This window comes from Caloenas nicobarica, chromosome 16, assembly GCF_036013445.1.
Source record: "Caloenas nicobarica isolate bCalNic1 chromosome 16, bCalNic1.hap1, whole genome shotgun sequence".
NCBI lineage: Eukaryota > Metazoa > Chordata > Aves > Columbiformes > Columbidae > Caloenas > Caloenas nicobarica.
The window spans coordinates 8,879,433-8,999,582 of NC_088260.1; the positions used below are offsets into that span (position 1 = coordinate 8,879,433).

General features: G+C 40.3%; 4 protein-coding genes across 8 annotated transcripts; 3 read left to right on the top strand and 1 right to left on the bottom strand.

The window, feature by feature from the left end:
- Positions 1-5,659: 5,659 nt before the first annotated feature.
- On the bottom strand, positions 5,660-62,454 carry PI4KA (phosphatidylinositol 4-kinase alpha). Its single transcript, XM_065646179.1, has 55 exons — positions 62,242-62,454; positions 60,238-60,354; positions 58,941-59,034; positions 58,304-58,392; positions 57,720-57,792; positions 57,165-57,424; positions 56,408-56,474; positions 54,888-55,036; positions 54,249-54,314; positions 53,179-53,275; positions 52,701-52,892; positions 51,901-52,001; positions 51,045-51,174; positions 49,855-49,987; positions 49,141-49,236; positions 48,230-48,413; positions 47,391-47,494; positions 46,596-46,764; positions 45,523-45,573; positions 32,891-32,999; positions 32,235-32,371; positions 31,182-31,315; positions 30,069-30,151; positions 29,722-29,792; positions 29,480-29,604; positions 28,969-29,050; positions 28,379-28,462; positions 27,916-28,005; positions 26,605-26,724; positions 25,790-25,882; positions 25,285-25,441; positions 24,871-24,998; positions 23,464-23,622; positions 22,967-23,118; positions 22,356-22,463; positions 21,530-21,657; positions 21,330-21,449; positions 20,602-20,681; positions 20,272-20,465; positions 19,451-19,541; positions 18,858-19,025; positions 18,243-18,296; positions 16,867-16,987; positions 16,527-16,656; positions 14,473-14,543; positions 13,554-13,626; positions 13,361-13,431; positions 12,713-12,822; positions 11,996-12,100; positions 11,407-11,532; positions 10,962-11,082; positions 10,137-10,296; positions 8,853-8,942; positions 7,884-7,967; positions 5,660-6,354 (listed from the first exon to the last, which is right to left on the bottom strand). The coding sequence occupies exons 1-55, from the start codon at positions 62,452-62,454 to the stop codon at positions 6,303-6,305; spliced, it is 6,366 nt and encodes a 2,121-aa protein (XP_065502251.1). The 3' UTR covers positions 5,660-6,302.
- SERPIND1 (serpin family D member 1) lies at positions 34,360-42,610 on the top strand. Its single transcript, XM_065646499.1, has 5 exons — positions 34,360-34,444; positions 35,687-36,558; positions 40,310-40,583; positions 41,560-41,704; positions 42,096-42,610. Exons 2-5 carry the CDS (start codon positions 35,703-35,705, stop codon positions 42,285-42,287), a joined length of 1,467 nt encoding a protein of 488 aa, XP_065502571.1. The 5' UTR covers positions 34,360-34,444; positions 35,687-35,702; the 3' UTR covers positions 42,288-42,610.
- Positions 62,455-62,671: 217 nt separating the features above from the next.
- Positions 62,672-72,722, top strand: SNAP29 (synaptosome associated protein 29). The gene is made up of 5 exons (XM_065646687.1): positions 62,672-63,121; positions 64,691-64,887; positions 65,596-65,681; positions 66,648-66,752; positions 68,452-72,722. The coding sequence occupies exons 1-5, from the start codon at positions 62,900-62,902 to the stop codon at positions 68,607-68,609; spliced, it is 768 nt and encodes a 255-aa protein (XP_065502759.1). The 5' UTR covers positions 62,672-62,899; the 3' UTR covers positions 68,610-72,722.
- Positions 72,723-83,425: 10,703 nt separating this feature from the next.
- CLTCL1 (clathrin heavy chain like 1) lies at positions 83,426-119,251 on the top strand. 5 transcript variants are annotated; one of them, XM_065646565.1, is made up of 34 exons: positions 83,426-83,916; positions 92,162-92,369; positions 95,927-96,195; positions 96,466-96,627; positions 97,023-97,136; positions 97,951-98,124; positions 98,429-98,626; positions 99,004-99,204; positions 99,324-99,476; positions 100,053-100,175; positions 100,925-101,062; positions 101,246-101,410; positions 101,814-101,994; positions 102,352-102,515; positions 103,215-103,340; positions 103,662-103,804; positions 104,405-104,639; positions 106,533-106,655; positions 107,076-107,221; positions 107,624-107,807; positions 108,340-108,532; positions 109,002-109,159; positions 109,255-109,419; positions 109,851-109,958; positions 110,311-110,478; positions 110,560-110,709; positions 111,533-111,664; positions 112,000-112,110; positions 112,683-112,853; positions 113,635-113,856; positions 114,558-114,578; positions 116,833-116,912; positions 117,323-117,408; positions 117,929-119,251. In XM_065646565.1, exons 1-34 carry the CDS (start codon positions 83,875-83,877, stop codon positions 118,042-118,044), a joined length of 5,130 nt encoding a protein of 1,709 aa, XP_065502637.1. In that variant the 5' UTR covers positions 83,426-83,874; the 3' UTR covers positions 118,045-119,251. The 5 variants fall into 5 exon arrangements, with proteins under 5 accessions (XP_065502637.1, XP_065502633.1, XP_065502634.1 ...); XM_065646561.1 differs by lacking the exon at positions 117,323-117,408 and having other exon boundaries at positions 116,833-116,908; XM_065646562.1 differs by lacking the exons at positions 114,558-114,578; positions 117,323-117,408 and having other exon boundaries at positions 116,833-116,908.
- Positions 119,252-120,150: the final 899 nt, after the last annotated feature.

Below are 120,150 nucleotides of genomic sequence, written 5' to 3' on the forward strand. Positions count from 1 at the left end.
ACTGGGTTTTCAGGTTCCTGAGGTCTTTCTGAGAATCCAGCTCGGATGTTTCCTTTGCAGGTTTGTCGTCTTATCTAGAATTTAATCCCTCCCTCTGATCTAGTCATCCTGTCTGCAAGGTGATGAGCTTGAAATTATGGTATATTTGTGTGCCCCTCTGTTTGAGCTCTGATCTGTGACACAAACACAGCTGTAGCTGGTACTTGCTTCCTTCTGTACTATCTGGGGTTGCAGCCTAAAGGCCAAACTTGATGTTAAAAAGATTGAAATTCAAATCTCAGTTTACACTTGGGGAAAGATGGAGAAAGCACATTTCGGAGCCGAGGTTTGTGTTGGGATCCACCCCTAGACAGTCCTTTTTAATCCTGGTAACAGCACAGACTAGGGATATCTTCATGGCAGATGATTCCAAACATCTGATCCCACCTTTGCCACAGACAGCATGGGGAAGACTATTAAAACTACTACTTGCCTGGACTCAAAGCGACCACAGAAATTATTCATTAACAACGAGCTCTTTATAGTTGCACCAAAGTGTTTTCTTCTCTTGGACCTGTTTTCTTCCCCCATCCTGCCACCTGTGCTCTGCTTCTTCGGCGAGGCTTATAGACTTTGCGGTGCCATCTACCCACTACGTCTGCTGCAAAGTGAAGCCCAAGGCAAACTGCTCAGAGAGAATGTTAAACTACTGTTATGTGCGGAGGTTTTTATTTTTCAATAAGTACTCATGAACCTCTGCGTACAGAGTACCTTTCACCCTAAAGCAGCTTTCCAAAAAAATGTACACGCACAGAACCACAGAAATGTAGCTACCTCTGGTGCTGAATACAGCTGCTGCTCATCCAGCACAGTGCAACAATAACAAGACCTACTGCACTGCCCATGACAAACCTGTTTTTTTCATAAATGCACTATGTATTTCTGCATGCTTGCTATACTAGAGGAGACCCATATATTTAAAGGCTTCATCTGAGACAACAATGCAGAGTCAGCAAAACGCACTTCCTTTATGTCCCTTAGAAGGTCAAAAATCTCCCCAGCAGAACATGCCGGAATACAAACTGCCAGGCTCTTGAGCAATTTCATAGCTGATATTCAGGTACTCGCTAGCTCTACCACTCAGTGCCTGCCGTGACAGATATGTCACAACTAAAGGTCACGGCAAGGTTTTCCCTGCCAGACTTGCTCGCCTTACAGGAAAGGCAGATTTGTTTCGCCTCAATTGCTCGGTCCACGTGTCCCAGGCACCACAGCTTGTTTCGGAGTGCCCTCTGCCGCCCAGCCCACAGGGCTGCGAGGCTGCAGTTAATGAGGCCGAGAAAATTAGCAGGATATCCTCTCCGTTAAGGCCAGACAGCAGTCAGCACCATGCAGCTCGGAGGCCCCGTGCTAAAGCTGAGACCTGGGCTCAGGGTCTCGCCTAACTGCCAGAGCTCTAAAGGTAACAGCTTTGGACAGTGCTGCCACCAGGGCTGCACAGGCACGGGATTTTCAGGTCTGTTTCTTGGGGTAACTGTACCTCAGCGCACTATGCGCTCCTCACAAACTCTTGCCCAGTTCTCATCTAGGATCCAGGGCAGAAAAGGCAGCAGATGCCCTTTGCACTGGCAGGGTTGGGATCCCTCCTTTGCAGCCATGGAGGCAGCTTTACCCTTCACTTCCACCAGCCCAAGTCATCTGAGTGAAGAGTAACTCCTGTCTCCAAAGGAAACAGGAAAGCTGACTTTCATCCTTGTTGCCTGCCTACATGATTACTGCAATTGCTGATCTGTGTCCCTGTGTCATCCTCCCTGTTCCTGTTCTCCCAGGCAGGCAGCAAAGCCATGCACGAACCTTAATACACGCATGTTCACCATTTGTCACAGCTACAAGGAGCACCGAGGCTAACTGTGGCAGCACTGACCCTGGAGAGGGACATGTTTGAATAACAGGACTCACAGAAACACTATCACTGCTATTAGGCAACTGATATTGTACCAGAAATAAACACGAAGGCATCACCTAGAACTACAAATCTCTAGTAACGGGGCTGCTGCAGTTGCAACAGCCCATCAGAAAACCAGTCCTTTTGGGGAGGCTGTGCTGTTTAACAAGCCAGCTGATGCCAGGACTGCACGTTACCAGAGCTCATCTGCTTTTGCCAGCTAAGTAGCTTATCTGATAAATATACTACGTCACCTTACAAATCGTGCTTCTTCAGGATTATAACACCCATGACGTCCCAAATGCAGAATACTTACAAGATCAGATGAGGCACAAAAAATCTCAAACAAACTAACCCACCGCTGACATACTGTTGGTAACAGCCTGGGATAGGCCTCCTTCGCACCAGGCCTGGAAACTCCAGCAGCACCCCCAAACGTTATTTCAAGGTGCTTTCAGTAACCAGGTTCTGTCAGAAAGCCTTCACCTAGAAATAACCCCTGTGCGTGCTGCCTCTGAGTGGGCCACGTGCTGCCCAGCAGATTTTAGTTCTTGTTACATGGAACAAGCAAAAATGCCATGTCTTAACAACAAACAGCACAGGCATAATATTTTTCATAAGGTCAAACAAATATTAATCATGCTTTTAAGCTGTATATACATTTTAGAAAAATCCTTTTGTTTACCGTTTGGGGGTTTTTTGTGACAATGTTCATGTGGAAGCAAGGGGAACAGATGGGCATATTTACAGTGAAAAGGAAAAAAAGTCCAATGTAAACTTTTCTCTTGGCCACAATCCCTTCCCCCCTCCACAGCATTTTCCAGCGTGGACCCTATCTCCTCTTCCTATGCTTGCTCACTGCGTTCCCATTCTCTGCCCACACCAACCCAGATGTTGTGCAGCATGTGCTGGGTGGCTGCAGGGGGTCCCGTGACCCCCGTACCAGCCAGAACATCGCACAGGCACACTGCGCTGATAGAGGTGCATTGCTGCGCTTCAGTCTCTAACACACATAATGAGATTAGCATTTGAATAGTGCTGATCAAGTTACCAGTAGCACTGAACCCTGGGTCCATCAGATGCAAATGAATCACTATAAATTTTCCTCCTTTCTTAAGGGCTCTTTATGTGCACAGCCAACAGAGAAAGCACTGCAGTGGGTATAGCCAGGGAAGGCTGTCTCTCACCATGACCTGGAATTTCTGAGAGTGGAGAAACCATAGGAGCATCTTTTCTTAGATAAAACTTTTTTTTTTTTTTTAAGAGCATTTTTTTCCCCTCTTTTTGATGCCTCTTTTCTCCCAGGGCTATGGAGGCATCAGGACATAGTCTGACGTAAGGTTAAGGGACAAAAAAACCTTCGGAATACCTTTGTGTAGATCTTAATTCTATCTGAAGCACCTGAGCGACTTCTGAAGGTTCTGCCAGCCTTCTTCTGTAAAGAACGTATCCTTCCCTGGTGGGAGGATAAGGTGAAATAAGTCTGTGCTATCTCCAACTGCATCAATTCAATATTTCCAAAGTGCTTGCAATATTCTGAAGCATCTTAGTATTCTCACCTCTTCAGTCTCCCTGGAGAAAGATACAGAACACATCCAATTTAAGAAAAATCACCTTTAGGGCACTACTTTGCATGATTAAATGTAAACTGCCTAATCCCCTCTGTATCTCAATGGATGCTCAATTATAGGGGAGTTTTCTCCCACCTCTGTACTGCAGCAGGAATTCTGAAGGGAGGGTAAGAAGGCACAATCAACTTGTGAAAATTAAATCTGGAGATGTAATTTTAATATACAGGTGAGCTTTGGCACACACCGTCACCAGAAACCACAGTGAGAAACGAAAAAGTCACAAGAGCTTGCCATTCCTACTAACGTGAAATTTTAACACATTCACAACAGTTCCACAAACTTCATAGCAGAAGCAGCGATATAATCAAATGCAATAATCTTAAAGTTTTTAAGGGCATACTGCAAACCAGCTTGTTCTTGTAATTACTCCAGCTGACCTCTACAGGCAGCTGGCCCCAGCTCCTTTCATTTCTCTGGACAAACTTGACAGAAGAACTAAGACCATGTCAGTTCTCCAGACAGCCTGACTGAAGTAGGTAAAATAACCAGGCACTGTGAAGAACACTTAAACTCATTCACTTCCTGATACAAAACCATGGATGGCTTTAATTGTACTCTAGAAAACTCCTGCACTAGAAGAACACAGAAATTGCTAAGCAGGTTGAGATTCACAAATGGAAGTGACATTCTTAAGTCCAGCATCAGCAGGGCTCCATGTATTATTCCTAATATTATTATTCACCAGCTGATAAGTCACTTCTAGCCCCAAATATTTCTAACAATACTACTACAGGCATTTGTTAGAAAGTTCATACCTAATAGCATCCATTTATCCTGTACTCTTCAAGAAAGCAACTTCTGATGCCATCTCCAGTTACGCTAGCACTTAATTGATCTTCTCATCGTAAGGCTGCTTGAGACACTCATTTGGGTTTTCATTTTACATGGTACATTTATTTTGAGGTGCAGGAAAGGAAAATGCATGCACATAAGCATTAACTTGAATTAGCAAAATATTATAACTCCTCACCACCTGTCCTGAGAAGAAGCCTTCACACCTCATCACTCCACCTGCTCCCCGTTAAAGATGTGAGGAATTACACCCCACTCGTAGTGTCATTCGGCTCCTTTTCCTATGGAAACTGAATAGGTACAAGTGGCTGCAGGCACACAGCACAAAAACTACTCCATGTCCCAGTTGCTTGTATAATAAAGCTGAATTAAATGAATAATTAAAGCAGTTCTTGCACAATACTTCTCCCTGGCGAACCTCCAAATGTTTTTAGGAAAAGCCACTGGCAGCTCCCCATTTTGCTAACGAAAAAAGGGGCGTGGAGCGCACCTTGCTGCGAGCCACCCGCCACACAACCAGCAGACAGCAGCACAACACTCGTTTTAAAACGGGTGGGAAAAGGCCGAGCCACTTTTGAAGGAAACGGGCTGACTGCAGCCCTTCCACGCTGGGAAAGGGCCAGGCCGTTCACTGCCCCACACACAGATCGCCCAGCTCACTGCCAAGCTGCCCTCGATGCCCCTCCCGCCCCCTGAGCGCTGCGCAGCCCCTGCCCGCAGGCAGGGCCCCCCGGCCAGCCTGGCGTCGGGCCGGCTGCCCCTCAGCAGCTCCAGCTGCCCCGGGCCAAGGGGACACCCCGAGAGTCCCCTCAATAAAGCCAAAACTCACCCAGGGAGACTCAAGTGCTGGTTCAACAGTGCTCAGAAGGGCACACTACCAAGGGGAAGGTGTGTGTGCAGCCACCATCGGGCCTGTAGGCCGGAGCCCGCCCGTCCCCTCACACACAGGCCCCCTGCACGCTCGGCCCTGCTCCCGGGCAGCGGGGAAAAAAAACCCCTAAAGACAGGACTGAGTTTTCATGAGCACGTTCTAGAACGACAAATACGTAGAAAGGGACAGACTGTCCCAAAGACTCGTGTCCCAGCATGGAGTGGGGCTAAGAAGCACAGAGGGAGCTTTACATCGGTCCTGTCTTTCAGTTCCTGAAAACAAAACATTTATGAATAAAAAATGGCATTTGAGACAGATGAGAAGCTGAAGAAGAAACCTGATTTCTCCAGTCAAAAGGTCACAACGTAGTGAACAGTACACAACTGCACAGAATGAATGATGTAGTGTATAAACTAAAATATTTGCAACAGACACAGAGTCTAAGGTCTTTTATTACATTTTATAGATTAAATATATCTTCAGTAGAGTTCTCTTTTTTTTAAAACACACAAAAGGAAAAAAATACATTCTTCATGTACAAATAACTGACCACGTAGCAGGGACCATATACAGTGCAAAGTATGAACACAGCTACATAGACATCACCAGCTTGGATGATTATCAGGCTTTCTATACAGTGGAATTAGAACAAGTTAACATTTCTGCTTCCAAAGAGAAATCCATACCCTTCCCTTCCATGGCATTTTGTGGGACTGTGCAGGAAAGGGGTGCTTTTTTTAAAATTTTTTAAACGTATTATAAAATCCTTGCATTGCATGAAAAAAATCTCAAACTCCACCAGCTTTACCTCTTTCACACATTCATAATCATAGTACAATTTTTGTTGCGATTGCAGCCCAACTCCAAAAATCCAGGGATAACCAGAAATATATATAAACCTTGTAAAGAGAAAGGAATGAATCGGACTGATTGTTGCAATGTCCAGGAAACTTGTACCCACATGTACACACATACACAAAAGTGGAAGATAGTGAGGTGTGACTGAGCATCTCCTATTTATTACAAGCTTGGAGCGAGGGCACGGGATTGATGTTTCACTTCAGCAGTGAATCTCTAGTGTCTCTCAGTATGGGATGTCATTCTGGTAGTACTGGATCATGTCATATGTCCTGCTCCTAGAGAAGAAAAGCAAAGCCAGAGGTAAGTAGAAGTTTAAGAAAACACTGCACCCATTGTCACAGAAACAAACATCAAGATCTCACAGAAACAAACCATGGGTGAAGGAAATCAGCTGCTAATCAAAACTCGCCCTACATGCTTTGAAGGCATTGTGAAGGCCCCGTTACTGTTATGAATGGCACAAAACATCCTGCTCTTGTTTAAACTAGGTAAAAAAAAAGTATTTCCATGCTTCTCAGTGTGGCAAAAGCAACTTGGATCCTGTGTTTGGATAAGCCAGAAGTGCTGCACGTTGCATTGGCAGTTTGTTTTGGGAGAAGGAAATGCATCATGATTGAAGCAAGACCATCAGGGCTGCGTGGAGACAGGATTATGTGGAAATAAAAGTTATCTTAATGAAGGATAATGCTAATAATGAAAATAAAAGGGCAGGGAAAATAATAGCATTAATAGCAGCATCTCTGATGAGTGACTGAACAAACAAATCTAAGCCTTGTTACAGATAACTCAATTATCCACAGGCAGAGCTTATTCAGGTCACAGACTAACCATGCCACAGGTACACAAGATAACAAACTATTTGTATACTTGAAGGGAAAAAACCTACAGCTGAATGGCTAGCTGGTGATTAAGCTGATTTTTAAATTGCTAATTATCTGATAGAACTGATTATTCCATTAATTATACTGAATAGTAGATGACAAGCATGGCCCAGCTACAAAGCCATTAAAAAACCACATTGCCAGGGTTCTCTACTTGAGGCATTTTCTCTAGCCAATGTTATAAACTAAGTAACAAAGTCTAGCAAAATGATTAATACATTAATGTAGCATAAAGTCATGAAGAAAAAATTAGTAGAAAGATTAGAACTCATTTTTAGAGAAGAGTCAAATACACTTTTGCACAGAATAGCAGCTTTGAATTTCAGGACAATATTCAGGCAACTTAATGCCTACAGGCAATTATAAAAAATATTTTGAAAAGTCACTGTAGTTCTGTTTCAGTTTCATTCTCATTCAGACCATGCACACTTTTTTTAAGAAACCTCCTCTTTACAAAATTAAAGGGAACAACCTTCAAGATCAATGTGTCTTCGTTCTGACCAGAAGACATGCTATTCCTGTCGCCATTCAATACCATTTTTTACTATTTAACCCTTTATATTTGTAGAGGTGATCCTACCCTATGTAAAAGGAGATATGGCACCTACATATACACAGATGCCCATGCTTTAACATAGGAGCCAAAATGCTTAACTTTTGGGCCAAAGATTCACTCTGACAGAAAACCTTCTATTCTTTAGACTTGCCAGCTATTTGACAAGCCTGGGCTTAAGCCTTCCTTCCCAGTGTAAAAGGGAGGAGATGCAGCATGTTCAGAAGCAACGCTGCTGTCCTGCATTATCTAAATATCAGCAATTCAAAAATGTCTGGTATCTGACTGATAAAACTCTACTTTTTAGCCCTGCTCAAAGCTTGATGACCTTCCTTTGGCCATGGGGAAAAGAAATGCATGGATGCCAAACCTGTTGCTGAGGAAACAATTCTGGATGATCTTGATGATGAAAGTTGCAGCTTCCCGCTCAGTCATGTTGGGGCTGAACCTGTGTCTATACGTAGAAAATCACAAAACGCAAGAGTCAATTTAGTGAGGTCTCCTTTGGGCATAATACAAATGTGTCTTTGCACAAGCTCAGCCAGGTGTTGATTTCACTTGCTCCAACCAGCTACTTCTTGTGAGACTACCTGGTACAAATTGTGTCATGTTTTAATAAGCACTTGCCATTAGTCTTCCAGTGGAGACGGAGGCTGTGAACTCTTCATCAGTCTAGTGGTAACTCTAGGAACAGCAGGCCTCTCTTTCTAGGCAGCTGCTGCTTTTAAAATATCTATGTACCTAGTAGCGCCCTTGAGCTCCAGCCTGTCATAATTTATAAATCTGTGCTTATCTTTAGGAAATTGTAGGAAGTTACATGCAGGAAATACTGAGCTACCTCCACTCACTCTGGAGCTAAAACTCCAGAAGCATAAGCCTGAAGGGCTGTTTAAAGTGTCACATTAGAATTCGTATTTGCCTAAGCTGTGGAATGTTACAACATAGTCCCATCCAGTACTGTGTTATCTGTGGAACAAATTTTAAGATGCTGATCTTTGGAGTCCAATACCATTTCAGAGAACATCAGTCTCAGCAACTCATTAACTCTCAACTAAAGCAGATCTTTCCTTCACAGTCTTATTTTGCTAGTCCTATGAACTTAAAGATTATCCATGTACTTGCAGAGTCATTGAACAGCCTGAATTTAATTCTATGAAAAGTCCTCTGGAATTCCTACTGTCTGAGATATTTCGTAAGCAAAACTTACCATTTTTACAATGATAAAGACATTAAAGATATTTGAGTAGCATGACACCTATACTCACTGCACAGGCTGTGGCAGTACACATTCTGTGAAGAACATACGAACATTTTCCAGTTCATATATATGCTGACTTACTTCAACAGCTTGATTGTCTGCCCTCGGAAACAAGGCAGCCCCGTATCCAACATTAATGTAACCAGTGAGACAACGGCATCCATATAAGGCCTAAAGAAAAAGAGAAGAAAAAGGTTATAGCACTGAAATTTCTGCAGCCTTAGTAGGTAAAGCAGGCAAGCTGAGGAGTTCAATGAGTTGGATCACACCTTTTTCTGTAATTAAATCAACACATTTAATCCTCTTACATTTGCTGGTGGAGCTACACCATTGCTTGCAACCTGTCACTTTAATTAAATTTCACTCCCTTACGTTGGACTACCAGATACTCAGAATGCTGCAAGATGAACAGTCTCACAGAGGATCATACAAAGCAATGCTTTAGTAAACATTTCTTTGGCATCGTAAAGGTGAATCAGTACACCAAACCCAACAACACCACAGCAACAGATTGTCTTCTAATTCCTAATTACTCTATGTAATTCTTTACTATAATCAGCCCATCTTCTCCTTCCTCTCCTCCCACTCAGAACACTTATTACCTACCAAGCTATTACTCTACTACTTGGGTGACATTTTTGCCTTGACACAAAACCTTCTCCAGACTGCTCCCCCTCAAGGACCCAAGACCCCTTCTGGGGCTACTAGCTGAAGAAACTTCTATTCTGTAAGATAACACCAATAATCCTTTATACTTGTGACAGAATGAGCTTTTATTTAAACTCTGTTGCACTGTTCTTCTCCCACCCACATGCAACATCCTCTTCATATAGATTTATTAGTCTTCCTGCATGTTAAAGCATGTTTGCTTGCTATGGAGCCAGGTGAAGTCACAAATCTTTAGTGTGGCTGGCTGGCAATCACAGCTCAAGAGCTGAGCCACCAACATCCCTGCATATTTTATAACAGAAAATTCTAGCACTTTTTCATATCTCCTACCTAATTAACTAGCTGAAAGGGTGGCTAAAGTGACTGTCCTATTTGGGAAAACAAGAAAGATTTTGATTCTCCTGTAGTTTCTTACAGCAAAGCTTTATCTGCATACTAAATCATGTGAGGAAACGTAACATCGTATTTATAAATTGGACATAGTATATACAATTTTCAAATATAACATAAGAACACGAAAAAACATAAAGGCTGTAAAACTGCAGGATTATGAAGTTGTTTCAAAGTTTGCAAGATGTACCAGGACAGTCTGACAGGCTCAGACCCCCTACAGACAAATGTTTATTATTATTTATCTTCTCATCTGGTTTTAGATATGCAAGCACTTCCACTTCCGAGCAGTTAAGAACACCTCACCTGACTGCCAGATAGCCTCTGACACACATCTCCATAAACCACTTGAACGGAGTAGCCTCCATTTTTCCTCCCATTATCATCACCATCTCATCCGTCAGTTTAATGTCAGGCTCCCAGCCCAGATTTCCACCAGGTGAGCTTTCAAACATGAATCCAAAATCTGTGCACAAAAGATAATCTGCCTCATAAACTTGGTTGGTTAATTGTGCACTGCCAAAGTTGGCAGAAGAAAGGAGATGTGGATTTCATATATTCTACCAACATTTCAACTCCAACTGGAAAAAAGCTTGGGTGAAGTGTAAGAACACCAACAAAAGAACCATCACTATGAGATTAGACTAGATGCAAGAATGATGACATCAAATAAACTCCTTGCTGAAACATCTGTGCAATTCCAGAAAAACAAAGCTAAAGTAGAGGTTACAGCCTTACAAAGTTATAGAAATTTACTTGTCAAATTTAATTCATACTCTTTCAGTGATGAAAAGAATTCAAAGATACATTTTTATGTTTATGCACATATATACACACATATATGTATGTATGCATGCATAAGTACATCTACATGCATAATCCATACATATATGTGTATATACTTTCCCGAAGCTGGTAAAACTTTGCAAAGCTAAATTTACACAGGAGCAGCCAACATGAATACACATAGAATACTAAACAGACATGAAAAAATCCCATGTATATTTACAAACTGTGAAATCGCTATATAGATTGATCTCAAAAGGGAAACGGATTATCATCTTCTATGAGCAATACTTTACAACAGAAGGGAAAAGTAACTACTGAAATTCAAATGTGGATATGACTGACCAATATGAATGATGTGTCCCTTTTTGTCCAGCATGATGTTGCCATTATGCCTGTCTTTAATCTGGAGCAGAAACAGCAGCAGACTATACGCAGCCATACTGCGGATGAAATTATAGCGAGCCTGTACAAACAGGAAGTTAAAACAAATCAGAAGAACATAGAGAATTTAATAACTCTCCATCCCAGGAGCAGATACAGCTGAACAAAGCTTTTTTTCTTTTTTTCCATTCATGATTAGTTTGAAGCAACGTTCAATGATATTCTCCATATATCTACAGCTGCAATAACTTCTTTAGCTAACTCACTCATAGATAAAAATGGATTATCAGCATCAGAAACCAGATACAGCATTACGGTAGTCATTATCCAATTATTTGTCATCATTTCTTATAGCTAGAATATTTCTCAGTCAAGATTTTGCTCTGCTTGCCAACCGATATTTTACCTTCTGGAATGCAAGGGTAGACTCATCTCCATACTGCCTTGTAAAGTAATCATACATCCCGAAGTCCGTCTGCCTGCCCAGCTGGTCACGGGATGTGCAGTCAGGAATGCATTCAATAACACCACACTGAAGGGGAAGAAGAGAAACAGGTCTGTAAAGCACGCTCCCAAAATATATTTTGTTCATGGCTCTTGGCAGTCATGCAGGTCCTAAGGGAAATGTGGAGAAGCCTATAGATCACTGAATACAGACCTCCTGGTTTATTCATAAAAATGTATATCCAGCTTTTTAGGATTTCCATGCAACGTAAAACATGCTCTGTGACTTTCCACTGACTTGCACAATGTAGTCCCAAAAATCAAACAACAAACATGAATAACCACAAGCAGAAAAATTTCAGAGCCAAAAGCTTTAGAAAAGCAGGAAGCAGGAGAGGAAAGACTTTTTTGTTGCTGGTACTCCAAATATTTGGCATGAGTGATGTGGGCAGTATTTCCTCACAGTATGGAATTTTTATGTGTGCTGGAAGAGAAAGTCTTTTTTAATTAGGAACTATTTTCTACAGCAGCACAGTTAATTGCCCACTTACCCCAGGAGCTGTGGCCACGACTCTGTATGGAAACACAAAAAGATCCAGGCCTACCAGCTGAAATATGTTCTTGAAGAGATCGATGATTTGTAAAGCTAACATGTCCTGTTACACAAGAAAAAGAATGCACAAGTATTACAGAGGTTACGGGTCATAACTTCGATTACAAAAATGATCTGAAGAACTCTGAAGTGAACATTAAGTTACCCCAGCAGGTCTGCAGATGTGTGCTTGTGCAGGCACTGCGGCTCTGGGGGGAATCAAAAAGGGAAAAGATAATACTGTTTAAGTGGGTAGCAAGCAACACTGAAGATTTAACTGCTGATCTCAGAACAAACTTTTCCATCACTCTTTGATAAAAGGGCTACTAATAACTCCAGGGAAAATAGCCAGCATTCCCTCTTAATCAAAAACAATTGAGCTCCAAGGTATAAGATACCACCTTGAAAACCACTGCTATGTTACCAAGAGGTCAATCAAAAAATAAACTCTGAAAAAAGAATTTTAATTCACGGTAAACTGTCTGGAAAGAATGGCCTTTTGTTTTCAAACTAGAACTTCTCTAGTGGTACAGCACATTCCTCACTCTCAGTCCGTAACTATTGGAGATTCCTAAAATTCCAAAGAAAAACATTTCTATACAGAAATTATTTTCTTCTTACGTATTGTCACCTACAAATCTGCCTTCTATAACTGCAAAGCCTGATGACTTTGTACCTGTCTGCAGTCATCGCCCACTTTAAAGATGGCTGCCTGCCAACAGATCTTCTTACTGTCCACCCCTTCTTCTGCACTTTCATCTATGGAATCAGAACGGCAGCGCAGACCTGCAGGAAGAGTATAAAGCGAAACCCAGACACACACTTCCATTAGTAACTTTCTATCATGACAAGCCGTCTGCACTCAAAACCACAACAATTCACTGCAGGTGCACTACAGATACTTCTGCCTTGCAAGGCGAATACTGTATTTCCCTTCTTGTGCTGGAACTGGAACATATCAAAATAGTGTTCATGATTTACCCGATAAATGCCTGACCTGCGTTAAGCTAGACAGCCAGAGCATCCCACAAAAATTTATGAGAAAAAACTGCCAAAACCTGGAGTTTGCTACAGTCTAAAAACCAGGGAAAGACAATCAATTTCTATGTTAGTCTAAAGTAACTGTAATTGCAAAAAAATGGATTTAAGTTTTCAGAGTTTTCTTCTCTATTTGATTGTTTCATTTCTGAGCTGAACCATTGCAGATAAAGTTCAACACGGAAATAACTTTACTGCAGCAGTATGGGTCACTAAAAGCAGGTGATTTTAAAGGAATTGCTCACTCTTAATTAGTAGTGTAAATGATTAAGATGCAGTTACTAACCTTCTTTTTCAAGCTCACTGACTCCACATCGTTTCACTTTAAATTTGGCCAGGTAGGGTGCTTTTGCTGCACTAAATTGTAATAAAAACAAAGATGATGATGATGAGTGCAAGTTAGCCAAACTAGAACTTCTAGAAAAATACCTACATATCAGGAATTAACTTAATGGGAGACTATAACAAGAGCCTGGTACCTCTGCATTGGAGTTCCTGATTTGTAATCGATGTCCAGAACAATAGCTTCAGGATTGCTGGGCAAATAACAGCCTGCAAAATGGAGCAGACAGCTGAGAACGAATCCACCGGCTAGTGTGACAATGACAATCAGAGAATAACTGATGTGCCTAAAACCTCAATACATAGTTTTGAATTAAATAAAATGTTAGAGATAAAGTGAAGATTATAGTCTGTGAGCCATGAGAGATGCAATGTCTTTTGCATTAGGGAGTGATTGCCAGAAACTAACAGAATAGGGTTTCGAACTAATACTGTAGAATCTGTGCCACAAAAATACCCAGACAAGACTTCTCTAAGAAGAGGTGGCAGCATGTCTCAGAGCACTAGAGAGGGCCCTTAGCAACCAACACATGGCAGGAGAACTGAGACCTGTCAGAGATCAGGAAAAGCTTGATGAAAGCTTCATTTTAAAGAGAAGATTCAGATTGGGAAAACACATGTTTGGGATTTAAAAGGACCTTCAGACAACGACATTTCAAGGGAATGCCTGATGGGAGAAAAAGGAGAACGAAAGGAACTGGACACACTTCATTCTTGAGATAATGTAACTTCTCAAAAGTGCCTCATCTTTTTACAAAAAGGTGGTCCAAAGAAAAAGAGCTTATTTATCTTCCCTCTTAAGACATGTGTTTCTGCTTTTATCCGTGATGTGTGTTATCTAACTCGCTCTTGGGCAAGTGTTGATGCACCATATAGAAATTATTGGGTAGGTAAAAATATTTGAATTGTTTCAAGACAGAAATAATCCAACTGTAACAGAAGAACAGCCACTGAGAGCTGCCACTTGCAGAGATTTCAATATTTGCTTGCAGAAAATACAGTACTCACACTGAATGCAAAAAGCCCACTTTATTATATGATTAAATCACTTCTTACCAGGCTGCACTTTCACCTCAGATAGAGCACTCAAACAAGCTTTTTTTCTTTCATCTCCTTTAGGGAAGGGCCTAGAAAGATTAATTATATTTTATTCATCTGCATACTAATTATTATTCTACGTACTGGCCTCAAATCTGTTTCAAACTTATACAAACTTCACTAAAAGTGTTTTTTCCTGTAACGACAAAGATCTCGCACTGCACCACCTCTAGAGAACTTACAGGCTCAACCTCTAACCAGAATATTTCCTATCTTAATGAAGGTTGTAGGCTTTGCTTTGTAGATTTAACATTGATTTGACACATAGTTGTTGACAAACCCAAACAGCATAAGAGATGTGAATGAAATATATGAAGGCTCTTCCTTATACAGAAATTTGAGCATAATTACACCTTTGTAAGCACCACTACAGTTATACCAATACAGTTTTCCCCTGTGGAACTTATTCCAGAACAGGAACACTGCTAACTGGAAAAGGATACGCCAGCAAAATGCCTATGCAATTACACGCCTTATTTGTTCACATACTTAGCATGACTGCAGGTGTCAACTGGATAATCGGTAACATGGTTAACGATTAGTACGTACAATTACCCAATTTGCACAGGCATTTGTGTTAACCGTCCATTGAAGCCAGTCACACGATTGCATGCTCACCTGGTATAGGCGCATGAAACTGGAAAGTATTATTTATGCTCTAGTTTTAAGCGGTACAGCAGCAATATAACACTTGAGATAATGAAATCATTACAGATTATACATTTAATTCATTTATACCATCTACAAAGCAAACAGCATCTGCTCTATGTTGCATTTACATTGGAAATGCACAAAACCAGATTCATTTTAAGGCTGGGGTGCATAATGCAATGCCTGCAAAGCACAATTGTTATCAGTTGCTTAGCTATGACTTCATATTAACAAACGGTGGATTGATTTCATTCTAAATATCAAGATATTCAGATCCTAACTCCCCTTTTAAGTCATCCTACTGGGTGAAAACATCTTAACGTGCACATAGAAGGCACCTGATATTTGACTGTTTCTGTGATGTGTCCTTTAGCCTGATGCCCTTTTACTGGTGGTTTGCAAAGCTTCATTTTAAAGAAGGTACGTCCCAGGACATACATTTTATGTGTCTTTCAAATACTTTCCTACACCAGAGGATATTTTCAAAATATGCAATGAAACCACACCTACAGACTTAGAGCTTGTGTGCAGAGCTGCTGCCATCCAGTGACAAGCTTTATAAAAGTTACATGACATATTTTACTGTAATCTCTACAGTCAACAGTGAGAATCTCTCTATAAGAAGGATGTTCAGCTTTAAGAGATCAACAATCAAATGTTTATAATATCAAATCTTTCTCCACAACCACAATTTAGGAATGAAGGAAAAAGGCTGATATATGCAAAAAGAACAATTGTCTTTGTATTACACTGCACAATGAGATCTCTTTGAGAAGAGGAAAAGATAATTTCATGGAGTTTTAGCAGTTTGAGCTTTTTTGGTTTTGTGGTAGTTTTTTTGTTTTGTTTTTAAATTCCACATAAAATGTTGATAAGAAGTTCGGAAATGCAAAAAATGACAGTCAATTTGGTAGATCTAAACAGAAAAGTGCTGTTTTTCCTGCCTGAATCATGCTCTGCGTACTGTTCAGGAGAACACTGGCAGCATATCCAAAAAAACCAAACGATGCAGATGGGATTTCAACTAAGACAAGACCACCAATTACTTTACCAACTCCATTCCTGTCTCAGTGCACTTTTCTATGGAACCTCACTCCACTATCACAAACCACAATGTCTTTGATAATATAAGATTAACAACTAAAGTTCAAGTTCAGAATAACCTGCTTCCAAAGTAAAAAGATATAGCTGTTTCAGACAGACTGCTACCTCAAAGCACTTATCATGTAAGTAATTTTTTTTTTCCTGAAAAAACTATCCCAATGCCCCTATAAAAGCAACTCAGCCTCTTAATCAGGACACTGGTAATTAACAGAATAGTGAACCCCAAAAGAGCACGATTTCTGAAGTGCAATACTTACTTGATAATGGCTGAAACATTGGTGATTTTATTAAAGAAATCAAATTCCCGTTGGTAGAACTCCTTGGCTGGGCCAGACAATGAGCCAGTTATCTCCTCTACTAGCTGCTCCAGAAGTTCTCCAATGTCAGCTGCATGTGAAAAAGGAATCATCTGTGTCAAGAGCTTATTTCAGAAAGCTAAATTATATGGGTGATGGAAATAACCACCTCTACCTCTACAAATAAAAGAGAGCTTCCTAGCTGAAAGAATTCCTCCTGCTAATAGAAAAGTAGGAAGGAGATCTAGTCTGAACAGAGACAAGGAAAAGAGCCAAGCTAGATCATTTCTAAAGCACTCACGATCTTTTTGGTGTCCTTCTTCATCCATGTAGATATTAGTTTTCATGTTCCAGATGAACTGGTGAGCAAGGAGCTGGGATTTGGAAGCTGCCCATAGGATGTATTCTCTAACGTAACCCATCTGCAACCACATCCAGTCCAGTTAGGATCAAGATTATTACAACTGTAGCAGACTTGATATTATTGCTTCTAACAACTATTCTTCACACCTCCAAAACATTTAACGGATGAGGACCTCTGCACTCTCATTCATCTTGATAAAAAAACCTTTTAAGAATACAGTTTATTGTATTAGGCAGTGAATTGACCTAAACTGTTTTCCACTCTATTACTGATCTATCCCATTATTCTAACCAACCTTCTTCCCACTCTGTGCCATTATCTATCTGTTCTATTTGGATTTCAAATCTCTTTGAGCTTAGGGCATCTTCTAGTATGTGTCCAAAGTACAGCACAAAGCACAGTGCAATAAACACCAGTCTTGCTTGGCCTCACTAAATGCTCCTGTAATAGTAGAAATCTAAATGGTGTCATATGGACGGCACATTCTGGTGGCAAGAACTGCATGGGCTGGCACAGGTCCACAGAAATTCTAGACAATAAGACTAAACTTACAAAAGAAGTTGAAGTGTACAAGGGAATCCTGCTCCCTCCAGAAATTGCATTCCCTCTCCTCTAGTTGCAACTACTTCTGTAGTCTGCAGGTGTTTCTATGTTTGACTGAAATTAACAGACGGGTTATCTGATGTTCATACTCTGCATTGCAGAGGATTCTTACCTACACAAAGTTCTCCAAGAATAACTATATGCAGTCACCTACACTACTGGCTGGGGATGCCTTCACCTGAAAATAATGCACTGACCAGAGTTCACAAACCTCGCGAGCAGATAACAACGATCGCATGTTCATGAACTCTGAACTTGGTTGTCAAGCTTTTCTTCTGGCTTCTGCAAGATGAAGCTAAGATCTGATTTCACATACATGACGGAGCACAAGACACCCCTAGATGTCTTCTCTGGTTAACTCCACAGCAAAATGATTAAAGACAGTGATTTAATTTTGTTACTGCTTGCCTCATGCAGGCCTTCAAAAGCTTTATTCACACAGAGTCCTCATCTGCAGTTTCCTATAACAAAATCTCCTTCCTGACAGATGAGGTACCCAGTCTCCAGTTTCTCAAGCTTACCTGTTCATAGAAGAGGTGTAAACAAAGCAAGCCAGCCTCTAGGGACAATAATTTTTCTTCTATGTATTAGGTACAGGACAATAATAAGCAGCATTAGTTTAAGCTAAAATTTTGTCTGATTTGCAGTTTCAAGTCTAAAAACTGTTTTAAAATCTGCTTTGTTCATATGCAGCTGTTTCATATCCTCACCTTGTCATAGCGAAGTGCCTGCACAATCTGTGGAATGTAGAATAAAATGGCATCCTGAAGGAGAAAAGATGGCAGGGTTTTTATTGGTATTGTTTTAGTAGTTGGAAGGGAAGACAGGTCACACACACAGAGAAAAGCTCCATTTAGTTAAGTGATGAACAAAATACCACTGCCTCTTTATTTTAAGCTATATACAAGCCACCTCCTCAAATCAAAGTATTTTTATGTCCAGTTACTCCCTTCAAAAACATCGTTAATGACAATGTATTTTATAATTCTAATAAAAGTCTGACGAGTGTTAAAAATTTAGATTTCAGCTGCTTTAGAAGAAACACCTTTCCACCAAGGGAAGATTTGAAAGGAACAACGTTGAGAAGAACAGCCTGAAGACTTCAGCTTAGTGTGATTTATGACAAAAAAGCTGCAAGTACATGAGCTAGTATTACGTGGGACAATCAACTTTAATTTTTCATCCCAATTTATTCACATTCCGCAATACGGTGTGCCCATTTATCATATGTGTCTCTCCATGGTATTAAAATCAAGCCTATGGCCACAATGACTAAGGCCATAACTTTAGTTGGAGTGTTAAGGTTCTTTTGGAACTCATCTTACCGGAGGAAAAGATCGCAGGACTTTAACCCCATACTGAGCTGTTAGAGGATGAGGTGGGTACATGCTTGAAAAATAGGAAAGGCCGGTTGGTGGATCCGTTGGTGCCCAGCAGAGAACATGGCTGAGCTCAGGTGCATCAGCATCAATCGTATGCCAGGTAACCAGGTACTGAAAAAGCAGGTCAGACACGTTAGGAATTTACAGCACCCAATAATGGCAGGGTTGTCCACATCAGACAGTAATGCTATAATCTAGCTTCCTATGGCAGGGAAGCTGTGGTGAAACATGGTAAATTTTAACAAAACCACAGCTATTTTATCTAAAGCATTTTTTTTTTCCACGGAAACCTATCTATTGGAATTGACTTACCTCCCAGATTACCAGATAAAGTTAGTGAAGTCAATAAAAGGACAATACAGAAGTTCTAGCACAGGGATAATGAAGAAAGGATGAGCCCTTTTGTAAGAGTCAAAGACGATTCAGTCTTCCTGTCATCTGTTTTACAGGTGATGTACAGAAGACTGTATTTTCCAACATATCTGAATTAAACGGCCATACTAGGGCCCTGTAACAGCACAAATATCCAAAAGTACCTTTATTGCTTCAGGAACGTCACTAACAGCTCCTGGGTCCAACCGAACCAGACGGGTCACTTCTGTTCCAATAGCTTCAGTGTTCTTAAATCTAAGTATAACCAGGAATATGAAAACATTAGAAAATTTTGACAGCTTCTTCTATTTATGTGAAGATGAGAACAGAAAAAGGAAGAAAAGTATATGCTTAACAAACAAATAGTCCAGCTATGAAATAATGCACATTGAGGGACCAGTACGCTGTCAAAAGGGGATTCAGGAACAACTGGTCCTCATCCAATGCCTTTGTATAAACCACTAGTATTTTAGCCCACCACTGGATTCTTGGCTGAAATATACTGTCTGGGATTCCACAGAAACCAGTGTGCAGAACTCGACTTGGCAAAAACTGTTACTGTTGTAAGGGGGAAAGAATTTCCTCTCCCTGCTGGGGCCAACTATGCTAATTCTCCTATAATACTTATTAAAGCGCAAGCCAATATATAGCTGGAACACTTCATTCAAAGATACTTTTAGCACTGTTTAAATGCTGTGCCTGCTAATAGGTTAAATGCTATTTAAAACCAAACATGATTTCTTCTAAACAAAACACTGTTTAAGTGTTAGCGAAGAACGCGTGGCAGGAAAGGCAGCTGGACTCCACCAGAGCCTGAGCCAAATGAGTATGTTAAGTAATTCAGCTTTTCCCATTTCCAAGGTCCCAAACAGCTGTATAAGTGGCTGTAACAGGAGCAAGTGCCATCAGTACTTACAGTCTGAGTACTCACTCCACTGCTAAGGCAGCAGGAATTACATCAGTTCTTTATCCTGAAATATCTCACCTGGTAGGCAGCTGTACAGCAAGATGAGGAGAAATGCTCCAAGCCAGATTTACATTATCTTTCCATTGCTTCTCACTAAGACTGATGTACTTAGACCTCCAGTTTGCTACGCTGCTCTCTCCAGTTTGATCCAACTCAAGCTCAGGGGAAGACAGTGGATTGTACCATGTGATTAAGCGTTCAATCTCAGTAGCCTGAGGGAAACAGAAAAAAAAAAGTGCTTTCTGGAAGAAGAAAAAACACTCTCAGTTTCATACTTTAGTTTATGTATCCTGCAACAACAGGGTTTCAGAAATTCATACAATTTCCCTGTTTTTTTTGATGACCCACCAGTAACGAGAGCAGTAATGTTCTTCGCTTCATGTAGTACTTGTGTAGCTGCGTACCTCTGTTAGTCTTCTTAGACATTCCTTGAGAAAAGGATAAAAAGTTTTCAATGGCTTTTGTTCAGTATGTTAAACAGTGCTTTTAAACTGTCCACACCTGGCAACATTAACACATAAGCACTGAATAACCATGGGACACTTGTAAATTTAGATCAGAGTGACTTCCAAAAGTCAGTACTGCAGCTACCCATCATATGGTTGTTCTCTGAATATATGGAGTACGACAAGCTACAGGGATGTCAATTTAGCCAGTACTGCATTCACTTTGGAAACACGACTGCCCATTAAAAAGAAAGAGCACATAGTTTACAACTGTACAGAAACACAGCCCACAATCTAATGTCACTCTGCTGCCCCCAAAAAGCACTGGAGCATGTTTGCACAAAGCAATTTTGTTACAGGATTTCAATATATCTTGACCTCCAGTCTTAGTTCTTCTGCACTACAAAACTGAACATTTTATCAAACAAAATGAGTAATTTCAAAACTTTGCTGCTTGCTACCAGTGAGACTTTTTCTGCCCCCTCTCCAAAGTTTGACACCAGTAATTAAATACCCTGCCAGAAGAAGACGACCCCAATATTAAAGGTAAATATTGACTTTAAGCAACAACTGTATATAAAATATGCTGTAAAGTTGGTTGCAATTAGCTGGTTTCAATCAAAAAGATACCTGATTTTTTAGATATGGTTGACATGCCACTGGACAAAGGGTAAGTATTTATCCATCCTTGTGTAGCTTGTTGCCGAGATCCAACATTGATATCCAGGTTGCTCCTGGTGTCTTGATTATCTAACAACAGAGCACAGACCTGATGTAGAATCCAATCAAAGAAACAACAGGCTTGTGAAATGGCTCATAAAGGAACTCACCAGGTGGCACGAGTTGGCTGGCAGTCAGATACTTCTTGTCTGAGAACATCGCAGTCCAAAACTTGATCAATATGCTGATATCCTCACGAAGCCTCTTTTCCCCTTGCGTAGGGAATTTTGAGGGACAACTTAGAGAAATCACATAAATAATGTGAAGTTGAATGCATTGGAGAAAAAAAAAGATAAACAAATCTAATAAAGTCGTATTTCTTATTCTAACCAGCATCTACAAGGATGAGACTACACATCACTACATTTTATCCTCATTGCTTTATTTTGTCTGACAGAAAAGTAGAAACTTCCTGTCACAATTGAAAATTAAGCAGCAGCCTGTCACCATCTTGGATTCATTTGAAATTTAATATTACGACTGACTGACCTCCTCAAATTCAGACATTCCTATCAGTTATATTCTTTTCTGTCATGCCCATGTCAAATGTTGAAATCATCAGATTCATTGTGGGTGTACTTTCAAAACAGTGAAACTATATTTCAGCCACACATTTTGTAACAGCAATTGTTTAAATCTTATAAATCTATGTACAGTTTGGAACATTGAATAAACTCCAAAATAAGAAAGCAAAGAAGAGAAACGTTCCTGAAGGTATTACTTTATAAGCCACACATAAAAACTGGAACTTACATCTAAACCTCTTTGAAATGGTTTAGGAACTACACAAAAGCACAGAAGTTTCTCTTAAAATGGACAAAAAAGGAAAGGAAGAAGTTAAATCACTAGAAGACAGCTGCTCCTCTGAAGTATCATGGAAGGTTCCAGGAAATCACACACACACTTTCAGTTACGTAGTTGTAAACAAAAAAGTACCTGAAATAATCAAAGGCAGTTGAATAAATCTTTTCTCTCAAAACGTTTCGAATAGTTGCATTTGGAACCACATCAGCATGCAGCAAAGACAACCCCAGAGTCAGTAACCTAATAAAAAATAGTTAGAGAATGAAAATGGTGGCATTCTCAAGATGGTGACCAATGCAACACCATACAAACCACGGCTGCAGCTGTAATTCCATTCAGTTCTTTGAGAAGTGTCTGTTCCAGAGCTCTTCTCAAACTGTTTTCATTATCATCACACTGTTTCTAAAGCTGTGACTACTGAACCATAGAAAGTTGAAGCTTTAAAGTCACAAAAAGTGAAAACATTTCATGGAGTAAAATTATCCCCAACTGATACATTGACTGGATCCATGATGCAGGCAACTCACTAGATGAAATTATCCCATGAAGTTTTCTGAAGCACCAAAAGTGACTTTCTGCTTTGAAAACAGATCTTAGGCTCTACATCATTCCTGGCTTTTAAAGGACTTCTCACCACTTGAAGCCACGGACAAGTTATACAGTTAGCATTTAGATTTTTCCCTCCCAGTCCTCTACGACCTTATTTCTTCCACCAAAGAAAAAAAAAAAACAACACTACTCACTTAAATCGGGGTCCGATTGCTGCCACATGCCGATTCAAACTGCCTTTTGCTCCTCCAATGTTCAATGAAAGAGACCGCTGGAGCAGGCTGGAGAAGATCTCTATTTGGTCAGAACTGCAGTACTTGGCTATTTCAAATCTCTGCACCAAAAACTGAGAAAGAGAGAAAGACATGCTTTGCTTCCTTTGACCTTTTTCAACTCAAAAAACACCCCAGTCTTTTCTGTTTCAAACACCTTTCTCCCTCTCAATTATTAGGGGCACGGTTTAGTGCTAGAGTTAGGTTATGGTTGGACTCCATGATCTTGAGGGTCTCTTCCAACCAGAATTATTCTATGACTCCAATGTGCTCATGTAAAAGAGTGTGTATCCTGGCTTTGAGGCAGCAGGACTACCATTGTGACTCCACTCTCCTCCCAAATCATAAGAACTATTAGCACAGAGTAGCTTAATCACTGCAACACTGCCATAGGTGGGTCAATCAGAAGAAATACACACCTCTATCCAGATGTAATGTGGGGTCACCTCTGGTGGACGAGGCCTCGGCTGGCTTTCTTCTGAGGCTGCTAATGGATCTGCTTCTTTCTGCTCAGCAGAAAACAGGCCAACTTTTTGCTCTACTGTCATCTGCCAGGCTCCTGCCATTTCCCGCATGAACTGCAAAATGGAAGATCACAGTGTTTCCTGTTTCAAGAGTGTCTTCTTATGGGGAAAGCACAATCTTTCACCATGGGGCACACAAGAATCTAATCCATCAATTAAAATTTGAGGCAATATTAATGGAGAGGCAGAGACAAGTCTATATACCCCACCTGAAATAAAAAGTTTCTTTCACATCCTAAATTATGATGGGAAGAAAGACTCCATCAGAAGTGCAGCTCCTGACAGAAAGACTAAGGGCAACAGCAGACAAGCACTGGATTTTGTTGAGGAGACTGGACTGCTAGATCAGCTGGTGCCATCCACCCTTCCACTAGATCTACTAAAGTTTGCTGCCTCCAACACCAGGACAGCACAGAGAAGCATGTGCCAGGTTCTCACATACTGCAGGACACAGGCTGGCTCAGGAGCACACACAGCTGGTGAAGAGGCACAAAGATGGCACATAATTCACTTTTTCTGAACCTGCTCTGCGGACCAGCATCCCCTGGTAGAAAACAGACTTGACAACCAAGGTTGCTTATCTGATCTCCTTAAAAAGATACAAAGAAATTTCCCAGAAGCCTAAAGAGGGAAAAAATGAAATTGATGCTTAAGAAGTTAAACACTGAAATGTGCATGTAAACTGACCTAAGTAAATTTAGATTGATGATTATCTCCAGCAAGTGAAACACTTAGTGCTCATTAACTGGAGCAACTAGCAGAGGCAGCTTCCTCAGCTGTGTGCAGGCTGCCACTACACCACACTCAGTTGCTTTATTGCTATTAGATTCATCCTCGCTTCACAAAATACAGCTGTTCTAACCTGTTATAAGATCAGGACACTTGTAAGTCTATTTTCTATGCAAGGCTGCAATGCCAGATACCAGAGGCTCTAACTGATGAGCGGGAACATGGATTTCTTTTTGGTTTAGAACACCATTCTATAAACTGTGGTAGTTCAGAACCTGATTAATGAGCAGCTCAGGCATCTCAGGAGCAAAGCAAATTGTACAGCTGAGATCCTAGCAGATTTCCTTTGCTATATTATTCCTGCTGCTGAGAAAGATTCATTTCCCCACAGTTCACTTTGTGAGGGTGCTCAGACTCCAACAATACAGGATCAAAGATTTCCTGGCAGGCTAAAGTGATTAACACGGCATTTAACATCCTTACTTGACACAGATTCACAATAGCTGTGAATCTCTCAAAATTTTCTTCTTCTTCCCTTGCAGGGGCAGAGAGAGTTGTTAAATAGCTTCCTACCGGCACTTCTATTCCATTCTTGGCAGCGAGCAGCCACTCCCAGCAAGCAATTGCTGTTTCCATGCCATGTTCATTGAACATTCGCAGGGGGCCCCAACACAGATGATGAAGGAGCTGGGGATCACAGTCTGAAAACAAACATTCACTCAGGTTTATTGCACAGAATAAATAAATGCTTTTCACATCAGCATGAACTTGGTGTGCACAATATGTAATAATCAATTCCTAATAAATAGCTTCTACTTTAAGAAGGCTTTTCCCCAATATAAGGCTAATTGAAAAAAAAAAAAAAAAATCAAACCACAGTTTTGCTTCATGTTAAAAGTGTACTGAGTTTGTACACAGACAGTTTTTGTAGTTTATTACACTTGGCATTCACAGCCAGAAAGCAGAACTCCATTTGTTTTTCATTACCTTTGCTGCTTATTAGCAGTGCAGTCAACTTAAACATGGCCTGGGTGTAGAATTCAGCATGGCCTAATTCAAGAGCATCATTAAGCTCTTTGACCATCAGTTTATTCAGGTCAGATGTTCGTCCTGTAGCATTTGAGAACTGAATCATTCCAGAAACCTGTAAAATATAATGGGTTTTTCAAGAGAGAACAGTATTTTTAGGAATCTAGTTTGGTATTGGTCATGTGTTGATTAAGGAACTCCACAGAGACATCTTTTGTTACTACTTTGCTAAATCTTCAGCTTTATCTGCAATCTAAGAACTTCCTGCAAGACCAACAGTAAAATGATCTGTTTAATAACCTAAGAAAATTATACCCTGTATCTTGAAGGAATTTAACTTTAGAGTCTGTATTCAAAATAACATAGAACCATACAATAGCTCAGGTTGGAAGGGACACCATCCCCTGGAAAGCCATGCCAGAGCTCGTGGACACTCCACACTCACAAGAAACTCTGTACTTACCTCTCCTGCGTAGCGGTTGCGCAAGTTAAGAGAAGCCATGAAGTTGGAGTAGTCCTTCTTCACACAAGTAGGTCTTTCAGTTAGCTGGGTCGCCTATGACCAGACCACATACAGGTGTTTATACTGTTCATATACAACCACTTGTCTTTTTTTCTATTTATACCTTCACATATGTTTTAAGTTTAGTTTTCCTTATGCTTATAATCAGAACAGTATCAGAATTATTAGGCACAACAGTACCAGGACCAATAAAAATTAAATAAGGAACACGTTTCAAAGCTGCTGCTAAAAACCAAGCCGGCTGATGATACAGCAGGTTATACTGGGTGCTTCTCCAAGAGATCAGAAATTACAATCACAAACGAGAAAAAATGAACCGTAAAAAACTGTGTATAACTGCATGAAATGTTCAATGCAAAAGAATGTTTTGAGTGAGGCTATGTCAAACTCGGAGCAAAGGAGTGTCACCCAAAACTCACCTATGTTACTATTCCAGAAAGCAGCTCATTTCAGCCTTACGCAAAGATATTACTTTCAAATAATTAAAAATCAACTACAGAAAACTCTTAAACAGTGTTAGATACAGTTCTATTTCCTTGCTGGTTACCATCTTACCTTTCAGTATTTTACAGAACAACGTAATTGGAAGATACCCTATTTCTTTCCGTCACTAACCAAAGTATCTGAGAAATGTTCACGTGCTATAACAAAGGTGAATTAGAAAATCTGTATTATGTGGCTACACTGAATGTTATCAAATTAATATGACAGCTATACAGGTGCACAAACAAACAAGAATTGTGCCCAATACTCACGCCCAGAGTGGTGTTCTGCCTGTTGTAGCCTGCAAAGTGCAAAACGCTTTCTGTAGCCATAGCCAGTCCTGTGTGCTGGGACAAACCTGACACCCAGTTCTGATGTTTGTTTAGGTACTCCTGACAAACAAAGAAACAAAGAACTCAAACAAAGAACTGTTTGTTGGAAAACTACTGTATTTTTCAACACAGGCAGCTCATAAGCAAATGTTGCATCATTGTGAACTACCAGGAAACTTAATTACTCACATACCTGACAATAAATAGACTGTCTCTAGTCCCTTTTAGGCATTGATACCCTGGCAATAAGAAATTCTGAACATCCTCCTAAATATATAAAGAGCAAGACTTGTGCCATTTTGTAGAAGATAAAGTGATCAAGACAGATACTTGAAGGCTGAGGTCTTCCTTAAAAACAATCAATTTTCATTAAAATAATCTTACAAAACGAAATGCTTTGGACTCCACGGAAGAACGCAATATAATTAGTTATGCTTTTACATAAGGATAGAACCCCTTGAGTTCTTTTTAAGGAAGGAAATATGAACTTCAGGTAGAGTTGCAGTGACCAAGATCTTCAGCCTGCCCAGCAGGCTGTTACCAGCAGTAAGTTAGGCACCTCTAGACAGAATCCTTGTCTAATCTGGACTACAGAGTTTCTTCAACTACTCACCAAGAATTAACACAGACCTGCATTTTACTATCAAGAGACTTTTTATTTACGTAAAAGATATTTTATTTATTTTATTAGTACATAATAAATAGTCTTCTGTAATCTTTGCTTTTGGTCTTGTGACTGCTTTCTACTGAACTCTGCCATATGTGAGCGTTTTCTACACCCACGCTCAAATTAAAGTCTCTAGTTCACAGCGATCTCATATATTAGCAGTGTGTCTGTGTATTTAAAAACCATAAAGACAGAAAAAAAAAATCTTCCAAAGAGGAAAACAAGACACAAGTTTTACATCCTAACCATCTGTTTCAGTCCTGCTGATATATTCAGCTAATGTGCCAGCATTAAACAAACTTTGCTTGGCAGATGATTCTATTACACCAAATTCTGACTTCTTAAGTAAATCCAGAATGATCAACAGTTTACGAATCTGTTATTTTCAAGATACTCAGGTTAGGACTACATCAAAAGTCACATCAAATCAAAAATTCTAATTTTTCTCTGTCAGTGCTGTAAAGGAAATCTTAGAGCAACAGAAAAAAAAGCAAAATTATACTTGGATAGCCTGAGAAAAAAACCAAAACCACCCCACAATTTAATTCTCAGATCAAATTCTTTCACACAAGCAGGCTCATTACCTGTAGATGAGATTTTGTAACGGAGGGAGCCCATTTCATTGCTTCTTGCAGAATCATTCCACAGCGTGCAGCAAAATCCTTGACTATGCTCTAGAATTAGAACGCATCAATACAACCAGTAAAATACAGGACATTTAAGAGCAGCACTGGCTTTAATGGTGTAATAAGTAACACATGGAGTAAGGCAGGTTGTGGCAACATTATACAGTTAAAATTTCCTGTAACAATTTAATGTACCCTTGGTAAGCAAAGAACTGTCACACTTCAAGTCAGGTAAAATAATAAGATTTGGAAAAATATAATAACCAAGTGGCATATTGTATTAGAAAAACCTTACCTAGGGAAGTATTGTTAAGAAAAGGACAATTCAGAGTAGCTCACTTATTTATCTCCTTGGCACTTAAAAAAAAAAAAAAAATCAGGCATTATTTTGTTGTTTGGTAAATCAAGGAGGATCACCTACCTCTCTGGCTTCATGTGTGTCAGGGACAGTTATTCTATACGGAGCATCAGGAATGTCATAGTACGGTTGGTCCTTGTGAATGTCCTAAACAAAAACAATTCTCAATAAGATAAAATTCATCATCACTTAATTTGAACACTACAGGTAGCACTCTCCTCAAACAAGACATTTGATTTACCAAACCTTTTTGCTAATACTTTCAAAATCCATCTGAACAGCTCTGAGAAACACAACCAAAAAACCACCATCAAACTTTTATTTCAAATGAGACAGTTCAACAGTTACAATCCATAATGGGTAATCCTGTGGTTTATTCTTGATGCTAAATTTGACTTTCTGAACCACATTTGACAACAACTCTCTAGGACTAGTTTTACTAACTAAGAAACAGCAGTGCAAATATCCTCCTTACTCCATAGAACTTAAAATTAAGGTTTTAATCAATCTTAGTGATCATAGCAAAAACAAATTAAGAACTCAAATAAATACCAAATAAACGAAAAACAAAGCAAAAATTTCTGTTCTATTACAGAAAAAATGGAAATATATGTTTTATTTCCCTAATAGCAATACTGAAAAATGGAACTTACTGCACTAAGGGACAGTGACAGTGTCTGCAGAATATCTAGCATAGTCTTCAGCACAGTTCCACTCCACAGCAAGTGAGGAAATCTAGAGCAAGACAGGATTCAGAAACAAAATAACCACGGAGAGCTGAGGAAGGAAATTATTTTATCAAAAAACGGATCTGCTCAAAGAGCTATATGCACCACCAGGTAAGCCCCACACCGAACGAAGTCCCAAAGCTCGCCATGCCTCACAGCAGCCGAGCTCAGTACAGAGTCAAGAGCTCCCTAAGAGCCAGCCAAGTAGAGCTATTTCATAGGAAATGAAATTCCATTTATTTCACGGGCACTTTGCTTTGCTCCATCCATGGGAATACTAAGCAGACACAGATTTTAAGCAGGGATTTCAGAGCGCAGGTTAAAAATACTACTGAAAGTTATTTTTCAAGGAGATGTTTTGGCAGTAGTAGCAGCCAAGATATCCACTGTTGTCACTGATTGCATAAGAGAAGGGGAAAATGAAATCTATACTCACTTGTCTACCAGACCAGATAAGTATTTGTCTGCAACTCTCCTGATCCTCTTGTGAATGTGGTTGAAATTCACCAGCAGGAACTGAGCATGTCTCTCCAGCTCTTCTTCGTTCTCCTTAGTTTTAGGCTAAAAAGCATGCCAAAGAGAAGTATGAAGCTCTTAAGGAAAAAGACAAGCACACTTTCATAAACTGAAATGAGAACATTTATACAAATTTAAAATTTTAGTTTCCACATAACCTACTTTATCAGCCATCATTGTCAGGAAAGCTTCAAACACCTTATCAGCAACAGCTATCACACACTGCATCATGCCTGAGGAATTGAGAGAAGTGACAGGTTTGATTATCAAGATTACGTTTGCTTTATAAACCTTGTTTAACAGTTAAAAAGTGTTTATGTTTATTCAGCCAACACTGAATCGAGCTGTCTCAAAACAAACCCAGCCTTCTTGGCAAGAATAAAGCAACAGCAATCTAGTGAACATGATTAATATTGTTATATAGTTGCTTTATTTGTTTTAGTTTTGCATGCCTGGAGGTAACTTCCTAGTATCTCAAGTTGCAAGATAATCTAGACAGGTAATCTTACCAGATTTGTCTTTTTGAATTGCTTTATCCTCAAAATAGCAAAACATGACTTGGAAACGATCTTGGTCAGTTGAACGCAATACCCTAGGAAAAGAATAGTTTTGTGGGTTGGGTTGCTTTAAGTATTTTTGGTTTTCATCCTCTTTTTAAACACCTTAAACACAAATCTATGTACTTTAATGTCACCATACACACCACACGCATATGGTCATTTCTCATTTCATGATAATTTTAAGTCTCTAGTAAGTGTGATACGGCTATTTGTTTTTACATTCAACTAACAGGGCTCAGATTATAAAATGCCTGTTTGTCACTGAGAGGGTAACTTTCACACCTCAGGAGAGAGAAACTTGACAATGATGCACTTATATAATCACCATGAACATATAAACATGGTACAACCCTTGGCATTTGTATAGGCTTTGCATTTGTTGAATTTCCATACGATGGCAATACAACTTGTTTAAAAATTGTTTCTAAAATACAGCCAAGATGTTTCTGGAAATGGTCGTCCCTGTTGTCAGTTATTGTCAAAGTAAAAATGTGATGGAGAAGCTTTTTCCTACTTTCCTCACTGCTAGACCTCCACCTCAGCTTCCAGCCATACACTTCTTTGAACAGTAGTAATAAAATACATTTTTTAAGAAAGCAGTCTGTGAATTCAGCATGTTTGATTACTACAATCTAATACATAATACTGAGGGGGAAAAAAAGTACACTACAAAAAAGATTTCTCAGCTCCTACATTACACTAATCTCGCAGAATAGGCAAGTGTCTGCACTGTCCTTCAGAGGCTCAAGCCCAAGACTTTGTGCAGAGGATGCATTACACTTGCAAGACATTCCTATAAAGAACCCTTTTCTCCAATCTTCTATCAGTTCTATACAGAGGAGATCCCATTTTTCAGGCCCTACTATATCACTCCATCCTTTTTATCTATCCTAAAGGCATTTTTCCACAGATGAATTCCCAGTCTTGGAATTGTCAACAGAGCTAATGTGACTCAAAATACTGATTCTCATTTATCTGAGTGTCTGGCAATTCTGACCTGAACATACACAGTTTTTAATAATTTTGGTTTTAAATTCATCAGTGAAAAAATAATGTATATACCTCATATACTCTAGGCGATAAACAGAAAGGAGATAGGTAGACATGGCAAAGTCCAACTTATTGATCAACGCTGATACTTCTGGAGGAGGATCCAAGAGATTTATTATGGTACTCCGCAATTCATTCAATTCAGCCTAGAGATGAACACATGAAGTTATCTGAAGTGGGAGTACTATATAAGTCTGTGTTCTGAAAACATTCGCTGTCAGCTATTACTGTTTACTTTCTAAGCTTTGCAAGCAATATGCCAGGATGCTCCTGTCTGCAGACTAAGACCAACCTGCTCTGACTCAGCAAGTCACAATTCTTCAAATACAGAATTAAACAGAATTAAATACTGGAGTCCAGCTCCCTGCTGAAATAACTGCTCATTTCCATGCAGTTATACCAATGAAGAAATACAATTTCTACACTAAATGCACATAAGTCGGCTCAATATCAACATTGTCCAGTTTCTGAAACTTCATGGGTCTGTTGTGCATTTCTTTGACATCACAGAACTGAACATCCAGTCACAATGCAGATTTCTGTATTATTTGGGAGTCAAAGACATTTCATAAGCTAAAACTCTCCAATCTACTTTATACTGCTACCACAAATAGTCCTCAGGTAAAATCTGTCCTGCAAACACATGGGAGAGAGAAGTAAACCATTACCAAGCCAGAGGATAAAAAGGAAAAAAAACTCACTTAATATTTCTTTGAAAGACTGAATGTGTTGTTTCCTTCCAAAGTCTGTCAATTTTTTTTTAATTGGTGCAAGTTTTGTCAGTCTGATACAAAATGGATGAAAAATTGTTAATGGGCTTCCATCTCCACATAGACTTGGTTTCTACACCTAATCAAAACTAAACACTGTACAAACACTCAACAGATTAACTACACCCAAGCCATTGATGCACACGGCTGTCGTAAGAGTAGTGTGCAAAAGCTGTTCTTCACTAATAGGAGGCAGGTTAAGGGGTATTGTTCTATTTCAATATATCAGGGTTACCATATCATTTAGCACTGACAGACATTATGGGAAGAGATAACAGAAGAAATTAATTCTCACAGAAGTCACGGTATCATTCTTCATGGCAGAGTTGTACTGAAGAACGGATCGAAGTGGTTCTTTGCTGGGAAATGTGAGTAATGGAGACTTGGTGGCAATTTCACATACACCTTCATACCATTCTTCTGGCCACAGACCTGGAGCACAAGTATAAAGAGGAAGGCGGGGTGAGGGAGAAAAACAAGATTCACTAGGTTAACCAGCATTATCAAGCTTTGCACTACTTCCTAGGGCCAATTTTTCATGCACTTAAGCACAAGTGCTCGAAACAAGTAATCCATGTTCCAAACATAATAAACACAGTTAGGTAATTCCAAGCGAAGTTTCTCACTGGATAAGAAGTTTCTACCTGATTACCACTGTTCCTCATGCGTCTGATCTTCCATTTCAAGAACCCAGCTATCAAAACTCATACTTAACTAAGGCTATTAACTTAGGAAAAAACCTAAGTTCAAGTTGAACTGTGCTGAATCTCATAGCGAAACAGCAAAGATGTAAAGAAATCCTACCAGAGAACTGTAATGTAAGCTGTTTGCTTTGTAGCGTCTTTATATCTGTAATTTTTCTTCAGTCTACTGTGAATGGTTTGCACACAGTTACATTCACCAAGGGCTTAAATGTGAGGAACAAGGTTGCGCTCTCAGAATTTACACTACCTGATCCTTCCACCGCAAATCCCATCAGCACTGAGTACAACCAGAAGTCACGGAAGAGCTTTTGCAACCTGGGCTTGGCCTCCTTGATGGGTGGCAAGCGTCTAGTAAGCTATCAAAGAAATAAAAATTAACATCAGAAAATGGTGAGAGTTAAAATAGCTTAATTCTATGCTATAGGATCAATTCATATAACTTCTTCATTATGATTTACAAAAGTAATATCCTTTGTCATCTACGAAAACTAATATTACATCGCTATTGTTACACTGAAGAAAATTAGATCTTGCTAGAATATCTTAAAAGCTAACATTTGAGATGCCTGAAGTAACCATTTCCTTTGTTTTACACAGGAATAATACCATGCTGATACAGTAACCTCTGAAGAGAAATACTTAATATTAGTACACTGTCAACTGCAGAGAGGAAGAGACCACACAGTCCTTTAAAGTGTCTGGAAGACAATGCTGTGAAGCTTTGCTTCAGTGCAAAGGAACTCAAAACCAAATAAATAATAGTCAAACATACTTCTGGTTGCTATTGTTTATTAGCTTTGTGGAAATACATTGAGGCACCAATTGGGGATCTTTTATTGTTTGCACCCACGCACACAATGACATCAGTTCTGGAGAATTTACCGTCTAAACAAGTAAGTAAAAGAGCATTATTAAAATTCTCTGATACTTTTTGCACAAACAGCTGCTACCACCAGAGAATCACACTTTATACTCCCAGCAAACATGATACATAATTTCCTATGAATTTATATAACACAGATCATAGTGTGTTATCCTAAAAAGTGTTAGAACCACAAGCTTTTTGCAATTTGACAGTACAGTACTACTGTGAACTTTGTTAAGAAAATGCCAGATTCTAATCTAACTTGAAGACATTTTCTCTAACTGTACAATGACTCCCTTGAGGTATGAAAGCCAACAGTATTTCAGTGAAACCTTGTATAAAGCCAACTTTGGATATATTTGTACATAATGAGACAGATTGTTCATTCAAAAAAAAACCCAACAAAACAATTCCCTCTATTATAGTAAAATTAATCTGAGTTTAAGCTGGCGAAAAGAACTATGGTAAAAAGTTGCTTGTGCAACACAAATGTTTGCACCAACATAACACTGACTGAAGCAGCAGCAGCCTGACCATCACAACCACAGCAGCCTCAACCATATTTGCCATAAGGTGCCCCCTATTTCAGTATAAAATAGCAGCGACGTGGCTTTTACTAGTCATTAACAGTCAAGTTTACGTGGGTGCTTGACTTTGAAACTTTACAGACACACCAATTCTTGCTCAAAGATCTTCCTCAAAAGTGACTGAGTACCTGCAAAGCCATAAAAGTAGCTCAACAAACAACATACAATTCAGCAGAGATCACTAGGCAAGGGAGGGATTTTGGCTGACGAAGTCAGTTTAGCAGTGTTTGGTTTAGAGAATGTTTACTTTGGGAGATACACAAAAACTAGCGTCAAAGTTCAGATTTAAACCCTGCCATTCCCCTTACTTGAGCTATTCCACACATCCTTTCCATACAGTGGCTTAAAGGTAAGCTTCATTTTCATCTGCTGTTGTTTTAGGTAGCTCTCACTAAAGATGTACGTATACTGCAGAGTGGGGGAATGTTTTGCCTGTGTAAGTGCAGCTAAGCAATAATTGAACATTAGTGAAGACGAGAATGTAAAGTTGGGAACTACAGACAGCAAATTCTTCTATGCCAAAAGCAGAAAACATTTATCAATGGTTACTGGACGGAATATCTCAGCCCTAAGGGCCTGACTTCTGGGGGCGGGGAAAAAAGCAATGAACTTATGGAGAAACAGTAAGAAAATGACTGACTCAACTTGTTCAGTCACAGTGTAAAAAATATTTAAAAAGCACCTTCTGTGGATCCTTCCTTGTTGCAAAAGAATTAATTTTTGTATGGGATAATCACTTTAAATGCTTTTAGGATTTCAGGCTAATGAGTTCAGGGGAAGAGTTTAGACAAAGTTAGTTCAGTCCTGCTACAACATGTTTGAAAATATTTTCCTTCAAGCACCGTTTTTATTCAGATATGTACAGGTATATCTACATATTTTACTTATAGAGACCAGCTCTTTGGATTGTTTGTTAAATTGAAAAAAACCCCACTCTAATGAACATTGCAGTAAGATTTTAACAGTGCAGTCCCACTAATGGTATTCAGTGCAAATGCACATCTTTCTCCAGGTTTATTGCTAAATCCCTACATCTCCTTTATTCCATGAAATTTCTGCTTTGCTCTTCCAAAAATACCCCCATAAAACTCCCATTTTTTGTTGTAGCTACAGCATGTCTGTTTTTCAAATTCTTCAGTACACCTCAGTCCTCTGGTATGCTCCTTTAGGGGATGCCTGGTTCCTCCTCCTACCAAGCTCAAATCTTCAAATTTATCGTCGTCATATTTTTAGCATACACTAGTAACACAGTTAGCACACATTTTAAATGTTACATGTTTATAAATAGAGAGTCTCACACATTTCAGGTAATGAGTTTGTTACCGCTGAAATATGCCAAAAATGACAATATCCATGGGAGGAGGTCAACCAATTTTTGGCAAGCTGGAAGTATTATGTAAGTAAAACCAATTACCACTAAAAACAGATGTATCCATCTAATTAATCTCTGTTCCACCAATTTAATGCTGTTGAATAGGGTAAACGGAGACCACCTGCTGTGACAGAATTCAGCCTGGACCTAAAATTAGGGAAGAGATAACTAAAATTCCATTACTCTATGGTCTCTCAACTGTATTACGTTGTTTTCCAGGTTTTGACCTGTCAAAATGAAGTTCTTATTTCAATTGCTTGCCCTTGCTCTCATCATAACATCCACATTTTGTGGAGTCAAGGACTTCACTGAGCATTTTGAAAGCCTTAAAGACGCACAGACACATGAAAACGAGACCTATGATATGCCCAACTTACCACCGGAGTTCCACAGAGAAAACACTATCACCAATGACCTGATTGCTGAAGAGGAGGAGGAAGAGGACTACCTAGATCTTGACAAGATACTGGGTGAAGATGACTACAGTGACATTATTGATGCTGGCCCATACATGGTTTCTGAAATTCAGCAAGGAAATATTCTTGAACTATTCCACGGCAAAACGAGAATCCAGCGCCTCAATATCCTCAATGCAAACTTTGGCTTCAACCTTTATCGCAGCGTGGCAGACAAAGCCAACTCTTCAGAGAATATCCTCATGGCTCCTGTTGGCATTTCCACAGCAATGGCTATGATTTCTCTGGGTCTCAAGGGTCAAACTCATCAGGAAGTTTTATCTGCTCTTGGCTTTCAAGACTTCATTAACGCCAGCACCAAATACGAGCTCATGACTGTTCATAATCTCTTCCGCAAACTCACTCATCGGCTCTTCAGGCGCAATTTTGGTTATACACTGAGGTCTGTCAATGATCTTTACATTCAGAAAGACTTTTCTATTCTGAACGATTTCAGAAACAATATGAAAACATACTACTTTGCTGATGCCCAACCAGCTGATTTTTCAGATCCTAACTTCATAACTAAAACCAACGAACGCATCTTGAAGCTGACCAAAGGATTAATAAAGGAAGCTCTTGTGAATGTAAACCCTACGACACTGATGATGATTCTTAACTGTCTTTACTTTAAAGGTAAGAATCTGTTCTTTCAGTCTTACCAATTTCTTAGTTTGCAATTCACTGCATACTACATTAGAAATCCCAGACTGAACTTAAATCCAGTCTACAGTTAAAAAAAAAGTCTATTGATCACTCATTAAGAAGCCCATTTTTGCATGTTTCTGTAGCGCAATGATGTTCCAGTCATACCCTGAAGTTAGTGGGTTTTGTAGAAATAGAGCAAATATTTATTACATCCATAACCTCGTAGTCTAAAAGTGAGACTAAAAACCAAGACACGAATGCAGAAGAGCCTCAAAAAGCATAAGTTTTGTAGGAGTCTCAGGTGGTGATGTATTAGTTCATGTGCAAGTTATCAGTCACATTCAGTCCTGCTTCAAGTTATTGGCTTCATTGAAACAGTACAGGCTGATTTCAGTTCAAACATTTAAGATTTCTGGAGTATTCAGGATTCACAGGAATGACTATAAAGAGTTCCAGCTTAAAGTATGGGGTTTTTTTAATATAATCGGAGCATGATCCTTGTCAACAAGTCTACACAAGGGACTGAAGAGAATAACAGAAACAGTATTCTTCTACAACTAAAACCAAACACATTCACTACTTGCAATATATCAGTTAATTCAGCATGAACTGTCTGCTGATATGGGCTCCTACATATATCACTATAGGCTGAACAGTTAAAGAGGCTTGAAGTAAAGACTGTATAATATATTCTTATTATAAATAATTATTTTCAATTTTTTTACATTTAAACTAAGAGTCTGTGGTGAGATTTTCAACATTAGTTATCCGCCTTAGGTTGAAAGTTGGTTAATTTTTCCACAAAGTTTTAAAATGGTATTAAATGAGCAAGAGGTGGGAGCTGCCAAAGAGGAACTAAAGAAAAAAAGGAAATCTGATACTGACTGTTTAAGATGAAAATCAGATTAAGGTCACGTAAAACACTCATAAGGAAAGACAGAGGAGCACAAAAGGATGACAACGTTTGGAAGTGCGCATACTTCTTCCCATAACTTACAAAGGAGTTTCTTTTTTCCAATGATGTTCCTGCTTCCAGGAAGCAAATCCTCAAGGCTCTCTTACATCTGCCTTCTCAGCATTTGATTGTAGGAACTGAAAGGAACCCCATTCCTACAAGTTTATCGCTTCCCACTCGCAAGGTATTACTTCCTTGAATAATGCCACTTGTCTTTTTAAAAGATCCAAAGCAGTCATTAGCATAAGATTTAAATAATCCCGTTCTGAAGTACCATGCAAAAGGGACTTATTTGTATCCTTAAGTACATCTCTGATGATCTTATCATATTAAATACAAAGTTTTATTGTCCATTACACCACTCTAAGGATTACGCAAAGTGAAGAAGATAAATAAATTTTTCACAATTCGGTCAAATTTAAAATACCTTTTTGTTTAATCTGAAATTATTAAATACTTGTGCTATCTCAAAATAACAAGAACACTTCAAAAATTATACAGCTTTAGTATTGGAACTCTTGAGCCATCAAGACCAAAAAGACTTTGGGCTTTTTCTTCTCCCCATGGAGTCCTGTATGTTCAAACTGCCTTGGTGCTGCCTGCTGAAGGCTGCAATTTCTAACCCTCAAAACCAAGAAGATCAATTCTATATTGCTGTCTCCCATTCTTTCATCTTACAGTGACACTCTTCTCATAATTCCATTTCAAGTAGAACTGACATTTTTAAAAGCAAGTTCTGCTCCTGGTTTCCCAGTTTCCCCACCAGCCCTAGATATGCTAATTTTTGTCCACGTTTTTTTATTTACAATATTTCCACTGTCTGTATCATTGCAGACAAGCTCTGTTAAGCCGTCAGAGATGAGAAACCTATGGGCATTCTCAGGTACACAGAGATGCTCAGTGCAAGTGATGCTGAGTAATGGGATACTTGCCAAACACCATTAAGTCTCAAGCTCCTTTTATATTAAATACCACCACAAAATTATCGGAAACTATTCACATTGGTAAGAAGCGAGTTTTATCTTGTATAGGTGTCCAGTCTATCTCCAACTGAGATCGGCCCTCCATTCTGCAGAGGTCCGAAAAATTATTTATGAGCTTCCTATCAAGTAGGAGCTGGTTATTTTCGCCATGGTAGATCACAGCAGCTTTTGATAACTGACAAATTCTGACAGATCCAAAATTGCTTCTGTGAGATTCTAGTCATGAACACAAGAGAGAAGTCGATCAGCGGAGACAACTTCTGCCACAACAGATGGATCTAAAAAACACCTTGGTGGGAAGATCCAAAACAGAAAGCCACAAAAGTCAAAGTGCCAAGTGGTTTCAGTTGACCCCAGATGGCCACGTGCCTCCTACTGGAGAACAGTGTTTTACCCCAGGACAAACACATCTGCAAAAGTGAATTCAAGACGAGTTCCCCAGCTCCTCCCTTTTCCTAGGAAGAGCTGGTACACGTGTCCCATTCCTCAGGTGATGACGGTGCTGCTGAAGCTCCCCCGACCCACAGCAGCTCCAGATCTTTAGCCAGCTGGAGACCTGCGCCTGTGAATTCCACTCCCTGGAGAACAGCCAGATGTTGGGCTTTCTCAGAAGTGAAACTATTTGCTTGGAATTAGCACAATCCAGTTTATATCCCTTTCCCTTCAGAATATTAATCACAGTCTGATCACCTCTCAAACAGCTCCCCAGCAACCCAACATATGAAGAAACTATTTAAAATGAAGGTTGGACTTCAGGCTTTTTTTGTTACTTCACAATCAACGTGGCAGATTCATATAAGGATCTCAGAATCACTTGCAACCTTTTAAAAAAAGGTTACCAATTAAGGTTTAATTTGTAGCCTCTCCACACAGTTACAGCCACACTCCCCAGGTACTTGCTTGCCAACAGTGACCTAAAATCCAGAGTTTTAACAGGAAATACCAGTAACACTATTTCCACTATAAAATTCTAGCTTTGTCTGCCCATTAAGGAGAAAATGTTTTTTCCAGACCCTCAGTTCTGAAAAAAGATCAACAGGAACACCACTTAAAAAAAAAGCATCTTCTTTTACACAGACAATAAATATTTGGTGTACATAAAGAATCTTCACATAGAAAGATTCAAACCCCGATGGCAAAGCTTTCTGGGCTGCAAAATGTGTTGAATCGTATTCTTTGGGCATAAACCCCATGTAGGTGTGCTGAAATCACACCAAACTGGGGCATGGAATTCAGAGGTCCACAGGCAAACACTTCAGGATGTCTTAACACAAAGTTAACTGGCTTGAATGGACTAAGCCAAGGTAATGCCTTCAGCATGGTATCTTTTACGCAAAATGAAAACAGCCATTACTTAGCTTGACATTTCTGATGCCTGAAACAGTCTGGTTTCAAGTATCAGATCTCTCAGAAAATACGGCTATGTCAGTGGTTTTGCTGGTGCAAATCCTGTCAAATACTCTGCATCTGTTTGAACTTCATAATTTCCAGGCTCCTTGTAGAAAAAAAATAGTACACGGCAAGCCCTTTCAAATCTACGGTTTGTGTTTACCTGCTTTTATAATTCAGAACATTCAAATGAGACAAATGTTAAGTTAGAAAGAAAGCCAGGAATTTTAAAGTCACTTTAAACTTGTAATCTTATTTTGGTTTAACTGAAATGAACAATCTCGTACAGTAATTCCCAATTCACACGAATTAAAGCTTAATGTAAACTGTCATTCTGCAAATATTTCATTAAACAAGGATCTTTGGGGGTTTTTTTTGTTTTGTTTATCGGTCTCCTGCATTGCATTAACAGGAACTTGGGAGAATAAGTTTCCCGTGGAAATGACAATGAAGAGAAGTTTCCGACTGAACGAGAAACAGACAATGAAGGTTCCTATGATGCAGACTAAAGGGAACTTCCTGGCGGCTGCGGACCCCGAGCTGGACTGTGGAGTGATCCAGCTCCCATTCGTGGGGAACATCAGCATGCTGATCGTGCTGCCGCACAAACTCTCGGGCATGAAAACCCTGGAAAAGCAGATAACACCTCAAGTGGTGGAGAAGTGGCAGAGAAGCATGACAAACAGGTATCTGCTGAAAAGTACATCTTGTTAAAGTCTTAATGTATTTTCTTGATGAGATTGGCAAGGGTGGGTAAAGAGCACAGAGGGTAATAAATGATATTTTGGTAAAAAACATTAAACATAAACACCCACACCCCCCCCCCCCCCCGATGGATTTATTGAATCAAAAATCAGGACCATCGATTTCTCAAAATTTAAATGCCATCAAGAAACCAAGGATGATTTAAATAGAAAATCCTAAAGGAGTTCCAAAACTCTTTCTATTAAGTATTTAATGCTGTAAATTTAAAGAAAAAGTTCTAACTGATAAAGTTTATAGTGAGGAGGAAAAACAGGAGTATGCTAATAACAGGTTATTTGTGCAGAATAATCTTGATCCTACGGAAAGCAACCTGTGTTCACTGTCAGCACTACACATTTCACATCTCTGTTGTGCAAAGGCACATTCAGCAACCAACAATGGACATCACAGTCACGGGACAGAAAAAATTATATAGGCTCTCTTGTGCAAGATGACAGGCTGGGTGGTATCTCTCTTCAGGCTTGATAAAAAGATAAAAAGAGCTGATTTGATGTACTATTCAGGAAGCCAATCTATTTCTACTTTATACAATAAGTGACACATCTCTAATTTAGTACTCCAGAAAACCTGACACGTCAACATTTATCACCAGCATATCCAACCAGGTACCAAACTGCTCAAAGCCAAATATCTTATACATATAAATAATGTAAATCATTGTAAGTGAAATATTAAATTGACTAACTAGAAGTGTTGGGAGAGAAATTACTTTTTTAAAGCACATCTTAAAATTAATGATGCCCAAGATTTGAAAATACAAGTACAGTGAACAGTCCTGTATATTTGTGTCCTGCTTGCTGAAGACAGCTAAAAACCCAAACCACAAAAGGTCTGTAAAGCAAAGGAGTCATGCAAATATGTATCTCCTCACTGATTTTTCATTTTTGTTTTTACTAGAACAAGAGAAGTGGTTCTGCCTAAATTTAAGCTGGAGAAGAGTTATAACTTGATTGGTTACCTGAGATCCATGGGAATAGAAGAACTGTTCAATGAAAAAGGCGACTACTCTGGCATATCGGATGAGAAAGTCACCATTGACAGGGTATTTACTCCTCTCCTCTTTTCCTTTCTGATTAAACTATATCACCTGAAAGCATGGCAACACAGTAAGCTAAAATAATATTTTCTATCATCTTTCCTGGGAGACTTAGGAGGGATGTGGGTTTCTCTGCATGTCCTTGTCTATTCATATAACAAGGAGCACGTTTAATCAGATGTCAGAGGCACTAAAAGCCTTGTGGTCAGTCAGGAACAGGCTGATTCACAAACCAAAACCAAAGGATTGTAGCTGCAGAGGTGCTAGCAAGAGTGTCACAGGGAGCCAGGTGCAGGACACGGAGCGGGGAAGGCTGTGAGCACATCACCTGAGTGTACTTATGAGATCCTCAATTTCTTGTTTGTGTTTGTTTTCCTTTCCCTGTTTGTTTGAACAGTTCAATCACCAAGGCACAATAACTGTGAATGAGGAAGGCACAGAGGCCGGGGCAATAACCAACGTCGGGTTCATGCCTCTTTCTACTCAGATTCGCTTCATTGTCGACCGTCCCTTTTTGTTTCTGATCTATGAACATCGTACCAGCTGCCTTCTGTTCATGGGTAGAGTTGTCAACCCAGCCAAGTCTTAAGCGCAGAGAAGACCTCCAACACGCTGTGATACATGGGCTGTATAATTACATGTTAATATACCAGTATCATAAAGGAAATTTTATTGTCATATTAGCTAATACCAAAGCCACTGGTATCAAAAGAAAATATGTTATCTACATGTAGTTTCACATGAATGGACTCACAGCAGTAGATAATTTGACTACAATTTTAAATGGTTAGTGCCATGTATCAATACAAGTGTATTAAAAAAAAATCACAAAATAACTTACACTTTGTGTTCTACTTCAGTGTATAAAACATAATCAATAAAACATTTACACTATCTGGATTCTTGAAGTTTAGCTCTAAATTTGTGCTAGGGTGCCTATTTACAACAAAAAGATATAAGGAAATCCTGAATACCTGACCAGTCTTAGAAACCTAAATCTCCCCTGGGTATTTTACATAATCTATCTTGAAAAAAGAGTAGGTGTCTGCATTCTTTCTTTCACTTGCATCATTTAACATTTAGTAGACAGACACAATAAACTTTACGGACCAGTGCACCAAATAAGAGGAGATAAACATGTCTCAGAGGAATGAAATACTAAGGGATCCACTGCTTTTCCCTGACCTAACTTGTATAATTTCAATACAGTTCTCTGATCTTCATCAGTGCAAGTGGTATCAAAATGAGGCCGACGAGGTAAAATACATAAAGATCCTTAGAACACCTTCTACAGTGAAAGCAGCCAGCAAAATGCCCTTTCACTGGCTCAGTATCACTTAATCCTCTGATTTATGGAAATCACGTTTGTTAAGAATTCAAATACATTCTCCATGCTTGATTCGATGGACAAAACCTTTCAAGCCTTAAACTAAGATGTAAACTTTTGGAATAGTTTTGGTAACGACATGTATGCTGTACAAAGCCTGTTTCACATCTGAAAAAGAGAAAATTTACCTGCACTCTGCAGCATATTACCGCCTCCTCAGAACAAGGAACAGAGATCCACCTTACATTCAAGTTATCAAAGCCAACAGACATACCTTTGCACCATACCTTTAAAAAAAATGTGTCTCACAATCCAGTGAGCGTATTTTTATTACTATTTGCGGTATCAAATATTGTATCCACCTAAATATATTCATATTATAAATTTGTCTTATGTTAGCAAAAATATTAAAATTGAGCTACAAACCAACAGTTCTTTTGAGAACCATGAATTCTCTTAAAGAGGTGCTTTCCAATATTAAGTTTAACTTATTGATTTCATTTTGCCATTGTAATTTTGCATCTACTATGTGTATGTGTCCTGTACACAAAGCTTTTTAACATGACAGCCAGAGAAATATCAGTATTAAGATGATGAAGGATGATGAAGAGCTGATATTGAACAGAAAGCTCAGATGTTTCTCTATTCATGTCTCACGTTGTGTTTACTTATAAGCCCACCATGTGGGGGACAATTTTCAATATGTAAGGTCCATGACAGAAAATATTAACATTCATATATACATACTGTTTTATTTATAGTCAAAAACAAAATCATATTCAAAAGATTAAATATTCATGCTCCAGATTTAATTAGTTTATCAATGATTAAATGAGCTGGCGCATCTGAAACATGGGGTTTTCGAGACCTAAGTAACAGGAATTATTCAAGGGAAAGAGTTCAAGCAGAAAAGCAAATCAGCTACTACTCAAAACTCCTGATCTTCATACATTGTGCAAGAAAGTCAAATATTTGCCTAAACAACCATAATGTAACCATTAACTCTTGCTTCAGATTCTGGCACTATCTGACTTCATTTAAAGGTCACATTGGTTAAGAAAAAATGCAGTTCTCACCAGCTATTCAGAACAAATGTATCATCAATAAAAATTTGAAACAGAAAAGTACTTTCATAACTTTTGCATTAAGTCTCTAAAGAGCATCTATCTTTTCTCAATATGCAAGGAATGATCTTGCTTTCATTCAAATCAGTGTCGGCATTACTGACGTCTGAAAAATACCACCCACTAGAAGACCTCTCTCCACACAGGAGCAGGTAGTTCATGCAAAAACTGAGTACCTATCGAATAACGGCGATCCCAGACATTTATAGACACACTTCTGTAAAGCCAGGATCTGGCCCTTGTGATCGCTCATGAATTCAGGAAGAGCTTATGTTGGAAACCGGTGGGAGAGACAGGGGAAGGAAGGGAACACTTCTTTGATCTTTAATCAGTGCTAATTTTAGGCTCAGCTCTTTGAAAAGTTTCAGTAAAGAGGTTTGTGAAAGCAGACTATGAAGTGACCGATTTTTTTTTCTGCTCGTTAATGGATTTGCAGTATGAGCAAGTTACAAGCAGGCATGCCCACCACAGGTATGTAGTACATTTTCCCCTTTTGTCACACTAGCTGTGCAGGAAAAGTTCCACAGAAAAATGCAACTTCAGAAGGGGAGAAAGTGATATGATGCTTTTTGTCCTCCAGTAAGTTTATGTCTAGGGATCTTTTAGACATGATGTTTTTCTAAAAGCTACAGCAGTTGGGCAACTAGTCCTACTGACTTGGAAACCCAGCTTGGACGTACCCAATTTTCTGTTGGAGATCTAAAATTGTTGCATACCAATTTTTGGCTGAATTAGTAGTCGTACTTTCATTTAAAAAAAAACCAAAGTGCTTCCCCAGAAGTTGTCATCCAAGACCAAAACCAGATATACATCAAAATAAATGAGTCTGGATCGGACACCAGTGTCCTTCTCCATTTCCTAAAATGCTTTCCGCATGACAACCAAATCTAGTTTCAGAAGATACGGGACACTTCCTCCTCTTCCTCTCTTTTTTTTTTTTTTCCTTTTAAGAAGCAGAATTCACGGTGCTGCCAAACTAAGATTTATTTTTAACTCTGTTTCTATTAACTTTTGTTTTTTTCACTTTTCCTCCTCAGGCCACAGACACATGCTGTTTATTACAGTGCATGCCAAACACTATTCGAAAAAATATCCCCTGTAGTATTATTTAGCTCATGAATCTCAAATTCATTACTAGCAACAATCTAACCCTGAATCACAAAAGATTAATTATTTTAAGAGATATGTCATTATTATACAAATGTTTCCCCCCCTCTTAAAGCAAGAAATATTATTTTCCATTATTATAGTTCTTTTGGATGCTTACTTCTGCACTAATTGTTAATCAAACCATTCGACCATGGAATAGAACTGGTATTTGATATATACGAGAAAATGTATTGTTTGCAACAACCCAGCCATTGGATACTCACCACAGCAATAACAGGAATCAGCACACCCAGATTCCCTGCACTGCTGGAGGCCTGGAAGAGAAAAAGGAAATTATCAATTAACCTACAGAAGCATTTCTAAAATACCTGCTACAAGACAGATTTCAAGCATCAAACATTCCTACTGTCTATGCAAATGAAAACATATATTCCCAATGACAACTCTGTACCCTGCAACACAGATGTGCACGAGGTGGCCAAGAGACCACCCCAGAAATCCACAGCACTGGGCACATCCCACAGCCTTCCACAAAACTTTTCAGGTGGCTCCTCAATACAGAAATTGAAGGGATTTTTATCCCCTCCAGCACAGGGTCTTCTACGTTTGGAAGTCAGGTATTATGCCTTGAGACAGAGGAGAGAGAGTACCAAATAGTCTTCAGATGAGGCAATAATGATACAACCCAACTAAAACACATTTTAGTTATCTTTCCTGTAGTGTCCAAGATAAAGCAAAACAAAAGATGGATCCTTAAATATTTTTGAAGGAAATAAAATATATATTAAAATATTATTTATATTAAAATATATTTATATTTATATAAAATAAAAATATATAATAAAAACTGCTATCAGTATCTTCATAATAAAGAAACACTGCCTCCTAGCTCAAATCCATGTTAAATCAATGTTTCCCTTTCCAGGCAGCTTTAAGTCAGTACAGCAGCTTGTCTCCCATAGCGATTCCAAAACTGAAACAGTGGAAAAATACCCCTGAAAGGAAGAGGGTGGAACCTAATTGAGAAGTGTCATTTTAGCGCAATGTTTACAATCTGTTTTTCACCATTTCAGCTCACTTATCTGTGGTTAAAAGAACCTGTGAGACCTATGGAGACATATTTTCCACCACAGACTTCACGAAAAGCAGATTCTAGACATGTTCCCTTTAAAAGAGTTGGCATCCATGACTGAATGCTGCTTATCTTCAAAGCGATCAGCTTCATTTCATTCTTAGGTTTAAGGAAGCATGGTTTTGGTTCAAAGGACACATAGAAAACTATGTTTAGTCTTGCTATCTGTATAAATGCACAGCTGCACACAATTGAATATCTGACCTTCAGTGCTGGTCCTTTCTCACTGGCTCTCTCGCTGGCTCTCTTGCCCTCTAGCCCGAGCTGAACAAACAGTTCCAGCAAGTTCATCAGTAGCTCATCCACAAGGTGTTCTCCTTGGATGTTGGCAGCGATGTTAGCCAGGGCGTTAATGACTGCTAAGGAACAGTGTCTGTGAAGAAAACACAGTTATGAACAAGGAAGTCCTCCACGTTTCACATTTTCGGTGCTTTCTTCATAATGCTCATAGTAACCATATATCCAGCCTACCCCAACTACCAACAAAGTCAGTGATAATCTTTAATTATAACAGGGACTAAAAAGCAGGCTTACTAAGAAAAAAAATTGTTAATGGCTTGCATTGAATCCCTAACAAGTGCTGGCACCACATTTAAAAAACAACAACAAAACAACACCATCACCCCCCTGTCCCCAGACCAAACACCACCCCAATGGAGCTTCATTAGCTTTTCTAGGCTAAGAGATTAATTACTCTATTTACAGATGACATAAGTCATCAATGTCAATTATCATTTACAAACATTAACTCCTCACAGAGGGGGAAAAAAAAAATATCAGTACTACCTGTAGTGAAAAACATTTTTAGGAATCTCTACATTATGAAATGCTACTATTTTTAAACTATATATTTTATTTTTTAACATCAAAGAGAAAAGAACAGTACTATCTATAACCTTGTTATAAATCTTATACTGGGAAAAAGTGAAAATCCCTGACGTAGCATAAAGGATATTCAATATAATATTCATACATTCAAGGGACACAGTCAAGTGTTACCTGTATCCGTGATCCTTATAATCTTTTGTGGCAGAATAAACAACTGAACTTGCTTTAACACTGATCTGCTGAAACAGATTCCACACCTCCTGGTAAATATATTGCTGTAAAAAACCCACAATAAACAAACCACTAAGTAGAGCTTATTGAATGCAATCTCTCTAAAGAACAACCCTGTAAAATAAAGTATAATGAAGTTCTTCAGAGAAGTATCTAGTCATAGCCTGAGCAACAGTTTCGGCTTTCATTAAGCACACAAAGGAAGTGCTTTCATTAGTGTTTCTAATTGCTCAAATTATACAAAATTTATTAAGTTCTTCAACTCCGCCCTCCTGATGGAAAACTTTTTCAGGCTTCTGAGTTTTGGCAAATAATTGCTTGCTCGGAGGCACAAATTACATTCAGAAAAAGTCAGTTAATTAGTGTATGACCGAAGAAGGCAATCTATACTTTTAAATGTATGGACCTACAAAGACTTTGAAAGTTAATTACTGATATGAAAAATGATAATGTGCACCTATTCAGGACAGAGACTAAGTTTATAATCTTATTAACTTTTTAAAACATTGAGTTTGGTGAGGTTTTTATAGGTTTTAATTTTTTATTTATTTTAAAAAAACCCTTTATTTTCTACGGGGACTAATCTTTACAGGGACAGCATCTTACACATCATTAATTAGCTTTCTTTAGAGACATGAGGATTGTACAAGCACATATCTGTGGTGAAGAAAATAAAAACCTTAAAAAACTTCTGCAAATGCAGTTTGTAAAATATGTTTCCTTTTAACTACAGGAAAGGGATCAGGAACTGTCACTTTCGTGGCCAGTTCTTTCCTTACATTTCCAGTGATCACCAAGCAGCCCAGCTGATCAATGATGAGTACATCAAGATGAGAAGGTGGCTGGCAAAACTTCTGCTGTAAGATCTGCAGGATGGGTTCCATCATTTTTGGGGTGTCCCTCAGTGCCACTGCAATGTGCCCTAGTGCACGAATTGTGTGGTCAGGAATCAAATGAGCTTCCCTGTTACGAAAACAAAAAACCCCAAAACAGTACCTTTAACTGTTCAACAGCTCTCAAGACCTCCAAGCATGGTTACATTTCGTGTAAGAAACAGTTCAAATACTAAATTTAACATCACTAACAGCTTTAAATATTGCCACTCTATATACTCATCTACTCCCAACATTAGAGATATACTTGCACAAGTTGGTTTTCAAAAGAAAAAAAGAAAAAAAACAACTCACACAAAAATCCACTATCCAAGAAACCCACACTAATCCATGAACAAACTTCTCTAGAAACAATGAAAAGAGGTAAAAGTGATCTGCAAAACTTTAAGACATGACAGTCAGACCAGCTACAACAGGTCCTGGCCTTGGAAGTTTCTTGGTTGGCAAGTCTCTTAAAAATGAAGCAAGTTAAACGCCACAAGTGGCTAACTGTGTCAAGCCATAAAAGACAGCTGAAGGGTGGAGGATACAGCAGAGCGAGTATCACTCCATCTAGGACTCCCAATTGGCTAATACTCACCAAAAATTTGCTGATTTGATCAGATAAAAATGAATCCATACCTCTCAGGATGAAAACGAGGGCTCTGCAAAGATTTGCACAGGAGGATCTTGATCCCACATACAAGTTCACTAAGCTCACAGATAATTCTAAAATAATGCTACCCATACTTATATCTTACAATAAGCTTCAGGTTCATCGAGTGAAGGAAAAATTGTGTTGATGACCAACAACTTACTTATCACTCTCTTGAGAGATGTAGAGACGGTTAGATAAACTGGCAAGAAAGGCCTCAACAATCACTGAATCTATGGTCAAGCCGGCTTTCAAGCACCTGGAATAACAATAACCAGAAAACTTGCGAGAACAGCCAGAAAAAAAAAATGCACAAGTTAAACATTTCACTTTTTACTACTGTAAATGCACACCAGGTATAAGGAAAAAATGTTTATACTGGAGTATAAGAACTGATTCTCTAGGAACACTGCAGATGTATTTTAAAAATTGAGCAGAGTTTCTACTGCTGCTTTCTCCAGCAACAATAAGGATGAGGATATGCAATAAGGTAAATTCAGAATTCACTGCTTTAGAAACTTCAATCCTTTGTCTCTAGTCACCAACTATTTGTCTTCCCTCCAACTCCCTGTAGCTGTCTAGAAGAGAAGAATGACCATTACACTGCCCACATTTAAGTGCATTACAATCCTTCTGCTACATGAGGCTCACTCAACATGATAATCTAAGTAGAAAATTCATAGGTGGGAAGCAAAACAATGAGACTGAATTATTACAATTAAGAAATAAACAGAACAAAAAGATATCTGAAGAAAAATGAAATCATAACCAAAAAAGGCAAAAAGTCTTTACAGCAGCACCTCCTAAACCATTCACAACACTTTTCCACTAGGGAAAGAGAATACGTGTTCCAACATGGTGCAAGTCTCTCTCTTACCTGCAGATGTTGTCTATGGCAATGTCACGCAGCTGCTCATACATGGACGGTTGACTTTTCTTGCCAGGCATTACATTTAGAGTGGACTCCGAATGCTCGTTGGTTACACTGATCTTGATGTCATTACCCCCTACTAAGAACACAGAGTACAGAAATCAACACCATCTGAAACAGCTTTTTTCCCCAAGATGAGAGCACACGGGCAGAGCAATATCTGTTAAGTGGGTTCAAAACAGCCTGCTTTACAGCTCAGAGCTGAGCTGAAGAACTTTGGAAGTGCGTCTGTTGTCACTAGCTATGCAAGATATTACTCTATTTAACTATTCCTAAATAATTATTCCTAAATTTAATCACCGTCAGTTCTCATTTTACCTGTTCTGCTTTAGCAATACAATACTGCTTTTGCATTAGCAAGCGATTTAAATTGAACATTTTCTTCTTGGAAATTGTAACTTGATATTACAACTGAAAAACAACAAAAACCTGCCAGATGGCATCGAGATGGTCACAGGGTTGGAGCACAGGGCCTGTATGAAGAGTCTGAGGAACACGGCCTTGTTCAGCCTGGAGAAGAGGCAGCTTTGGACAGACCTAGTGCTGCCTTCCGAAAGCAGATTTCATGGGAGAATGAGACACAACAGCCATAACCTGAAATAAGGGAGTTTCCAACTGGATATGGGATTATTTTTTTTTCCCCCACTATGAGGATAATTATGCATTGACCCAGGTTGTAGAACCTCTTTCCTTGGAAGTTTCTGAAGGTCCATGTGGACAAAGCCCTAAGCAAACTGCTCTGAATTGGGTGCAGGAGGTTGATGCAAATAATACAACCTACAATACTGCAGTATCACACTATAGCTGTTGGTGATCTCATACGGGACAAAAGTGCTTCAGATAAGACCATCCTGGCTTCAGCAGAAGAGGCACTGCAATATTGCTGCTGGGATAAAAAATAGTCCTATCTATATATACTGCTTGTCCTTAGGTACACTTCTACCAGAATTTGATTTGCATTCCTCCTCTCCACCTCCAAGAAGGAAAATAAATAAATAAATAAATAGAAATATCAGAAATGCATCTCCATTTCCCCCTACAGCTGTATCAGCACAAAATATCCAAAAGCATCAAAAAGCCAAAGAAATCAGAAAACAATCACCAGCATATCCTTGGAACAGTCTTTTTTCCTTTACCTGTGTGATACTGGCTATGGTACTTGTAAAGTTTCACAAGCACTGGGGAAGGTATCACAAGAAAGTCTCTCAAGGATGGATTGACAGAATGAACCACAACAGGGAACCTCTCACACAAACGACCTAGACCCTAAAAAAGGGAATAAAAAAAAATTAATATAGCTTTATAATAGCACAATTTGTTTATTTCAATTGTAAGCTTGCAACTTCAGCTCAATACGAAAAACACCAAACCAAAACAAACTACACATAGTTCCAAGAGATTCTATTTTTAGCAGAAGATTTAGACATTTCAAGCCTCTAACTCTCTCAGATTGTCCTGGAGTGCTGCATGCTAGTCAAGCATTGCTGCTTTCTTCCTGGGTGATTTCACAGGAGTTACACGAAACGAACTGCACTCTCTAAAAATAAAATTACTGGACAAGTTCCAACATTTAGAGAATCCTGATAATCTACTATTTGCTATGTGGTGGAAACCATATTTGTAAGACTATGAATAAGTACCCAGTAAGAAGATGAAAAATTAGAATAAAACAAACCTTAGTCTCAAAATTCAGCAATCTGACAGTACCAATATTTTAACTGTTTACGTAATGGACTAAGAAGCTAAATATTTCAGAAATTAAATACTGGTTAAAAAAACCCCTCATAAATATTACTCTTCAAGAGCAGTTCAGCTAAGAAAATTGTCAAAGCACTACTCTACTGCAGTTCTAGTTTCCACACCAGACCTCTAAAATCCAAACAGAGAACACTTTGCTGGAAAGTACCAGCATATAAAGTGTTCTAGCAACCTGTCAAACTCCCCAAATTCTCACTCACTGATGCAGTAATGTCAAATACTGTAAAGACAGACCTGCAAACAGCAAATCAGTAGTGGCAAGTGAGCAATGATGACTTTGCTCGAGGTTTTCGACTGCAGTTTCTCTGATAACTTGATGCACAGGTTTTCTGCACCTTAAACAAAAAGAACAACAGAAAAAATTATGTTTATCAGATTTCTTATTAGGCCACACACAACCCAATGCTTACTGGAATTTCTAAAACAATGCAGAAAATGTATCAGCTTTACTTTTCTCATACCACAATTCCTCAGAGAGATTTAGTGCTTTTTCTGCAAGAACTTAGTTTCCACACCAAACAGCTTTGTCAAACACTGACTGAAAGAATGACTGCACTTCAAGCTGATTTTAAGCATACTTTACATTTGACAGAAATTAAGGTCCAAAGGAAAAATTAAATTCACATATTCAGAAGATGTGTAAGAATTACAAAACAAGAAAATTGAGAAAAAGTGAGAGCTTCCCAGTCCTGTTTTTTCTTTAAAAGAATGGCTGAGAAACATTTACGTCACTAAGAGCAACAATTAAAAACATAAAATAAACTAGAAAATAAGCAGCTGAATGTAATGCAGCAATTATACCAACTGTTGTAGATAAGCCAATAGGATGTTTCTGTTTCTATGAAGAGATGTCTAACTACCCAGCCAACTACTTTGACAACTTTTCAATGGAAGTTTTCCTCTTATATTCTAATAGCAAAAAGTATTCTGCTGAAATTTATATTTCTCTGAGTATCATCTGCTCTCAGAGAACTTATAAGTATTTCTATAACTTAAAAAGACAGACATTTGAGAGACCAAGGAGCATTTTTTACCTTGCTCATCTTTCACAGCCCACACCATGAGGTCCACGCAAGCAGCATTAGCCTGACAACGCAGTTTTAGAGGACTCAGTTCATTGTGCAGTCGATCCACGTCATGAAGGATTTTCTGAAGCTCTGATTGACTGCTGTTGAATTGCTCTAGCACAAAATCATGGATTTCCTTCACAAATGAGTTGGGAAGGTCTAAAGAAATAAAAGGAAATAGCATTATATTAGAAGGATGGGAGTCACTGTTATCAGAATGACAGCATATATAAAATCCATTGTGATTATAAATGAAATTATTTCATAAAGTTTATCCTCTACCTAAAAGATAAGTTTCATAGCAAAGCCCACCAGCAAACGGACAACTGAAATGTCATCTATTAATCCTTTTCACAGTGCTCAAAATATTTTTTCTATATCCATAGCACTCTTCTCATATGGAAACATAAAGTATAAATTAAAAAGAAAAATACAAATACTATACCTTTCATATAGTATAATGTGTCTCTCAGCATTTTAAACTGAGCAAGATAAAGAGGGTCACTGAATGTTTTATAATAGAGATCTGTATTAGCTCCCATCTGAAAAGGAAAAGAAGCAACCTGTTAGATTCAAAACTAAGTATTTTCCATTATATTGATAAATAAATCTTTTTATTCCCGTCACGTAATTGTTTTCCTCCACAATGTAAAAAAGCATTTAAACCAGGTGCCAGAAGTAACGTCACAGCCTTCCCCCCGCTTCTATCACAAGTACAGCCATTCAGTGCAGTATGTAAGATTCAGCCACTCTTTCAATTTGAAGAGCACATATGTGTTCTCTCTAACCGTGTTGTTAAAAAAAAATAACAAAGATTCAAACCTATTCTTTTACTGAGACAGCAAGAAAAGAATCTGAAGCTGTCTCCACTTAGGCCTCCATTTCATGGCAGCACTCAAAGGAAGGCTGGAGAGAAGAGCAAAGTCATTTCCCCACACAACAGAACACACACTCCTTTCAACACAGCTTTACATCCCTGAGGAGATGAGGTTAACTCCAAAAACATGGTGGAGGCTGTTACAGAATAGCACAAACCTACAGAAACAAGTGTGCTACCTCTGAAAGTAATGGTCCCCAAACTGTGATACCATCAAACTTGTAGAAATGACACCTAAAAGAGCAGCAGTCATTTCCAAGCCAGAAAAACAATCAATATATTCTAAGTGAAAAAAGCCAATGTTACTGTAATACGCCACAAAGACCTTAGTTGACAGTAAACCAGTTTGGGGCAACCAGTGCTGTAATTTAGAATAAGAGTGCTAAAGTAAAAAAATAGTTAATTTTTAAAGATAATAACTATTTCCTTCTATGTGAGTGAAAAACATTCTTCCTTCACCCCTTCCCATTTTTACACAAAGGCTAGATTTAAACCATTGAAAGAACAGTTCAAACAGGAAATTATTATTGTTTTGCCAAGAGAAGGCATACCTTACACAGGTAAAAGACTGATTTTCCAACTATTAAGACAAAAAATTAAAGTATTCGAGTCACTAGCAAAGGAATTTAAAAACATACCTCTGCAACTTCAGCTATAACTGCATCTAAGGTCTTTAGCAGAGAATCCCCAACGATCTGTTTTACCTATGGAATAAAAAAAATTAAAAAATATGTTTGCTGTTGATGACTCTAGATGGGAAGACGATAGAATTTTGTCCTTGCACAGAAAACACAAGTCACTTGACTGCAAATGTCAGATGAAATTAAGGCTACAAGAATTTCTGGCTGCAACAAGAATAAATATAACCGAGCCTCTGTGTGCTGTTCCAAAATAGCTGCTGCAGGGCCAGTAGTTTATGTCACTTGTGTGAATTCCCAGCAACCAAACCCATCTAGAAAAGGGTCCCATTCTCACAGCAAGAAACCCCAATCTTCTATTTCAGCACTAACAATACATAAATTACCTCAGATCAAGTGGTCTGCAAGAGGCAAACAGGAAGAAGTTGACAAACTTATTTGATTTTGCAAATTCTTTATGGTTCATATGAGAGCTTTTTAGGAATACTATTAAAGCATGACATCAAAAGCCATAAAAATAACATTACACAAAGCTTGAGAGAGAAACACAGTCTTTTTATTTGCAATTCTAAAAGCTTAACTTTAAACTGTATATATTTCTATCTCTAGAATGCAATCTCACTGCAGCCCATCACATACCATGTTCAACAGCTGGCGGAGCATTTCCAGTGGGATGTTAAACTCTTTATTGTTAATGCCGTTGAACAGAGGAGAAACGGAAAAGCTGGAGCTGATCGTAGAGAAGTAATAATCAGGATCCACTGCACTCCCATCAGGAAGATATGAACCTGATCAGAAAAAAAATAATAGAAATAAAAGTTTAGTGAGAGAGAGGATATATAAACTTTGTTTAATGGTAATGTTCAGTTACAACTAAAGAGTTCTTTGCCACACACATAAGTCTCTAACTTGCAACCTATCAAGAGGAACATTTCAGCTAATCTACTGGTAAATCAAGACAGAAAAGTGATGAAATACATTTGTTCATTAGAAGTTTACAATCACAATGGAAGAATTAATTTAAATTACTTGTGTTCATGTCAGAGACACTGCTGACAAGAAGTCTTCCCATACTACTGATGTACCTTTACCTGAAAACATCTGTAAACGCCATTTTGTTCAAAAGCATTAAGATGAGTTTTGTTCTACTACTATAGCCTCTGTCTAACCTCTTTTATTTAATTGAAAACATGAAGACTATAAAATTGAAAAGAAATATAGGTTGGTTCAATGGGGTAGAGAGATGACAAACAGTTCTCTTCCTAACTGGAAGTTTAAGAATGATATCTGAATTACCCTGCAATCCCATTATATGATTGAGGAAGACAGATGCCTCAACAAATAGCATGAAAGAAAAAGAAGAGTAACGTGGAAGAAATAATTTAGGCCAGGGCTCAAGAGAGCAGAATGACCCAGAAACAGAGAATGCCCAAACTGTTAATAACCTCAAAGGACCAAACAAAACCAGAGGCACCAAAACACCTCATATGCAGAGCTAGTTCTGAACTTGATTAATGAAAGTTCATTTTTAAGCCCTGCTTTTACACAGAACTCACAGCCAGAGCTCTACCAAAACTCAGCAGTTAAGAGTTTGTATATTAATTCATGAAAATTTTTCACATTTCTGCCTTTTATGATACAGTAGTTAATACACATTAGAGAGCGCTCGACTTCAGTGTCTCTCCTTTATGATTTCCCACTTCAGCAAATCACTAGGTCTTACACAATGACCCACATCCCCTTTACTTCAAATGCAGCAGTTGTTTTAGATTTATACAATGTGCTACAAAGGTTCCAAAATCCCAGACCAGTTATCCAATGAAGCACAATATTAACACTTGTTCCTCAAAGTTACTCAGACTAATCTCCTGAAATATTTTGGGCCTAATTGAATTAATCTCTTCAGTACTAGGAACAGCCTAGCAGTCAGGAAACCAAGCCTCTCTCAGCAGCCTGCCAGAAACAACCAGTGTCAATAATAACTTCCTACTGTCTTTATACCCCCAAATTTTTCCACATCCTAGCAGGCATGTGCCAGAGAATTACTATAAGAACTCTAGAGGGCAAAGAAAGGGGTCAAAAGGATTTTGGTTTCCAATTTTCTATAAATAGCAACAAAACCCCCAAATCTCACATTGTTCCTTTGCAAAACAACTTACCTTCAAAGTAATGAATTGCAGATCCTCCGGGAGAGCTGGGAGGTGGAATTCCACGTTCAGGACTAACCTGAAACAACATACAAAAGTTGTAATTCAAAAACTATTTATAAAACATGTAAAAATCTTCCTGAGAATGGTTCATGCACTTTATAATGAAACACAGCTTCAAGAAAAACTAATAGGAACTACATATTGCTGGGCCTAACAGCTCAATTCCAACCAAAAATGGGAAGTTAAAAAAAGCTATTTCAGTGCTTTTGACTAAAGGGAAGAGATCAGAATGATGAGTCCTGTGCTGTATGAAACTACGCTAATAACAACCTGTGGTTTCAAAATGGGCATCTGAATCTGTTCTTCCCATAAGACAATGAACACTTGCAGCTCCTGGTAAAACCAGCGAGAGCTCACGTATCCTCAGCACTTCTCCAAACTTCAGCCAATTAAGTGTCAGCTTCCCAAACTCACAAATACGCATTACTTTTTTTTTTTTTAATGGAAATAACACAAGGGATAGAACTTGCCAATCGTTCCACGTGAAGGCAAGCACAGTTGTTAGTTTAACTGTCATTTATTATTCTGTAGTTCAGAAACTACAAATTTTGAAACCCAGTTGCAGAAGCCAAAAAAAGATCTCTATATCTGGTGAAATAATGTGTTAAGATACTGCATGCATATCCAGGCTTAATGCTGTCTTAACTCCAACAAGACCACAAAATCATCCAAGCACTGACTCCAACACAGAGCAAATCATACAAACCTGTGAGATGCTAGATACGCTGCTAGCCTTTCTCTTTAGTGATCCTTCTTGGCAGACAGTGAGTAGAGAACTGGGAAGAATTGATCTGAAATCATTAAAGGATCGTCGGCGAATTCCATCAAGCTCTTCTGGAACTCTCAGGGAATGTGGTGGAATTTTTGGAAAAAGCTTTGAAAGAAGAGCCTCCTCTGAATTGCTGAAGCGACCAAAGGCTCGAGAAATTCCTATCAGGCAGGGTACTGCATACTTGCATAAATATTCTGGAAAACACATGTAACAGTATATTAGCAGTAACTTAGAACTTCCTCTTTACAGTTTCGCTACCACTTCACTGACATATTTATGCAAGCAGAGGAAAAAATCATGAAAGTATCGCAAATTAATACACTTCTCCTGCTTCTGTATTAACCAGTCAGCAACAAACAGAATAAATATGTGCTAGGGGAAGTAAAAAGAAAAAGCTGCTCACTTTTCAGAAGTGATCCTGATAATCAGAAAACATAAGAGAAGTTCAAATGGCAGGAGTTACAAATATAGCAACAATTTTAATAGTACCTTTATCATGCATTTGCGGGGTCTGGCACATTCCCAACAGGAACTGCATTACTTGTAGAATTGCATCCAAAATCTGAAGTAGTCAAGACAGACATAAGAAAATATCTTTTGGTAAAGAGATATCATTATCTTATACTAGATCACTACAACAAATGAAACTTGCAAATATTAACATAAGCACCTCTGTAAACAAGATTTTTTTTAATGCTTTGTGACCAAAAATGTATACTGCCCTGCCTCAGCTTACAGAGCCGCTTTTGTGAAGTCTGCAGTTAGCTGGTATGTACTAGCAGAATAAATATGCAGCAGTTCTAATCTCAGTATCACAACCTGAATACTTTGACACCCAGAAGTAACAGCAGACTTATGAGTATCTTCTAGATACTTGAGTATTAATTAATTAATTAATTAACTGTTAATTATTAATTAATTCACAAGCAAAATAATGCAACAGTACACATGTTAAAGCAATTGATCCCTTTGCAAGAAAGGAAGTAGCTGTAGTTTACTCTTCTCTAGATAGTCATTATTCCAGCATTAGAGAATTGGGCACTACATTAGCACAAACTTTAAATAAACTCTACCTGCTCTCTAAGAGACGCATCCCTGTAAGCAACGTCTGATAACAACGTTACCAAGCAGAAGCTGAAGTTTTCTGCAACTGGAAGCAAACCTGCAAAGTAATGGACAGAAAATAAGCCACATAAGTGTTGTTAGATAGAATCAAAATAGAAAGAGCAAATAATAAAGCAAGAAGACAGAAGTGATTCCCGTGTCATACAGTTCTGAGATAGACTGTAGAAAAATACAGTAAAAAAAATTATAATACCCCTTTGTGAAAAAGTATTTTAATGTTAATTTTAAGAGATATTAAGGGAGAAAGAAATGAAACAGTTTAAATAGCAACTAAGCATCAAAGCTAAAGGTAGAGCATACAAATCTTGGGTTCCCCTCTCTTACTACACAATCTTCTCTCCAATTTAGTAACCAAATATATTAAGTGTAGAATTATTTGGGAAGTGCAATTTATCACAAAGCAGTCAAGCAAGAAAGCTGGGAGCTATTCGACTTCCTCTTTGCTTCTAAAGAAAATGAATAATAAAGGCTGTTGAGTCAGGAGCGAAGAACATAGCAGGACCTATCACCTCTCCTGAGTAATCTTTGTTAGTTCTATTTCCTGGCCGGCGTTCCATGAGAATGAACAAAAAACCCAAACATCACCTTTGCCTTTCCGTGCATTGCTTTCTTCTATCCATTGGACTTTGGGAAGACCCTTCAGAAGTCGAAGCAGGTAAGGAACCACATTATCTTTGTGCTAAAGAGGAAAAAACTATTTAAAATGGAGAAGAAAAGCTGAATCATATCATCTCAAGATATTTTAGAGATATAGGAAGACTACATCAACCACATACAGAACTGCTTCTAGTAATTATTCCACAGGCTTCTTGAATATTGCAAAATTGATTTCAAGGCAGGCAAATGAAAGTAAACCAATTCAGTGCCATAAATCCAACCCTTCCCTTTTAGGCAACAGTTCATTCTCTGTAGAAGTTGGAGAAAAAAAGTTGCAGAACAGTAAGCCATCCCAAACAGTTTATTAGTTTACAGTAAGGTCACAAAATAATTTTAAGGCCACTAGAAATTCAGTGCCAGTCCCAATTCAGTACATGTGATCCATCGTATGGCCTTATGCAAGTCACTTCACTTATCTGGGTAACGCTGCAGCTTCCTCATCTGCAAATCACAGCACCTTCCCTTCTCATAGAGCTGGATTAATTAATAGTAACTGCTGGCTTTGAAAAATACTAAGAAACAGCTGCCTTATTTAAACTTCATACTACGAAAACCACAATGTTAATAATATGCATGCATGCTATATCATAGCATAGATACTAAATAGGAGGAATTCAGGCCTGACACAAACCCTGGCAGCATTGAACGACTTTAAGTGAGGTCTAATGACTTTGGACCTAGGACGTGGTATATCCCTCCTTTCCTCTGCACAAAATACAACTATGCCCAGAGTTTGAAGGGAAGAAAACCAGCTTGTCATAGCTAGGCTGACAGACACAAAGGGACATTCGTACACAACACAGCCTATGTACATTGTCTGTTTACCCTGGCTAGTGCCAGGCATGAAAAGGCCCATTACAAACCTGATGTTCAGGAGTATGTTAGAACATACCGTCATTCAGAAGCATGTGGGGAAGAACACCCAGTGATACATATGGTTTGAGCAAATCCTCCTGAAAAGCCTTTCCCTTCTCTCCTTAAGCTGTGATGACCAAAAAACACGAGAGCAGTTTGGCTGTGGCAGTGCCATGACTACTGATGATCACACTCATCAGTACTGCCCTAGTTTCCTTGTGCTCTCCTGCCTGAATCCATCTGTTACCTCTGATATTCTTATTTATTTTTATGGATAGCAAATACCAACTTTTCATTCACCAAACAACCACATTTGAATTAATCCAAAATCTTACAAGTTAAATAGAGTTAGCCTAAGTGAGAAAAATACCTGAAGGTCAGATTCAATTAGAAAGATTCCTAAAGCAATAACAGCATCTCTGCGACGTTCATCTAACTGGAAAATGCCATGGAAATCCACTGGACACATACAGAGCAGTTTTTGTACCTGAAAAACAGCAGAGGGAAAGAATAGTTGGAACAAGACCAAAAGTGTCAAAACAATCCAAAGGAAAAACAGTATATATGTTAAAACAGTCATTCAAAAAAGCACCAGTAGAGCTCAGGGAAGTAATTCATGTAGCTCTCAGCCGTCGTGTCCATGCCCTAGACAAGCAACAGCCTGGGCAGCTCTAGTACAACTGCAAATATTTCCACAGCAGAGAAGGAGCTGACAGGCTGTGGTTTCCAAGACTCCTTCAGATCTCCTGTGTTTGAAGTGAACAAGAGTCTTTCCATCTTCTGGAAGACAGACAGGTTTACCACATGACTCCACTTTAACGACCGATCTTAACGAGAGCATCTAAGGGCTAGGAAAGAGTGATGAATAACAGAAAGCAGAAAAAGACAGAAAAATCTCAAGTAGATGTCAAACATTTTTACCACAACATGGGTCGATTTAAACAACTTGATTAAACAACACTTGATCAAGCTGTTTGTTTGCAGATCTCAAAAAGAATTTCTGAAACTGTTCAGAGCATCACATTTACAGAGCTCATTCCTGCATCCCTGGTACAACAAAGCTTTCCTTCCGCTAATTTACTGGGCATTCTGGATGTGCAAGAAACATGCAGCAGGCACGTGCACATATAATATTTATTCCTGCAAACACAAAACAGTTGAATGCAGCTTTGGTTACAGCTGCACCAATGCCTTCTTCATACATAGCACTAAACCATTAACTGTTATCTGGGTAGGACTTTTGCTTAAATCCTTTTAGCACAACAGACTAAGTTACCAGAACTATTATTTTCTCACTGCTTAATTATTACTTCACTCCATACCCAGCAAACAAACATCTAAAGAATACATCAAATTTCCCAAATACTTTGTTTTCCTATGGAACTGTTAAAAAAGGGTAAATACAACAAGCATGTTGTCTTTTTATGAGTCTCCTTGATGCTAATAAATATTACCTAAAAACAGCTGCCATAATAAACACCTCTGAATGACCTATGTTTGGATGGCAGGTTACTTCCTATTTAAATAACTCTATAAACACTCCACCTTGAAATTTCTAAACCAATAAACTATTTCCCTAGACAATTAGAAGAATCAGCTGGATTCCCATTGGAATTTAAGATTCTTGCCCTTAAGCTGCCAGACCTCCTAACTACAAGACCAGTAACACAACACAAATAATTCTCTTGCTCAACACAAAACACAGCAGAGGAAATATGAACTTTATAAAATAACTTCTGATGCGCGCGTCCCACATCGGGTTAATATCTGCAATGACAAGAGGGAATAACTTCAGCTAGAGAGGAATTATTAACGTCATTTAAGCCCAACGCTCCACAAACTCAAGGGATGCGCAGCCACCGCGAGGACCCACGTTCGTGGCGAGGACACGGGGGCAGTTCCGAGGGCGATGGCTCCTGTCACAGCTGTGGTTTGTCCAGGTCACACGGGGCCACACAAGTGTCCCACAGGCCCAGCAGCCCCCACGCACACACAGCGGGCCGGAGCCCACGGGCACGGGGCAGCGTCCTCCGGGCACAGCCCCCCCGGGGCTCGGACCCGCCTCCCACGCGTGTCACAGGTCCCCGCGCGTCACTGGGCCACCAAACCACCCAAGGCCGCGACCCTCCGCCCTCCCCACCCACGCAGCACAAAGTCTCTCCACAGCAAGGGCCCCACGCCCGCCACGGCGCCGACCCTCCCACGCAGACTCCACTCGCGTGACGCGCACACGCACCCCCCGGCCGCGCGACGCCCCTCCGCCCCACACGTCACACGCCAGACCCCCCCCCAGCCGCAGCCCCTACGCGTGACGCTCCCGCAGTCCCCACACGGGCACCGCCCCACGCGTGACGGCCCCTCCTCACACACGCACCTTCTCCAGCGGCGCCGGGCTCTGCACCGCCAGCGACCGCGCCAGCGACAGCACCGTGTTGAAGTAGAAGCCACGCGCGGTGCCCGCGCTGCTCCCCCGCCCCGCGCCCGCGGCGGGAGCGGGAGCCGGAGCCGCCGCCGCGGTGGTCGCCGCGGCCGCCGCCGCTGCCGTCGCAGCAGCAGCTGCTGCCGCCGCTACCGCAGCGGCCGCCATGTTTGGGGAAGCCGGGGACCGCCCGCCCCGCCCCGCCCCGCCCTGCCGGCTCTCGCGAGATCACAAAACACCCACCACACCGTAAATATGGCGGTGCCCGCAGCTACTTCACTGCCGGTGGGCGCCCCGCCCCGCTGCCCGCCCCCGGGCCCTGCACCACAAATGGGCGCGCCCAGCCCGCCCCTCCCGTTTGCTGTGGTGGTTCCTCCCAGCAACCGCCGGTCCCTCGGCTGCGCCCTGCCGCGCTGGTCCCGCCCCGGAGGGGGCGGTGTGGTGGCTCCGTGCAGTGGCGGCCTGTGCGCGGAAGGAGCGGAGGAGGCTGCGGCCTGAGGCGGCGGCGGCGGGGCAGGACAGGCCTGGCTCGGCCTCCGTAAGGAGTCAGGACGGCGGCGCCATCTCCCTGAAGCGCTCACCGCTCCCTTCGCGGCCCGCTGTCGGCGGCACCATGTCGGCCCTCCCGAGGAGCTACAACCCCTTCGCCGAGGAGGAGGAGGATGAGGAAGTGGCGGCCTGGCCGGCGAGGGGCGGCGGGGAGGCGGGCGGCGCGGAGCGGCAGCGCTCCCTGCAGCAGGAGGTGCTCCGCCGCTCCGCCGCCACGGCCGACAGCACCGCCCGCTCCCTCTCGCTGCTCTACGAGTCCGAGCGCATCGGGGTGGCCGCTTCCGAGGTGGGTCGGGGGTGGGGGGCGGCGAATCGGGAGCGGAACCTTCTCCTTCCCCCGCCCCGGGCTGTCGCCCTGTGCTGGTGCCGGGGCTGCCCAGCGCCTGCCGCCCCCGCCGGGAGTGTCCGGATTAAACCTCCTGGGGGGGGTTGGTTTCCATTATTTCCCCGAAAGTCTCCCGAAACGGCTCTTTTCAGAGCTATTAAATGTTTCAGAGACAACGTATTGCTCTGTGTTACTGTGGTCTGGTTTTCTGGGTGGGGACAGTTCGGTTTTTTTGAGGAAAAAATCACGGTTAAACCCTTTCTGTCTGTATAATACTGAGACTAGGACTCGGCTGTGTTTTCAACTCCTTTTAACAATTCTCACTAAGTTTTATTAATGGCCTGTATACCTGTTTTTATTTGACTAAAAAGTTTTTGGCAGTTGTCTTGATTAAATAAAGAGCCAGCCCTGTTAGTTGCTTGTGATGTGCTCACTTCACCCTGATTAATCACTTCCTTCATTCTCCTGGCCATGTTTCAGAATATTTATGCTCAGAGCCATTCCTCATAAAGGTCTGTCCCTTGTGTCACCAGCTAATGGGATGTTTCCTTCAATGTCAGTGATGTGTTTGCCTCCATTAACCTGAGAGCATCCACAAGCTGCAGCAGGTGCTTCTGCTCAAGGGGGTTTTTGGTGTCACTTCTGCAAACTTGCAGCCTTGTGACTTGTTTTGTCTAGAAAAGCACAAGTGAGCAATCAAGAGTTTAGGCTTAACACAGGGCTCATGGTAAATCTTGAACTGTATGTGTTTGCTGCTTCATTGAGGGGAAGAAAAGCATATTCCACCAGAGTGCCCCAAAGTTTAGAGAGAATATGAACATAAGTTCTTTGTTTTGCACTAATGTTGGCTGCAGACAACTTTCCTGCTAGAATTAATCTTTGGATTACTTGGGAATAGCGTTTGCTCTGCTGAATTAGAAAATAACGTGATATTACATATCAGAATCACTAAATCCTGTACTGTTAGTATTAGCTAAAAGATTATTCCTGCAGTATGGGAAAATCCTGTTAGCATTTATTTCCATTGGTCATTATCTTTCTAAACTATCGGGATCATGCCATTATTGTGAAAATAGTATCCCTTCCCAATGAAGGTGTTATTCTCAACTAGAATCAGTTCTGCCTGCTCATTTCCTTGCCATAAACCTTTGCATTTTCAGTACATCACCCATCTGGTGCCCTGCTTATTCTGTCAGGAACAGATATAAGTGTTGACCTGACAAAAGGCCAGTACAGAAAATTCCTGGGTGCTGTTTGTAGCAGGTGTCAGGAACCTGGCATTGTGTAGTGCTGGAGATTTTACAGCTGGTTAATGCTATGGCTGACTAGCAACTCTTGACTTAAATGCCCTGGAGGAAGAGGAGTGAGTGAAAGAGCTGTATGTCTTCAGAAGTAATCTACATAGCTGAAGGAGCTGTCATTTTTCTTTAGAGTATCTGTAAAAATGTTTGATGTTTCAGTTGTTTCAGTTTATTTTGGCTTAACTAGTTGTGGGTTTGTTGTTTTTTTTTTTCTGTCTGTATGTGTCAGGAACTTGTGCGTCAAGGAGAGGCCCTGAAGCGCACAGAACAGATGGTAGATAAAATGGAACAGGACTTGAAGACTAGTCAAAGGCACATAAATAGCATTAAAAGTGTTTGGGGGGGCTTGGTAAACTACTTCAAAGCCAAACCTCCAGAGAACAAGCCAGAGCAGAATGGAACCCCTGAATATTATGCTAACAGTAGGTAAGTATAATAAACATTTTACTTGGGACTAATATCCCACAGCATCTCTTGAGACGTCACCAGAAAAACAGAACTTAAAAGATCTCTTGATTCTGTCAAGGAAACTCCCGAGTTGGTGTCTAGCTCCCTTTTTACTTAGAGAAAAATACTTATGTTTTTAGTGGTAAGAATAACTTTGTATTTGTGGGAAATTAATGCACAAGTATTATGAGTTGTCATACTAACTTCAGTCTTGTCAGGAAATCATGATTTGTAGCATTGACATGGTTCCATGTTATATATTATGTGTGTTTCTCTAGCTTCTCTTAAAAGCTGCAAATAAAAATGATTTGCTGTGAAAGTACTGTGTCTTACAGTACTTGTCTGTCTTCAGCTGAGAAATTTATGTAAAGCCTGGTAGTGCTGCACAGATTGATTTCCTTCCCTCTTGCTCCATGCTCCACTAGAGGACAGCACTAGGTTGCCTCCAAGATGGAAGATAGTTTTGGTTTTGATATCAAAGTTTCCATATGCTATTTTCAGCACTAAAGCAACCAGTTCTGCTTTCACTGAAGACAAATGCTAATAGTTAATTTTAAAATAACATTTTGGATCGGGTCTAACAAATTTGCTCTTCTTGCGTAAATTGTTACCTGTTCTTATTTAACAGATTCGGTATGAAGCCTGCGGTCTATAGGAATGTTTTATTTTTATTCTCTTTACTACCAGATTAAAGGAAGCAATGATGTCTAGTAAAGAACAAGAGTCAAAATACCAGGAAAGTCATCCAAATTTAAGGAAACTAGATAATTCAGGTTTGTTAACTTTATTTTACAGTGAATGTCTGTCATCAGCATAGGGTGAACCTGCAGAGTGGTGAAGGCAGAGGCCCTTCAGCCTGCCCAACTGACTACATTGCTGCCTAATGCCTGGAGATGTGTGTCCCAGCCTTCATGGCTTTGAATTCTAGGGAGTTGTTTCCCCTAGAACTAATTATACCCATACTGAAAATGTGAAATGTTTTACTTGCATACAGATTTTATTTAGCCGTTCCTGCTGGGGGATTTATGTTGATAATATATCCACTAAAGACTTTAAAAGCACCCAGTGCTTATGTTTGCACAGAGGAGACTATAGCCAAGAATCCACACAATGTGTAGCCAGCATTGTCCTATGTTTGCCAAAATGTTAACTCGTACATGCAGATGTTCTTCTTTTTAACCATCACTTGTCATAGTTTTCAGATATGTTTTCCTTCTTGTTTCAAACAGGGACTCTAGCCCTTCGTGTTGAAGTCATTACTTGATTCGCACAAGGGAGCGTTCAGGGTTTGCTGTTGTTCCCCAGTCTCACAATGTGTTAACGTCTGTGATGATTTTTGTGTAACATTAATTTCCATTCCACTCCACATAAGATTAAGATTCTGTCCAATAGAGGGCAGAAATAACTCTCTGGTGGCTTGACTCTGGGGGGAGTACTCACTGCTGGTGGAAGTTACCAACCTACCTACTTTGTTGGTTAAGTGTGGGTTTTTTTCCTCAACTACTCAGTGAAACTGCAAAAGGCAACCCAGAATAGAATAATTGTAGCTTTATAACTAGTCATCTTGAGGACTACCCTATAGGTAGTGGTGTCAAACTGATTTTGATACTCCTGCTAATGTGTTATGTGATTACACGGCATCTGTGGTCAGACTAGTTTTTAATAGCCCTTCAAAAACCCTAAAGCCTCTTCTTACTAACTTTTTAATTATTATAATTTGTATTTTATACTCTTAACAGACAATGATTTCGGCAAAGCAGATTTAGTTTCTTCAGTGCAGAGGGATTCGTATCCAAAGAATCAACACCTGCGAGCTTACCACCAGAAAATTGATAACAACTTAGGTGAGTGAGAAAATTGAAGCTGTTTGATGTAATACAATTTCCAACTTCTGGTTCTTAAGCCAGAGAAAATTACTTAGTAATATATTGCCAACGAACAGGGTTTTTTTTGTTCACATGGGAAATTTCATCATTAAAACAAAAAATCATTTGCTTGTATTCTGGATTCCAAAACTACCTACATGGCAGAATCACAGCTTTGATTGAAACATACTCTATTTGTATGGTCAAATGCTGCAGCATGTCTGTGGGTCAACTACTTGCAAATATTAATAACAAATCTGAGTTGGAAATGCTTTTCACCTGAAACCAGCTAGAAACAACCTGGCTAGGGCGCATGGAATAGTATAAATCTGCTATGGAAACTGATGTGCTATTGGCATTAATGCTTCTGCTCTTCTGCAACATGGTTATGCTTTAGAAATAGATTTTGAATGGCCCCTGAGTAAAGAGACCAGGGAGAAAAACCCCACACCAAAAGTATAAGTCCTTCTAGATCATGTACTGACAGTAAAAAAACCATTACTATTAAACGTGAATATGCCAGTAGGTCTCTGTCTGAAGGAGGAAATGGTGCTGATGTATCCATAACACTTGCATTCAGGATATGAAACTGTTTCTTTGAATCGTCCTGTAAGTTGACTGGAGTAGCACTGGGACAAGCAGGCTTATCTGTCCCTTCTGAAAAGCTTTCTTAAACAGGTATTAGTAATATTACTAAGGAAATAACTGCTTCAGATTGACATCAAGATTATACCAGTATGGACACTCCCTCTTTTTCTAAATCCTACCACTTACATTGAAAGATGTGTTCAACTTAACTGACAGTTAAGCTCAGATATTGAATTGTACATCAGTTTGGACCCAAAGAATTTACAACTGTGTGCAGCTTTTGAAATAAAAATGTTTTGTAGAAAATAGAAGAATCAATAGGCACTAAATATTTAATTTGTGAATTTGTTGCATTTTTTTTATGACTTCCAAAAATCATTCAGCTGCCTTTCTCTTCCTTTGTTCTGTAGCAGATGTACAAAGTGCCTCTTTGCCTACATATGTCACTGTTTAGCTGACCTACAAAGAAGAGATTGGAAAGAAATCAGAAAGCAATAGATCAAAGAGAAAGAGTCAATCATAAGAGTTAGTAGAAGCACATTTGTTACTCCCAAGATGTGCAAATCCTACCAGCCTCAGGAGCATTTTATACCAATCGATCATGCGATAAAATAGTTTTGTTATTGCCAAATTAGAAAAATCTGGAAATTGGATTTTTTCATCTATGTTGAATAATTAATAGCTTAAATCTTCAGTGTATTGATTATATCAAATTGAGGTAGTGAGCATATTGTGTGTACTGGGCTGAGAAAATATGTAAAATGTACCCAATTTTCTATAAAATACATTTTTAAAAAAAGTGAAAACCATGTTAATACAGGGTATGTGATTTTATAAAGATACAATTTGGTTTTAAGCATTTCTAGTTAACTTCTAATGGAAAAAAGAAGGAAGTGATTATTTCCAGTAGTAATGCAGAAGCAGTGTTAAAATATTGGTGCTTCCACTACTGAAGAACACTCAGCCTGAGCAGCTGTAACTGACATTTTCTAACCCAGGGTTTTGGAGAAGAGGGAATATTGGTAGCGTCCATTTAGACAATATGCGTTATACTGCTTTGATTCCTTATGGTCCCTCTCTTTGTTGACAGATGAGATGTCTTCTGGGTTGAGTCGTCTGAAAAACCTAGCCCTTGGTCTGCAAACAGAAATAGATGAGCAGGATGATATGCTGGATCGGCTAACAAAAAAAGTAGAGACACTGGATATCAATATTAAAAGCACCGATAAAAAAGTCCGGCAACTCTAAAGTATTTTTAGAATTTTTTTTGTCCAGTGTCAGTTCTTCCTTGGATGTCTTATCTGAACTGATCTCTTAAAAAGTCTTGGACAATGTTTTTTTTTTTTTGATATGTTATTGATTTCGTTGTCATTAAAATGTCATAATCCTAAGTGCAGCATAATACTTTAAGTTTCTTCTTAATGTATATGGGAAAAGTGCACATTGAGTGAAATCTCTCAGCACTTGGTAAATGCTTTTGTGTTGGATACCCTGCTCGATTGTGTAACTGTGTGTCATGTGTGTGGAGGAATTTGCAGTCTACAAAGCTTCAGTGTCCTTGGCCTGGGAGCTGTGATGAGAAAAGTAACTACATTTTGCTTCTGTTTTGGGGAAGGGGCAGGCAGGGGGAACAGAATGTGCTGCTTTGTTCAGAACAAACGTTGCTAATTCTGTTTACCTACAGCTATTTTAAATTCTGAAAAAATGCTGATTTCCAGCTGTAAAAATAATTCTAAGTGACTGTTCTCTGGCATTTCTGGGGCTTAAGGAATGAACTGTTCTATGGAAGTTGTGAAATATCAAGGGTGTCATGCAGTAATGATAATATCCTGTGCGTGTTCCCTTTACTAAGATGACTTTTCCCAAATGGTGGATCCATGAACTGCGGTACTTTTTAGGGTCACTAAATGCTATCACCTTTACAATCTTTTCAGTAAAGATCTCTGAGTGTATCTTATGGTCTGCAAGAAACACTGATTGACAGTGACCCAAAAAGTCTGGGTAACAAAATCAGGACTTAAATGTATATGCTTTTAAAGATTCTTTTGTAGAAGTTGTCACCATCTGCATTTATATTTTCTGCTCTTTCTCAGCTTATTCAGTTATTGTGGTTATTTGAAAAATAGCTTCCATTTTAGAAATGGAGAGTTGGTCTGATATTGCTCAAACAGATCATAGGAGATCATTCTTTAACATTTATTTCACATGTGATTAGGGACTCAGCAGATGCTGCCTTTTCCTAGGTAATGTGACTGGTTTTAAGACACTCAGCTATGGTTCAGATACTTCTGCATTGGCTTAGGAGGTATGAAGAGTTCCTGCAGATGAAGAAAAGCTCAAAAAATGTTGGAGTCTTCCAGATACAAGTTGGGCCTTACAATTTGTTTTATTCTTTTGTGTGTCACTGTAGAACAAAATAATTACAATTCCGCTCCAGCCTCATGACAATGAGAACTTGCTGTCTTCAAAACAAGTAATTTGGGTTTGGAGAGGCCAAGGGATGTGTGTCAGTGTTGCAGCGCTCGCTATCGCAAATGAGGATGAGTGGCTAATGAGAGATAGTTACTGTTCTGAGTTGGTGCCACATTATCTTATGAACTAAAAGAAAACCTTGATGTTCAGGGCTATCAAGCTTGTATCCTCCATAAACATCACACTCCTACTGTCCTGTTTCCTTTTTTAAAGGGATTTGTTACCTTGAGCTCACTTGCACCTGATTGTAAGGAGATAAAAGAAAACTTGAGCCTTTCTTGGTTTACCGTGTCTCCTGAAAGTTCACTTGCAGAAAAACAAATCACTAGAAAATCTGCAGTTCTTGGGCATAGTATTGTGGGGGGGGGAAAAAAATATTCCTGGGATTACTAGCAAAGTAGAGCTGTGAATTAGATTTAAGACGAACCTCTGTTTCCCCTTATGTTACTGATGTCATTGATTTCAGTCCCTAAAAAAAAACCCCAGGTGTTTTGCAGGGATGTAAAACTACAAGAGCTATTGAGTCCTTTTAATTGCTTTTTGATTTGTACTTTGTGTCATGCTTGTTTGGAATCTTGAAAACCTCATTAATATCAATGTATTGTCTGTTTGGGTGCATACCATGATTAATTCTCTTTTATTCTGTTGGAATATTTATGAATAATAAGATTTGATGTCTCAAGATGGTTGATACATTTATTTAGTTAATGATACCAATCATTAGTTTTCAAAATGTTAATTACCTCAGTGAAGGAAGATTGAAATTTTGATTATACCTGTTTTAGTTTCTTATTTGACTTTCTGCTTTTAATGAAAAGGGTGAAAAGAATTGTATTTTTTTCTTATCCCAATGTTGTTTAACAGAAGTATTTTCATCTCAAAAAGGATTTAGAAATTCTGTGAAAGAATACCAAAAAATTGCATAGTAGTTAATGATGTGACTTTTAATGTGAAATCTACCTTCACCTGGATGCAACTACTTCACAACTATGTTTTTTCCAAAGTAAGACTTTGGTAATTAGGATGTTATGCTGAGACTTTCTCCACTAGACTATGGTTAATGGAAGAAAAATGTAGCTGGGGGTTTAGTTGCGTTATGTGTCGTAAGTAATGTGGAGCTTGAATCCAAACAACTATGGTTGATTTAAGAGCAAAGTAAAGTTGTATAAGCCTTATCAGATGTGTACTGCATCTGGGATATCTTTGCCTTTAAAAACACAAGCAGGGAAGGGGAGGGGGAAAAAATAAAATCCCTATTTCTGCTTTGAGACCCTTTGATCCAGGCAGACTGGAAAACCAGGATCTCAGCCATGTGGGAGTTTTGCAGAGGTGTCAAACTTCTCATGTCTTCTAACACTCCCACTCACTGTCTCAGTAACGTATGTCTTTGCTTAGGCTTTTCTGCTCTATTTATTGGTGGGGTTTGTTTTGTTTTTTCTTAATGGCCTTGTTTAAAGGATCATTTCCCACACCTCATGGGTATAAATGAATTTCTGTTACAAACTGAATTCCCTTTCTTAACTTAATACAGATGCTTTATGCTGATAAAGAACTTAAGTCTGACATGAGGAGACAACACTGTTGTGTAATAGTGTGATGTGGCTTTTTTTTTTTTCTTGTTGGAATAACTTTCTATTGTGCGGAACAGGGAAATGTAATAGAAAAAAGCACGATTTTTGCCTTTTCAGGAAATGTCATTTTGCATGTGTTACGAAGGATTTAAGTAGCTGTTCTTACTATTTCCTGAGTAAATAAGTTTTATTTCTTCTTGCATACTGTTGAAGAACATACCTTGTACAGGGCATAGGACTTTCGGAAGAAATTTAATTTACACTCAAGCATTAACTTGATAAGTTAAATGATTTTGCCTAAATACTCATGTTGGCATAGGAAACGGGTGTCCTTGCAGCAAAATAGGTCTGGTTTATTTTATTCTTATTGGCTTGAGTAGAAGTTTAATATTAAAGTCAGAAGAAGATAGCCCCCAAAAACATGTCTTCTTTATAAAAGGAAATTTTCTTGCTGCTTAAAAAGTTTGCTAATAAATTTTGAAGAGCTGTTAAACACTGGGAAGCAGCATAGCTTTCCTAACATAGACATAAGACATACTCTAAAAACAGCAAGTGAAGAAGTGGGAATAAGCAATATCTGACTATTAGATTCCTAGGTATATTAGATTTTTAAATTTCCTGAGCATTGAATGAAATTGCAACAACCGATGTGTAGCTGAATTTTAGTCTGTACTATGAAGACTTGTTGGTGTGCTGAACTCTGGCTTACCGAAATGGTTGGGACACTGTATGGTGTCAGGCCTTTTTATGTGTGAAATTCATCTGATATATTTTGCTGCCTTGTAGTTTTTGTGATGTCATTTGTTAAATAGTGAAATAGAAAATACTTTCCACCACTCTGCATTCTGAACAAACAGATTTTTGTAGGCATTTTTACAAGCATAACATAATATGGAGGATATGTGTTGATTTTTACTTTGGAATATATGTGGCTTAATTTTCAAAATCACAGATAGTGATTTTTTTGTCTGTGGCATTTTTTAATAGTACTTTAATTCTCTGCCACCCAGATATAACAGTTTTTATACAAAGCAAAATATCCTTTTCTTTTATTTAAATGCTAAATTGGACTGTGGTTCAGCAATTTAGGAGATCGAATGAAATGAGTGTTGAATGGTAAGATGGTCAATAAAGGTGCTTATTGTTAATGGAGATTTTTGCATTTATTTCCTGTAATTCTTTGATTACACCATTGACACTTATTTTCCACAATAAGACCTGTTAAAATGCTGGGCATGCTCTGTTAAGTTTGTGCTGGAATGGAAATAATTTTGTGGCTGGTGGGTTTTCTGAGAATAAAAGGAGGGTATTACATTTCTACTTGACTCTTGAGTAGATTCCTTTAGATCCTGAAAGAGGAATGCAAACAGGCATTTATTGTTGTGAAACTTTAACTTGTGATGATAAAATAAATCAAGATGTTGCTTGGAAAGTAACCTTGCTGTAGTGCTTGGTTATCAGGAATATCATAAACTGGATGTATGCATTAACAAGGCAGGCGAACAGGAGAGAGAACTCCACACAAATCTGCTTATGGCTGGTCGGGAATTTCAACCCTTTTGTGTTTTCTCAAGGACTCCCTTGCTTACACCACAGTCCCTGTCTTTCTGGGAAATCAGAGAGGGAAGGGGAGATAAAAGATGCTCATGCAAGTATGTAAAACCAGGCAGAGCAGGTGCTGTTGGAATGAAGGACCCTCACGCTTCTGCCTGCCTCTTTCCCTCCTCCCTGCACCTGGAAAGAGGTTTGGTTTTAGGAGGGAGTTCTACCATTGTTGTTTCATTTTGCTACGTGATTGGTTGGTGTCTTTGCTTCCAAATAAATCCGCTACGTTTTCCTGAAGTGAGAAAATACAAAGAACTGCATTGGGGCCAGAACTGAGGGCTTGGTAAGGCTCACTTGAAAGAAAGCAGGGAGGTGCCCCAGAATAAGTAGACTGCCAAATCAGGAAGATCCTTGAGTGCCAGGCAGGGTTTTCTAACTACAGTGGCTTTGGAGCCCTGCCTCAGCTATAAAAAGTCTAGATGAGTTGTGACTTTGCTGTTGGCAGGGCAGAACCTTCTAGAAGATGGGCTCTCAGCTCTAGCAGTGGATATTTTTGGGAAAACAATGGCCCTCCTTGGCATCTTCATTCTAGATGATCCTTTTTCCTCCATGTAAATTGTGAATATGTTCTGTTAATGGATAGCAGTCATTTGCCAATGGTGAGCTCTGCCTGCAGATCAGCACTCTGAAAAGCCACTAGAATTTCTCTTGCTTGGAAGAAGAAACCTTTGCCCAGCTCCAGTGTGTCTCAGCTGTCCAAGGTCAGCTGGGACAGCAAGAGTATGCGGTGTTCCACCGGGGCCATGCCAGATTTAACCCTTCAGTGCAGAAAGCAAGGGATCCATTGGGAATGTGTATGTTGATGAGCCGGTTGCCTGTCAGCCCTAGAGAGAGGGAGGTGCTGCCTATAAAAATTGATAATTTAAGAGCAGGCATGTTAGAGTGTGAGGAAAAATTATAGAGCTTAATTGTTTTCCTTTGGTTTTATTCAAGACAATTTCTTACTGGCATTACGTATTTTGTAAAATAGGTAAAGTCTAGGCTCTTGACTCCTTCTGGCTTGTAGTCTCTCCCTACATTCAATCGTTATAACCTAACAGTTTTTGTTTCACTGAACATTCCCTGTGTCTTTCCTGATTGCTTCCCTTCTCTTTCACCCTTTATATTCGTCCATTCTCCATCCTATGGGAAAGAAATACTGAATAGAAGCACTTTTCTTCATACGCTCTCGTTGGTTATTGGTGAATTTGAAAAGTTTTTATTTTCCTTAGCCATATCCCTCAGCAATTTCATGTGCCATCCAAGCAATGCATTTATTACTGAAATTTATGTGATTTAATAATTTCCTGGCACTATGATTCCAAAACATGTGGGAGGAAAAATGAAGGATTTTTTCCGTCTGCAGATGTTTGTTATATTGCCTGAATCCTTGCCCTTGACCCTTCTGAATGGCTCTTTGAGCTGCATTTTAACTGCTTGTCAGCTCAGTGAGTGAGAAAGATGGTGTGGTCAGACCACGGTGGGAAGGAAGCTCCTTCTTAGGAATCCGATGTACCTCACTGCTCTAGCATTTCTAGCTTTGAATTTCTGGAGCTGTTTTCCTTTCCACAGTCTCCATAAGCTAAATAAACACTTTTTTCAATTACCCGCTTTACTACTCAGTGTTTGAAATGCAATATTCCGGCCTTATTCCCTGCTCAAGCTAACCTGCGCTACGCTGGGTTTGCAGTGGCAGCCTGCCAGAAGCCTGAGAGCTTCACCTGTGCCCGAGTGAGGTGAGATGAACAGCACAACCCAAGCTGCTCTTCACCACGGGGAACAACAGCATGTTACTGGTTTCCATGTATCATTGGACCCCAGCAGCCAGTCATAATGACAGAGCAGTGGGGTTGGGTGCATTAGAAGGCAAGAAGCCGGAGCCTTAATTTGAGAATGTACTTACTTAAGAAATAGGTGCGTATTTATGATGAGTGTCGTGTTAAAACCATTAAGCTCCCTTATATCCGCAGTGAGGCACATGTCGATGTATTGCTGAGTCAGTCTGGCTGTGTTACAATCTGCATGAATCTCCAGGGAATGTCTCTGGTTCCGTGGGTGTCTCAAGTGTCAGGGTTACGAAGCCAAGTCCTGTAAGAACAATTTTCATTTGGTATTTGGGAGAACCATTAATACCAACTTACCCTTCCTCAGACTAGTCATAAACAATGGAATCAGATAACATTTGTAAAGAGATTTGTTAAGCCTCTACAACCTTGTTACATACCTGCCCAAAAGTACTTAAAATGGACTTAAGGGAGAGAACTTCTGATGATAGCCTCAGGTGCTCTGTTGTTTAATTGTTCAGTCATTTGTAGGCCATGTAGTATAACAATGTAGTTTTATTTTGACTCTCATCAACTGCTCTGCTGTTTTAGTACTTCTGTCTGTACTGTGGAGTGACTGGAAGATTGCCAAGAGAAGGAAAGTCTGTGCTGAACAGCCGGGAGGGATAATATGTAAATCTGGTGGGAAAAGGCAATTAAAGGCAGTGTTGAGATATAATGGAAAATAGACAATATTGAGCCTCCTCAGAAATATCAACATAAACAGCAGCTACTGTACAATGTCTCTGAAGTGAACTTCATTCCTTTAAATAGCTGCATTCTACAGAAAACAGATGGATTATGAAATCTGTGAGCAGACTTCCAGAAAACAATTTGGTCTTAAGGAACATGTCCATGTTGATGTTCAGCATGTCCTCCTGGCACAAGGGCACAAGATGCTGCTTCTCCCTGCTGTTGTATTTACATATTACAGAGAGAAGCTGGAAAGTTGGATTACATGCAGGCCAAATATAGCTGAATATAATACTGCATGTCGTATGTAACTATGAATGGAGATGAATAGAGAGGAAGTGATATCTGAGATAAGCAGTATAATAAAAGCTGCTTTGTTGCTTTGTAACCCAACAGCTGAGGAGGTAACACACCAATAAAACAAATCAGGGAGCCTGACTAACCAGAGGGACCCTGCCGATAGCTCACCAGAATCTTGGGATCACCAGCAAATCCAACTGCATTTTTTCACAAGAGTGGGTGGACTGGGAAGGGACAGACCATTCCAAAATGTTTAACTTTATATTACAAATGAGGATGGAGTCAGGCTGTGTTTTAATCCTGTGGCCTATATTTGACCATCCTTGTTTTGGAATAATTAATCAAAAAGCTCCACAGAGTCTCCTGTATTTTACCAGACATTTATACAGCCATTTGTTTGCTTGCTTTGTGAATGAGTATGATCAGTCACAGCCCAGACATAGCAAATCAAGCTCCTGTTTGCAGACACAAACTTGGCAATATGTGTTAACTTGCATATTCTTGCATCAGGCAACACATCGTGTGCTGTCTCAGTCGCATTCTGAGCTAGAAGAGAAACATGCAGATATTTAAGGATCTTTGAGAGGGCTCATGAAAGCGGATATTTCTTAACACTAAACTTGTTTTTTTCAGTTCTTTAGTTCTCTTCTTCCAGTATAACCAGAGAAACAAAAGAGCTGCTTATTATTCTGAACAGTTATGTTTCAGTCTTCATGAAATGGATAGAAACACACAAAGATGAGTCACTTCTGATGTGCCCTGGCTACAGAGCCTTACTTGATCCAGTATTTTAAACATGTTCACAGTAGACTCCAATTGAGTCAGAGCAAATGAGTAGTGGAGAGTTAGGATGGAAGAGTGAAAACTCTGACACTGGGACTGGAAATCATTCCATTTCTTCCTGGATGCAGTATTGTGTGGTGCAGAAAGAGAGAGGCAACTGAAAGCTACTGCATAACTGCACCTCCACGCATTCTTTTTGAAATTAGTACTTTATTAGGTCACACTTTTCCATTATGAGGACCAAAAATCTGCAAAGAAATGTGACCACGAAATGCTAAATAAATGGTTTAACTAGCACTTTGCGTGCTTCCCCTTTCATTTTAGTGTTTGCTGAAGATACTCCACATACCTGAAACAGCACAGTTTGCCAAAAATTGATGTCACTTTTTTATGTTGCAGGGCACCCCTCAGGTCTTTAGAAAAGCAGGAAGTACCAAGTACTCTTTAAATTCAGGAATATCTTTCTAAAAAGACAGGTATCTCTAAAAAGATAGGATTGTAAATTCCCTCTGGTGCTTGTTAAGGCTGCCTCTGCACAAGAGGTTTTCTCTGTTTATTTAACATCCCTCATCCAAGTAGTAACAGTTCTACTGAAAGCACAGGCATAAAGGGGCACAGTTGTCTTAATCTGGTGTCATCAAAATTTGTTCTAGTGACAGGCAGCAGAAGTGCTTATATATTGCTTCTGTTAGTAGTAGTAGGAATTTTTTTAAAGGTAATTCAGACATTTCATTATCAGGGCTTTGAGCATGTACGTTTCTACCTCAACCATCTTGCTTGTTATTTTCTCAAAAATCTAAAAGTAGCAAACATGTATGGTGGTTGAACCTCTCCAGGAAACACTTTTGTGTTGTGTTTATCTTGAAAATTCTAGTTAAGACTGAAGTTCCAGAAAAGCCAGTCTGTTATATTCAGGTTAGGTATATCATTAAGAACCATGAAATGCAGGGAACTTCCATTAAAACCTGTTCCACAAACAATTCAAGACAGAAAAAGCCAAGAGTGAGTAGGAAAATTAGGGTGACTTTTATCTTCAGCTTCCTGAAATCCTACAAGCCAATAGAAGAAAAACAGGGTCTTTGTGTTACGTAAAATAGCATTACATTGTCTAATAAAAACCTGGTTTTGAAGGGGATAACATAGTTCAGGAAATAATGGTGTTTTCAGGAGGGGATTTCAGAACCTATCTTTGCAGTTAATGCAGACAAAAGTACAGATTCATGCAAAAGCAGAAATTGGGGCATAAAGGAACAAAAATATTTCATGAACAATAAAACTAATTCAAGAAGGTGCAGACCTTGGTCAAGGCTTTTTTTTTTTTCCCCCATTATTTGGGTTGACTGCTTCATAGATTTGCCAGTAAGGGCTGAACTCCTGCTTCAGCCATTCCTTCTAAATAAAAGTTTCTTTTCACTCTCTGGCTGCCTGTTTTCATGGAACTTGCAGAAATCCAGTACCTTTGATCTCATTCCTCTCCGTCACATATGGCCGAATTTGGCGAATGGTCTCAAAACTTCTATGGTGGGGAAAAGGAAACTGGCAAATGCAGGGAAAACACAGTCATAAAACACTTGTTTCCTTCTGGGGATGGGGGAATTCTATAGCTTATTAGTTTAGGGAGTGCTTCTTTCCAGGATTAAGAGAAGGGGAAATATATTGTAAAGGTCCTATAGAAAATTAAAAGTCTGTTTATCGTCTGCATGGTTTACTACTATACCCTAAAATGTAATGGGGTTTCTGCTTTTCTTGGCTATATTCTGTTTCCTGGATAATATAATAATGTAAAGAAAATGAACACCGGGGTTTCCTTGTCACGGGTCTGTTTCAAAGGAAATAGCTGAAAGGCCCTAACAGTCGATATATTTGGCATTTCCCAAATCACCCTAAATCGCTCTATTAATTTGGGATTAGAGAACATTCAGCCTTGCTGTAGGGCAGAGGTAATAACCAGAAGACCCCTTCAGGTCCTTCCAGCCTTTTACTCTGTGTCCTTTTTATGCATACTCAGTAGTTATTCTCCTAAATGGTATTTAACCTCTCAGACCATTTAGGCTAAGATTTTATGTGGTCCATTTACAAGTGTAGCTTGGTTTCTGTCATTCCAGAACTAGTGAAATTAGCAATAGATGCACACTTCATTTATATCAGCTATCTCATTTCTTTTCATTAGTTATATTTTCAAATAACATGTTCATCCTCTATCCACTTGATGGATGAGTTGCCAAAGAAAACACTCCGGAGGAATTCAGATTCTAAAAAGGTTGACGTAGCAAGCAGCCCTGACCCATCTGTCATGATTTCGAAGACAGACATTGACTCCCATGTCCTTTATCCTGCTTTGCGTCACTGACCAGCAGACCTCTGTTTTTACAAGGCTGAGCTGGAGGAGTTGCAATTTCAGCTAATATATTGCCCGGCAAATAACTCAGCATCTGTGCTGCAAACCCTGGAGAATGCAAGTGTCCAGAGAAGCAGCAAACAACGATAAAAATGCACAGAGAGCATGAATGTCAGTGCACCGCACAACAAAATAAATAGTTTCTTTAATGGAAGCGCTTCTGGGAGGAAAGACAGGCATGTTGTTTGCAAGTTACAAGTAAATTATGTATCATCATGGCATTAGCTCAGTGGGGAATCTGAGGACCTCCAGTCTGCTCTACTGCTGCCTCTAGACACTTGTGTTCATTTTGACATTAAATGCCATCAGAATCTGTCATCTCCAGCAGAGCTTTCCATGCACAGGGAATACAGGATGGGGCTTCACATACCAAACTAAATTAATAAAGTGACCTTTTATCAAGAACATGTCAGGAGTTAAATTCACCATTATCAGGGGATTTTTTTTAAATGCTGTGTACAACCACATTGTCCTGCCAGAGAAAGAACTAGAGGGAATTTAAATATTAAACAGTTACACATTAAACCACTCTGCAACAGAATAGTTACATTTCAAATCATTTCTTCAAAAACATTACATTTTTTACCAGTCTGCTATCAGAAGCTTGTGCAATGACTTACAAAAACCACAGAAGGAACCCTTCCAGAGCCTCAGAGTGCTTTGTATGACCCAGAGTTATGTGTTCAATAATAAGAAGAACAGATGGGAAAAAGAGAATTGAATTCCAGGGGAAAAGAACATTATTTGGATGGAATTTTGCACTAAAATGGAGAATGGCTGCAGGACATGTACAAGGAGTCAGTTCTGGATGGGAGATGATGAGAGGAGACAGTTCTTGACTCAGCAGTGAGGAGCCTGTTGGAAGGAAAGAGAAGAGACAGACGGAGGAAAGGGGAGGGCTCCAGCGTCTCCAGGAGACAAGCCGGAAAGGAGTTCAAGGAGTGAGGGTGTGGTTTGAAAAACAAGGAGTTCAATTTCAAACTGGATCCTGAAGCAAACAGGGCAGTCAGAGAGGACCTTGAGATGCACAAAATGACAAGTTTCTCTGTATGAGACCAAATCAGAACTTCTGGAGTTGTTGTGATGCTCTGTCTTTGCTGCACCACAACATCTTGGTGCTGTGCTGCCGACACAGCATTCCTCAGGTTTGCATTTATCTGGTAGAGAAAACATGGACACTCAGCCGACGCCGACTGGGAACAGATGCAGATCAAACATTCTGTGTTCAGTGCTGTACCACACGCACTGGCTCTCCAGCAGTTTGCAGTGATCGGCCACGAGGATGTGCAAGTCCAGCCTGCAGACTCCATCACTTGGTGCTTTATTCAGGCAGGTCTCCTGCTGTCAGCAAGTGGACACTCTCTCATACAGGCCAGGGTATGTGCTAGTGCCTTTTAATTTATTTTTTTTTAATCGAAACAGTGAAGTGGCCAAACATTTGCAAGTTGAACAGTTTTATAGTTAAACGGTGATTAGAACTAATGTTGTGGAGCATGACTGAGAGAAACACTTAAGTGAAATGCATGTTGCTTTTCCAGTGGGGCTTCCTTGGCTGATTCTGTGGGAAAAGGACTAGGAACATGTACAACACATATCACATTTTTTCATGTAAAGAACAGCCCCTCCGAGGCAAAAATGCAGCTCTTCTCAGGGCTGTTCTCAAATACTGAGAAAGAGCATCGGGCTGCAATCCATAGGAGGAGCCAGAAAACCAGACAGCTGGAGGAGAGCAACCTCTGAAAAAATAGAGAAACATTTACCAAGAGCTTTTCCATTTGCGCTGTTAAAGGATTGCTGGGGATTACACCCTTCTCAGCCGCTAAGTGCTGTGGCTCTCCCTTTGACAGAGCAAGAGAGCAGCAGCTGGCTGATCAGAGGGGTAACAGCACAGCAAACATTCAGATTTGAGAGCCTTTACATTTCCTTTCACTAGACTGTAGGAGAAATACCTTAAATAAGGCCAGTAGTGCCTTTCCATTAAGAAACCCCAAACTAAATATAGAAAATAAGGTTAAAATATTCAGTGAAAAGTTTCTTACACAAAGGTGACTGCACAGAGGTCAGGTTTCTTTCAGGTAGTTGCAATGTGGTGAAAAGATGGCAAATTACTTTTCCCTTTTTTTTAAATTTGTGTCAAAATTTCACATACTATCAGCAAGCTCTTCAGACTGAATCATGCCCGTGAAGAATCTAACCTTTGTGATCGGCAAAGCCAGGTGTTCAAAAGAACAGATGTTTAAACACAGAACAGTGTAAAGAAGGTACAAATGAGAAAGACATTAGCAGGCAAAAGTGTGGCAAAGCACTTTTACATAAAATGAGATGCTTTTCTTACTACGGAAATTATGGGATGTTGTAATTAGTTTTTGGCCAGCTGGGAGTGGGCATGAAGCATTATATTATTAAAACTGAATTGAAGAAATATAACAGACCTTTAATTTTAATTATACTTTAAAAGAGCCTTGATTTCCTCAGCCAGTGATCTCTCTAGTACGTGTCAGCAGTTTAGTGCCAGAATACTAAGAGTGATTACACACATACACAGTGATTCTTGTGCCTTTGTAGTTCTTGCTAATAAAAACATGTCTGAAACAAACCTGTTGTTTCTTTCCTTTGTCACAATTTTCTTTAAAATATCAACAATATAAAAATATATATCCTATAACTATGTACAACACTTAGGAGGTCCTATTTCATTTGTGAAGTGATGAAAGTCTGTGGCTTGTTTGTTTGTTTGTTTTCTAAACAGAGCTAGTTACTATAAATTAGAAAGCAAAAGCTAGCAGTTGGAGGTCTGGATGTAAATAATTAGCATCCATAAAATGATTGTGAAGGAGGCCAGTTGACAGAGGCCAACATTGAACAAGTTCATTACACGAAAATGGGCTGGTAACAGATCATGTCCTGATGTTCCACTGATGGTCTTGTCTCTGCAGCACTGTTGACTTGCCCTCATTTAGAGATTGATATCACTAACCCACTATAAATAAACTGCTACTAACAAACCTACAGAGCAGATACCTCTCAAGCCGCTTCTGAGACCACGCAAAGTTCTCTCCACCTCAGCTCCATTCTCGCTCGCTTTGGAGAGAACGGACCTTGGTGCCTGACCCCAGCTGTGAGCCCTCCAGGGAGAGCTACGATTTCCTGAGGTATGGGGCTTTAGCGGCACCTCAGCCCCAGCACCTTCTGCACCTGTTCAAGGGGCTGCTGAGGGTTCCCTCAGGTGGATTCCTCAGGCTGAGGGTTCCTGCTGAACATCTTCAGATCTCCCCCATGTGCTGAAAGGGTCCCCATGGCTGCAGCCTGCGATTGTGGGTGCCAGGAGGAGCCCAGGTGTCTCAGCAGAGCCGTGCTTTCAATTCCTTTGGAAACCTAATCCAGTTCCGGTAATTCCCAGCTCCATGTATTAAAAATGAATGAGGTTAAGTAAAAATAATGAGGTTTTAAAGTGTAATATATTTTGAATTGTTTTAATCTGCCTTCTGGTTTTGAGTCTTCAGGGGTCCCTTGTTCAGCTTTTCTTTGCAACCCACAGCATGAGAAACTCATTTATAAAAAATTGAATCAGAGATTCTCCTTTAATCTTGTGTTTCCCACAGCTGGGGTCTCTGGGAAAATGTGAACAACACGATGCTCCTGATAGAACTGCTGGAGTAGCAACACTGCAGCAATCAGTTTCCATCTCGAAGGATTACTGTAATTTAGGAGAAACATAATAGCAGTAATGTTACCTTCACCCCCCCATCTGATACTAATCGGCGGACTGGGAGCGAGAGTTAAAAAAAAAAAAGAAAAGGTGTTGACAAACCTTTCACATGTTGGACCCTCCACTTCTTGGTTATTCAACAACTTCCCAATTTACGACATCAACACTCCAGAGAAGGAACCCTATTTCCATTTAGAAATCCCACAGGGCAGAACAGCAGGGTGGCTTCTCAAACACAACTATGACCAGCCATAAAGCTCACACCTACCTCGGGCAGGGCACTGTGGGGCTGCGGGCGGCTCAGGGCCGCGGGCACCGAGTCTGGCCAGAGCGCCGGCTGAGCCCACGGGGCTCCCAGCGGCTGCCGAGCTGCCCCGGTGCCCCAAGTGGGGCCATGGCTGTCAAAGGCCGCTGCGGCCGGGATGAGCCGGTGTCCACCCCAGAGCCGCTCCGTGCCAGAACCAGCCGCGGCGGCAGGTGCCGGCCAGGCCGCGGGGCCGCTCCCACCATCGGGGCACGGCGGGGCAGCGCCTGGGAGACCCCCGCCTTTCTCCTCTGAGGGGAGCATCACCTCCGGCGACTCCACCCCTGCTGTGGGGCAGGGCGGGAGCTCCGGGGGGGTCCGTGTGAGGCGGGCGGCGGGACCGCGCCCCCAGCACCGCAGCGCCCACCCGCCGCCGGGGGGAGCCGGGGAGGGGGTCGGGTCACGTGAGTGCGTGTGGCAGCAGCGGAAGGATACCCGGGCTCTGACAAGCCCTCCCGCCCCTCTCCGCTGACCGCAGCCGGGGCGGGGGGAGCCCCCCCCCCGTCCCCGCGGAGCCCCCTCCCCAGACCTGCCACCCAGCGGGATTGGGGGGCTGCGGGGCAGAGGGAGGCGGCGCTGAGTGAGGGCGAGCGACAGGCAGGGGCGATGGGGCGGGGGAAGAAGCGCCGCGGGGAGGGACTATTTGAGGAGACCCTGGCAGGCTGGTGAGGTGCGGAGTGATCCCGCCGCCGGAGTGAGCGGCCCCGAGCTGAGGCAGAAAAAGGGAGGCGAGCCCGCCGGGGCGCTCTCCAGCGAGGGCACTGCGCCTGCGCCGCCACCCCCTCCCCGCCGCCGTGTGGGGTGCAGCGGCGCCCGCCCTGCTGCCACCGCCGGCCCCTGCACAGCGCCCCTGCCCCGGGGAGCTCGCCCCCAGCCATGGCCCAGATACTGCCCATTCGCTTCCAGGAGCATTTTCAGGTGAGCGGGGGGACGAGGGGGCGCGCAGGGACGGGGCTCCCCCCCTCCTCTGCCTCGCCCCGTCCCCCAGAGCGGGGGCGCCGCGGCCTAGCCGGGGCGGGGGGCGCGCTGAGAGGAGAGGGCGCCAGGCCGCGGAGGCGCCTCCTGCGGCCGCTGTGCCGGGGGGACCCGCTCCCTCCTTCGCGCCTTCCCTCCGCTCCGGTGCGGGGCCGCTGTCCCGCTGGGCGCGCGGGGCCGAGCCCGATCCGGTGCGGGCTCCCGGGGCTGCCGCCTCCGTGCGTCCGTCCATCTATCCATCCATCCATCCCCCGGCTGCCTCTCCGCGGCGTGCGGGGCGGCCGCGATTTGTGCAGAGTCACTCGCCGCCTCAGGGACCTCCCGCTCCGAGGAGGGGGAGGCGCCGGGCCGGGCTGCTCGTCCCGGGGACCGCAGGGGCTCCCCCGCCTCGGCTGAGGTGGGCGCCTTCATCCTGCAGAGGGATCGAGGCTTTTCTGCTTTACCTCAACGACCATCAGCCTCCGGTCGCGGAGGTTTATGGGAACCTCTTTCTATGCAGCTGCGAACTGGGAGGAAATTGGTGAGATGAGGTGCAAGAAACCAATTGGACTTGGAAGCTGCACAGCCTCTGTCCCTCCTTCCAAACATAACAGTATTTAAAAAAAAAAAAACAACCCTTCCTAAAAATGACATAGTTCTTTTCTTAATAGCCTGTGAAAACCATAATGCCAACATTGGAAAAAATCCATGACTAATGGATGCAGCACAGACAAACTGGTTTATCTGTTTCCTTGTGGACTAGTGGTGAGAGAGGGTTGTAAATGGAGTGAGAGCAGCAGTCTCTGAACATGCAGTTTGCAGCAGGAATTAAAGGAATTTGCTAAATGAATGAGAGAACAGGAAGTGGACTTGGCAAGTCATCCCTGTGTCTATCCTGCCCCTTTCTGTCAAATCAGGCATCCATTTCAAAATATGAACTCAGTATTGTCCATCAAGATGGACTTTGTGTCACTTCAAGCATTTCAGCTTGGGAAATGGTTATTGCTCCTTCCAGCTCCTTTTGGGAAGTGTTTTTCTGCTTGACTGGAAGGACTGTCTTGGTCACTCCAGAAGGAGCCTTAGCCTGAAAAACAGTAATAAAGCTAATGAGCTGCAGAAATATTGAGTCTCTGTGCCCAGGGGAGCAGACACACCTGTCTCCTTGGAGCTGTCATGGGTTAAGAGAGTTTAACATAGTGAAGAAGAATTATACTGTCACCCCCCATCCCCCTACCAGTGTAGCAGTGACTGTTGTAATCTCAAGTGAATTCCTAAGAGCTGCAGTGCAGCTGAGTAAGGAACTTGGGACCAAGGTGTTTTGATGTCAGAGTGCTTAGAAAGATGCATATGGTTCTTACAATTCAAAACTGACAAACATAACCAGTCCTGCTGATTGTGTTTGGTCTATACAATAACGATGAGAGAACATCACAATATGTTGTAGGTGTAATGTGCTGCTTTGCATATTAAATGACTGTTTCTGTGATGACTAGTATGTCTTGTAATGCTGGCAATATTAGCCTTGTGGTACTTCTGGTTTGGGTGGGGGGGCTAGCCACTTCTCAGGGGATTTGTACTGAAGTCATATTCTATTTTTTGCTACCACCTGCTTTTGATCTTATTGAAAGAACTAAACCTGTGCTTGAGAGACTTTTCCCTAGCATGGAGGCTGCATAGTGGAGCAGGGGAAACCTCGGGACCCCACCATTAACATGTCGTACTAAACCCTTCTGCAGGATTCACTCTCTCCTGCTCTGCCCCCATCTGAGTGCAGTAGCTCCAAAACAGTGCTCTGCTAAAGAGAAGTTGAGATTAGTAGTAGCTGGGAGTAGGAATGCAGTCAGGCTCCTCAGTGCTGCCTCTGCAGTTGTTTCTACATGGCAGGAGAAATGGGGAGGGAAATCAGAAGGAATGTGGGAAGTGGTAGTGTTTGCTCTGGCTGGATATCTGCAATACAGTTTAATCAGCTCTAACTTCACATTGTGTTGTAAACATCTAGAGTCATGAATAAATGATACGTGGTGCTTATTGTTGACTGGTAGGGCCTTCACTCCTTTTTGTAGTGCTTTACTATCACCCATATTTAGCTTTATCAGCTTAATCTGGTGGGTTTTTTTAATTCCTTCCAAGAAATTGGCTTGGCTACAGTTAGATTGTCATATTTAAAATTAGCATAATAGATCTAGTATGCTGCTTTATGATGTTAAATCAAAAAAAGTTAAAATACCGTGTAATTGCAGTGTGTTTCAGTGATCCTATGTTAAATCTTTCTGCACCTTAAGTCAATCTGTGTGCTGTTTATACCCGTAGCCATTTTAATTGATGTGGCTTTAGGTAGTTAGAGTAGCTGTTAGCACTATAATTACTCAACTCCACATTCAGCTCGTTGCTGATGAAACATTATTTCACTTAAGTTCAGAGTCTTCCCAAGATAGTTGCATGTGCTTTACTAAAACAAGAAGTGAAGCATGCGGAAAGTGCTCTTCAGAGAATTAAACGTAAGTTGCAGTGCTAAATACTGAACTCTTCTCTCCCACTCTCTCTAGCTGGAAGTAGATAAATGATGGTGTGAAGTGAAACAGCAATCTTGGTCTGTGTAAAATCGGAGGAGTACTAGAGATCAGCAGACTGTTTACATTCCTTGTGAAGCTCGTTTTGCTGTGTGTTGATCCTTCTGACCAAACTATAGCTCCGAGCCTGTGCAGGAGGAGTGACTGCCAGTCACAGTGCATGTCACATTTGAAGCTGCTACAGCTTGTACATTCAAGTCTTAATATGAGCTGACAGATGGAGAAAGATGCAGTAAGAGAAAGATATCCAGGTCTTGATGTGGTAGTAGTCAAGCTGTGAATGAAATCAAGTTTTACTGTTTGTTTAGCTACATCTAATGCAATCGAACAGTTGTTTTTAGATATGAATTGTGTAGCTGTCAGTATTCACATATTCATAAAGAACTTGCATCTTGCTCATTCTTCCCACAGAGAATATCAGAGTTAAGTCCCATAGCAAGGGAAGGAAATAAGATAAGGACTTGGTTTTTATGTCTGGTGTCGGAGCAGCTGCAGCAGTACCAACTGTGCCAGCCCTGCTATAGTGAAGTACTACTACATGCTACTTCAGCTACTGTGATTTAATCAGGTTCTTAACTCCAGTGCTTCTGTTGGAGCAGTGAATTATAAATTATTTACCCGTATGAACTCTTCCAAAGGGACTGTAGTTTACAATGGAAATGTTGTAAAAGACTAAATATACTGGTACACAGAGTGGGAGCAATACTACTGGAATTCAGTGTACAAAGTGTTCTTGATCTAAAATTAAACTTTTCCTTTACTTAGTCATTGGTTTGCTTTTAAAAGCTTGTCTTTGTCCTTTTTTGAGCTTTTTTCAGTTTTCACCAGCAAATAACTCTTCTTGCCTGCAGAGAAAGCTCTTGCTTATAAAAAGTCTTAGCTTCCTAGGTTGGGGGCTTCATCTCTTAAATGGATAGACACATGGATCTGTAGACAGGGTTCTGCTTTCTTTGAATAACTAATGCAGGCTCTTGAGCACAGTAAACTAATGTGAAAAAAACCTCATGTGCATGACTTGCTCTTGGTGCGTAAGTTTTATACATCTTGGTACAGCACTGAGAAGGTGAGGTATCCTGATTTTAAATATAAAGGATGTAGATTTACTTCTGTTATTTTCTGGACAAAACCACTTTCTATTTGATAGTCTGAGATGTCTTGTTAAGAATTACTATTTGTTGTGCAATAGGCATGACTGAGATGAAGTGTAATGGCTTTCATGAGTTTACTTTGGCTAGATGTGTGCACTTAAAAGCACTCAGGATATTTGCAAGCTGTAAATAACTTTTTGGACTTGTATTCAAAAGGTAGGGCTAAATATTATTGATTCACTTATTTAATGTTGAAGAGACCATATTTGCTCCCTGTATTGAAAAGTGCCCTACATGTGGTAGGGACACTCATTCAATAGATCAATAGATTCAATCCTCAGCACAGATACACAAGAACAGTTTTTGTGTAAAGAGTAACTGTCATTTAAGATGACAGCCTAATTGCAACCCAAACCTGTGAGCCGGTGCTCTTGTGTGTTTCAGCTCTTGAATATTTCCTTTCCTTCCCTCACATGCCAGGATGGGAACTATAGCAGGAGATGAGGTGAGGGTGGGCAGTTGAGAGGGGATGTCCAACTGTGTAGGACATGCAGCTCCTTACTGAGCATGATTATAACTTCATATAGCCACATGCATAAAAGACCTATGAGAAACTGTATTATTGCATTCTCTGTTTGGATTATGCTTAAAATTATGTGCTTACAGAGCTTTTAGCAGGCAGTTTTTAGTATTTGGATACCCATAGCGTCTGTCTAAGCCTTACTCTTTTCTAATGGGCTTAAAAAACAATAGCTGATCACCTCCAAAAAGCATTTCCACTAGAGCTGTATGTCATAGAGCTGAAATGGCATATGTACTGAAACGTGGAGAGATCTGAAATTCAGAGAGTTCTTCTGACTTCAGCATTTAACCAGTAGTATGTCCCAAGTGTTAGTGTCAGAACTGAACACACGGTAAGTCAGGGTTAAGTATTTCCCATTAGAGAAATGGACTTGGTTTGAAGACTGGTAGAACCAGTGTCTGAGTTGGTCTGTGCTGGATCACTGCGCTCCACAGAAGGGGAAATGCATTAGAAAGCCCAATATTTAGTAGAACTCTTGTGTAAAAACATCTCAACTCCATTTCCTAGGAAATGGTAACATGTCAATAGAGTGGGGAAAGCCTAAATTTCAGATTAATAGTTGTATTACGTCTTAAGTGTAGGACTTGTGTATCTTCATTGAGGTTGAGAATCAAACAACACATCTTGGGTTAATCTTTACCATGTCACTAAGTTCTTAGTAACTGTAAGATGCTTAAAAGTTTGATATCTAATCCAGCCTGCAGTAATACTAGATATCTATGAAGCAAAAATCTGTTATCTGTTTCATTCAGCCTGATAGTGAAGATAGTTCTACACTGTACATGTAGATAATGGGCATTAGAGCATGAAAGAGTAGGAGAGGGATTAGGCCGCTACTTGTAGGACAGAATGTTATCCTTTCCTTTACAGCAAGGCTTACAGTAACCTACATGGGGGTGTTTGGTAGGGTTTAACTGGATTACCCAGAAGTGTGAGGTAAAATCATGGAAGGAGGCTATCCACGTAGTGCATTTCTCTGGAAAGACTTTGTAAGAATCCTTCTTTTCAGAAGACAACCTTAGTTTGAGAGTACTGCTTGCCTTAGAAGCATAATATAAAATGAACATTTAGTAAAAATTGAGAGGCTTGATGTTGACTCCTTTATGAAAATAAACTGCAAAATCTCTAGTTTGTGTATATACAAACTTCAGTAATGACCTGTAGCACCTTCACTTGGGGCCTTTTAAGATACATAGCTAAATGCTTGCTGTGTCCTGTAATAAAATTTTCTTTATTCTGTGCTTGAGGAAGGGGTGAATGTGCTTTAGAACAACATAGTCCAGATTGTCTCATCAGGTTCATCCCACCAAGAACAGAAGCAACGCTGGCTGCTGTCCCTTTTTTTTGTGGTATGGGCTTCTGCTTGTGTTCTTCTGTATAGACATAAGGAATATGCCTCTTACACTGCTTCCATGTTATAGGAGTACATATGATCTGATGAGGATACTTTATCACTCCCCCTGATGGCAGGAACAGTCTTCAGTGTTTTCAGACTGCTAAAATGTGTTGTCATCATTCCCTGAGGCTTGCAGCATTTGCGTGACCATCCTTTAGGTACTGCTGACATTTTGCCTTTAAAAGATATGACTGACTTCCCTAACAATCAGGATGGCAGTGATTCTCCTGCATAATTTAACATTACATTTTCTGAAAGCTTGGCTAGATTTTGTAACAGTTAAAATAGGAAATCTTAATACCAGAACTTGATGCAAAAATCTTCCTTATCTTAGTGAAGATACCCAAAGTGTTTTTCTTCAACATGGGCCAGATTTTGGCATGGATAACCTTGAGTTTAAAGCTGAACTTCAAGTAGGCTGATGCCTCAAGATTCTCACCATGCAAAATGAGCGGACAGGGGCCTGTCTTGGAGAGCACATCAAGCTGAAGCACAGTAATTGACAAGAGACTGTGTTTCTACTTCAGTACTCTGGAAATACATCTGAGTTTGGATTAATTAAATCAAGTTAGGAACTTGGCTATGCTGCAGTTAAATCACTTGTCCGGACTTGTGACAACCAGTCTCTTGGTATGTGGACACATCATGCTCAACATTGAAATGCTCACGTCTACTATGTGAAAATGTAATTTGTCATAATAAGAGGATGTTGTCCAGTCTAGAGCAAGAACAGTGGAATTAAGAGCCCATTGTTTATTCCTCTGTTGCTCAAGGTCACAGAAGTTGATGGAGCTACAACTTTCATGTTTATTTGGTACAGAAACTTTCTGCATTACATATTAAAAGTGCATGGGTTGTCTTGATACGGAAACTTCTTTCCGTACTGACACGGAAGCCTGTAATAGCTGCATGCCTAGTGGACTTGTTGTCAAAACTCTAGTTGCAGGCAGCTTCTGATATTCTTGTGCCTAAACTTTGATTCTCTTTCAGAATTAATGGCACCTACTCAAGTTTACTAGTGTGTATTGAAGAATTTACCTATAAAGTGAGGTGCTAGCTGAATGGGCCTCAGTTTTGCTGATACACACTTGTGGGAGGGAGTGAATATCTTTTTACACATGCATACATTTGGCTTGTATTGCATTACAGAAACTTGAGTACGTCAAGATTAGCAGTTACTGAGCTGAATAGCTCTTCATTACTAAGCTGGACAGAAAAGAAACAATTCATGAGGTGTTCTTGGGCACAGTCCTGGCACACTGCACTGGTAGATATCTCCATTACATACCCAATTTATGATTTAGTGGGTAGCTTTACAGAAGCTGTAACAAGCCATGATGAGGCAGATCAAAACACACTCAAACAGTGTTTGTTACACCATCATGGGATTGATGCCCCAGGGGTTTAGTCTATTGTATGAAGGTCCTGGCGGTATGTATTAAAGGAGTCTAATGACTCAGTGATGCTGGTGGTAGTTTCTGTCCCGTCTCCTCGAGGGCAGTCATTTTTTGCTTGCAGTGCACTGAAAAGTAGTATAGGTTAATGCCTTAAGCCACTTCAGTGAAGCTGATACAGTTCCTCTGCTTGAAAAGCATTGCTCTGGGGCATAAAGCAGGTGCTCAGGCTTGTCACAGTTACTGTTATATAAAATGCAGCTTGCATACATACCAAGCTGGAGCGCACCGGTGGGGAGATCTGATTTCCTGCAGACCAACTGAAACAGTGATTCACTGCCACCTCCTCCTGTTCACCTGGCATTGGAAGTGAATGGAAACAAAGTTAACACGGGAGGATGAAAATGAGGAATAGTCATCTTCTAGGGCAGTCTATTCAGTGGCACAAAATGACTTTGTTACATTAACTACTTTGTACCTACTGCCATATGATTGAGCACAAGTTATGTTTTGAGAGTTGGACATAAGGCTGGAGAGTGCCTGCATTGAAATGCCTGCCTTGGTTGAGCCAAATGGTGTGACATCTTGGGCAAGGAGAGAATCAATGACTATTTTAACACTTCTTTCTTAGCTTTCACTGGTAAGAGTTAGATTCTAAGAAGTAAGATGAACAAGTCCTCTTGAAAAAAAAAAATAGGCCATTTGAGACCTGCTATGTAGACTTCATTCCATAATGTTGCTGGGAGTGGGTTGCATAATGGTAATTGGTTCTTTCCACAAAACCCACTGATGCTGTGTGTTGTAGTTCTGCTACTTAATAAGTTTTTAATATCAAATTTACCAGCCATGATAAATCTGGAATAGGGATGCTACTGATAGTATACAGCCTATCACATTGCTAGAACCAGGTTAAACAATAAATGCTTATGTTAAAACTCCTTTTAGTTTGCATCAATAACACAACTCTGGAATGGCTTTGGGACTTGAATACTTAGAATTGTGTAGTTCTTTAGCTATGGAACAAGAAAGTCAGAAGATTAGTTGTAGTTCCATAATAAATACTCTTGACAGAAATACGCCAGTCTTGCATTTCCTTCTGGAGGAGAGTTTAGACAGAGGCTTGAGTTAGACCTTCAGCATGGGAAGTATAATAAAGCACTTTTCTTCTGTCTTTCTAGCTCCAAAATTTGGGCATTAACCCAGCAAACATTGGATTCAGTACCCTAACAATGGAATCTGACAAGTTCATCTGCATCAGGGAGAAAGTGGGAGAGCAGGCACAAGTAGTGATAATTGACATGAGCGATCCAACAACACCCATCAGACGTCCAATTTCTGCCGAAAGTGCCATCATGAATCCAGCCTCTAAAGTAATTGCTCTAAAAGGTGGGTAACCCTTTATTATTGTAGTATGAAGTATTTTTAGCTGTATTACTGCTTATGTTCTTAAGCTTAAGGTTTATGTAAACTCTCTAAGCAGAATGTATATGAGGATAAGAATTCTTGCCTGAACTTGCATGCTGTATTTTTGGCAGTAGATTTTTCAGTAATCTTTGATTTGCCTCTGAGTAGGTGGGAAATCCTTGGGCTTGGCACTGCAGCCTCCTATTCTCAGAGGACCAGGTCAACATATGGTGTACTGTCCCTTTAAACAGGTGTTGTAAACATAATGGACATGTGCTGAGATCAATAGAGCTGCAAGGCCCTTCTTACTCCCTGTTCTGTCCTGGCCCTTTCTTGTAGCTTTGAGCTTACTAGATAACAACAAAATGTTGTAAGGATTGCCAGTAACTCTGAAAATCCGAATGTACAAGCATGTTAAGTTTGGCAAGCATGAGATCTTGCAGATAGAAGACACAGTACCTGTGGTGTTGATACTGCCTTTAAGTAGCACTCTGAGCTCAAAGAAATAATTTTAATGTGTCTCTGGCTCTTTTATTAAATGACCCGCTTCTGGTATTTAATCTCAATAACTGTTACTGACTATGTACTTTTCTTCCTGCATCTTTTCTAAACAGATGGTGAGTGAACTTTGTCATGATGTTTCATGTTCAGTAGTACAGAATGGTCTAATCTCATAAAAAGTACTGAACTTCAAGGTAGCCATTTGACAGTTCACTTCATAGCCAGGTGGGAGATTTTAAATCCTCAACTGGTGTTATAGTGCAAACGTTGTCCATTGGCTTGTTGCTAACCATCTGGCTGCTTTGACTATTGACTGTACCAAGTGAAGGAGAAGAGTATGCTCCTTATGTTTGTGTGTGTGTGTGATGGAAGTACAGTCAATAGACAAAACCAAGTTACAATATTTTTATGAGAGACCTCTGCTAGCATGTCCTTTGTGCTATTCATTTTTGCCTAAATGTGTTTTTTATTGTGGAAATTACAGTGAAATTACCTAGGGGTCCAAGAAATAACTGTCCTCAGAACTGGCACAAAACCTGTAGCTTCTTGTCTTTGATCTCAGGCTTATACTGACATTAGGGGAAAAGTAATGTGTTGATATTTGATTTCAGCTGAATCTATGATTCAGCTAAGATGCTTATACATCTGGCCAAGGACTGCCTTACCTGGGGTGTGGGTAAAGGTAACAATGAAAAAATAACTTCAGATCTGTTAAGAGGTTGCTATCCTTAATCTTGGACCCCTTTAAACAAACCATATTGGCAAGGAAAGTGCCTTCTCTACAGTAGCAGAGCTTCATCTAGCTCTTAAAAGGAATCTGTATCATCTAGTTTTAAAACTAACCTACTAACTAAATGGATTACCATCAGCTTTGAAGAATATAGCTTTATTCTTGCCAGTGGTAAGACTTGCTTGAAAGAAGTATCATTGTGTCCCTGCAGAGTGGATAAGCTTGTCCTCTGAACAGATAATGTTGAGTGAATGATGTCATATTGACATGCAGAGTTATGTTGTTGGGTGTTGCATGCTTAATGATCTCTTCTTCTATCAGTAATCTAATGACCAAAGGGTTGGGTAGAAAAGAGGATGAATAGAGAGCTACCCAACCAATATGTTGTTACCCACGATAATCAGCAGAAGTACAGTGAACTGCACTGAGACGTGGTTTAAGTCAGTCTGTCACTCCAGACTTTCCCTGCTGATTGACTGAGGCTTCAGCAGTCAGAACTGTTGAATATTGTGACTCAGTGTGCCATGAGTGGGAATTGCTCATAATCTAAGGATTATTGAGCAATAAACATACAAACCCACTCTTAAAGAAGAAATGAAATGGTTCTGGATTTAAACTGAAATACAGTATGCACAATTTCATTTCTGGATTGCATGTGGCATTTTCCTGATGTACCAAGGTTTATGCTTTGTCCTTGTGTTTACGATTCTTTTGCTTTGCTCTGTATTGAGAGTACTCCCTAGTTGGTGTAAGTGGAGAATGCAGCACTCAGGGTGCTTCAATTCCTTATGGAAAGGAGAAACTTCATGCTCCAGTGAATTGAAATGTAAATTCTGATGCCAGTGTTCAGAAAATTAATCTGCTTACTTGACTACACCTGTAGAGGATAGTCCTAAGTAGATTGAACAGTCTGGTAGCTTGATCAGAAAAAAATTACGTAAGACTCTGGTTTTTTTGTCTCAGATCTTGGGCTAAAAAAGTGTTCAAGTACACATAAGACTCACACTTACACTTGCCCCCATCATGACTTCATAGCAGGTTCTGATCTCTTAATCCAAGTAATGGATTTTTTTGTAGTTTAATTACAGTTTAGAGTTCTGAAGCCTGGATTTATGTTGCTATACTGAAGAAATTGTATTGCTATGACTCCTGTGGCACTCAACATGCATAGCTAGCTCTGAAGTCTTGTGTTGTCTCTTGGTACTGCATTAAACTAATATGATCAATTTACTGTATAAATTATGCTAAAACATTTTAGAGCAGTCCGAGATGTGTATTAGCTTAGGGTTAGTATGAAAATGATTCCTCAGTGGCCAGCAGCCTTTGTCTGTCAAAACTTCCCAGTAGAAGGAACTTCTACCAGTTTGACAGAAGTGTTACTAGCAGGGAAAACACTTCTGAAATAATGGCATTACAAGCCAATACTCCAGCAGTCTGAGTGGGTGTCTTGTGAACAGAAAACAATATTCTTAGAGCTGAGTTCTCATCTGCAGAGAAGTAAAACATCACTCTGAATTCCTGAAAGGAAGAGAGTTCTTTGTGCTTTATAGCTTTGTTCAGTTAACATCAGTTTTAAGTCTACCCTTACTAGCTGCTTCTGGTAGTTAAAAGGAATACTAAAGTCAAGCTAAACCTGCAATATAGTTACCTGAATGATGAAGCAGCAACCTTAACTGGAAGTAAAGCTCCAAATCTCTCTGAACTTTTGACTGACCTCTTCAGTAGACACTTGTTGTATGACTGTTGTACAGACTGCATCCATCTCCTAGTTAAGTGCAGTTTGTTCAACAGAAAAATAGAGTAGAAGCTGTGGTCTTTGGCTATCTCAAGCTGTTCCAAGTCTTGTGCTGTTGGACTCCAGGTCATCTACAACAGCTACTAAATTGACAAACTGGAGTCATTCTTTCTATTAATTATACTAAATGACATCTAGCAGACACCTATCACTTGATGTACCAGTGCTGCTACCTAAATTAGAGTTTACACAAGCTCTGTAGCTTAGACTGTCTTTTAACTACAACTTATAGTTGATTAAAATGTCTATGCTTGTCAGTTGTTGGAATGTCCATGCAAGTGTCCATAAGACGCAGACTTTTTTGTTTCAGGGATGGTAGAGCTGTTGGGGAAGGGGGGCGGATTCTGTGTGATATGAGTCAAGTATCAAAGGAGCCTCAGATGTGACAGGACACTAATCCTGTGTCTAGTATCGCTGGAACAGTGGGTTAAACAGAGTGCTTGTAAATAGGGAGAATACAGATGGCCAGTGTGGTAACCTGTCCATGATGTTTCTTGGGTTTTGTCACACTAGCTGGGAAAACACTTCAGATCTTTAACATTGAAATGAAAAGTAAAATGAAAGCCCACACGATGGCAGAGGAGGTGATCTTCTGGAAATGGATATCTGTGAATACAGTTGCCTTGGTGACAGAGACAGCCGTCTACCACTGGAGCATGGAGGGAGAATCACAACCCCAGAAGATGTTTGACAGGCATGCTAGTCTTGCAGGCTGCCAAATCATCAATTACAGAACAGATGAACACCAGAAATGGCTGCTGCTGATAGGAATTTCAGCACAGGTAAGTTACCTGGAGATAGCATGCTATGAACACAATCCGGAGAGCCATGGCCCCCTCTCACTTAATAGCTGCTATTGTTTCTTAACTTTGGTTCCTATAGATTAAAAATTCAAAAACATATTTTTTGTAGGAATAACCTGATTTTTAATGCAGTTAAAGCATTGGAGGAGGGTATGAGAGGCATTTGCTGCTTTTTAGTTTACTGTCCCAAAGGTCTTGCTATAAACATTTGAAATCTTATCTCTGAAAGCTGACCTTTCTTCTTTCTAGCAAAATCGTGTGGTTGGTGCAATGCAGCTGTACTCGGTTGACAGAAAAGTCTCCCAACCTATAGAGGGCCATGCAGCAGCTTTTGCGGAATTCAAAATAGAGGGAAATGCCAAACCTTCTACCCTCTTCTGTTTTGCTGTGAGGAGTCCCGCAGGGGGCAAGGTAAAGTCTGCAACTGTTTTCCTGTTTTGCTGTAGCAGAACTTGGTACTAATAGAACTTCAGTGATCACCCAGTTTAGTGTATGCTCTCTGAAGAATAGGTTGGGAACCACGTGCACAGCACACTTGATCAGCATCATTTTGGTGTTTGTTTTTGGTGGGTTGTTGTTTTTGTTTGGTTTTTAGCTTTTCCTGGTTTTTATTTTAAGTTCTGGAAAACTTGTCCCTCTGATAAATATCTGGAACACAGCTCCCCAGACTGTGTTGGTTCAGGATTGGGCAGATATTCGTCAGCCGAGTGTGGCAGATGACTTCAGTAGCATATCTGAAGAGAGGAACTTTTTTCATGTGGCTGTACTTGCAGGCAGTCTTGTGACATGTTCTTTTTTCTTCCTAGCTACACATAATTGAAGTAGGTCAGCCAGCTACTGGAAATCAACCGTTTGTTAAGAAAGCTGTTGATGTGTTTTTCCCACCTGAGGCACAGACAGACTTTCCTGTAGCAATGCAGGTAAATGTTTGACCCCCCCCCCACCAAAAATCAACTTTATAGCTTGACAAGTAGCTGCCATCTCTGTCAAAGAATGCTTTCTACTAGTGCTTTGCTGTCATTCCTCCCAGTTCTGGGAGGGGTGTTAATAGATTTGTGGGAGGCAGCTATCTCAGAGCATGCAACTGCTGACCAGTCTAATAAATAGACCAGCTTCATAAATGAACCAAGAGATGCCTTAAGGTAAACAAAGCAAGCTGTCTACATGGCAAGATTCATGTGGCACTGTCCTTCAGCTCGAAGCTTAATTAACAAAACATCTGAAGGTTTGTTCCAAAGTTAAAGTACTTTTTTGGTCTGAAGACCATTTTGGCTTGCAAGCCTCCTCTGTTTAAGTGACTTGACAGGCAAACTGGATTACTCAGTAGCTGAGCCTGGTTTAACTTCTACTGGTGCTTTTGTGTAGGCCTTGTTGGAAGAGAGTTGAATTATCTCATTAATATTTCTGAACAGAAATTTCTACTGACATATGTAGACTAGAATGCTAATTATGCCCAGAGTTTCTCCCTCAGCCTGGCTCATTAGGATGAGGAGTATATCCTTTGCTGCAGATTAATTTTAATTTCCCTTCAGCCTCTCTGTTTGGTGGGACTGTGGCTCCAAATGGCCAGCAAAACTGTTCATTGCTTTGAGCCTGTAAGGAAAAAGCCTGAAGCTATATTTGTTCTTGATGTCGGTGCAAAGGCATGTTACTGCAGTACCGTCTTGTGACTAGGCTAAAGGCAGCTGTCTTAACTGTTACAGTCTTGACTAATAAAAACTCATATTTTGGCAGATTGGAGTTAAGCATGGTGTTATCTACCTGATCACAAAGTATGGATATATTCACATGTATGACTTGGAGTCTGGAGTGTGCATCTACATGAATCGTATTAGTGCTGATACTATCTTTGTCACAGCACCTCATGAACCTACCTCAGGCATTATTGGTGTGAACAAAAAAGGACAGGTAACAAATCCAGCATTCTGGTTTTGAGCCTTCTAAAGCTCAGATGGAATGTAACAAACCTACTGAGTAACTTGATGCAACAAATGTCGTGAAAGGGAGCAAGTAACTAGTTGATTAGTCAGTTTTTAACTGTTCCTAGTATAGAACTGCATGGGAAGGAACTTGGTGGTTTTGGTTTTGTGTGTGGTGGAGATTTTTTCTTATCATCTACTGCTACACTGGGCTGCATAGCCATTTGGTTGCTGTATTTCATAGTAGTTGTGGAAAGGACAGTACTCCTCAATATACCTCTTGTCCTTTCCAGGTGCTTTCTGTATGTGTTGAGGAAGACAACATAGTGAACTATGCTACAAATGTTCTCCAGAATCCTGACTTGGGACTGCGTATGGCTATACGTAGTAATCTGGCTGGGGCAGAGGAATTATTTGCCAGAAAGTTCAACACGCTCTTTGCTCAAGGAAGCTACGCAGATGCTGCTAAAGTAGCTGCATCTGCACCGAAGGTAAATAACTCCAAAGGTACAGCTTAGAAGTCATGGAGATTTGCCTTAGCTTAGTGGATTTGCTTAGCTCACTTGCATTTCAGTACTTGACATTCAAAAGCTAAAGTGCTGCAGTACTAGTCCTCTGCAGTTTGGTGGTTGTTCTGACTAATACCTTCTCCCATATCCAATAAAGGAGCATCTGCTATAGTTTTCCAACCCTTGACTGGACTTGTGGCCACTGACTTCTTGCTAGAATGTCATTGTTTTGATGAAAATCTCCACCCTGAAGGCTTAAGAGTAGATGCTTCAGTGTATAGCTTAATACTTGGTTTTGACTAATATTATTCAGCCTTCACTAATTAAACATCGCTTCTCTCCATCTTGTGCCTCTCCAGGGCATTCTACGTACCAGTGATACGATCAGGAAGTTCCAGAGTGTACCAGCTCAGCCTGGGCAGGCCTCTCCCCTGCTCCAGTACTTTGGAATATTGCTTGACCAGGGACAGCTGAACAAGTTTGAGTCTCTGGAGCTCTGTCGCCCCGTCCTGCAGCAGGGCCGCAAGCAGCTTCTGGAGAAGTGGCTGAAGGAAGACAAGGTAGGCTTGATCATGACACTTAGTTCTGTTGCCTTGTAACAACTGAGCGTGAACAATACTTTTGTTGATACTACATCTCTGAATTCTTCTGCCTGACGAAATACCATTTCTGACTTCAGCTGGAGTGCTCAGAGGAGCTGGGAGACTTGGTGAAGACAGCTGACCCAACCCTTGCACTCAGTGTCTATCTTCGTGCTAATGTGCCAAACAAAGTGATTCAGTGCTTTGCTGAAACTGGTCAATTCCAGAAAATAGTGCTGTATGCTAAAAAGGTAAAGTTGTTTACTACAAACTCATAGACTTTATGTTTAACGTGTACATTCTCAAGCTGTCTTCCATGAGATAAGTTTGATTCCTGTCACTTAAAAATAAGTAGGAAAGATTGAGAAATAGTGTGTTCTTCATTGTCATGTTGCAAATCATAATGTATGACCAAGGTTTGAGCAGTCTGCAAAAAACTTAAATTCAGAACATCCAGAATTTTGTGAACTATGAAATTAATGGACTGGCTCAAGCTTATTCTGGAGAATAAAGATAAGATTTTTCCTAAATTCATAAGACTAGGACCTTACTTGATAGATAGTGTCTTAAGACTGTTTAAAGATTTGTTCCTAGCAGTTTTCTTACCTAGCAAGAGAAATTCCCTGGCGCAAGTTCAGTTACTAAGTAGGTGAATACTGAACTTCTGTGTCAACAGACAGGTGATGCTTTTGTCCGAGGATTCCTGGAAGATGGGGAATGAGCATAGCAACCTCACAGCAGTTCATAGTGCCTGTGATAAAGAATCTGAAGGCTTAAGAGATATGTAAAGCTTTTCAGGCATGCATGACTGTTTCTGAAATCTCTAGGTTGGCTATACCCCAGATTGGATCTTCTTACTGAGAAGTGTGATGAGAGTCAGTCCAGAGCAAGGCCTGCAGTTCTCTCAGATGCTGGTACAAGATGAGGAGCCACTGGCTAACATTAACCAGGTGATGCCTACAACAAGAGTTCTGGTCTCTTTCTAGACAGAGGTAATAGCATAGTACCGTTTTCGGGACTGGTAAGGCCAGATCAGGTCTCTAGTTGGCTTGGTTAGAAAAGGGACTATTCTAGCCAAGTTTGGTTACCATTAAGTCTTTAGAGGCAGGTGTGCTCTGTAGTTCTTTTAGAGGCTTTCTGGCTTATTACTGTAATATTGATAATGAATCTGCCACAGCCGCAGTCTAGGCAATAGTGTTACTGTCCTACTGTTGGCTTTTACGGAGCATACATTAACTCTTCCCATGCAGAGAATTTACAGGAAGACGAACAAATAAATATAAGTTGAATGCTGGGTGCCAGTGGCCACTTCTGGTTAAAGAGACAGAGAAATAAGGCAATACTTTGCATTATTAAGTAATTGAAGCTATGTAGAAAAAGTCTTAGCTTTTCTTGTAGCAACTATCCCAACAAGAGAGAAGGGATGGGATTTGCGAGCTGCATTGAAACTGGAGTGGGTGGCAAAATCTGGCATAATAGCTCAAAATAGTGTGCTGCTTATGTTCTAGAGAAAAAGAAAACAAAGTGTGAAACTTGTCTCACTATTACTAGTAGTAATCTTATGATAATAAAGGGAAGGTAGCTTGCTGGGTGCTGTGATGAACTGCCTTTCTAGTGTTCTAGCCAGGTCATTAGTGTACACAGATAAATGCGCATATGTATGTATAAACCCCTTCTCTAACTTGACCAATCTCAACAGATTGTGGATGTATTCATGGAGAACAGTCTTATTCAGCAGTGCACGTCCTTCCTGTTGGATGCCCTGAAAAATAACCGCCCTGCAGAAGGCCACCTTCAGACTCGCCTCCTGGAAATGAATTTGATTCATGCCCCGCAGGTGAGACCTCTTAACCTAGTTCCTCCAGAAAGTGAAGAAGAGACAGTAGTAAGCTTGCACAATAATATGATGTCTGATACTGGTATCTATAAGTAGTTTAGTCATTGCTGTGGCTTTTCAACAGCTTTTAAGCTGAACTGCTATGATTCTCTAACAGTCTGAATATGAAATGTAACCTCCTAGGTTGCAGATGCCATTCTTGGAAACCAAATGTTTACACACTACGATCGTGCTCATATTGCCCAGTTGTGTGAAAAGGCAGGCTTACTCCAGCGAGCTTTGGAACACTACACGGATCTCTATGATATTAAACGTGCTGTTGTTCATACTCACCTCTTGAATCCTGAGGTAAGTCTGTTGTACAGAGTAAGAAAGTGAAAGCTTAAGTGAACACTCTTTAGTACTTCTGTAGCTGCTAAAATCCCTGCAGCCACTAGAAGGTGGGTTGTAGGTCCTGAAGTACCACACGTAGCTGTGATTCAAGAACACTTGTCCAGTTAATGATTAAACTTTAATCTATACTTTTTCTGGCTTAAATCTGACCTCAGTTTCCCACGTGGGCATTTCAAATCTTTCTTCCAAACTGCATTTTTTGTAGTTGTAAAGATGGCAAGTGTTTCTTTTTAAGTCCTTGGTCTTAGTGCATGGAAGACTTCTCTCTAGTAGCTGGGGTGGAAACTCTGCCTAGTTCCCACATTTTAGAAGTTAGTCAAATCCTGTGTAAGTTAGTAAAATTTCTTTTTCTTTGCAGTGGCTCGTGAACTTCTTTGGCTCTCTCTCAGTTGAAGACTCTGTGGAGTGTTTACGTGCCATGCTGTCAGCCAACATTAGGCAAAACCTACAGCTATGTGTGCAAGTCGCTTCTAAATACCATGAGCAGCTTGGTACCCAGTCTCTTGTGGAGCTCTTTGAATCTTTCAAAAGCTATGAAGGTAGAGTATTAGAGGGAAGCGACTTACTTGGAAGCACTGCTTGATTGAAGTTAACAGTAAGGTTTGTAGCTTTTATGGGAGAGGTACTTGGCACATGGCTGGACCTTAGGATGCATTTATCAAAGAGAGCTCATCACTGTGAGTTCTAGGGGTAGCTTTGTTCTAGGTAGTTTCTTACCCTCTTGAGTAAAGATCAGAAAGCAAGATGAAAACTGAAAGAGGGGAAAAAATAATCTGAGTTTTCCTGCAGTTGAATGAAAGCTGCTCCCTCAGCAGCGATGAAGTAAGTAACAAGCCGAAGCCCATAGGAGTCTGCACTTCCTTTGCTTACCTTTCTAACTATGTGACTCTTTCTAGGACTCTTCTATTTCTTGGGTTCCATTGTAAACTTCAGCCAGGATCCAGACGTTCACTTCAAGTACATCCAGGCAGCTTGCAAGACTGGTCAGATAAAGGAAGTGGAAAGAATCTGCCGTGAAAGTAACTGCTATAACCCGGAACGGGTGAAGAACTTTCTGAAGGTAAATATTCTGTATGTTTTGGTTAGTAGCAGAACTACAGCCTTCTAATGGAGGGGAGTACCGCTCAGGGTTTGGCTGCCATGGCTGTGAGTAGTCTACTGTGTAGCTGGAATAGGAGTCTGATCCTATTCCAGATGTATAATAGGTTCTTCTATGCTATCTCTGGGAAAGCAAGCCCAAATTCACCATTCCTTAAAAACTGGCCTGTATTTGACTTGTACCAAATTCATGAATATGTTCTCACCTAACAGAGGTGAATCCAGGTGGGCAGAAGGAAAGACTGTGGTATTCAGCAGAAGCTTTATTAAGGATATTGGCTAGACAAAGCTTATTAGAACTGGAGTCAACCTGTCCTGCAACACTTTGTGTGTTTTGTGACTGGTAAAATGGGATTTTAATGCCATTTCATTTTGCATTAAGTTCTTGGCCCAGCAACTGTCTTCTGAATTATGTGAATTCGTAGTCATTTTGAAGATAAAGATGTAGATATAATGTGGCACTTCACAAAAAGCCTAAACTTAAATCTCAACTGGTTGACTGGCTGCATGGTATTCATAGTGGGTAACTTGCTTTTGAAGTCAATCATCTGCTTGGCAGTCTAAAATTTAAACATATTGTGACTTCTGTGGTCAGACTTTCCTGCTTTGAAAACACTTCAACAAATGGTGGTTGCTTTTTTTTTTTCTCCACAAAATACAGGAGGCAAAGCTCACAGACCAGCTTCCTCTGATCATTGTCTGTGATCGATTTGACTTTGTTCATGACCTGGTGCTCTACTTATATCGCAATAACCTGCAGAAATATATAGAGATCTATGTACAGAAGGTAAGGAAAATCCAGTTTTAAGCTCTTGCTCTTTCCTTCCTTAGAAGGAACTTAACCTTTCTGTAAAGTAAAGCAAAGCAGAATCTGCTATGTCTTTTATGCTCACACTTCTAGTTCAGAGGCTCTTCAATAAGCCTTTTGTCTGTTAGAAACCTGTTAGTGTAGTTTTTCCTGGAATGTATATACAGATGTGTTAGTAACTTAAAATTCACTGCTCTAAAGCATATTTAAATTGTTAACTAGAAATTCCCCACATGGAAGATTGGGGGTGGATTATTAGTAATGCTTATAACTAATTGTAATGATGGTGGCTTATTCTAGGTGAATCCTAGCCGTATACCAGCAGTGGTTGGAGGGCTTCTTGATGTGGATTGTTCTGAAGATGTCATTAAGAACCTGATCATGGTGGTTAGAGGCCAATTCTCAACAGATGAGTTGGTGGCTGAAGTGGAAAAAAGAAATCGGTAAAGAACAATGCATCTGTAGATACCAGTGTTGGGCTTTCCTGACCCTGCTATACACCCGAATTGAATTGGATGCAGTTTTTTGAATGATACAATATTAATAATATTTTATCTTTCTTTATAGAAAAGCAGCTTAGATTTGCTAGTCAGTCTCTTGAGTATTTGGGCCCTACTGGAATGCCTGACAGCACTGCATGATGAATAACGTGGCTTTTGAACACTTCGTGTACAGCCAATCATGGGATGTGTGTTTGGAGTAAATCTGGATAAAACCCTCTTGACAGTCTTCTTGTAGGCACACAGCACCTTGTGTAATTAGTTTTTAGTTCTGTGAAATGAACAAATGGCTTTAAGTGTGAAGAGCCCAGTAATAGGACAGAAGTTGAAAGGAAAGATTGCAAAATTAGTGGCCCTCTGCGATGTTAAACTCGCAGATCTGGCCTCCACTCAGTTGAGACTCATTAAAAATAACTGGCTGGTCTCTATCTGCTTTGAAGTCTGATGAGCAGACTTGCTTGAAGGGAAGGCCAGGTATTAATGGGGAGCTGTAAAGCATACTGCAGTCTGACTTATAAACCTAAAATATTTGCTTCTTCAAAGGCTTAAGTTGCTGTTGCCATGGCTTGAATCAAGGATTCATGAAGGCTGTGAAGAACCTGCGACTCATAATGCCTTGGCCAAAATCTACATTGACAGTAATAATAATCCAGAGCGGTTCCTTCGTGAGAATCCTTACTATGACAGCCGTGTAGTTGGCAAATATTGTGAAAAGAGGGACCCTCATCTGGCCTGCGTTGCTTATGAGAGGGGGCAATGTGATCTGGAACTCATAAAGGTTAGCAAAACTGCATTTATAAACATGTTAAAAAAACCTACTTCCTGCCTGAAGTGGAAGCCTAGCTGGTTGTGTGTCTAACACTTGCAGAATCCTGTCTTGCAGTTTCACTCAGGAGTTGAGGTAGGCAGGATTCTTCCATATGGAGATAGTAATGCTGATGAAAAGAACTCTTTATACTATATATCAAAACTAAAATTTTATAACTCTGCAGATTTAAGGTACAATTCATGTCTTTTATCCACTGATTTGCTCAAAACGAAATTGTTTATTGGGACCAGCTAATGAATGTGTCTACTGTTAAGCCTTTGTTAATTTGATTTTGGGGTTTTCGGTTGTGGGGTGTGTTTTTGGTGTTGTGATTGGTTTTTTTTGAGCCTCAAGCACTTGATCAGCAGAAGATACAGCTTGGCATCTAGCCTGGCTCTGCAGTAGGAGGAAAAGCTTCCCTGAAATTAGAACGGGGCTTGTAATTTTCCTGTGTTGTGGCTGATCGTTAAAGTTGCTCCAATACTTAAATAGAAATGGGGAAAATAAATGTTGACATTCAAACTGCAAGGACTTATTCAGATAGCGTTCCTCTCCTATCTTAAGCTTGTTGACTCCTAGAAGCTCTCTCAGAAGTTCAAGGGCAAGTGAAATTGCCAGGGTTCTCCAAACACATCCCTAGTATCAAACTGAACACCAGAGCTTAATGCCAGATGGCAATGCTTGTGGCTGCTGGGAAAGAAAACATCCTCCTCCTACCTGCACTTCTGCACTAACGTATGCAAAGAATGTCAGCTGTGTAGGGGTAAGAACTAGCTTGTTTTGCCTGTTTGAAACGAAGGAAATGGTGTTCCCCAGCAAGGCCCTACCCTGTGTTAGAATGGTGATATAATCATAATCTAGGATTGCTGCTGAAAGTGAATGACTTTCCAGCTTGAAGCAGCTGTAGCTGAAAAAAAAAAAAAGAAAAAGAAAAAAAATCTTGTTGTGTTTGGCTTTTTTATTTCAGGGTGTGAAGGTGGCTCTGAGTTGTTCTTTTGCTAGGATAAGCTTTACCATTCTGGTTAACCATAAAAACCTGTCAGTACCAGTTTCTTCTTTGAACTAGTGTGCTGAGCAGGTGTTTCTGGTTATGGAGAAAAGATCTTCCTCCGTAAGAATTATTTTTGAGACATTGCCTCCTAGAAGAGGGCTCAACTCCTGCAACTAATTGATGTAGAATGTAAAGCAAAATTGTGCTACTGCTAATGTGCTTGCAGCAAAGTACTTGAGATTCCAAGAGCTAACTCAGATACTAACAACGTTGGTAGAAGATGGAATATGTTTTCAGGTTTTTACCCTTCTAGTTGGAAATTGAAGCTAGTGGCACTAATAGGATTATAACTCGTAACTTCTCCTTGCTGTACTTCTATAGGAGATTTCACATTTAGTCTGTACCCTTAACACTGTAACAAGGGAATCCAGGCTACTTGCTACTCTGAACACTTCTGGTGTAAATCTAATGACACCAAATACATAACTTATTTCTAGCTTTAAGCACCAGCACCATTTCTCAGTTCACTACTTAACACTGCCCAGGCAAGTGGCTCCATTTCTAGATTTAAAACTGAAGTTCTTCGAGCTTCTGCAGGTCTTCACTTCAAACAGAAGCAAATAGTTACTGTGAAGCCACTGTCACAGTATCTGTGTTGGGCAAAACCAAGAGAAGCTATAGAAATTCTGCTGGAGACCTTTTCCATGAGCCTTCCAGATCAGAGGTTGGGTAAGAACTTGTCTGTGGCATTTAGCATTGGTCAGCAGTTAGTTCTAGTCAGTCTTCTAGACTGTCTGATTCATAGCTAGCTAAACCTGTTCTGTGGTACTAACCCTTCACATTAACACCAATATTTGTAACTTCTCCTTCAGGTCTGCAATGAAAACTCACTGTTTAAGAGTGAGGCTCGCTATCTGGTGCGTAGGAAGGACCCTGAGCTCTGGGCAAATGTTCTGGAAGAAAACAACCCATTCAGGCGGCAGCTTATTGACCAGGTACAGCACAAAAGCTAAACTTTCATTATGATGAGACCTCAGGATGTCTCAGAAACATCACGGAACATTAAAGTAGCTGTCCTTCCCCACAAGGTCCCTTGAGGTCTCATCACAACCATATGGAAATTTATAATAGTTTGAGTGGCAGGTATTAACTCTGACCTTCATGGTCAGAAAACTTAGTTACCAGCAAGATAATATTTCTGTCCTGTGGAATGACCTACCTCTAGTGAATTTGCTCCCTATATAGATCCAAGATACGATTTTCATAGCTACATCCAGTATCGAAGGAGCTCTTTCTTGCTGTCTATGACAAAATATTCTCAAAGTTCTGAAGCCTTAAATTGTAGTTCACTGGAATAGGTTGGCAAATATCTCATTTAGGGAAAAGACTTAATACTTTCTTGCCTTCACATCCAGGTTGTCCAAACAGCTTTATCAGAGACACAGGATCCAGAGGAGGTTTCTGTAACTGTGAAAGCTTTCATGACTGCTGACCTGCCAAATGAATTGATTGAGTTATTGGAAAAAATTGTCTTAGATAATTCTGTATTCAGTGAGCACAGGTAAGAGTTTTGTCCACAAGTTCAGCCCCTTCATTGCCTTTGTTTAGTTTGTGAAGTGACCTGAGTTATTTGTGGGCCTCTTGGTTGTAGGACCTAAGCACTCTTAAATGTGCCTAATGAGGTGAAAAAGCAGAACTCAGAGTGCTCTGTGCATTAAGAACAGAGCTAGTTCACACTATACAGTCTGCAGGGGTGTGTTCAGAGAAAAGAACACTAATATTGGTAAGCAATTTCTTTTTGAAGGCAAATATCTGTGCTTCTCAATCTGGGGATGAAAAGTTGTTGCTAGTGACAGCAAGCAGGTGTATTTTTTTTTTTTTGGAAGTGCTATACATGTCACTTAAGCAGGTGTTACAGCCTCTTATAGCACTGCTTATAGCCTCTCCATTCTGTTAACCAAAGGAATCTCCAGAATCTGCTGATCCTGACTGCCATTAAGGCTGACCGCACTCGTGTGATGGAGTACATCAATCGGCTGGATAACTATGATGCCCCAGACATTGCAAACATTGCCATCAGTAATGAGCTATATGAAGAAGCTTTTGCTATATTCAGAAAATTTGATGTTAATACTTCGGCAATTCAGGTGAGGCCTGCTTCCTGCATGACAATATAGAATGCTAGGAATAGAATGGGAAAGGTACTGTTATTGATTTTCAAGGAGTGATTGTCACTTAAATCATTGAGCCTTAAGAGTACAGTTCCCGTATGATACTAAGTTGCAGGGAGAAGTGGGATTATGTGCAAAGAGTAGCAAAACAAAGTCAAAATACTGATTTAGGAGGCTGATCTGGTCAAAATAATTAAAATGTTGGTGTTGCACCTCATTTGATTGAGTGTCTGCCTTGGAGACTCATACTTGAAAGATGCAGGAGAAGCAAATGCTACTAGGCATTGTCTTTAGGCCAGCCTTACTGACTTCTGTAAGGGAGAGAAGAAGCAGTAGCAACAAGAGTCTTACTCTCGCTACCTCTACTTTACTGGGCAGAAGTGGCTGTTCTAAAAGCAGTCAGCTTCATATTGCTTACACAAAACAGCATATGCACCTGAAGAGTTCTGTTAGAAAGGACAGTGTTATAAAGCTCTGATTTTTAACTTGCTACTTCAATTTCTTACAGGTGCTGATTGAGCACATTGGCAACTTAGACCGTGCCTATGAATTTGCAGAGAGGTGTAATGAGCCAGCAGTATGGAGCCAGCTAGCCAGAGCGCAGCTCCAGAAGGACTTGGTGAAAGAAGCCATAGACTCCTATATAAAAGCAGATGATCCATCTGCTTACATGGAAGTTGTTCAAGCAGCTAATAGAAATGGTAAGGCAAAGCATCCCCAAACTTTAAGTTGTTTGGATATGAGCTAGATTATCGCATCTACATCGAGCAGTAGGGGTTCCTGAGACTTGGAAATTCTGTTTCAGAGGACATGGGAGCAGCCAGTACATGGAATGGATGAGTCAATGTTCAGTGAGATTCCTGTCAACAAGCTTGTCTGTGTTGCTACACTAAAGATGGAGCAAAAAGTAGCCAAGTGTAATGTATTTATTTAGATGTGTGTGGCAGAATTGCATGCCAGCTGGGTTGTAGAATAGTTGCCGAGAAGTTCAGCCTCATGTGAGGGTGACTTGGTGTTTAGCAGGGAGTTCCTTAACTAAAATGCAAATTGCTTAGTACCATGGTGGAGGAGATCTTTGAGGTTACTAGTGAAAAGCATTCCTAAGGTGGTCAAGGTGAGCAATACAGGATGACTGAACAGAAGATCTTAAATATATCTTCTTTCTTCAAGATAACTGGGAGGACCTTGTCAAGTTCTTACAGATGGCCAGGAAAAAGGCTAGAGAATCTTACGTAGAGACAGAACTTATTTTTGCTTTGGCAAAAACTAATCGTCTGTCAGAACTGGAAGAGTTCATTAGTGGCCCTAATAATGCCCATATACAACAGGTACGTCTTGATCTACAGTTCCTATGTATGGCTTGCTGCTTGGCTGACCCCCGATTCTTGCTGTTACCTTTGTTTGCCTTGGTCTCCTAATCCAGGTTGGTGATCGCTGTTACGAAGAGGGGATGTATGAAGCAGCAAAACTACTCTATAACAATGTATCTAACTTTGCTCGCCTGGCGTCTACCTTGGTACACCTTGGAGAGTATCAGGCAGCAGTGGACAGTGGCCGCAAAGCCAACAGCACGAGGACTTGGAAGGAGGTAACCTAAACTTGTGGGTTTTAATAGTCTTCAGAATGTGAACTACTGTTGTGTGAGAGCATGTTGCTCTAGAGCAAAATTGGGCTCCTTTGCTCTGTCAGTAATGTGGAAATTAAAGAAGAGTTAATTCATAACTATCTACAACTAGCTCTGATAATAGCTTGTTAACTGCTTCTGGCTACAGGGTATGTCCATAGCTTTATAAGTTGTCCTCTTGGCCAAGACAATAAAGCTTAATTTGAAAACAGTGTAACACGAATGGCGGAGTTTTTAGTTCTGGAGCAAGCATTATGGAAAGACTTATTTGGTGCTGAATGTAAGCCTCAGATTTGGTAAAGCTTTGCTAATTAATTTGCTCTGTAATATAAGGAGATTAAGTAAACATTGCAGTATTCTCCTTTTGGTTGATTGTTTGCTAACTCTCATTACAGGTATGCTTTGCCTGTGTGGATGGAAAAGAATTCCGCTTGGCACAGATCTGTGGCCTACACATAGTCATCCATGCTGATGAGCTTGAGGAGCTGATCAGTTACTATCAGGTTAGATCACTGTTAATATCCTAGAAGACTTTAGACAGCATACTTGTATCTGCTAGTAAAGTGGTCACAGATAAAACTCAACATCCTGTGAGGCTGATCTTTAGATTTGTTCTTCATCTCCATTTCCTAATAGCTGCATGCATTTTTTTTATGTAGTAAAGGGAAGGATGATCATTTTCACTGTCCCTTCTTTTACAATTGTTACCTCACTGTAATCATGTCTTACAAGTCTAAGCACTCATTTGGATAGAAAAGCAAAGCATGTTGAATTTAAGTAAATATGCATTTTAGCAAGCCTGAAGTGCCAGGTGGTCATGAATTTGCAATTAACCCTTTTTTTCCTAACATCCAGGATCGTGGCTACTTTGAAGAACTGATTGCCCTTTTGGAAGCTGCTTTGGGCTTAGAGCGTGCTCACATGGGAATGTTTACTGAACTGGCCATCTTATACTCCAAATTCAAGCCTCAGAAAATGAGGGAACATCTGGAGCTTTTCTGGTCTAGAGTTAATATTCCAAAGGTATGCAGTAAGGTAGCCACACTGCAAGTGGAGCTGGGAAGCTGTCAATGAATCAAACTGGGTGATTTCTTGTTTTATCAGGTGCTCAGAGCTGCAGAACAGGCTCATCTCTGGGCAGAACTTGTATTCCTCTATGACAAGTACGAGGAGTATGACAATGCAATAATTACTATGATGAATCATCCCACTGATGCCTGGAAAGAAGGGCAGTTTAAAGACATAATTGCCAAGGTAAGTAACTAGTTAACTGAATCAAAATGCTGAAAGTTTCAGAACAGAGGCAAAAATGCACAACAGAATCATCACTTAGTAGTAGCTTAAAGCTAATTTTCTCAATTTTCTTGCTGTACTTAAAACAATTTCCAATCAGTTTAGCACAAGAATTAATCTAATCTTATACCCTTTGTTTTGTGATGTGCAGCATGTTCTATTGAGTGGCAGCAACTAGCACAGGATGTTTGCAGAGGCTGCTCAGGATCATAGGTCACAAGCAAGAGGCATAACCTCCTTAATACCTTTGAGCTGAGTGCTGTCTCAGTCTGAAGCTGTGACTGTTCCTGAAAGATCTCTGTAAATGTTCCCAGCTGTTTGAGAGAGAGAATTGTGCTGGCCAGTCCCATGAATGCAGCAGATAATAGCGAATTGATTAATAGTTTAGACAAGATCTAAGACTGAAGGCATTCTTAGTGGTCTTCTGGACTTCAAGACAAGTTGAAGACTGGTTAAGACTACAGCCTTTTGCTGGCTTTAGGAGTTCAACAAACGGTCACGTCAACTCCAGTGGGCTTCTTGTGCCAGGATCTCTTAACTGTGGATGGCTTAGAACTGGTTTGTATTACCCCTGGTAGCTTGTGACTTCACTATCTGGAAGCGGATGGCACAAGAAGTAGTTAAGATTGAACAAGAATTCTGCATGTAAGTGTAACACTTCTGGCCTCTAGAAGGGAACTTAAGCTTTTATTTAAGAGTCAGTTAAACCTTGTGCTAAGTGATCCAAACTAAGCACCTTAGGTATAGTCCTGTTTGAAGTACTAACTAGTGTATAACCATGCAGGTGGCCAATGTGGAGCTGTACTACAAAGCCTTGCAGTTCTACTTAGACTACAAACCTTTGCTGATCAATGATCTCCTGCTTGTATTATCTCCACGACTGGATCACACCAGGACCGTCAATTTTTTCTCAAAGGTGAGTTTGGTAGATGAATAAGAAATCCGCTTGTTCGAGTTAAGACACTCCAGTCTCTGGTTGGCAAAAAGGGTTGACACCTGTTAGGTGACTTTGCTCCAGTATAAAGGATGGAGAAGCAGCCCAATCTCAGCTTGATATGGGAAACACTGGAAGAGTTAGCACAACTGGCCTAGGAGGATGTTTTATTTTACCGCTGGCAATACAATGTGCTTTTTCTGAAGGGTCCTGACAATAAGCACAAACTCTTGTAATAACAAGTGGGAACTGTTTCAGAAATATGAAGTGTCAGACCTGGTATACTTTATCTTGTATTGGAATCATCTTAATTGCAGGTTAATCAGCTACTTCTAGTAAAGCCTTATCTGCGTTCAGTCCAGAACCACAACAACAAAGGAGTGAATGAAGCTCTGAACAACCTTTTAACAGAGGAGGAAGACTACCAGGTGAGCCCCACAAATTACATTGCTAGGCCTGAGGGATGCTTCTCTTTCTCCAACAGAAAGAGGCCATAGTTTGGTTGTTTTCCATCTGACACAGAGTAATTCCCTGTGTAGAAGATAAGTTCCACAGTGCAGTGGTAGTGAGGGTGGAATCAGACCCTTTGTGGGCAGGAGTCTTGAGACACTGTGAGGATTTGCAAACAAAGCAGATATCACAGTTATTTCTCAGAACATCGGCCTTCATAAAGCTCTGTATTAGGTATGTACTCTACTGGGCAACACTTCTGTAAATATATTTGCTTCTGGCCCCATTAGCTGCTTTTTGGAAGACACACTTTGTCTTCTAAAGGTAAATAGCTTTTCTGTCAAGTGAAGTCAGTATGACCAACTTAGTGTCTTTGTTAAAAATCATCTTTTGGAGAGATGCATGAAATACACAGGGTAAACAAGCTGTAGCCATAGAATTACCAGCCAGCTGGCAGAACCTAAACACTTGTGCACTGTGCTTAGATGCTTCTCTACTGCAGTTCTTGCCTAGTACCATCTGGCACATGTAACAATCTTCTCTCAAACAGGGTTTGAGAGCTTCCATTGATGCCTATGACAACTTCGATAACATAACTTTGGCTCAGCGTCTAGAAAAGCACGAACTAATTGAATTTAGGCGTATTGCAGCATATTTGTATAAAGGTAACAACCGCTGGAAACAGAGTGTGGAGCTATGCAAGAAAGACCGTCTGTATAAGGTGAGTTAATGCAGTCTTTCTCCCTGACTTCCAAGAAGTCTGAGCTATGGAGCATTGATACTGAATGTGTTTAGTTAGTTTTGAATCTGGAGTTCTAATTAGTCTTAGACCTTCATTTGAAGTTTGAGGAATGACTCTTAGAGAAGTGTTTACAATTTCAAATGCGTATCTTAAATTTAATTTCATAGTATTATTCTATACTCGGAGATCCGTCTATGTCAATCAATGGCATCTGTATGTTCTCTGTATCTATACGGAACATCCTCCATGGAACTGAAGACTTATGGCCTTGTTAGGATACAGATGAAACAAGATTACAGTGGTATAGTCTTAAAGCCTGCAGTGAGTTCTCATGGGCCAGTTTTTGGTTACTCTGTAGGAGAGCTGGTAAATAGTCTTCTGTCTTGATGTGTAGCAAGCAGTTGATGCAATCTCTTCTGGGTAATCTTTAATATCTAGTGGTGAGGTAGATGGGATAACAAAGATTGTTTATCTTCTCTGTTACAAAACTCAGTAAAATCTCATCATGCCACTTGAAGCGCTTAAGGAAAGCCTGTTGAGTAATGTTAATACAAGTATCCAGGTTACCTCAAAATAAGAGGACTTAACGGAGTATATGTACTGTAGCTTGGCTCCTACAGAACGTGCCTGGTGTTGTGACAGACTAACTTCATGGTACTCCAAATACCTGGTGTATCTAGCTAGCAATAACATGTACATAAGGTGTAGAGCAAGATGTTGACAGGCAAGGGTCAAGTTTAACTGTTGCTGTTCTCTCTAGGATGCTATGCAGTATGCAGCAGAGTCCAAAGATGCAGAACTAGCTGAGAAGCTGCTTCAGTGGTTCCTGGAAGAAGGCAAGCAGGAGTGCTTTGCAGCCTGCCTTTTCACGTGTTACGACTTGCTGCACCCAGATGTAGTCCTTGAGTTGGCGTGGAGGCATAACATCATGGACTTTGCAATGCCTTATTTCATCCAAGTGATGAGAGAGTACCTTACCAAAGTGAGTATTGCATAGGCTAAAAAGTGAAGACTTCTAGTCTCCTGGATGATTAGCATTATGTAAACCAGACCTCTTTGCATATATTTGGAATATTTTTGTTCCTCATAGACTAAGTCTTCTAGAAAGTTCAGTGGGTTTTAATCACTTCAGATTAGCTAGTGAAATTTATAAATAGATGCCTTAGGACTTGAAAGAGGTCTAATTAAACTTTTGCTTTTAACAGTGGACATAAGCAACTGTATGGTTTTCAGAGTAGTTCCATAGCTGATGAAGCTGAAGACTTGGTGAGGACAACCTGTATCACCCTACTTTGTGTAACCATAAAAATACTGTTTTCTTGTTACAGAGAACATAGTTTTTGAGTAACTAATAGTACATGCTATTCCTACATCAGCCATAGGAGTAGACTGCTGAACATGATTTTTTTTAATGGAAAACAGAACTTTAGATGTGTAGTCTGGCTGTACAATACTGATGCCAATAACTAGTCCTCAACTGAGAGGAGAGATTCTTATTATGTGTGGTCCTGAAATGCTTGTCTCAATTTTCTCAACCAGCTCTCAGATACTAAGCTGAGATACTTCCTTGGAATGCTCTAGGGTTGCATAGGACATCACAGTAAAGAACTTCATTAAAATGAGTAATCTAAAAGTTGCCTCTAATCAGTCATGTTAAGTGTTCCCCTCTGAATTTTCTTGCAGGTTGATGGGCTGTTCTATAAGGTGACACTCTGATTTAAAACTCTTTGTGTTCATTTGTGTCCCTCAATATCCTAGGATTCTTTTACAGGAATCTAGCTGTAGCTTCTGCCAGAAGAGCAGTGTAATTTAGCTCTAACTCATTTCCTGTTCACTTTCTAATGCTAAAAGGATAACTATTCATAAGCAACTTGAAAATCCAACCAGACTCTGCTCCTTTTCATGGGAAATAGAAGCCAAGTGATTGAGCAGGAGCTGAGTGTTTGGGTTCCTGCTCACTATATCATAGATATCTTGTGGCAGGGAAGATGTTTGTAAGTAAACAAAAGCAGATGCCACACAACAGGATGTGTTCTAAGTGCAATTTGCTTGTTATGCTGTAAATTACTGAAGTTTGCAATCTTTCAGGCATGGTGGGTTTGAATAGTAGCATAATGTTTCTGTAAACTTCTTGCCTGTTATTATGAAGAAAGTACTTGCACAGATCTTAAACTCCTCTTTCTCCTCATATTCCACTGAGGAGAAGCTTGCCACACAATTTCACCTGGACTCTTCCATCTGAGATTTAGGTCTCAGATCATAGTTTTTAAACTGCTGGTTGGATTTACAAGTAATCGTGTGTACTAAATACGGGATAACTTGCCAGAAGGAAAATCTGCATGGTGAAAGCGGTTTTCAGTGGAACTAATTTAGTCTGTTGAATTAACTGCAAAACATGGAATTAGAGAATGGGCTTTATAAATGTGGTATGTCTAAAATATTGTTGTGTAACTAACTACAAAAGTACAAAAAATATTATTTTATCAGTGGGGTGTGTATGTCTTCCAGAACTCTATTTTATGCATAAAAAGGTGTTAAAGCATAGAATAGCCTGTGGCCCAGAAGGGGCCAGATGCACAAAGGAAGATGACACTCACTTGGAAACCTTTTGAACAACTTCACTTCTAGGCAGCAAATCAGACAGATGTTAAGGCTTTCCTGGAGAGCTGCGCTTGTCCCTTTTTTGGGCTGTCTACTCTCTACATGTTGCTGTTTCCCCAACAGAGGGAGTAACTGCATTTCTGTTTAAAGTTCAGTAATCCTTTAGGGGCAGTAAGCAGGAAAGTCAAATTCAAGAGAGAGTGGGAATACCAGGTCATAGAGCAACACAACTCGTTTGAAAGTGGTAGCTGTCAATTGCTTGACATAATAATATGGATAGCATGTGTAACAAATAACTAGTGTTATCCGAAGTGCTGTTAGGCTGACAGCTATCAATGAACCAGTTAAAGACCTGCTGCCACTCAAGTTATTAATTTGAGTTGTAAACTTCAAATGGTCTGGCAAACTGTTACACACCACATCTAGATAACTTCTCTATAATAGAGGCCCCTCTTGCAGCACTTCTCAGACCAGATATGATTCTTGCAGTAGGAAAGGAGCATGAGGAGCAGCTGAAATACAGCATTGGGCTAAATGTAGGTTTGGCCAGGATGTTAGTACTGCCTGTATCTGGATGGAAAGCTGTGATTTTTATGCCTTGCAGTCTTCAGTCTCACTGGTTCTTTTATGGAAGATACAAATTGTTAAACCTGAGAGAAGGAAGGTACTGTTGCTGCCTCAGATTAATCCCCCCACCTCGAATTTGAAGTTGTGTTTGGGGCTGCTGCATTACTATAGCACTTTCACAAATGTGTTTAGTGTGAACAGAGTGTCATTTGGCACAACACTGATATCTGTATAAAGCTGATACTACTAGACCACTTCCTATAAGGGTTCTAGAGTTTCCTCTAAAAGAAGCTGTTGTGAATACTAATACAGTAGAGCAGTACTCTGCAGCTCAGGTTAGGCTGTGGTCCTAAATAAGATTAAACTTCATGGGTCTGGAATATTCTCAAATATCTCGGTCCTCTCATTGAAGGAGAGAGGGATTACAGGTTTAGTAGGTAAGTGTAGATTAGGCCCTTTTGAGATTATACTTGTAACTGCAATCTGATGGGCTTGTTTTCTGGGTCATGGAGTTAACAGTGACTAGAATAACGCCCCAAAAAGTGCTTTATTTGAAGGTAAGAATGATCTTGGCTCCATTTGACAGCTATTGTTTATTGCAATAAACCTAAAGCAATTAGGAGGGCAGGTTTACAACATAGCTGGCTGGGAACACACAGACTTTTGTAGTCTCCAGCTTGGACTAATAAAAGGAACACTTGATAGCGGAGGCACCAGGCGTGAAAAGCCTCACACGATGGTGCAATTCCTAGACAAGACCTTCATACATCTCCTGTTCGCTTCAATGTAGGTGGATAAACTTGATGCTTCTGAAAGCCTAAGAAAAGAAGAGGAACAAGTAACTGAACCCACTCCAATAGTATTTGGTAGGTGAAAGACTTGGTTTTAATTGATTACCTATTGTCACTCTGGTCTCTCTTTGTGGAGGTAACTTAAATGACTATTCCAGTTAAAGTGAACTGGTTTCAACTAGGTAGTAAAATGGTTGTCTCTGCCAGATGGACTGCATAAGTTGTTGAAGTGACATCTCAGTCTTACAGTACTTCTACTCTTCAGCTAAAGTCTTGCTCTTCTTACATGTCCTCAGAACTCTAGCTTAGGAATAGTCTTTCAGTATGGTAACAGGAGAGGGAATAGCAAGGTGTGCACAACCCCAGAGTAACTTACAGCGCATGCAAATTCTGCCTGTTATTCCTGTTTGAGGAATGTGTCTGCCTTCTGCTCTTCCAAGTAGAGAGGCAGACTGGCTTTCTAGCTCACCCATTTTAAGATGATTGCAGCCAAAAAACCATGGCTGTCCTCAAGTGTGCTATTTTAGAAGCCCTTCTGAAGAGGCATTCTGCTAACAAGCGCCTAGAAGTGGCTGGTAAGGGAAGGATGTGACTGGTTCACTGTCTGATGTAAATGTTAACCTGAATTTAATATATGCATGAGGCATGTGTGCTCCTAGAGAGGAGGACAAATCTGTTGAGGTATGTCTGTGCCTTTTGCAGCACTCTCCAGACTGTGAGACTTAACAGACCTAACTATTTGCTTGAATTGCTTTACTTTTCAGTTCTGACTGTGCATGGGTTAAGTAGTATGAGCTTTTTTTTTTGTGTGTGGGCTTTTCAAAACAAGCCAGGTTTATCATGCCTCCAAGGTCAGTTGATACTTCCCTCTGAGTCTGCCTTGCTTTTGTCATTTTCTGGTAGCAAGAGCAGATGACCTGGGTGCCCACTCTGGTGCATGTTGAGTAATGGTGCAACTTGCTAGTGTATGCTTGCACAGTGGCTGATTTTTAGCTAAAGCCTCATAATCCTGTCCCATAGCACAGCTACCATTAGGGAAGCTTTGGTTCTTAAACTAACTTTGTGTTTTTTGGTTTTTTTTCTTGTGCTTTCTAGGCCAGCAGTTGATGTTAACAGCAGGCCCCAGTGCAGTACCTCCCCAGGCAAACTTCCCGTATGGATACACAGCACCAGGATTCACCCAGCCGCCTGTTTATGGTTTCAATATGTAACTAGCTCTCTGACAGACCTTCACTGTCTCTGTTCTCTTCCTTCCCGTCCCTTTTTAACTTCTCCAAGAAGTGTACAATGGTCCCAAAGGCACAGATGACCTTCTGTTGGCTGAACACGCTGCCTGGCTCAGTGAGGAGACTTCAACGGGATGCCTGTTACTGTTATTTATTGATTATTGTCCGGTTACATTTCAACCTCTGAAAGGCAGCTTTTGTTAATGACATTGTGAGACTCTTGTCTGAAGTTAAGGCACTATTTCACTAACTCATATAGCAATAACTGCTTGAGACCAGGGGGAAGAGAGCATATTTTTCTTTATTTTGCAAAGCCCTTTGAAGGCAGCTGGGAAATTGCCTGGCACCAAGTTGTTAAAGCTTTAGCTGAAGCTACTGAAGTAGCAGGGTTGTTAACAATTCAGTGAAGCATCTCATTAATAATGAATTGTTGAAAGCTTGTGTACATCTGACTCTACCCCATTTTATTTGCGGTCTTGCGTGCAAAAGAAAATGGGCTTTCTAATATTTGTGCTCTGAATGTTTAGAGGAATATTGGGAAAGTTTCCTTTTCTGGACAATAATGCTGTTGGGGTTCAATGCTGTTGGAGTCTGTTCTATATTTTCTGAAGTAGATCTGAGACTTGAAGAAAATAAATCTTCTCATGCCAGAGAGCAAACATTTCCCAGATCCTTTTTGTTTAACAAGAAGAGAGCATGTTACTTGTTGACGTTAAATGGTACTAAAGGAAACCTCAGCTGTGTGTGGCAAGTAAACATTGAAGTGTGCATGGGCTGCCAAAGTGCTAGAGATGCAAGAGCACAGTGTCGGGATTGGGGAGGGGGACACACTGCTAAATGTTGAGGCAGTAGACAGGGCCATAATCCTGACTTTTTATTTGCACCTTTAACTGGTTCTGGCATTGGCTTCCTGCCACACAATGTTCTGACACTCTCTGGTGGGCAGAGTCAGCACCACCTGAATTAACAGGGTGCAGTGGCTCAGTTCTGCTATGCTGCAGTAGTATCAACGGCCTGTCCATCACCCACCTCTTTCTTTGAGAATGCCAACAGGGATGTATTATTACTTTGTGCCACTCTTCAAATACATGTATCATTAATGTTTTATGTACTTAGATAACAATGTATAATTTATGGTTATGAATCTTGTGCTAATCTTGAATATTATAAAAGTCCAACTATAAATGTAAAACTGCAGTATCCACTGTGTGGTTCTAGTCTTACTATCTTGGGGGTGGGGACTGGTTAGTAGCAATACGCTACCACTAATAGCAACAGGTTTTTTAATCTGACAACTGAGGATGACAGGCAGGAAAAAGAGAAACTTGTGCCAAAGCACCTAACATGGATGGCTCAGCAATTAACTTAAAAGGGAGTTGCGGTTTCTTTGCTGGACACATCAGCACTGTCACGAGTGGAGGTCGTGGTGCAGGAGGCAGTCATGTGCTTACATGACTTTTTTCATGGGACTGGAAAAGCTTCAGTCCTGTGCTGAGGGCGAAGCTGCAGGTAGTGTCTTTTCCACCAAAATACATTAATGTTGCAGCAGTAGCTGTAAGCTGCACCTTTTCATACTGAGTTCTACTTGAACAGGGCAAAACATCTTTAAATGCCAACCAGCAGAGACTGCTAGGGTTGCAAAATCAGGAACAGCAGACTATGCTTTGGTGTAATTCTAAGTTGTATATTGTCTGTCTTGGTCTCTGCACTGTGATAGGAATGGTGGATAGATACGGTGTCCACCTTCCTGACACAGGCCAGAGCGCTCCAAGTGTTGCTGTAACACAACCACCTCAGTTCTGTACTGATCAGCACTCACCAGCTCAGCTTGAAATACTGAGCAGCTAATGAGTTCAAGCAAATCTGCACTCTGTCCAGACTTCTTCCCAGCAGGGATTAATCAGGTAGCACGCTATTTTTTTCAGACAAATAGTACTCATATTTTGTAACTAGTTCCTTGTGGGTCAAAAGGAATTTGGGTGAGGCAGCTGGAACTGAAGACCAGCTCCAGGATTCATATGACTGTGTTTCCTTCCTCTTAACTTGAAAATTTACTGTGACTTCATAGCAACAATTACAAGCTGATGGTGG

What these genes read in the sequence shown, in the direction of transcription:
- SNAP29 (XM_065646687.1), top strand. Translation starts at nt 62,900, where the DNA reads ATGTCGGCCCTCCCGAGGAGCTACAACCCCTTCGCCGAGGAGGAGGAG. An exon ending in GAATATTATGCTAACAGTAG is followed by an intron (nt 64,888 to 65,595) that starts GTAAGTATAATA and finishes CTTTACTACCAG; the next exon opens with ATTAAAGGAAGCAATGATGT. An exon ending in AAGGAAACTAGATAATTCAG is followed by an intron (nt 65,682 to 66,647) that starts GTTTGTTAACTT and finishes TACTCTTAACAG; the next exon opens with ACAATGATTTCGGCAAAGCA.
- SERPIND1 (XM_065646499.1), top strand. Translation starts at nt 35,703, where the DNA reads ATGAAGTTCTTATTTCAATTGCTTGCCCTTGCTCTCATCATAACATCC. An exon ending in TAACTGTCTTTACTTTAAAG is followed by an intron (nt 36,559 to 40,309) that starts GTAAGAATCTGT and finishes TTGCATTAACAG; the next exon opens with GAACTTGGGAGAATAAGTTT. An exon ending in AGAAAGTCACCATTGACAGG is followed by an intron (nt 41,705 to 42,095) that starts GTATTTACTCCT and finishes TTGTTTGAACAG; the next exon opens with TTCAATCACCAAGGCACAAT.
- PI4KA (XM_065646179.1), bottom strand. Translation starts at nt 62,454, where the DNA reads ATGGCGGCCGCTGCGGTAGCGGCGGCAGCAGCTGCTGCTGCGACGGCA. An exon ending in TGAGGTGAAAGTGCAGCCTG is followed by an intron (nt 13,627 to 14,472) that starts GTAAGAAGTGAT and finishes TCCATTTTGCAG; the next exon opens with GCTGTTATTTGCCCAGCAAT. An exon ending in TGGGCGATGACTGCAGACAG is followed by an intron (nt 12,101 to 12,712) that starts GTACAAAGTCAT and finishes CTTGTGTAACAG; the next exon opens with GACATGTTAGCTTTACAAAT.
- CLTCL1 (XM_065646565.1), top strand. Translation starts at nt 83,875, where the DNA reads ATGGCCCAGATACTGCCCATTCGCTTCCAGGAGCATTTTCAG. An exon ending in GCTTCCAGGAGCATTTTCAG is followed by an intron (nt 83,917 to 92,161) that starts GTGAGCGGGGGG and finishes CTGTCTTTCTAG; the next exon opens with CTCCAAAATTTGGGCATTAA. An exon ending in CTAGAGTTAATATTCCAAAG is followed by an intron (nt 110,479 to 110,559) that starts GTATGCAGTAAG and finishes TTGTTTTATCAG; the next exon opens with GTGCTCAGAGCTGCAGAACA.